Source organism: Carex rostrata, chromosome 12 (assembly GCF_964058835.1).
Source record: "Carex rostrata chromosome 12, lpCarRost1.2, whole genome shotgun sequence".
Lineage (NCBI taxonomy): Eukaryota > Viridiplantae > Streptophyta > Magnoliopsida > Poales > Cyperaceae > Carex > Carex rostrata.
The window spans coordinates 12,051,334-12,186,864 of NC_135929.1; the positions used below are offsets into that span (position 1 = coordinate 12,051,334).

At 34.2% G+C, this 135,531-nt stretch overlaps 11 protein-coding genes and 1 long non-coding RNA gene across 20 annotated transcripts; 8 read left to right on the forward strand and 4 right to left on the reverse strand.

The window, feature by feature from the left end:
* Positions 1-23,401: 23,401 nt before the first annotated feature.
* LOC144562908 (uncharacterized) lies at positions 23,402-27,180 on the forward strand. Of its 3 annotated transcripts, none has more exons than XM_078312264.1 (10): positions 23,402-24,148; positions 24,731-24,878; positions 24,953-25,013; positions 25,200-25,502; positions 25,612-25,710; positions 25,796-25,960; positions 26,046-26,210; positions 26,296-26,434; positions 26,517-26,683; positions 26,772-27,180. In XM_078312264.1, exons 1-10 carry the CDS (start codon positions 23,494-23,496, stop codon positions 26,907-26,909), a joined length of 2,040 nt encoding a protein of 679 aa, XP_078168390.1. In that variant the 5' UTR covers positions 23,402-23,493; the 3' UTR covers positions 26,910-27,180. The 3 variants fall into 3 exon arrangements, with proteins under 3 accessions (XP_078168390.1, XP_078168391.1, XP_078168392.1); XM_078312265.1 differs by having other exon boundaries at positions 26,517-26,644; XM_078312266.1 differs by having other exon boundaries at positions 26,517-26,632.
* A 10,970-nt stretch (positions 27,181-38,150) lies between these two features.
* LOC144563307 (uncharacterized) lies at positions 38,151-42,028 on the forward strand. Its single transcript, XM_078312760.1, has 3 exons — positions 38,151-38,297; positions 38,399-38,536; positions 41,788-42,028. The coding sequence occupies exons 1-3, from the start codon at positions 38,207-38,209 to the stop codon at positions 41,802-41,804; spliced, it is 246 nt and encodes an 81-aa protein (XP_078168886.1). The 5' UTR covers positions 38,151-38,206; the 3' UTR covers positions 41,805-42,028.
* A 1,676-nt stretch (positions 42,029-43,704) lies between these two features.
* Positions 43,705-45,270, reverse strand: LOC144563504 (uncharacterized). The gene is made up of 3 exons (XR_013514368.1): positions 45,143-45,270; positions 44,658-44,816; positions 43,705-44,355 (listed from the first exon to the last, which is right to left on the reverse strand). It is a non-coding gene; the product is annotated as an uncharacterized LOC144563504 (long non-coding RNA).
* A 3,226-nt stretch (positions 45,271-48,496) lies between these two features.
* On the reverse strand, positions 48,497-53,516 carry LOC144562910 (beta-fructofuranosidase, insoluble isoenzyme 7-like). 2 transcript variants are annotated; one of them, XM_078312267.1, is made up of 8 exons: positions 53,303-53,516; positions 52,398-52,406; positions 51,556-52,006; positions 50,837-51,242; positions 50,552-50,714; positions 49,783-50,026; positions 49,402-49,495; positions 48,497-48,895 (listed from the first exon to the last, which is right to left on the reverse strand). In XM_078312267.1, the coding sequence occupies exons 1-8, from the start codon at positions 53,499-53,501 to the stop codon at positions 48,677-48,679; spliced, it is 1,785 nt and encodes a 594-aa protein (XP_078168393.1). In that variant the 5' UTR covers positions 53,502-53,516; the 3' UTR covers positions 48,497-48,676. The 2 variants fall into 2 exon arrangements, with proteins under 2 accessions (XP_078168393.1, XP_078168394.1); XM_078312268.1 differs by lacking the exon at positions 52,398-52,406.
* Positions 53,517-60,818: 7,302 nt separating this feature from the next.
* Positions 60,819-66,154, forward strand: LOC144562912 (chaperone protein dnaJ 10-like). 4 transcript variants are annotated; one of them, XM_078312271.1, is made up of 10 exons: positions 60,819-60,857; positions 61,264-61,375; positions 61,451-61,510; positions 62,342-62,424; positions 63,252-63,414; positions 63,581-63,710; positions 63,944-64,093; positions 64,657-64,826; positions 64,982-65,062; positions 65,928-66,154. In XM_078312271.1, exons 2-10 carry the CDS (start codon positions 61,289-61,291, stop codon positions 66,006-66,008), a joined length of 1,005 nt encoding a protein of 334 aa, XP_078168397.1. In that variant the 5' UTR covers positions 60,819-60,857; positions 61,264-61,288; the 3' UTR covers positions 66,009-66,154. The 4 variants fall into 4 exon arrangements, with proteins under 4 accessions (XP_078168397.1, XP_078168399.1, XP_078168398.1 ...); XM_078312273.1 differs by lacking the exon at positions 60,819-60,857 and adding an exon at positions 60,894-60,916; XM_078312272.1 differs by lacking the exon at positions 60,819-60,857 and adding an exon at positions 61,001-61,017.
* Positions 66,155-66,759: 605 nt separating this feature from the next.
* PRP40A (pre-mRNA-processing protein 40A) lies at positions 66,760-112,227 on the forward strand. The gene is made up of 30 exons (XM_078311894.1): positions 66,760-66,769; positions 99,900-99,976; positions 100,656-100,695; positions 101,276-101,344; positions 101,733-101,954; positions 102,307-102,462; positions 102,769-102,845; positions 103,203-103,272; positions 104,826-104,878; positions 104,966-105,023; positions 105,122-105,375; positions 105,760-105,814; positions 106,078-106,176; positions 106,455-106,523; positions 106,624-106,701; positions 106,900-106,986; positions 107,080-107,114; positions 107,420-107,525; positions 108,040-108,120; positions 108,593-108,685; positions 108,977-109,030; positions 109,320-109,436; positions 109,778-109,876; positions 109,983-110,030; positions 110,271-110,366; positions 110,478-110,585; positions 110,775-110,839; positions 110,926-111,028; positions 111,343-111,690; positions 111,832-112,227. The coding sequence occupies exons 3-30, from the start codon at positions 100,663-100,665 to the stop codon at positions 111,958-111,960; spliced, it is 2,862 nt and encodes a 953-aa protein (XP_078168020.1). The 5' UTR covers positions 66,760-66,769; positions 99,900-99,976; positions 100,656-100,662; the 3' UTR covers positions 111,961-112,227.
* LOC144563429 (uncharacterized) lies at positions 67,535-68,469 on the reverse strand. Its single transcript, XM_078312905.1, has 2 exons — positions 68,098-68,469; positions 67,535-68,010 (listed from the first exon to the last, which is right to left on the reverse strand). Exons 1-2 carry the CDS (start codon positions 68,365-68,367, stop codon positions 67,927-67,929), a joined length of 354 nt encoding a protein of 117 aa, XP_078169031.1. The 5' UTR covers positions 68,368-68,469; the 3' UTR covers positions 67,535-67,926.
* LOC144563438 (DHHC-type zinc finger family protein) lies at positions 69,725-73,591 on the reverse strand. The gene is made up of 9 exons (XM_078312911.1): positions 73,391-73,591; positions 72,949-73,062; positions 72,380-72,715; positions 72,229-72,297; positions 71,970-72,041; positions 71,388-71,516; positions 70,901-70,981; positions 70,473-70,640; positions 69,725-70,344 (listed from the first exon to the last, which is right to left on the reverse strand). The coding sequence occupies exons 1-9, from the start codon at positions 73,430-73,432 to the stop codon at positions 69,931-69,933; spliced, it is 1,425 nt and encodes a 474-aa protein (XP_078169037.1). The 5' UTR covers positions 73,433-73,591; the 3' UTR covers positions 69,725-69,930.
* On the forward strand, positions 75,688-76,360 carry LOC144562674 (uncharacterized). Its single transcript, XM_078311899.1, has 2 exons — positions 75,688-75,778; positions 75,881-76,360. Exons 1-2 carry the CDS (start codon positions 75,748-75,750, stop codon positions 76,222-76,224), a joined length of 375 nt encoding a protein of 124 aa, XP_078168025.1. The 5' UTR covers positions 75,688-75,747; the 3' UTR covers positions 76,225-76,360.
* LOC144562673 (uncharacterized) lies at positions 80,912-93,127 on the forward strand. Of its 3 annotated transcripts, XM_078311895.1 has the most exons (6): positions 80,941-81,051; positions 81,154-81,486; positions 85,041-85,240; positions 85,419-85,722; positions 92,200-92,636; positions 92,835-93,127. In XM_078311895.1, the coding sequence occupies exons 1-6, from the start codon at positions 81,021-81,023 to the stop codon at positions 93,096-93,098; spliced, it is 1,569 nt and encodes a 522-aa protein (XP_078168021.1). In that variant the 5' UTR covers positions 80,941-81,020; the 3' UTR covers positions 93,099-93,127. The 3 variants fall into 3 exon arrangements, with proteins under 3 accessions (XP_078168024.1, XP_078168021.1, XP_078168022.1); XM_078311898.1 differs by lacking the exon at positions 81,154-81,486 and having other exon boundaries at positions 80,912-81,051; positions 84,954-85,240; XM_078311896.1 differs by lacking the exons at positions 80,941-81,051; positions 81,154-81,486 and adding an exon at positions 84,708-84,841 and having other exon boundaries at positions 84,954-85,240.
* LOC144562953 (uncharacterized) lies at positions 81,492-82,384 on the forward strand (the record flags this gene model as incomplete). The annotated part of the gene is made up of 1 exon (XM_078312320.1): positions 81,492-82,384. A coding segment is annotated over one exon (726 nt), but the record flags the coding sequence as incomplete, so codon positions are not given.
* A 10,664-nt stretch (positions 112,228-122,891) lies between the features above and the next one.
* On the forward strand, positions 122,892-129,289 carry LOC144563066 (amino acid transporter AVT1I-like). Its single transcript, XM_078312438.1, has 3 exons — positions 122,892-123,118; positions 127,991-128,598; positions 128,713-129,289. Exons 1-3 carry the CDS (start codon positions 122,905-122,907, stop codon positions 129,223-129,225), a joined length of 1,335 nt encoding a protein of 444 aa, XP_078168564.1. The 5' UTR covers positions 122,892-122,904; the 3' UTR covers positions 129,226-129,289.
* The last annotated feature ends 6,242 nt before the right edge of the window (positions 129,290-135,531 follow it).

The window sequence follows — 135,531 nt, forward strand, 5'->3', positions numbered from 1 at the left end:
GTCATTTACATTTATGTGTCTGATATTGTGTAGCAGTTTCTTTCCAATGTCATAATATTGCACGAGTACAACAAGAGTAGTTCTTAATAAATTTACTAAAAGTACCTTATGTCATTTAGATTTATGTGTCTGATATTGATCATTAGGAAAAGATTAATGTGTCTGATATTGTGTAGCAGTTTCTTTCCAATGAATTTACTAAAAGTACCTCATGTCATTTAGATTTATGGTTTGATCTCTATTCAATTTGCAAGAGGACGTGTCAAATTTGTTTTCATTTCACAATTTTTTTCAAATTTCTTCTACACAACCTATCATTTTAAGTCCATAGGATTGTTTCTTTTAATTATTGATTTTCTCTAATATTTTATTATGGTGTCTGTATTTTAATTTGTTCAAACTGTTTGAGAATAAAATTTCTTGTAAAGTTATCAAATATTCGAACGGCTGCTGCTAAATATTAAAGTTGAGTATATCATAATAACACTATTTGAATATACAATCACTTACAAGTGTTCGTTTAGTTAAAACTTAAAAGTATGCACCGTGCGGTTCTAAAAAAATTACAGCTCCGGATATATAAATAATTCAGAAATAACTAAAGTGTGAGCATATCACGTAAATAGCTAGGATGGCCTTTCATCGTTAGTTAGTTTAGCATGGAAACTTTATGCGTCGGATTTTAATTATTTTTACGGAAATATATATATATATATAGGACTTGGCTACGGTGCTATGGGTAGCTAAGAGGCCTCCCGTGCTACGGCTCTATATTCGACTTTTCAAAATGTTAACGGTCGATCCAAACCGTTCATCTTGTTCTCCATATTAATATGTGCTTGGAGACCAAATTTTATATTTTTTGGAAAAATTTTACTATTTTTTTAGATTTATTGAAAATCGCTGTTTTTCAGACAAATCTGGACCATAAAAAACAGCGATATTCAATAAATCTAAAAAAATAGTAAAAATTTCCAAAAAATGTAAAATTTGGTCTCCAAACACATATTAATATGGATAACAATATGAATGGTTCAGATCGACCGTTAGGATTTTAAAAAGTCAAATATTGAGCCGCAGCACGGGAGGCCTCTTAGCTACCCATAGCATATTAGCCAAATCCTATATATATATATATATATATATATATATATACTAGTATCGTGCTCGTGCGTTGCAACGGAAATATATTATAAGATTGAATAGAATATAACGAGACCTTTTTATTTGACATTCACACAAAATTAAGAAAACATATATTTAAATAAAAGTAAAAGACACAAATGAGAAAAAAATAGATATCCAAATAATAAATAACAATAAAAGAAACAACAACAAATGAAAAAAAAAGGATCAAATATAATATAAAAAAAATTCTTAAAGTATAATTGTGATTTAATATCTAATTTTCTCCATAAGCAAAACATGTTATTAAACGATTTAGATAAGAAATAATATGCAAATAAACAAAATTGAGAAATATATGATTAAATGATTCAAATAAGGATTTTCTCTACATATATATTTAAATCGGAAAGATATAATTGTTTCCATCAGTACAAGATCTGTTATTCATCTATTCATAAAGATACAGTAATCCTAAATAAAATCCAAAAAGATATAATAGTTTTCATTTTCATTGTCAAAACTATGGAGGAAAATGAGAAATGAAATGGAGAAAACAAAAAAATAAGGAAATAATTTAATTATAGGAATTGGAGATAGTTGTAAAGAGAAATAAGAAAACGGATTGCTAGAAATTTTAATTGTGACAAACCATGTAGCAGTTCTTGTGGTGAGCTTGGCTTTAACTAAATTTAGACTTCTACACATAAAATAAATGTATTTAATCAAAAGAAGATAGATTATGTGATTGAAGGGCTGATATTCAATTTGAAAGTTCATCTTTCAATCTCAGTCATTGGCAGATCAGGACAACTACGTGCATAACATAATAATGGAGATATATATATATATATATATGAGTAAAGCTAGCGTGTGACATGCTCACCAAGAAAGTTTGGTGAGCATAACTCCAAAAGTATATCGGATCGACGTCAAATGCCAAATCCAAACCGTTGAAATCCATGTACTTCATGAGTGATGCATATACATGCAAAATTTTGAAAGTTTCGAGTTTATTTGCTACACGGTCAAGTGGTCAAAGAAATAATAAAAATTGAATATATAAAATAACTTATAATAAAATGTTCATTTCTTTGACCACTTGACCGTGTAGCAAATAAACTCGAAACTTTCAAAATTTTGCATATATATGCATCACTCATGAAGCACATGGATTTCAACGGTTTGGATTTGGCATTTGACGTCGATCCGATATACTTTTGGAGTTATGCTCACCAAACTTTCTTGGTGAGCATGTCACACGCTAGCTTTACTCATATATATATATATATATATATATATATAGAGTACGGCTAACGCGCTTCCTCTAGCATATGGGCCGAAATGCTTCCGGTGAAAAGTTAAAATTTCAAAATCCAAAAAGTCGATCTGAACCGTTCATCTTCTTCTCCATATTAATATCTGCTTGGAGACCAAATTTTACATTTTTCTGAAATTTTTTACTATTTATTAAGCCATTTTGAAAATCGCTGATCCAACGGTAGCTTCTGATTTTTACTGTTTGGTAAGCCACCGTTGGATCAGCAATTTTTAAAGTGGCTTAATAAATAGTAAAAAATTTCAGAAAAATGTAAAATTTGGTCTCCAAGCAGATATTAATATGGAGAAGAAGATGAACGGTTCAGATCGACTTTTTGGATTTTGAAATTTCAAATTTTCACCGGAAGCATTTCGGCCCATATGCTAGAGGAAGCGCGTTAGCCGTACTCTATATATATATATATAGAGCTAGGCTACGGTGAGTTGCGAAGTAAAACGCGCTTCTACTTCACGCCGTATTTTTATTTTGAAAGTCCAAATTACCGATCCGAACCGTTAGATATTTAATCCATATTGAAATGTGCTTGGAGACCAAATTTTACATTTTTTTGGAATTTTTTTACTATTTATTAAGCATTTTTTAAAGTTGCTGTTTTGCTGTGAACAGTAAAAACAGTAAAATTTTCTGGACCATCAGATCAGCGACTTTCAAAATTGCTTAATAAATAGTAAACAAATTCCAAAAAATGTAAAATTTGGTCTCCAAGCACATTTCAATATGAAGAACAAGATGAACGGTTCGGATCGATGTTTTGAACTTTAAAATCGTAAAATATGAGCGTGAAGTAAAATAGTCGCTTTACTTCGCAACTCACCGTAGCCTAGCTCTATATATATATATATATATATATATATATATATATATATATATATATATATATATATACACACACACTAATATCTTGCCCGTGCGTTGCAACGGAAATATATTATAAGATTGAATATAATATAAAGAGACTTTTTTGTTTGACATTCACACAAAATTAAGAAAAAAATATATTAAAATAAAATAAAAGACACAAATGAGAAAAAATAGATATCCAAATAATAAATAACAACAAAAGAAACAACAACATATGGAAAAAAAAAAAGATCAAATATAATATGAAATATTTTTTGAAGTATCATTGCGATTTAATATCTAATTTTCTCCACAAGCAAGACAGGTTATTAAATAATTTAGAGGAGAAATAATATATAAATAAATAAAATTGAGAAAGATATAATTATATAATTCAAATAAGTATTTTCTCTACATATATATTTAGATAAAAAATATATGATTGTTCCATCAACACAAGATCTGCTATTCATCTATTCACAAATATACAGTAGCCCTAAACAAAATCCGGAAAGATATGATAGTTTCTATTTTTATTGTCAAAACTATGAAGGAAGAGGAGAAATGAAATGGAGGAAACATATAAATAAGGAAATAATTCAATTGCAGGAATTGGAGATAGTTGTAAAGAGAAATAAGGAAACGAATCGCTAGGGATTTATTCAATTTTAATAGTAACAAACTATGTAGCAATTTCTGTGGCGAGTTTGTTTTTAACTAAATTTAGACTTCTATACATAAAATAGATGTATTTAATCAAAAGAAGATAGATTATGTGATTGAAGAGCTGATATTCAATTTGAAAGTTCATCTTTTAATCTTAGCCGTTGGCGGATCAGGACAACTACGTGCATAATATAAGAATGGAGATATATATATATATATCGTCAAATTTTTGTAAATTTACAAATATGTATTATTGATTAAATATTAATTTTTTGTTTTATTTTCTTCTGTCACACTTGCTAATTGGCTAGCTACGATTTTCTTCTGTGCAGTTAGCTATAGTATATTTGTGCTTAATTAAAAGTTTAAAACTTGACAACAATTTTTTAGTAATATGGGTCAAAGCTTTTGAATAATTAGCAAAATAATATCTATCTTTTTGCATTCACATAAATTTGCTATTTATTACAAGAATTAGTAATGTTTTCACACAGATTGACGTATTTTTAAAATATGGTTAGAAGATTCTTTGTAAGTATTTGAAATTGAGAAGCCTGGTCTCTATATTTATCTCAAAAATATTGCTATCTATTATGACGGCTATGTAATAATTAAAATTGAGAATCATAATTTTTTAATATATTTTTTAAAATAAATAATTACGTAATTCTCCTACTTGGTAAAAAGGAATTATATCTTTTCTTATTTAGATTATATAATGATACGAGAAAATGGTATGAAAAATGGGAAAAGTTAATTTTCTTCGATGAAAATTATATTTATCAAGTTAAGAATGTATAACAAAAGAGACTTATATTGTGGGGGTAAAACTTTACTAGATGAATTATGATATATTTCCAAGCAAGCTCATTTTTTAAGACATAGTTTCTATATTAAACTTATAGAATTTTTTTACAAAAAGTCAAAATTTAGGTGATATGAATTTAAATGCACGTTAATATGTAACGAACGGATAGGATTTAAATGCAAATGACAAGTTCTACATCTCTGAAACTCAAGTGAGTTTCTAAATAACTGTTAATCACTTTTTAAAAATTAAGGTTTTTTTTAACTCTTACATCTTTGAAATTCATTTTAGAGTTTCTATTAAGTCACGTCAGCAATAAATTAAAAAAAGGAGAAATAATTTGAGCCAATTATTTAATCAGTATTGAGTTATAAATAATTTCTTAATAAGAAATTTTTTTTATATTTATGAAACTGAATTAGAAATTGACACATTATATTAGAAATTCTAATAGTTTCATAGATGTAGATGCTCTTAGGTGATTTGAATTTCTAAACTGGAGTCGAAAGGGAAAGTTTTTATTGGGTTTGTCATTATATTCCTGGAGGGCTGCTGCGACTGGGCCGCTCTCCAGTCCAGACGAGCAGCTGTGCTCCATTTCCATTTTGAGCGAAATAGTCCAGATTAAATTATGGCCCAGAACCAAGCCCAGAATCACATTTAATTCATTTTTTGGTTCTCTCGGGTGTAGATAAAAATGCTTCTGTTACAAATTAGGAAATATATATATATATATATATATATATATAGAGTAAGGCTTGGGTGCTATGGATAGCATAGAGGCCTACGGTGCTACGGCTTAATATTCGAGTTTTTAAAAACCTAACGGTCGATCCGAACCGTTTATCTTGTTCTCCATATTAATAAGTGTTTGGAGACCAAATTTTACATTTTTTGAAAATTTTTTACTATTTTTTTAGATAGGTAGAAAATCAAATATCTGAATGGTGCAGAATTTTTTAGATCAAGTGATTTTCTACCTAGCTAAACAAATAGTAAAAAATTTCCAAAAAATGTAAAATTTGGTCTCCAAACACATATTAATATGGAGAACAAGATGAACGGTTCGGATCAACCGTTAGGATTTTAAAAACTTGAATATTGAGCCGTAGCACCGTAGACCTCTATGCTATCCATAGCACCCAAGCCTTACTCTATATATATATAGAGAGAGAGAGTGTGACTAATATCAAAACGTTTGCACCAACCCTCCTGTGCAACCGAGTGAGTTTCCGATTTTTAAAGTCCAAATGATAAATCTGAACCGTTAGATGTGTTCTACATATTAAAATCTACTTGGAGACCAAATTTTACATTTTTTGGAATTTTTTTACTATTTATTAAGCCACTTTGAAAATCGCTGATCCAACGGTGGCTTCTGATTTTACTGTTCCAAACAGCCACCGTTGGATCAGCGATTTTCAAAGTGGCTTAATAAATAGTAAAAAAATTCCAAAAAATATAAAATTTGGTCTCTAAGTAGATTTTAATATGTAGAACACATCTAACGGTTCAGATTTATCATTTGGACTTTAAAAATCGGAAACTCACTCGGTTGCACGGGAGGGTTGGTGCAAACGTTTTGATATTAGCCTATCTCTCTCTCTCTCTCTCTCTCTCTCTCTCTATATATATATATATATATATATATATATATATATATATATATGCTGCCAAAGGAATAACAGGAATTTGTTATTCCAATCCCAACCGTTGATCACTGTTGAGATTGACGCATAGAAAAATTTGAACAGTTAGAATCTGAATAAAAAAGATTTATTTCCTACAAATTATATGACAAGCTGTTTAGTAATTATTACAAAATTTAGAAAAAAAAAACCAATAAGTTATATATATTATCATTTACATATTATATTATATACACTATTGGTGCCTAAATAGAGCTTTTTGCATCACCGTATTGAATTTACAGAACAATTAATATATGATGAGGAGGGATCAAGTTACAACACTTGAAAGTTACAACATCATTTTTTTTCATTTTCAAAGTCCAAATCGTCGATCCAAACCGTTAGATATTCAATCTATATTAAAATGTGCTTGCAGACGAAATTTTACATTTTTTGAAATTTTTTTGCTATTTATTAAGATGGGTACAAAATCGCTGTTTTTATTAAAATTCTGCACCATTAAAAACAGCAATTTTGTACCCATCTTAATAAATAGAAAAAAAATTTCAAAAAATGTAATATTTGGTCTGTAAGCACATTTTAATATAGATTGAATATCTAACGGTTTGGATCGACGATTTGGACTTTGAAAATGAAAAAAAATGATGTTGTAACTTTGTTGTAACTTTCAAGTGTTGTAACTTGATCCCTCTCATATATGATATATATTATTTACAAATGTAGGAAATTAAGAAGCTTTTGTCATTATATGGTAATAGAAAAAGAATGCCAATGCAAGTAGTCATGAAGAGAGAAACATTTGTCTCTTATAGTGCCATTGATGATTTCTTTTTCTGTATCCATTATTTCTAAAGCAAACCAATTGACTGTTTCATCTAATCCTTGCTTTAATTTGTTCTTCATCCAGTATCTATCATTGATAAATCATCTATAACTAAATCAAACAATAGATTAACATCCATCACTAAATCAAACAATAAAAGGGATAAAAGGATCTCTTGTCTTAGTTCAAATAATTTGTAAGAAATTCATTAAAATTGACACATATTTGACTTCTTTCTAATAAACTTTAGTTTATCTTATCCATCTTTTTTCATATATATTTCCTTCATTTTAGAATTTCAAATAAGTGGCCCAAAACAATATCTTAAAAAATATACATGTATTTGATAACTAGACTTTGGTCCATCCGCAAAAAACAATACTCTTTATGTGGGAAAATCTAGTTACAAAATTTGAATTTGAGATCATGTAGATATTACAGTTAGATGTTTGATGAGTCCGATGATGTGATTATTACAATACAAGTAATAATTCCTAAATTGCACTCAATTCGGTTGCAAGTGTACAACCTTGTCGAGTAGTACTTAGGGATCGTCTCGACAGGGACAAGTTGGAATATCAAAGTCTAACCTAACAATTTAATTTAGTAAAAGAAAGTAAAAAGGTTTTTGTTTGTTCAAAGGTTGGTTTGGTTTCGATTAAAATGAATTAAACTAAAGTCTTAAAGCAAAATCTGATTTTTAACAAGTATGAGAAATTAGGGTTTCTTAGGGTTCCTATTCACTAGTGTTACGATTAATTGGTTTATTAAATTTGTTCTATAATTATGAAGGCACAGTTGGATGTTGTAGGTACAAAGTGATATCTCTATATTAATACCATCTTCCAATTAGAATAAACGTCACCTCTCGGTACTTGGCTACTCTAATCTAAAGTCATTAAGTTCTTACTGTCCCAATTGATCTAGAAAACTATCTTTCACCTCTCGGTACTTGGCACAATTTTCTAAACTATTAGGTAAAGCCCGTATAGGACAAGCGTCACCTCTCGGTACTTAGCCTATCAAATACTCTATTCCTTATGGTCTGGACCTAATATTCAATTTCTCAATTGCAAATACCAAATCCTAGGGTTTCATGTGATTTCGATTAAGTCCTCACAATCAATTAAAATAAAGAATAGATCATAACAAAGAACAAGAATATAAAAAATAAAACCAGCTAAATCATAACAAAAGTTTCAAGTACAACCCTAATCAATCCTAGAAAAGCCCTTAGCCAGTCATGGCTAAAGCACAAATGAAATCAAAAAAATAAAAGAGTTCCAAAGGAAAGAAAATAATAAAACCGATTGATCAATGATCTCTTCTTCCTTCTTCTCTCCTCTTGCTTTTCCTTGCTTTTCCTTGTTTAATAACCAGAAATTAACTCTCTAAAAACGTGCTCAATCTGTTCTACAGGTCCCCCTTTTATAACCCCTCCAAAACCTAGAAATAACCAACCAAAAATAGCAAATTCAGGCCCTGAACTGACCTAATTGCGGGCCGCAATACATTCATTACGGGCCGCAATACATTCATTACGGGCCGCAATGCATGAAGGTAGTTAATCAGACTGCACAGAAGAATTCTGGAGGTCATTGCGGACCGCAATCATACCCATTACGGGCCGCAATGGATGTGCTGAAATGCTCTGACTTGCTTGGTTCTGGCTTGCTTGGTTGCGGGCCGCAAAGGATCCATTCTGGGCCGCAATGCATGGTGGCAGAAGCTCCAATCTTCGTGCTAACTCACCAGTTTTGCTTCGTTAAGGTCCAAACACTTGATTACCTATAGAACAAACATAACTAGGGTAGTAACTTGAACTTTTGGACATTTCTAACCTAATTAAACCTAATCTAATCAAAACTTGGCTTAATTTACATAACAAACCCTAGGTTTCAATAGATACAATTTTGGCTTATCATCCGACTAGTATAATATTGATGTCATATGAAACTAACTTCAAAATCAATTGAATAGACTTCAAACGACTAATTCAAACCGTTCAAACCGATTTACTTTATGAGTAATGCGTTTATATACAATTTTTCTTTATATTTTAGAGTTCTTTTAGTATCAAATCAAGCGGTAAAAAATGTTGAAAAACGAATGTATTAAAATTAACTTAAAAACTCACTCATTTGGCCGTTTGACTTGATACTAAATAAATTCGAAAAATTATAAATTTTGATGTAAACACATAACTAATGAAGTAGATTGGTTTGGATTCACCATTTGAAGTCGATTCGATAAATTTTGGAGTCGGTGTTATATATAGAGCAAGAGAGAGAGTGAGTGTATGGTACTATGCATATCATGATTTAGTCTGTAATACGGATTAATATTTTCATTTTCAAAATTCTAACGGTTGATCCGAACCATTCAAAATAATTTTCATATGAATATGTACTTGCAGAACAAATTATATATTTTTTTGATTTTTTTTACTATTTTTTAAGATAGGTAGAAAATCATTGTTTTTGGATGATCCAGAATTTTCAGATCAAGTGATTTTCTACCTATCTTAAAAAATAGTAAACAAATTCTAAAAAAATATAAAATTCGGTCTGCAAGTAGATATTCATATGGAGATCATGTTGAACAGTTCGGATCGATCATTAAAATTTTGAAAATAAATATATTGATTCGTATTACGGAACAACCCGTAATATGCATAGTACCATAGACTCACTCACTCTCTCTATATATATACACACACACTTTTTTTTTAAATATATTTAGCATGGTGAATCAATTCATGAATACATATCTGCCAACAATGAGAGCTGACTGTGGCTGATCTATAATCCTTTGCATGATTAGGCATAACATACATCTCTTTGTAAATGAGCACACTTGTTATGAAATAATGCAAAATTGGTCATGAGGATGCAATTAATGTTTAGAGGCGAATCTACATATTAATTAGGACTGACTAAATAATCATTATAAATTTAAATTAATTGACTATTATATCATTTATATTTTAGAGTGAGGCTACGGTACTATGCACAGTGCATATTAGCCCATGCTATGAACTTAAATATTTGATTTGAAAATTCGTCCAATGATCGATCTGAACCGTTCATCATAGTTACCATATGAATATTTGCTTGTAAAGTAAATTTTACATTTTTTTTATAATTTTTATACTATTATTTTAGATGGGATCAGAAAATTCTGGACCATCCAAAAACACTGATTTTCTACCCATCTAAAGAAAACAAAAATATAAAAAATATAAAATTTAAGTTACAATTACATATTTATATGGAGACCACATGAATTGGTTCGAATCGACCGTTAATTTTTTTTTTCTTTGCAGGAGACCTAAAACGCGGGAGAAGAGTAGAGGTGTCGCGCTATTTTCATGGGATCTTTTGGGACCGGACTGAATCGGTCCCAGAAGGTGGGGGCGCCGGTCCCAGAAGGTGAGGGATCAAATTCGTCCCCGCTGCTCTTATTTATTTTTTTATTTTTGGTTTTTCACGGGATCTTCTGCGTCCAGCGAACAGACCGGTCCCAAAACCCGGTCCCAAATGAAATGTTTTGCTGTAGTGAATTAATCCATACCATAGCCTCACTCTATATTTTATAACATTTATCTCTTTTAGTGCTTGTCCAGTTGCAATACATCATTGCTTGCTTAGCTCATTTCTCATTTAATTAGTAACTTCCACATTAATCCTTCTTCTTTTTGCACCAAGTGTCATATATACAAGTATGACGTACAGCAAGAGTAAAAGAGTGCCACTTGATCATTTCTTTATTTATACTTTATTTCCTTAAGCAAACTAATTAACAATTTCATCTAATAATGTAGCCTTTTTTTAAAACTATATTTCTTCCTTATTTATCCTAAACATAAATTGAAACATCTTTTTTGTTGTATTTTCTCAAAAACCTAACCACTACTAAATTGAATGTTTAAATTATGATTAGGAAAAGCTTCTGAGAACAAGATATCCAAATACTTTGTTAATTCCTAATTTTATTATCTCTTTATCTTTTAAAATATTTGTCTAAAAAGGAGATTAATTTTCTTCCACTTTATCCTTGTATTACCATATTTAGTTATAAAAATAACTTCCCTATCTCCAGTAATAGAACTATCAGGGAACCTAATGAGCCATTTAGCAAGCTGTGGTAGTTAGGAAGAGATTTAATTAAGGTTAAAATTGTCTATATATTAAATTTTTGTAAAGATGTTGTGTTAATATAAATGTGTGTGGTATCTACCTACCCTAGCCACTTAGCAAGCATGATTTTATCCATAAATTTAAGATTTAAAATTTCCCTCTCTTCTTGTTTTTAGTGTAAAACAACCTTTCAAGCCACTAGAGAATGTTTCTTTTTAATATTAATTGTTCACAACCTTTCAAGCCACTAGAGAATGTTTCTTTTTAATATTAATTGTTTCCTCCAAATCTGAGGAATCTCCTCCTTAATTTATAATAATGTATTAATTGTGTGTTCGCCCTTTTTATATGATTGTTTGAAAGTGAGCTAAGGCCTAACATGTCCATTAAAAAGGTCTTGTCTAAACTCTAAACATGTCCTAACATGTTTTAATATTTCTCAGTTTGATTGGATATAACACAAGATTTGGATTTGAAGTACCATAAGCACTCATGTTGGCTGAAAGATAATTTGTAAATATTTTCAAAATTGAAGTTACAAGTTTTTACTATCCATTTGATATCAATAATATTTTACTAAGATTTACCCACCTATCCCTATATATTTTACTAATATGGTGCAAATATAAATAACAAAAAAAATATCAAAAACCTAAATGAAGGTATCTGCGACCGGAATATTATATCAGCGACCATTTTCTGACCGTTTTGTTGGTCGCAGAAACTCTTTTTTGACGTCAGCAAAAAACTTTCAATGACCGATTTTTAAGTTTCAGCGACCGTTCTGTTCGTCGCAGAAACTTTTTTCTGACATCAGCAAAAAAAACAGCGACGAAAAAAATTGGTTGAAGAAAGAGTATCAGCGACCGGCTGACATCATTCAGCGACCGTTGACGTCAGCAGAAGAGTAGCTACAACGAATCTTACAGCAACCAGACTTTCAGCGACCGTAAAATGGTATCAGCGACCGGTTTCTCTATCTGAGACCGGCGACACAATTTTCTGCGACCGGATTGCCGGTCGCAGAAAGTACTTTTTGATGTAGTGATCACTTGTAAGATAAAAGAATTTTAACGATTTGAATCTGTCATTTAGAATCAATCTGATAAAATTTAAAATTGAATTCACAAAAAACTTGATAAACTTAGAAACACCTTAGTTCTACTAATTTATCATTGTAAACAAGAAAATACTCCACAGACATGACGAAATTTAATACAATATCTCTTGAAGGGAGAATTTGATAAATCCAAATATTACAAATCAGCCCTTGTAAAAACCAAAAACCAAAAACCATTTCTCACTCTCCAAATAATTGGATCTTTCGATTGGGCCCCCACTACCAAAAGAGGCCGAACATCTCTCTTTCCACAACCAAACACAACCAAAACGCAAAAAACCAAAACCTCACACAAAATTAATTCTCTCATTACATAAAATGGTGAAACTTTCACCCAACCCCTCATACTTATTTTTTATTTCCTGTCATAGAAAGGGTGCCACTGGAATAAATTTTCTTCCCATCATATACACAAAATGTCAATATGTAATAAATGCAGGGTCCATAGCAGAAATGCTGCCAATTAAATATCCATCTAATAGCATTGGAACAAGTCTCCTGAGGCCATAAGAGGATGCAAACTCACACCACCAGATACCGATTAAATATCCATCAAATATCCGTCTAGGCCGCAACCATTATTTTTCATAAATGTTGGTGTATATGAATGTGAGCTTATTGTTAATGGTGTTGTTTTAATTAAGGAGCTTTGGTTGGTTCTGCTGATGTTGTTTTTAATGTAAGAACACAAATACATACATTAGAAGAAATGAAAGAACATGCGTACAGCACATGTTAATTAATGAGAGTTAAATAAGATATATTAAAAAAATTATGAGAAAATTTTTGGTGTAACCATAGAAACTTTTAAAATAGCCAATATTTCCATCAAAACAACATAATATCCTATATCCCATACAAAATTTATATTATTTCTAATATCCCCTTTTATCTATTTTAACTTTTAATCAAATTATTTTAAATATTTAACTGATATATATACCCTTTCCTCCGATCAAAAAGAGGTCTAGCCCTCTACACCATTTTTTACGGAAGACAAACACCTAAAACCGACAATTCAAACAATGACAAACAAAATTAAATAGATACTATTGACAGATCTAGTTAACTCGGGTTATTTTATTATTATTGTTTGGAAGAAACAAATAGTTATATCTTCAAGGAGAATTCTGATTTGATCGGATCAATCTGTTCTCTTTCTCTTTCTGTTCTCGATACCAAAGAAGAGAAGAAGAGGCAGGAGGAGGAGCGAATTTTTCTTTATTAAGAGAGGTGGGAAGAGTAGACATGATGGGTTGAGAGGAACGGACATGGAAAAAATTAGCTGGGAAGAGTACCGAACAAGGAGAAGGGTAGATTTGTCAATTAAATATTTATAAGAGGATAGAAGAAATAAAGTAAAGTTTGTATAGGGATATAGGATATTATGGTGCTTTGATGGGGATATTGACTATTTTAAAAGTTTTAATGGGCACACCAAAAATTTTCCCTAAAAAAATTGAGGGATAAATAAGAAATTATAAGAGTTTATAAGGATATATGAAAAATTATCCCTTAAATTAAGAGTATAGACAATTTTATCCCTGCTTTAATAATTGTCACTATAGCTTATTAGCTGGCCTATTTAATTATGTAATCATCATTTTCTTTAATTAATGATTACGATTTACTTTTCTTTTTGTTGTAATAGTCTTTAATGATGCACATGAAAATAAAATAAGATATTGACTTCGGAGTCTTCGTAGTCACTATCAAGTTTTTTAATAAAATATTGAATTCAAAATAATTTGTGGGAGCTTAAAGGTAAAAGAAAAAAAATATTGATAGATTTTTAGTATGATATATAGATGGAATATTATGGTTTTATATATATATATATATATATATATATATATATATATATATATATATATATATATATATATTGAATTGTACATTTATTTATGTAAGATATACATTAATTTCTTATAGGGGATCGAGATTTAATCAACAGCATACATATTATTTACCAAAATTTGACAATATATATTTCCGTAAAAATAATTAATTAGTTCCTTAATAAAATGCGATGCATAAAGTTTCCATGAATAAACTAACGATGCAAAGCCATCCTATCTATTTACATGATATGCTCACACCAAAGGTTTAAATAACGTTTATCGCGTCATAGCGGACTGATTAAAAAAACAGTGCTATGTCCAAATAGCGCCGCTATAGTGCGAAATAGCACGCTATAGCGCTAATAGCGCCATAACTTTTATGATATGAAAACACTATAGCGGCGCTATAACATGCTATTTAGAACCTTGGCTCACACGTTTGTTATTTCTGAACCATTTATATATCCGGAGCTGCAATTTTAACCAAACGAACACTTGCTTATGATTATATATTAAAATAATGTTATTATGATATAGTCTACTTTATTATTTAGTAGTAGCCGTTTCGAATATTTGATAAATTTAGAAGAAATTTTATTCTTGAATAATTTGAACAAATTAAAATACACGCAAATAATTACAAATTAAAATTTTATTCATAATAAAATACTAGAGGAAATCAATCATTAAACGAAATAACAATATTCTTAAAAAATTAAAACAAAAACTACTAGTTGCATGAGCCTTATCACAAAAACTCAATTATAAATATTGATTATGTCAAGCCCGACTTTGATAATATAATTTAAACTATTTTTTTTAGTTCATGATTTGCATTTTATTAGTTCAAAATTTAAACTAGGTTTATCTCATTTCTGAAATGTGCATTTTTTATTTGTGCTCCAATCCTTACTTGCCGGTCCTTGTGTGTAGCTTACAATCTTATTTTTTATTTGATAAATTGAATAAAAGTATAGTGATCAGTACACTTATTTTATTTTTAATATACTGATGATAGATGGCGAAGTAAGAAAAAAATAAATTATAACATTAAAAAATAAAAATAAATAAAATGAACTGCGGACTTAGTTCACACCAGTGTTGTAAAAAACGGTCTTAACGGCCATTTAATCGTTATCGGTGGCCAAACCGTTACGAATACACTTAACGGATGCATGTTTGCGGATGAAAACAATTAATCAGCCATTTTTCCGATTAATTGGTCGTTTACCGTTTAATCATCCGTTTATTTCTAATGTCATGTTGTAATAGTGAAACTAAGTTAAATTAAGTTTATTTGATAAGTTTAATGAGATAAATAAATTATTTTTAATCAATTATGATATATATACATTAATTTAATAAAAATGTTAAATTGTCCGTATAATTACGATTAATCGGCCGCATACCGACTAATCACTTGGCGGTATCACATCCGTCCGATATAACAAAACATACATTCAAATTTAACTAATAGTTTTTTATAAAGCAAAAAATAAAATAAAAAACAATATCTATTCTCACAAATTTAACTGCATAATAAAACATTCAAATAAAAATTAATATATTTAACATAATATTCTTCTTACAACACAAGGCATACATTTTCTCATGCATGCAATTATTTTTAATAATATCTAATTATTGTAATGAAAAAGAAAAAAAAAATTCATCAGTTTGGTTAGAGTGGATACAGCGATATGAAAAATTATAAAAAAGAATAAATTGAATATAATATTTTTTATATTTTTATATAATTATTTATTATCCAACGGATACGAAATAACTTTTACCTGTACTATATTTGTTTATTTAACGAATAAAAATTATTACCCATAAAGATACCCAATAAGTGAACGAAAAAATCCGGTGCTGATATTCACACCACAAAAAATATTATTAACACAACAAGGTTTAAATATTATAATAAAGAGTTTGGCTAGTATAACATCAGTGTCCTTTCAGCCTATATAACACTAACTCAAAAACCTATCATATTGACTTTGAACAACTAATCCAAACCGTTCAAACTGATTTACATTATGAGTGTTGTGTTTACATACAAATTTGTAATATTTTTGAGTTATTTTAGTATCAAATCAAGCGGTAAAAATATTAAAAAATTAATGTATTAAAATTAACTTAAAAACTCACACTTTTGACCCCTTGACTTAATACTAAATAAATTCGAAAAGTTATAAATTTTGCATGTAAACGCACAACTAATGAAGTAGATCGGTTTGAACGGTTTGAATTAGTCGTTTGAAGTCGATTTGATAGGTTTTAGAGTTTGTGTTATATAGGTTGAAATGACACTAATGTCATACTAGCCAAACTCTATAATAAATAGACAACTTTACCCCTTATTTGTTTCTCAATCAAACTATCATTTATTTTTCATTTTAATTAACAAGCTTCCTAAATATAAATTTCTAAATTTGTTATTCTTCATTCATGCTATCTTTTAATTGTATACTATACAGTAGAAAGAAGAAATTATTTAGCATGTTACCAAGCCAAATTTTGAAATAATATGTCCTAGTTGTCAATTAGATTTGTTTATTTTTTAAATGTAATTAATTTCTACTTTTGATTATGTTACTCAATTAAATAAAAATTATTTTGAGAGTAATTGTTGTTAATTTTATATTTTATAATTTAGCTAAATACTTAGATAATTTTATTTTTAAATCTGATCATTTTAAATAATAAAATCTACAATTTATTATTTATTAATTTAACTATAAGTTTGTTTTATTGATTGATAAATTAATTTTTCATCTTGTTAATTATGAGTTTTAATTTTTTGTGTTCCGTTTTTTAGGAAAGAAATGTATTTAAAGGGAGATGTTTTGATTTTAAAAATAAAGTGAATCATAAATTAAAAAAAGAAAAGAAAGTGTTGATTGCATAATTAAATAATGCAAATTATAGCAACAATAAAGTAGGAATAAAGTTGTCTATACACTTAAGAAACTGTTGTGTTAATAAAAACTATAGTTGTGTAATCATTTTCCAAACCCTATATGGTATCTTTCTCTAGGCTCCGATCTGGAGACAAAGTGGTAAAGCTTCCTTTTCAGATTCACACTTTCGTGGAGGTCATTTTCATTTTTTTTAATTAACTGAGGTAAGCACTTTAAAAAGATTCCAATATAATACGAATGGAGACAAAGAATAATACGAATGGAAACAAAGAAAGGCATTACACGTGGGATATATTAATTTCACCATTGTTCTATTCTGTATGACTGTATCCTGCAAAAAACTCACTTAGAAAATTATAAGCTCTGCTTTTAAGTATTTTATTTTGATATTTTCTCTCCCAAACTTTTTATTTCTGCAATCCCAATACTACCAATCTGATTTTCTACTACTATGTTTTTTTTATAATTAATAACCTCATAAGACAAATATGGTTATAAATCTCTGACATTATTTTGTTTTATTTTTTTAATTAATAGATTTTGGTACATCTCAATGTATTTTAGATGCTATTTTTGAAAATTGAATCTGCAATCTCTCCCTTGATAGAATTGAACATGCGACATCTTTTAGATGAAATCTCTAACTTTATTATTTATCTTCTTTCTATTTATTTGTTATATTACATATGTTTTATTAGAGAGGATATTGACACTACTAATATCTTTATTAACATAACACTATCTAAATATTTTAATATATAGTCAAATTTATCCTTCATTAACTATGTCCTAAAAAACAGTATCTCTCATTCATTATTATAAGATTTTGTTTCCTTAATTTTTTTTAGAAACTAATATATTCTTTCTCTCATATACATTATTGTATGATTCTCTTTCTTTGAAAGTTAAATCTATAAATTAAATAAATATTCAATAATATTCCTTATTTATATTTCATCATACTTTAATATTTTTAAATATATTACAAGAATGAAAGTTTTTATTATATTATTGAAATTCTATCAATATATACATTTATATTGCCCAACTCCACAAGTATCTACTTAAAAGAAGAAAACAAGTTATTTTGGCAAAGTATTTTTTTTGTTGAAAATAAATCTATCGGTACTAATTGTATATAAATTTCATGAATATTATTTTTTTCAGGCTGGATCTTTTTAATTGTTTCTATTGGATATATCCATTATTACATTTTTATAAATAATAAAACTCATTTGGTCTAATTAAGACTGAAAATTAAGAAAAATGCAAAACATTTGGTATATCCTTTAAATGAAGATTTCATGCGCTATGTTGTAATATTTTGAAAATTTGTGTTATAATTAAACTTTTTAATTTGTGAAACAATTATTTTGTTGTTAGGAGGTATATATATATATATATATATATATATATATATACAAATTTTATATTTTTTGTTTTTTGGAGGGTGGTGAGGGGAGAGAGTATCTGTGCTGCCTGATAAACAATCCTTCAATTCAGATAATAGAAGGTGATTCAAAAAAATAACTCAAAAATATTAAAATCAAGCGGTAAACATATTTAGAAAGTTTTTAAAAAGATATATAGATATTAAAAAGTTTACTATTTAAGGGAGAAAAAAAGTAATTGCTTAACAAAGGATAATTTTTTCCATTAGATAAAAAAATTGAATTGTATTGTGTTAGTAATAAATTTTATAGTGTTAATATCAGCTCCCAAACAATCTTATCTATATGTGTCTTACCAAATACGATACATGTAGCATAAATGGAAATTGGGTGAACGGGTGTCAATTGACTCTCCAAGTCTTGGGTCTTCTACTTTTCCAAACAACGTAAAACAAAATAAATCTTTTGAAACAAACATTTGTAAAAAAGTAAAATTTCAGTCATATAATTATTGTGGACGGCCCCCAAAGCTTCAGGAAACTTCGGGGAAGCTTCTCTGTATGAGACGCCAAAAATTTACAAAATCCATGAGAAAAGGAGCAGATTTCCGAGTTTTTTAAAAATACTCAAATTTATAAATATTTTATTAAAAATAATCAAAGTTTGAGAGAATTTTTAAAAATACCCAACTCGCAGAAAAAATCAGCAGCCCGGAATTTTTAATTTAATTTAATTTTTTTTTAGAGATTATGTTGTTCAGTTTGTTTGAAATTTAGATTAGTTTGAATTGTTAAGTTGGAGGTTTTTATGAATTTTATTTGAATGAATTGTTAAGTTAGAGTGCTTTTGAGTTCAACTTTGCATCTCTGGTTAACATAGCAAAACATCTTCAAAAATCATGAAAATTGACCGATATGTAGTCTTGACATCGTAGAGCAAGACTGTGAAGTTTCATACAAAATCTCAAAACAGATCGGGAGATCTCATCTACGTTACAGAATTTTAACAATTAAATTTCAAATGATTAAAAGCAAGAATCGAAAATCGTGCTAACAAAATGGAAGTCTAAACCTTAATTAAGGTTCCTCTAAATAAGTAAGTTAAGTGTCAATCGAAACCGCGTCGAAATTTTGAAGTTCTGAACCTTTATAGGTCCAATGCGTCCGCACTAGTGGTGAGTGCGGGTGACTGACCCGCACTGGATTCTAATTTGCTTACAATTTCTTTCGAAATTTCTGTGAGTGCGGATGGATTGACCCGCACTGGATCCCAGTGCGTCCGCACTCATGAATTTCTGTGTTGATCTAAAATTTCTGAAAATCAACCAAGTGCTGGGTGCGGATGAGCTGACCCGCACTGGAATCTCAGTGCGTTCGCACTAGGCTCGGACTTTTCCAAATTTTGCTGAAAAATAACACTAAGTATTGAGTGCGTCCGCACTAATGGTGAGTGCGGATGGAGGACCTGCACCGACACCAGTTCTTTTCTCTGGAAAGCGCTGGAAAGATCAGCTAAGTGCTGAGTGCGTCCGCACTCAGATCCAGTGCGGGTGAGCGATCCGCACTGGATGATTCCGAGGGTTTATTTGCATAATTTCGGTGTTCCTTTCTCTTCCACTTCATTCCTTTACCCATTTTATGTGAATTCTTGCCCAAGAGAGAAGAAAAAGAGTGAGAGAGCTCCCTTGTCCTCTCAAACCCCCGATTGTTGCGAGAAATCGAAGTTAGAACCGAGCAAGTGGCTGTAGATCTCTCCTAGCTCTCCATTTGGTAATCCTTTCTCTTCCCGTTTCTCTCGAAACCTCGAATTTTCTCGATTTCTCGGGTTTTCGTTTTAAACCCGAGATTTGTGTTCGAATTGCTTGTAGACTAGCTCCTTGAGCTTCTTTGATTGTTTATTTGCCGATTCTTTCCCGATTTCATCTCGATTTCGGATTTTGATTTCTAGGGTTTCGTGCCAAAACTGAAATTGGGCATAATCGTGAATTGAATAGTTTAATTCAATCAATTAGACTTGTAATCTGTAGGGTTACCTCTTGATCTGAAATTCTAGAACGTTTAACGGCTAATTTGAAGTTTTGACCAAATTAGGGTTAACCAATCGGTAAATTGAACGGTTACGGGAACTTAATTTGTGAACCAAGATTAAACCTAGTATACGTGCAATATAGGTGTAGGCTCGGTCGAGCAAGACTTTGCGGGGCAATTCGAGACGCCCAATCCTTAATTAAGCGGTACGCTCGTCGTAATCAGGTGCGGGATTCTTGGACTTGTTTGATACTTTATTTTCAGGAATTAAAATGTTTATTCGTTTGTCATGTTGAATATCTGATTGATTGCATTATTGAATTGTGTAAATCATTTGCATAGCCCAATCAAATTAAACTCGAATTGATGTGACTTGAGTGATTTGCTTGCTGGTATGGTTGTCGGTTGTGTCGATCTATTATGATCTGATTTTGATTGAAAGTCACCACGAACTATGTATGTGAATGGATTTACGAAGTTGAGCACTTGGATCCAATGAATTTGCAAAGTCGAGCTGTATAGCTGGCTTTGATTCCCAGGATCCTTCTGGCACATTAGGTGAACGGCCCTCAATGTTTCCGAGTACCGGTTGGGACGAGAGAGGGTGATTATGTTATGATGTGTGAATTGAAAATCGTGGGTGACATGTGTAACGTCTGTGGCTCGGTGGCATTCTCCTACGTGTTAATGCGTTTGGACGGTCAATTGAATATTACGAATATTGGAAATGATTCTAAAGAGAATTTTCTTTATGTGACTTGAACCAGACCTTAATAAACTGTTAAGCCAAGCAATTGTAGATGGGTGTCAGATAAAGAGTCCATCTTGGTGGAACGTCTGTAGGTGTCAGTAACCCTACAGATGAGAGTTTGATAAAGGGTCCAGCTCGAAAGAACATCTGTAGTTGCTACAAGCCCTAATGAATCGAGTTAAGCCAAATATGTGTTGTGTTTGAAATTCATCTTGGAAATTCCGTTAACTGTGATTCAGTTTGATTAATTGTTGTCGAACATTGGCATTCTGTTATTTATGAATGAATATATATCTGTTTGAATTGTGATGGTTTGGGTTTCATTTTTGAATATGGAGTCTGATTGCAAGTCCAATAATCTAACTGTGGCAAATTTCGCACTGAGAATTTATTCTCACCCCCACCCTTCGGGTTACCTTACAGGTTCTGGTGCGTCCGATTCCGGGGAGGCACGCGAGTAGCAGGCCGTTTAGGGTTGCAAACGGATCGGATAGTGGTAAAATCATATTCGTATCCGTTTTTATTTTTCGGATACGGATCAGATATTAGATGGATACGGATATCCGCTTTTTATAATAGTGAATAACATAATTTTTTTCATAATTCATATTAAATTATATAATATATATCTACTATTCAGATACGGATAATTAAAATTCAAAACCATATCCGTATCCGTATCTGCACGGATATTCGGATATCGGATATCCGTATTAAATTTTCAAATACAGAGTCGGATACAGTCGGATAATATCCAACCCGTTTGCACCCCTTAGGCCGTTGGTAGTTTACCTTATATGACCCTAGAGATATTTTGTTGTATAATTCTAGGTTTAGCCTTTTGGTTGGTATCCGGATGAGATACTTTGTTGTATTATATCTGACCAGACTGTGTACTCTGATTATACTTAGAAACTTGTTTTATATTGCTTATTGTTTTGATTGAATTGTTAATTGCATTGTAAGTATACACGGTATTGTATGCTTACGGCGGGGGACTGTCACGACCCCGTGGCCACGGGGTGTGACATCTCATCTCTCGAAAATTGCCCGAACTGCTGAAGGAGTGCTTCTGAGCTCAACTTTGCACCTCTGGTTAACATAGCAAAACATCTTCAAAAATCATGAAAATTGACCGACAAGCAGCCTTGACATTGTAGAGCAAGACTGTAAAGTTTCATACAAAATCTCAAAACATATTAGAAGATATCATTTCTCAAAATTTGTCAAAACTGCTAAAAGAATTCTTCTGAAAAAAGAGCAAAATCTCTCAAAATTTTCAAATTTTGTATGAAACTTCACAGTCTTGAACAAAGACAAACCAAATAGATTCCTACATTAGCTACGCCTAGGAAGGCTATTCAATAATGAATTGAAGACTTGCTGCAGAATTGAAGACTTACTGCAGTTAAGCAATTAAGCTTGATAATTAATTTAATTCAACAGTTAAACTTGTTCAATGCTCACATGCCTAAAACTCATGAGAAGTGTGCAAATTTTAGTCTTCAAATTAGTCATTTTTTTCAGAATGAATAGGTTATTTATAACGCTTACAATATAAGTACATGTTTAAATGTCACCTTGTATGTATCAGAAGACTCATTTATTCTAAAATGCAGACTAATAAGTAATAAAAAAATTGCAATAGTTTTTTGCATGTTGATTTTTTTGTAAAACAAACTCTTGTATTAATTAAGCTGGTTTTGTATATTTATCAAGTAAATTAATCACTATATTTTACTTTGTTTTGACTTCTGAGTCAATGATCAACTGTTTTGAGTCAATGATGAACTGTTTTGGATTCCGAAGGAGAGTGGACCCCACGTGTCAGGTATTATTGCACGTTTTTTTTGGCTCAGCTTACAGCTTACAACTTACAAGGGTTACTCACCACCTTCCGGTTATAATTAAATAATTGAACTAAATAAGCATAACAATTAATAATTCTATGAAAGCTATTCCATGCAAATGGAGGTAGACTATTAATAGAAGAAGAGGTTAATGAAAGCATGCATAACATACATAGACCTTGTCCATCGAAATGGGTTCCCTCGTGAATTACCGCAGACATCTCAAGTCTTCTTCACTCCCATCACCACCACCACCACCTCCTTTACCTTGCCCATCTCTTTCATCACCTCCACCGCCTCTTTCGACTTCACCACCATCGGCATTGCAACCAATACCATCCTCCCCGCCACCACCACCACCAACTGCATTACAACCACCTCCACCTTCTTCCGCACCTCCGCCATCCCTTCTGCCGGTCAATACTGAGCCCTACAACTACATTTCCCCACCATCACCCCTACCAACCATTCGATCCCCGCCCCCTTCAACACCGCCACCCTTGTCAACCTTGCCGCCACCCCCTGTCCCGACCACACCGCCTCCATTACCATCGCTATCCGTTCCCCCTCCAGTTGAGCCTCCAGTTTATCCCTCTAGAACAACAAGTAGACCTGGTGCAGTGAACCCGAGCAACAACAGTTCATCACACAATAGTGTGATTTCGCGAGAGGCAACTGCAGCTATAGGTGTTGTGGCCGGGCTCGTGACACTGAGCTTCATTGGGGCCGCATTTTGGTTTGTGAAGCGACGTAGGCGGCCTAAAGCGGAAGACCCAATACGCTCCCCACCTAATAATTTCATGCCCTCCCCGACAGTAGGATCACAATTACTGTCAGGCTCTAGAGGTGCGGTATTGGTTATTTATATCGCCTTTTAAATTTAGGCCTCAATTGAGATCTCAGTACGTATCCTAAATCAAGCAATAAAGGGATGGAGCACTATATATATAAAGAGAAAAACTTTGGCATGGTATACGTAGTCAATGTGCTCAAATATCTTTACTGAATGTCCCACCTGTGAACTTTCATGCTACAGCTATATATAGTTGGATTTATTCCAAGGAACCAAATAACTTGGAATTTCAAAGAATGCGGTTGACAAATCTGCCAATACAACCTGGCAAAGAAACTCAACAAACAAAAAACTGTCCAAGGTTGAATTTTAATAGCATCCTCTAAAAAAAAGATCAGTTTCTTCTGAGCAAATTTATCAATATTTCAGTATTTCTACAACCCCTAAAACATTTTTGTCTTTAAGGTACCATGTTGTTACTCTACACTTAACATCTGAAACCTATATTTTCCGTATTACTTGTTTTTTTTTAATCATCTTTCAATTGACGTATTAGGTTAATGTCTTTAAATTTTCTTGTTTTTTTTTCAATTCGCTTGAGTTTAACTAATTGATTTTTATCATCTCAACTCTAGATATGACGGCGAATATAAATGGAAAGGAAAAGGCACCGGCGGACGACGAAGCAGAGTCTAGTCAGAGAAATATTCCCAGTAAAAATGCAGATATTCCGCCGCCTCTAGATCTGAGTTTGCAATCAGTGCTTCAGACATCGGAACACAGGTAATATTCATTTTTTGTGTATGTTGTAATTATGCATTAATTGTAGTGATTGTAATAATTATTTCTATTTGCAGGACTTTTAATGAAGGGCAACCAGAGACTACGAAGCAAGTCCCTAAAGTTATTTCAAAGGAAGTACGTGCAGCATATATATTCTGGCCCGTACACCAGATACATGGATTTTCCCGATAATAATAATAAGAAAGTTATCTAGACAGAGTTTTTGATAAAAAAAAAATTTTGAAACAAAATCTCTAATAATTACTTGTTTTTTATTTTTTAAGCTAATCAACGATACTAGTTTTGAACTATGCATTGCAGAAGCACTCTCAGTTTGCATCGAAGGAATCTGAGAAAGTTGCATATGATACGTTCAGAAAAATAGCTGACAAACGGCTGCAGTATATGATGAATAAGGCCTACAAGGCAGCAACCAAGTCGTTTGGAGATTCAATGCTTGAGTTGAAGGCACGTGAGACTGCTTCTTCCCCCTACGACTGGATCAAATTAAGGTACTGGTCCGGACTCGTCAATCATTGTTGCAGCGGCGCATTCGCCAATCGAAGCCAGCAAAATGCTTTGAATAACGCCTTAGCTTTAGGTTCAGAGGCCACGACGAACTTCGTAAGCTGTTTTTCATTAAATTTATCAATTTTCATTTGAATTGAAACTAATCGAACTAACCTTGATAATATTTTTTTTAAAATAAAATTGTCTTTCAAATTCTTAACAGGAGCAAGAGAAAGAATCCGGACCCAGATGTTCCGATGAGCCGTTCCAACCGATTCATATGAACAAGAAGCCGGGGGAATATATTTCCAAAAGGGCACAGGTAATAATACTTTTGAATCGTTTTATAAAATATTACGGTTCTCTATTGTACATAACATTATTATTATATTTTACAAAATTTGCAGAAAAGTAATAAGAGAGCTATAGTGACGAAGTATGGAGATGACAAAGGCATGGGGCCCAATTACGACGACGACGTCTTGAACTTTATGGGAATCGATGATCAGAATGCTCATGGCGATAACTATGATCTCGGTGCTCCGGGGGAATATATTTCCAAAAGGGCACAGGTAATAATACTTTTGAATTGTTTTATAAAATATTATGGTTCTCTGTTGTGCATAACATTGTTATTATATTTTACAAAATTTGCAGAAAAGTAACAAGAGAGCTATAGTGCCGAAGTATGGAGATGACAAAGGCATAGGGCCCAATTACGACGACGGCGTCTTGAACTCTATGGGAATCGATGATCAGAATGCTCATGGCGATAACTATGATCTCGGTGCTCCGGGGGAATATATTTCCAAAAGAGCACAGGTAATAATACTTTTGAATCGTTTTATAAAATATTATGGTTCTCTGTTGTACATAACATTATTATTATATTTAACAAAATTTGCAGAAAAGTAATAAGAGAGCTATAGTGCCGAAGTATGGAGATGACAAAGGCATAGGGCCCAATTATGACGACGATGTCTTGAACTCTATGGGAATCGATGATCAGAATGCTCATGACGATAACTATGATCTCGGTGCTCCAGGTAAAATAATCATTCCTTAAAATTTTAAATTTATTTTTAGTTTTGTAAGATAGTACTAATTGTCTTATTTTTAATGTTCCAGGCAAGACGAGAGGCACGTTTCGCTCCAGTGGGTCTAGCAGTGCTCAGTTGCATTCTTCACAGTTATATTCTTCTATGCCGCCGGCTCCGCATCTCACAAAAGAGTATATCGATATGGTATCTTCTCGGGTACTTGATAGCATTAACTTAGCTTTCAGAGCTGCTCAAGTACGAAATTCAATATTTTAGTATTTTTAATTGTGAACCCTAAATCATATATTCTAATTATCTAAACTACTTTCTTACAACTTCACAGGGAGGTTCGGGCTCGCAGCAGGCCTCGATGCCCGCTCCTCAGGATGCCTCGATGCCCGCTCCTCATGATAATGAGGATCATGATGGCAATGATGACGAGGGGCAGTGCTCGAATGTTGACGACGATGGTACTGCTTAGATAGTGAGGTATTTATACCTTGTTTATATGGTACCTTTCAGATGTTTAAGTATTTATATCTTGTTTAGATGGTACTCAACATTTAGATGATACTGTTTATGTTATTCGATATTTATGTTTATGTTACTTGGATATTTCGATGTTTATGTTTGATGATATGGTATGCAGTTTCCTATATTTATGTATATATGTATTTTGTATGTATCGATGTCTTGTATGCATGTGTATGTATCGATGTTTGTTTATAAATGTTTGTATGTTGTATGTTGTATGTTGTATGTTGGTAGGTGTGGTATCAATTATTAAATGGTACAAATTTAAATAATAATAAAACCCCAAAAACCTGACAGAAGATTATCAGCAACCGAAAATTTTGGTCTCTGATGAAAACAGTATCAGCGACCAGTTTGAAGTTTCAACAACCATTCAAATTGGTCTCTGATAATTTGGGTATCTGTGACCGGGTTTTACTATCAGCGATCGTTTTTTTGGTCGCAGATAGCATTTCACGACGTCAACAAAAAACAACAGCGACCAAAAAAATTTAGTTGCAGATAAAGTATCAGCGACCAGGTGACGTCATTCAGCGACCGGTAACGTCATCAGGAGAGTATTTGCGAAAATACCTTCAACAACCAGGGTATCAGTGTTAGTGTAATAATCTAGAAGTCAATAATACGATAAATTATCATAAAGCTTTGTTCATGAATTGGATGTTTAATTATATATCATTTTGTTGCCTTGAGTATTATTGTATTATGAATCATTTCGAGTTCATGACTGAAATTGTGAAACTCCATAATTAAGATGATGTATACTCTTAAAAGGTCACTGACCAAGGTAATTAGCAGGAACACTAATTACCGGTGTAAGGTAAGTATGTGGATTAAAATATGGTTAAGTTTTACAAACCACTTGACACGAGATGTCATTTTAATCACATATATACATGTTATAGGAACATGGTATTTGACAGACCCCGAATGAAACATTGAATAGATGTGTATGTGTGAGTGTTATCTAACGCTGTCCATAAAAAACAGTCATAACGGTAGCACTTCCATATGTATAGCTTAGCTAAGGAAGTGATGGTTTACCAAAAGTACTATTGTCCCTCGTATTTTTTGTACGAGCTATAGCATCACTAGGCCCCTTGGTAGAGTTAGATTATCTGCATGCGGTATAATTACAAGAGTAATTATATTTGATAATCTGCTCAAGATCAAGAAAAGATTCAATTAGCAAGGATGACACACATCTACCTTGAAACTGATCTGATAGCTATGAGACAGAAGAACTGACACAAGTAAATTATTTACTGGATCGTGATATTCTACATTACAGCATCATCTGTGTAATTGGATGGTCATGATATATTATGCCAGATGCCGCTCATGATTATAGAAGTTAAAACAGTTTTAATTCTATTTACCAACATAACACGGATCCTATTGGGTCACACCATATAGGAGTTAATCGGAGAATCTTATTGTGATTGATTATAAATTAGTTATGATCAATAGTAAGATGGTTATAATTAATTATACGTGATATAATTAAATTATAAATGTCATATAAAAATGACAAGCAGAAACAACAGTTAATTTATAAACGTACACGTTACGTTGTATAAAAGTTACCGAAACAACAACCGCAAGAAATATAATTGTTCAGAATAATTATACGGATATTGATTGTATTCGGGCCAAGGGCATTCGGGTCTTTTCAGATTCGTCCTTATCCGCATGACATGTCATCGATCCTATCCAGATGACACGTCATCAATCCTATCCACATAACACCTCACCCCCTAGGTGGCATGCCTTGTCATAGGGATATTTTGGTCTTTTCACACCATTTTAGAGAATATAAATAGAGGGGTGCATGGAGAGAATAAAATACTAATTCACTCGTATCGTTTCCTGTCGAAACGAATCGATATTTTCTCTCTTTCTCGGTTTCTCTCCCAAATAGTGTTTCGGTTGAGAAAAGAAAGTTATACGTAGTTGACGTATAATCTTGCGGGTTGTTGTGAAGTATATTTACGGGATCGATGAATAGTGTTTTCCCGAATTTCACGGTATGTCAGTTTTGCTTATTTGTGAAACTGAGTAACCGAAAATTCGTGTTTACGGGTTTTCGTCTTTTTCTCTGTGAATAGTGTTTTTGTAGAATTTCGCGATTTATAGTATTTCTGGCAAAAGAAATAAACCGCTCTCCGGTTAGTCCTAGTGGATAACCGATAGAGGCATCAGACGTCTAATGCTCCGAGACGAGTCATTCCCGATGTAGCTCTTCTCGCTCGATCTGCATTCCAACTGTGATTTGGAAACAAGGTATAAATTGTTATATTAATCTATTTAATTTGTAAATAGATTAAAGCTTTAGAAAATCAATTATGGAGTAGATCTGTAAATAGGATTAAACGGATCTTCTTGATTCATTTAATCCGTAGCTTAAGTTAGATATAAAATTTTTTGTTTTACTCTTTTCGCAGCTTAAGCAAATAAATGAGTTTGAACCGTCAAAACCCCAACAGACTTAATCAATGGGTTTGAACCGTCAAAACCCAACAATCAGTGCCAGGATATGAGCATTCAAACGACCCTTTGTGCTCTCTCTCGAAAAAGCACTGCTAAAATTCTAGGTAGGAAATAATGACTTTTGACATCATGGGAACCCATGCTATATGAGGAGCAGTCGATAGTGCACCACGCTTTTCCCGCCGACAGGCTAGCATAGACTCTCTCCGACGATGCACCACGCTCTCTTCGTCGGATCTCATCGGAGACGAGGTAAGATTGTGCCGAATCGCACCAGATCTCATCATCGGATCTCGATAGTGCACCACGCTTTTCTCACCGGATCTCGACGGTGCACCACGCTCTCCTGTGGTCAGCGATCACAACTGGATGAGCTCACATGGAGAGAGAGGAGAAGATGAAGATGAGAGTTTAGGAGAACGAATTTATAAGTTTTTGTTGATAGGAAAATACAGTTAATAGTTGATTGGTCGTTAGAGATCGTGGGACAGATAGGGGACTAAAGCTGGGGGACAATATAATTACTCTTTTTTTTAAATGTTGAAAATTAAAAAAATTAAAGTATATATAATTACTCTTTTTTTAAATGTTGAAAATTAAAAAAATTAAAGTATATATACATTTCTTATGATATTAATCAAAATACAAATCGAAATTTCATGATATCTTAAATGTGTATGGAAAAAATAATATAGATTTATTTTGATATTTTAGTTTTTAATTTTAAGTAATTATAGTTTTGAAAATGGAGATAAAAAATAAAGGCATTTAAAATTTCCTCATATGAGAGTACACTCTAAAACTTAATCATACTATTTTTTTAAAATAAGAAGAAAATCTCTTGATTTAAATTCCAAGAGGCTTTTTTTTTTTTTTGAATCTAATCATCTATTTCAAATTGAATAGGACAATTCAAATAGATTCTCTTTTATCTTTCCATCCAATTTTATCTTTTAGAAAAGGAATAGACTCTCCTTTATCTTTCCATCCAATTTTATATTTTGGTAAAGGAATAGATTCTCTTTTATCTTTCCATCCAATTTTATCTTTTGGAAAAAGGGATTCCAAATACAAGAACCGTGGGCAGAGCATGCCGTGTCGCTGTCGCCTGTGAAGTGTGAACAATTAATAATAAAGACTCTTTACTGTACCCGTTGACTACAAGTCAAGCCACAACAGAGATCCATTTGAAAGCCTTGCACTTCGTGACTATAACAGTAGTGTAGTGAGTTATAAATTAACAGAAGCTAGTTTCCTTTCATTTGCTAGGAACGAGTTAGAAGAATCAGGGCTCTATTCGTATCCGCAATCATGATTTCATGGTTTTGGACTAAAGAAAAGTTGTTTTAGTTATATAATATTTTCAACCTGAGACCTAGTGTATTAATCTCGGGCAGGGCACGGGCCTGATATACCCGGGCAGGGGCACGGGTAGAGGTCGGGCACGGGTATTTTTTTCAAAAACCGTACTCTGCCCGTCCTATACCCTTGCCCGCGGTACCCTTGAGGGGTAGGGTCGTCCGGGTAGGGCGGGCCGGGAAGGGCAGTCCGGATAGGTCCTTTTTTTTCTTTTCTTTTTTCTTTTTTTTTTTTTATTTTTTTCCCGTTTTTTTTCCTGTTATTTTTTTTTCTTTTTTTGTTATGTTTTTTTTTTTACTTTAAAACAATAAAATATAAATAAAAAAACAGAAATTAAAATAGAATTTTAAAAACATAAATTACAAAACAGAAATTAAAAAAACAGAAATTAAAAACAGAATTTTAAAAACAGAAATAAAAACAAAATTTTAAAACAAAATTTTAAAAATAAAAATTAAAACACAGAAATTAAAAAACAGAAATTAAAAAAAAGAAATAAAAACAGAAATTAAAAAACAGAATTTTAAAAACAAAAATTAAATTGAATTGGGGGGGGGGGGGGGGAATTTGAATTTGGGGTTTGAATTATTGGGTCGGGTATAAGGGTATGGGTACGGGTAAGGGTAGACGAGTACCCGGGTAGGGTAAAGTCGGGTACGGGTAAGGTCGGGTACGGGTATGGTCGGGTATGGGTCCAAAAAACTTCATCCGGTCCGGTTTTTGCCCCTACCCGACCCATACCTGGGCTCGAGCACGGGTACCCCCGAGCAGCGGACACAGAAGGGCAGGTTAGGGTATACCCGACCCGGGTATTATTAATACACTACTGAGACCGCACCCTACCCGGACCAATCCTCGGATCGGGTCTAGTAGGGATTTGATCTGACTTTTTTATTTTAGACCCTTGAAAACACGATCCCAGTGAACCCCCGACCTGTTTGAACCTGCCCTGCCCCCCCCCCCCCCCCCCCCCCCCCCCCCCCCCCAAACTCCTCTAAACCTGTACTAAACTGGACCTAAACCCGTACTAACCCGGACCAAACCCCTCTAACCCCCCAGACCCCCGTACTAACCCATACCAGGACCCATAGTAACCCCCCACTGAGTCATACTAATCTGTACCTGGACCCCAGTTTTTGAATTTAAATTGCATTAGATTTGTACAGTTTCAGCTTCTGTTTCTGGCCAAAACAGACTATTTTGACCTTTGTAGAAAATACAGCTTTTTTGGAAAGGCCAAAACAGCCTGTTTCGTCCAAAAACAGAGGCCGTAACTGCACATTTATTTATGTTTTGGATTTTTAAAAATGTTTAGTGAATTTTTAATGTCTTAAATGAATTTTAAAAATGTTAGAGCTCGGAAGAAACTTGGTAATGCCATTTATCACTGAATGGGTAAGAGATAAAGGCACATCAAGTCCCGAGTCAATGCTGCTTCGGGTACATTTTTTTTTCTATACAAAGGGGGGAATTTTTTGCTTATTTCTGTAAAAATTGAAAGTATCATGTTCACCCTGACAAAACATGAAACTGTATTGTTTGCCTGTTTTGAATTCTGAAAAGCTAGTTTATACTGTGTAATTCTTAGTTCTCTACAATTATTGAAGATTCCCCTGCATATTAACTGTTTCCCATCACAAAAACAATGACAATGAAACAAGTGATGAGGGTGGCGATGTCATTTTCCATGTTTTAGGAATATTGATTTTGGAGGTGGAGCAGTATATGAAATTTTGAGGTTTTGGAGGGGTTCTGTAAAGGTTTTTTTTTTTTTTTCAATGAGAAAAGGACAGAATACAGAAAATAGAGAGAGAGGTTTTTATATATGCACTTACTTTTTTGAACTGTCAATGGATCCAAACTTGCCTGATATAAAAATTATTTTATTAAGAGTTAGGAAAAATTGCAATATCTGATATTTATACCCTGCCGTTTTTGCTATATAAGGTTTATGGGGATATTTAACTCTGTTCGATTGACGATGGATGATTTACATTTGTTTTCAATTTTGAGGGGTTTTGGTGCAATCTATCTGATACGGGGAGTGCTATTTTAAGGGCACAAATTAAAATATTGAGAGCTAAGAGAAAACTTTCTCAATAAGTACCTATTTTGCCCTTGCATTATTTCTTATTAACTAATTAAGAAAGTAAGAAACATAACTAATAAAGAAAGTGAGAGAAATCTTCCAACTGATTAATAACAACAAAGGCCAAGAAGTATACCAGCCACTGAAACAGAGAAATATTGCAGTTATATATATATGTCCGATAAGGCGACTTAATTAGCAACCTAAAAAACGGAAAATCATTTTCTTCATCAAATGAAGGGCAATATTCTCACTGATTTTAATACTCTTTTGACTTTGAACGAAACACAAGTACGAAATACTTTGACAATTGAGAAAAGAGTATCAGAGGGAACAAGACAATGAGTGCAGTATGAAAAATTAATGTGGCACTATTTTTTTTTTTGAAGAGAAACACGTAGCATATTATATTAAGAGAAAAAAATTCAAACTATTACATGGTCCTAAATACATCTATGAAAGGGACAAACTTTTGGGACCGAATCTCCTGCCCCCTTATGGGCAGGATTTTCCTGCCCTCATCTTAATCTAGCCGTTCGATTTGCCTTTGGATTTGCGCTATGATGAAGCCTTTGATGGAACGGAAAACTTAAAACTCCTCCGTTAACTCCCTTTTCCTTCCGACTAATCTCTCGTTTTCTCCTCCCTCTTCATGTGTTTCTCTTCTTCATTTCTCTCTCGCTCTCTCCTTCCTCTCCTACGTTTCTTCTCTCCATCCCTCTGGCTCTCCTTCCTCTCCTGCGTTTCTCGTGCGTTTCTCCTGCGTTTTACGTTGGCAAAAGAGCTGGACATATATGGTCTTAACTCTTTAAGGATGTGCCTCTGTTTTGTTTGTGACCCGAAAAACCTTTTATCAGTTGTCGGTAACACATGATTATGTGAAGTAGATGGGCCGTTACTATTTTGTTTGTGTAAACTAAGTTAATTAAAAAACGATGGATCTGATGGTTGTCATTTCATATTTCATGGTTTGTGGGGCTGATCCATTTCTTTTGAAAAAAAACAAAGTAAAAAAAAAAATGCACATAAGAGGAATAAGAAAGTATGACACCCCCGTAGAATAATGCAAAAGATGTTTTATTTTGCACAGCAGCTATTTCAATTTATAGTGTGCTAAGTGCTCGATAATTGTATAAACTTGCCTCTATATGTATAAAATAATTATAACTACCATAAATAAAGCACCAAAAACTCCTCCCTGTCGAAGGTAATTAGTGATGTGGTCAGAAGATATCCTAATACCTATTTTTGTGAGACAATAGCATTCGTAAAATTTTTGATATAATTATCTTACAATACAATTTAATTTTGTATTTAGTTCTCTATATTGGTGTGTATATAATATATGTTGGGACTAAGATCAAAAATAACAAAAAATTAATTATAATGATTAATTCTATGCTTCACTATTGGACATGTACTATGAAAGATAACATCAAGGAATTCAATTTCAGTCCAGATTTTATCCAAATTTCCATATCAATCATACAAACATGTTCAGTCCTACCATAAATAAGCATACCAAGTAATTAAATTAAAAGCAAATAGTAAAACAAATATAACTTAATCAAAAGGACATGAGGTTTTCAGTTTTCAGTTTTCACCTTCAGTACCAGTTTATGTGTTGTCTTCAAAATTTATCAATTATAATGTTTTGTTACAAACTGGTATATACCATTACCAACCATTGTTTGTTTTGGTACCACTCATTTACGGGTCTAACATGTCAGAGTTTATATTTTGAAATAAGAAATTGCATAATTCATATCCTAATTGACCACTATGCACTAAAAAATGTTAACAACTTTTTACTCATTTGCAGAGATGTTTAATAGAGATGCAAAAGAAACAAACATAGACAAGAAATTTATTTTAGATTGAAGACAGAAATTTAGCTATCATTGTATGGTTGCCAATTTGCCATGCTCCCTTTTAGTTATGTGATGTAATGCCTAACTCTATGAAGTATGTCAAAAGTCAAAACAAAAAGGGGTGAATGCTAATAATTTTTTCTTTGGTTAGTTTAACTTTTAAAAAAATATTTACTTGGAAGATAAAAATATCAAAGAAAAGCCAGAGAATCTCTTGAAAGTTGAAACCTTAGAATAGTTACTGTCAGGTATTTCTTTGGTCCATTGGTCTTGAACTGGTACTGTGAGTGCGTGGGTTGGTGCAAAACATCTAGTTTAAAGATATGAAGTACAATTTAATAAAGGGGTGTCAAACCAAGCAAGGGAAATTTTCATTTTTAGTCCTTGAACTATCATAGAAAGACCCAAACTGGTTGTTGAAATTTTATTGGGAGAACTTGGTTATTTTCTTTTCTCTGATAATATCTATCAAATGTCGCAATGTTTTTAAGAATGCAAAAGATATATTAACAAGCATAGACAAGAAAATTAATGGAGATGTTTGTTGTTTAATTACTCAAATGAAAGAGATGGAGAGGAGAAACGTAGGAGAGGAAGGAGAGCGAGAGGGATGGAGGGAAGAAACGTAGGAGAGGAAGGAGACAACAAGAGAGAAATGAAGAAGAGAAACACATGAGAAGAAGGAGAAAATGAGAGATTAGTTGGAAGGAAAAGGGAGTTAACGGAGGAGTTTTAAGTTTTCCGTTTCATCAAAGGTTTTATCATAGCGCAAATCCGAAAGCAAATTGAACGGCTAGATTAAGATGAGGGCAGGAAAATCCTGCCCATAAGGGGGCAGGAGATTCGGTCCCCAAACTTTTCGTCAAAAGTTAAAATAGCAACTAAATTAACAGCTAATTTAAAAAGCTGGAAACAAATAAATCCCCGCTCCTTTAATTTCTGTGAAAATAGGATAATTTGGGGGCCTAGCTGTAACTTTCCCTTTCATTTTTGTAAATGCTGCGATACCATCTCTATGCTTGAAACAGTCTCCTTGCTTTAATTATTGTTTGCGTAGCTGAATCTTGTTGAATCCAATTGTGTTGTCATCTTCATGCCTTCTGTAAATGTCTCCCCAGCATATCCATTGAAAGTATTCTTTGTTTTGCGCACCCAATTTGCAAGGTTATGTGCTTGCTCCACATACTTCCTACAAATTTTACCAGTACCTGTCCCTCCATTTGTTGTACCAGTTGGATGGATCGTGCCCATATGTGGCTCTACTGCCACCCCTCTAGCCTGGGAACCTTCTCATTATTATTTTTTTGAAATCATGAGTTGGAGGTCAAGCCATCCAACACACTTTCAAACTCTTATCTATATTATAGAAGATTTTCTCACTTTGTGGGTTTCGAACTCATGACCTTTCACATGGGAGCTATGTGTCTTTGCCACTAGACCAAAGGCAAGTTCTTGGAACATTCTCATTATAGAATCGAGTAAACTTTGTAAGGGAGAGACGACAAAAGGATTTATCATTTTTATGATGAAACCCATAAAATAACAAATGAAGCACTAAGCTCATTCAAATTCACTTAGGCTGTGCTCCAGAACGCAGAAGGTAATGCCTCATTAAAGGGAAGGAAAGGAAGGAGCGATGGAGGTAGCCAACCCTCCGAACAATATTTTTTACACGCCAAATTGGGGGTACAGATCTGGCCAAAACAAAGCACAGCAGCCTCCTCTCTTCCCCTCCGCACAGTATTGCCTACCCTCTGCTACCTCTTCAAATCTCTCCTTTTGGAGCAGGAAAGAACCGTCAATCAGATACGGTCTGACGATCTCTTCCCTTCCGCACAGTGTTTTCCTCCTCCCTTCCTTCGGCGTACCTTCAATTGGAGCACGCCCTTAAGGAAATCATTTCTTTCTATTATATATACTTTCCAATCCAAAGCTTGAAATGAATTGAAAAGTCAACTTTTTTCTTAGATATTTACTACACAAAGGCGTGATTGTTTATCACAATTGTACAAACATGGTTTTGCAGTCTTGTACAAATATTTGCACATTTTTCTGGATTTATTTATATTTATTTGAGTTGTGTAAATACACTTTTAATTATTTCCTTTCTATCATGCAATATTGAAATCCAATTTCTGATTAATTTACTAAGCCAAATATATCTATTTCCTTTTATGGATTTGTAAAGGAAGATACTATGTACATAATATTGTATAATACAAAAGAATTTATAATTGTTGGTCCAATTAATTTAAATTTTTTGTTTGCTAATTTCATAAAATTACATAAGATGTGGTACAAATCAATCTTGTCATAAATTAATAATTTTTTTATAGAATATTGTATAAATAAATCTCATCATAATATTAAATATTCTATGAGAAGGGATCTAATTACCGTAATTTTGAGTTACCACAACTATTTTTTACATTTTCAAATTCTAATTCGTCAATCCAAACCGTTCAACATGATCTCTACAATAAAATGTATTTCCATATCAAATTTTATATTTTTTGAATTTTTTTTTCTATTTATTAAGATGGGTACAAAATTCAATGGTCTGAATTTGATCTGCAAGCACATTTTATTGTGGAGATCATGTTGAACGGTTTGGATCTACGATTTGGATTTTGTAAATGTAGAAAATGATTATAATAACTTTGTAATAACTCTAAAAATTATGGTAATCGAAACTCATATTATATAACTGTACGTACAAATATAAAATTTAGTACTATATATAATTTTGTATATATCTATACCATCTGGGTATTAGGAATCATATCCTCTGCGGAGCTTTTAATCTGATCCATTAGTTTTAAATCGAACGAACCAAATCAGATCTTGTCCGAATTGAAAAAATTCTCAAAATTTGTCCTGCCCTCTTTCTGTCCGTTCGATTTAAAAGCTCGGATACGATTCCCTGGACATTAGATTAGGTATATGAAGGATGGAAGCGTATCCTCTGCAGAGCTTTTAGTCTGGTACGTTCGTTTTGAATTGGACGGACCAGATCAGATCTTGCCCGAATTGAAAAAAAATTAAAATTTGCAAAACTTTTAATCTAATCTGTCCTATTCGAAACGAACATATCAGATTAAAAAGATACGCACGGAAAAACTCCGCAGAGGATTCGCTTCCTATGAAGGATGCCGATTAAGTCCGAGAGCGTATCCTCTGCGGAGGTTTTCCTGCGGTGGGCAGCGGTGGTTTTGATCTGGTCCGTTCGTTTCGGATCGGACGGGCTGGATTACGGGTTCACCAAATTTTGAGTTTTTTTTAAATTCGGGCAAGATCTGATCTGGTCCGTCCGATCCGAAACGAACGGACCAGATCAAAACCACCGCTGCCCACCGCAGGAAAACCTCCGCAGAGGATACGCTCTCGATTAAGTCCCCCCTCCAACCAAACCCAAATTCTGAATCGCTCGCAACAATGCCAGCGACGGCGACGGCGATCGGGATGCTGCTCGGATTGGGCACTCAGATGTACTCCAACGCTCTCCGCAAGCTCCCTTACATGCGCCGTACGTACTTTGCTTTGCTTTCCTCCCCTTTCCCCGTTTCTTCTTTATTTCGAATAAAATTGTTCTAGTTCTGATCGAAGTGATGCACGGTTTCGTTTTAGATCCTTGGGAGCATGTGATCGGAATGGGGCTGGGTGCGGTGTTTGTGAACAGCCTCGTCAATTGGGATGTGCAGCTCAAACAGGATCTAGACAAGATGCTTGACAAGGCCAAGGCTGCTAACGAGCGCCGCTACTTTGGTAATCCCTTTTTCTCCCTTTTTTGCTATAATTTGTCTCTATTTTTGTTTCTTCCGATTTGATGGCATATAGAAAGTAAGAACTAGTTTAGTAATTAGGTTCATTTGAGGAGTGAAGAACTAGGATTTTCTGCTAGAAGCAAACAAAAAGAGGGGAAGTATTTATATTTACACCTTAATCTGGTTTAAAGTCAAGCATTGTGAATTATCATGTAGTCTGATAAGAAATTTTTTTAAAAATTTCCTGTGTAATAATGTAGAGCAAGTTTTCTTAGCTGTAATACTTTCTGTTTATTTCAATTCGAGTTTTTCGCATAAAGTAGCAAGTAATTTGGTAAGCTACATCAGTTTGCAAAAACTTTGCTTGGCATGTTTACTTGTACTGAGCTTTAAGGGAAAGCAAACACCTTGTAAGCTGTAAAAGCACTTACATGCATGGAAACAGGGAAAGGTTTACTTTAGTTAAGGGTTTGATTTAAAGAGAGATCCAATGCCAAACATTTTGGTGCCAAATCGGTGCGAATGAAATTAAATCTTAAACAGGAATCTTATGAACTTTCAGATGACAAACAGCAATCGTGTAATATATGCAGAAAAATATTCATGACTTGAATGTGTATTAAGAACAAGAAAATAATTTAACCCAGAAATATCACAATCCGCAAACTCTGATGCCTATCAGACTGAAGTCCAAACCCCAGTTGTTTAGATGCATCTGGTGAGATGTATAGAATACATCCGACATTTTGCATTTTCTTTTTCAAGCTCAAATTAAAAAAAAAATGACATAACTTGGCACCGAAATCATGAACATTGGAGCCCTTTGCTGATTTTTTGTAATGAAGAACTGTATTAAGTTATTATGAATTTGGGCAGTGAGAAGAATTATTTCTTCTTCTTTGGAAAATACTTCTTTTTTAAGGTTAGTTGGCTTTGCGCCACTAACAATTGTATTAAAAAAGAAGAGTTATGTACATTGTGATAATGGGCACAAGTAAGAATGCTAATGCTGTAAAACATCTGTTATTGAGGCATAGTTTGTATACATATACTTCTTCAAAATTAGAGATTTTTTGGTTATTGATGAGCAAAGTATGTCAAATGCCCCTATAAGCCTTGACTAAAACTATGTCCTCATTTTATGACAAGTATTGCAATTCCTTTGACAAGACAGTGCAGATTGAGGGGTAGTTTGGCCTTGATTAAAACTTTGTCCTCCTTTTATTATTTCCAAGACTTATGCTGTCTCCTTTTCCCCTCATCTGCGATTACAAGATAGTGTGGATTGAGGGGTAGTTTGGCCATTCTTTGAGTAACAGGGAAAAATGATGGTAGAACTTCATGTTTTGTTGCGGTACATCTATATATGTGATATATTCTACGGTTCGGGGGCACGTTCATGATATTTCCCACTTTGCAGGGACAAGCGGTCTCTAGAGTTTTTCAGGGACACAAATGAAAGTTCCCCGTTCATATATTATAATACCATTAGTATTTTGGAAAATTGGTTATTTGCCACTTCAAAACCTTAAAATTTGAAAAATGCCACCCCAAAATTAGAAATCATCCTAATGCCACTCTAAACTTAGTTAATTTTTAATTTTGCCACTCCAAATAATTAATGACTAAAATACCCTCCCTAGAGCAAATACAGTAAATTGAACAAATCCCCGATTGAATCATGGAATACTGAGAGTCGATTTGAAGAAAGGTCAAGTCTTTGCAAAGAGACAAGACCTCGTATGGTGATGGGTAAGGCCACAAGCCGGTTGTCTGACAGGTCGAGAGATGTCAGGGCAAAGAGCTTACCGATAGAATCCGGTAGCCATTCAATTTCATTGAATAATTTGTTTTGTAGGTTCAGTTCTTTCGAGCCTTTCTTCATGCAGATTTCTACTTTGCTAGTGAGCTGGATTAAGCTTAATTTATTACCATCTTCACCTAAACAGTATCAGATAATGAACTCATCAATTTAAAACCAATATTTCTACAACAAAAATACCATGAAATTTGAAGATGTTAATTACTTACCAGAGGAACCAGGTGCTGTTGGTTTTCGAGCTGGAATTGTGGGAAGTGCTCGTGCAGTAAGTGAATTTCCAGCAATCCCATCAGGGTGCCTTCACATAACTATCATTTCTTGTTACCATAACAGAGCTCTTTCCCATCTGTCCTTCTTTCGAATCCAGTACTGATTTAACCAAATTGGACGAACTAACTGAGCTGTAAGTATCACTGTTCGTACCACTGGTACCGATCCCTTGGCTTGCCCCGGTGACACTGGAGGAAATGGATCGCGCCGAGCCGTTCAAACTGGAGGGGACACACGAAGAAGCGCTTTGGATCAGATCACCAAAAAGCTCATGTAAACTCTCGAGATCGAGGAGCTTCAAGGCATTACCTAAAATTTGCACAGCTTCGAGGCATTACCTAAAATTCGAGCAGCTTCAAGGCATTACGTGTAAACTCTCGAGATCGAGCAGCCGATAAGAGTCGGATGGAGAGGAAGAGAATTTGCTCTAGGGAGGGTATTTTAGTCATTAATTATTTGGAGTGGCAAAATTAAAAATTAACTAAGTTTAAGAGTGGCATTAGGATGATTTCTAATTTCGGGGTGGCATTTTTCAAATTTTAAAGTTTTGGAGTGGCAAATAACTAATTTTCCCTTAGTATTTTGTATGTGTTAAGATCTCAATTTGTCAAACCAAAAACTTCATTTATGACTTCGATTTTTGTCCAAATGAGTGAATACCAATCTGCAATATCTGGCAATAAAATATTAGAAAAGTTTATTTGAAAGCTCTTCATTTTTGGATGTTTCAGAAGCCTGGGTGAACTTTTGATAAATAGAATTGGTCTAGTACATTCAATGAAGTATTGTTAATGTAAATTGCATAACTATGGTACATGAATATGGATACAGATACTGTATGGCATTTTTAAAATTCAAAGACACGGTATATGTTTAAATGAAAATAAAAAATTATATTGAAAAGCATTTTAAGGCAAGATAGTATTTTGAAAGGCAATACAAAAGAGTTCAAAGTTCAGGGGCTAAACAAAAAGGTTCCCACACTACAATTATAAGAAGCATTTTGAAGGGCTCGCATGGAAAGTTTACCAAGAACTTAGTTTGACCTCATTTCAAGAGCTATTATATATAAATTGAATTTCATGTTACTTCAAACCCCAAAATTTTAATTCTAATATTTTTGCCTTTGTTTTTTGTTTTTTTTTTTATTATTTTTGCAGATGATGATGATGAATAGTGTGCAGTGAATTGTTAAAATTCTGCTGGGTTGCCTTTTGAAATTTAGCGCAGTTTTCAAGTTACCTGAACATTTCTCTCATCTTTTTGACGATGATATACGTTTTGCAATAAGCTGTATGTAACAGATTCTACTACAATATTTTCTGTAGTGAAATGCTGATTTTGTCGTACTTTTCAACCAAAAAGGAAAAAAAAAAAGGTAAAGATTGTTTCAGGCCAGCATATCTCAAGAGGGATATATTTTTTTTATTTAGAAATAAAATAATACTTTATGTTGAAAAGGGAAGGCTTGGGTTGAATTTTCGGAAAAGAGGGAGAACCGGAGCAATTGCACCGGACCGATGAACACCTGATATTTTTTTATTTTTTTTTATTGTTTTTATCTTTCAAAATTTTGATCTGTTTGTATCAAAGTTGGTCGATCGTCACAGAGAGATGGCGACACTAAAGCTTCGGCAGAAAACCGGTTGCACCGTCGGTGTAACAATTTTTCTCAAGCTGGTGTAATCTATGGTGGGTGATCTGGCGATTGGAAAAAAGAGCTACACTGAATTTTTTTTTTTTAGATGTAAGCTCCTTGCATCGGATTTTTGCTCCGATTCTCCTTTTAGTTTCGAAAATTCATTCCAACTATTATCTTTTCAGCATAAAATATTATTTTATTTCTAAATAAAAAAATCTCTCAAGAATATGTAAAAAAGTTATGCTCTTGTCACGGCATGGCACGGGTAAAATCACAGCATGTGCTGACTCATGTATTTGTGTGATGTGATTATCTGTGTGATGTGATTATCTTTTAAAAGATTGGCACGGTACGGTACAACACACAAATTTGTTCGGTCCGGACACGTGATTTCGCTAGTTATGTATGATCATTGACACCCCTAGATATAGTCCAAAATTTTAGTTCAGAATTTAAACTATGCTTAATCTCATTCCTGAAATGTGCAATTTTTATTTGTGCTCCAATCCTTATGTATAGCTTTGAATCATATTTTCAAGTTATTGTCTCTCTTTCAAAATGATACAAGTTTAATTTTCAAAAATAACATATCAAAATGCTAGTGTACCGGAATTTTTTAATAAAAAAAATATTAAAAAAGTAAGAAATTAAAATAGAAGGCTATCTTTTTTCTCGAATGAAGTAGATAGATGCATTTAAGTCAATTGACATTACATGACATTGAATCAATTTCTGGCAAGAAATAAATCATTATACAATTGAAAAAGAAAGAACAAGTAAATATATTACACAAAGTACTTGCAAGAATAAAGAAAACCTATTTTTTTCACCCTCGGTGAGTTCCTTGAAGATTGGAAAATAAATATTGTTTTTTTGAATATTATTATTTTGTAACTAACACACTTGGACATTAATTAAGCTCAGCACAATAGCAAACTATGTCAAAAACTCAAAATACATATGAAAGAATGAAATTAATTATCCCCATAATAACCTAGATTGCCATTTTATACGTGCATCTAGATATCCATGGTCATAAACATATAGAGCTTAAGTTTGACCAGTCAATGCATGTTTTGGGTAGACCCGCAATGCCGTTATGTTCTACTGCCTCCTTTCCTTCAAAGGTTTCTACCATAGAATGGTGTATCTGTATTCAACAACAGACACTACTATTAGCTTTAATCCTTTTATACATCTCTGTAAGAAATATTGAGGGAATAATTGAACCTTGATACTAATTCCTGCGACCACAAGTAGTAGGCAGCAAAATATTGTAAGCCTAGTGCAAATCGCGCCAGTAAAGTACAGATCAGAGCAGGAAGGTGAAACAAAAGTAGATACACTGACAGAAATAACAATATATATTCTCTTCAGACTAAAATTATGTCTGCACCAACAAAGGCATCATAAACTAGGGTTGTAAACTCTCTCTCCTCTTGATGAGCTATCAATTGGCTCAAAAAATTTATAAAAAAAAGGCTTACCCAGAGCCGAAAGCTCCCACACGTTGTGGGGTCTGGGGAAGGGAATTTCTAGGCAGCCTTTCCCTTGCTTTTTGCAAGGAGGCTCATTCGAACCCAGGACCTCCAGGACACAAGTGGAGATACTCTACCACCGCGCCAGGCCCGCCCTTGAAGCTCAAAAAATTTATATATACGAAAAATGGAAAGAATTGCGCATGCACCAGCAGGACCTTGAAGCACCCTGTACATTGCCCATCAAATGAAAAACTTATCATTTATATTTACACAAAAGAGGTACAATAACACCGAAAACTCACCAACACCATTCTTGAATATATCCAATAAGAGAAAACATGTTCAAGTATTTGGGACCTTCTTAGGTCAGAGCACACAATTAAGGGCCATGTACTTATTCAGAAATGTGTATATCCTGAAATAAATAGATTGATATCTCTTCTAGGCCATCATCACTTGTGAGAACGACACCGAAGGGTGGGGTCCTATTCATCCTTCATCAAAAGGTCCAATCTAGTTCCAGAGCTTCGAATGATCTAGAAGCACTGAACTGTCAAATGACTCAGTTCCTTCCAGGCATGGCTTTTCAAATTCCACAACATCTGCTTGTAGTTATGACATTTAATTTGCAGCATAAAAAGTATGCTGGTTCGGCTAACAATAACCTCTTGAACTTAAGTACTTCCATTGATCGAGTATCTCTTTTTCCTATTTGGGATAAGTAGTACACACAACAAATGTTGATAAGTTGATTTTCCGCTTATCACTCAACTGAGTTCCAGGTTATATAACCGCCAAGGATTACAGGACCAAATAACAGTCCCATACTGGCAAAGTCCGGCAGACAGACACCAAATTATTAATTGTACCAACCCGATCAGGTTGGCATATATAAATTTTGATAGACTTGCCTGTGAAGCCAAGACTCCAGTGATTCCGTGTCGATTCCCAGATTGTAATTATATTTACGCAACTAGATTTGTTGTTTCCTAAGCAATTGGATTTCTTCACTTGACCGCAGGACCAGTGCTTTCCGTCGGATCCAACCACAGAGCCCTCGGAATACCTAAGAAATTAGATAACACATTAGAACCTCAAAATTTCAAGATCAAAACTTAATTTTACCATCATGTTCTCCATAGTTTATGAGGATAACAAAGTAGCATCAATTTTTCAATATTTAACTGAATGGATATCTTCTTTTAAGGTCAACAAAATTAATTCTGTGTAACCTACAATTCTGAATTAATGAAAACTACCACTTATAATTTCAGATTTAAAATAATGATAATTATCAGATTGGCATATCCAGGTACTTGTGCAACTAGGTCACAAAAGGGAAATTAACCCAGAGCAAACTACGGGTTATGGGCATATTTATGGTAATCTTACTTAGCCCACGCCACGTGGCTTGTCGAACTACGGAGCTCTAGCAGTATCTGGCAAGACTATTTCGCACATTCATCCGCTTGTCATCAATGCCGGTGTAGAGGATAACAGGCTCGGACTCGAGTAGAAAGATGGCCCTCGTCTTTTCCTACCATTTCACCTGTCATACATGATGGATGGAATCTATATTTGGGCCAATGATACCCTTTCTTTGTTCCTCCTATTATACCTATCATCTACAATTGACGGGATCCATTTTCGTGTGGAGGCCCACAGTTGGTCAGTAAAAGGTCAGTAAAATGGGGAAAGGCAAACAAGATCATGAGATTATAACGAGCTTTATATGGGCTCCATCTAGGTACTGTCTGTTTTTTCAGAAAATTATTCATATCAGAGGAACTCAAATCGTCATGTCAGTATGTGACCGTGTTTTTAGTTTTTTTTTCAAGAATTTAATAATGAATCTTGGATAACTGTTACGTTACGAAATTTTAGTAATTAAAGTCAAAGGATTTAAAAGCAAGAATTAAAAATTTTGTTAATAAAATTGAAGTTTAAACCTTAATTAAGGTTCCCCTAAATAAGTAAATTAAGTATGAATCAAAACCGCGTTGAAATTTCGAGATTTTGAGATTTTATAGGCTGAGTGCGGATGGGTTGACCCGCACTGCGGGTGGGTGCATCCGCACTCATTCAAACATGTGTTGATTTGAAATTCTGAAAAATTAGCTAAGTACTGAGTGCGGGTGAGTGACCCGCACTGCGGATGGGTTCAGCCGCACTCATGAATTCTTGTATTGAACTGAATTTCCTAAAATCGGCTAAGTACTGAGTGCGGATGAGGTTGACCCGCACTGCGGGTGGGGTTCATCCGCACTACGCTCGGACTTTTCCTGACCTCTTGCCTAAGTCCCGAGTGCGGGTGAGTGACCCGCACTGCGGGTGGTTTCTGTGTTAAAATTCATTCCAAAAATCTACTAAGTTCTGACTGCGGGTGAAGCCACCCGCACTGCGGGTGATTTCTGTGTTAAAATTCATGCTGAAAACCGACTAAGTGCTGAGTGCGGGTCAAGCCACCCGCAGTGCGGATGGGTGCATCCGCATTCGGAGTAATTTTAACCCTAAAACTCAAATCGAACCTTCTCTCTCTCTCCCACTTCATATTTTCCCCATTTTTCAAGTGATTTCGTCCAAGGAGAAGGAAAAGAGTGTGAGAACTTTCCGTTTCTTTCTGACTCTCGGTTGTTGCGAGAAATCAAGTTTGGAACCGAGACAGCAGCCGAGGATCTCTCCTAACCCTCTTATTTGGTATTTCTTTCTCTCTCTATTTCTTTCGAAACCTCGAATTTTCTCGATTTCTCAGATTCTCGTTTTAAACTCGAGATTTGTGTTCGAATTACTCGAGGACTAGTTCCTCTACACTCCTTACTAGTTTGTTTGTCAATCTTTTTCCCGTTTTCTTTCGATTTGTGAAATCTGATTTCTAGGGTTTCGTGCCAAAAATGAAAGTTGGCATAATCGTGATTTGATTTGCTTAACCCAACCAATTAGACTTGTAATCGGTAGGGTTGCTTCCTGATCGTGAATTTTTAGAACATTTAACGACTGATTTGAGGTTTTGACCAAATTAGGGTTAACCAAACGGTAAATCGAATTGATCCGAGAACCAAAGTAGTGAAACGGTGATTGATGGTTACCAAAGTGAAAGGGTATATGGCTAGAGGGCCTAGATGCAATTGTGCACCGTTCTATGAGATTTTTAATAAGAAAGAAGGAACCGAAAAGAATCGATACCAAGACATAAGAATTGATTTAGGACTGTACAAACCCTAAGTAAACGTATGGACCACTGAATCCAAATTAAACCAAGTATACGTATAATATAGGTGTAGGCTCGGTTGAGCAAGACTTAGCGAGGCAATACGAGACGTCCAATCCTTAAATTAAGCGGTACGCTCGTCATACTAAGGTGCGGGATTCTTGGACTTGTTTGATACTTTATTTTCAGGAATTAAACTGTTTATTCGTTTGTCATGTTGAATGCTTAATTGTTGCATATTTTGGAATTCATGCTGTAGATTGATTCTTGCATAAATGAGAATGACTTGAATTGTTCGGTTAAGGTTATTTGGCATGTTGGTATGGTTATTATTTGATTAGTTCTATTAATTGTTCTTGATGTGAATGAATCTGCCAGGCCGACCTGTTTAGGTGGCTGGATAAGGTGACGGTGACCTATCCGTGGACCTGTGTTTATGAATTTGCCAGACCGACCTGTTTAGGTGGCTGGATTAAGGTGACGCTACTGACTTATGCGTTGACCTGTTAGAATTTGCCAGACCGACCTGTTTAGGTGGCTGGATTAAGGTGACGCTGCTGACTTATGCGTTGACCTGTTAGAATTTGCCAGACCGACCTGTTTAGGTGGCTGGATAAGGTGACGGTGACCTATCCGTTGACCTGTTTAATGAATTGTGCAAAGCTGATAGCTGATTGTGATTCTATTTGAATGAAATTGCAAAGTTGAGCGGTATGGCTGACTTTGATTCCGTGTGATTGCATTTGTGTCAAGTTGACCTGTATAGGTGACTTGTAACCAGACCTTAGGATATGGTTAAGCCAAACAGCTACAGATGGGTGTCGGATAAAAAGGGTCCAGCTTGGTTGGCCATCTGTAGGCGCCTGTAACCCTACAGATGTGGGTTTGATAACGGTCCAGCTCGAAAGAACATCTGTAGTTGCTACAAGCCCTAATGAATTAAGTTAAGCCAAATATATGTTGTGTTTTGAAATTCATCTTGGAAATTCCGTGAACTGTGTTTCAGGTTGATTAATTGTTGTCGAGCATTGGTATACTGTTATTTATGATTATATACATCTGTTTGCATTGTTATTGTTTGGGTTTCATTGTTGTATATGGAGTTTGATTGCAAGTCCAATAGTCTGAACTGTGGCAAATTCGCACTGAGAATTTATTCTCACCCCCACCCTCCCGGTTATTTTACAGGTACGGGTGCAACTGATTCCGGAGAGGCACGCAAGTAGTAGGCCATAGAAGCTTACCATCTCAGGACCCTAGATATTTTGGTGTATAGTTTTAGGGTAGGCCTCATGGTTGGTATCCGGATGAGATACTTATATTGTATTATTTACTGTCCAGACTGTGTACTCTGATTTTATATTAGAAACTTGTTTTGAATTTGTGTGTTGTTTTGATTGAATTGTTAATTGCCTTGTAAGCATACATGGCGTTGTATGCTTACGGCGGGGGACTGTTACGACCCTGGCCGCGGGGTGTGACAATAACTCACTCAAATGACAAATGGTACTCAGTACAATTTCGTTGCATTTTCAAGGAAAAAGAATTAATAGAAAATAACTAAACTCAAATAGTACTCAGGTATCACAATAACATCACATTAATGCTTCCTGATATATTCTTCTTGACAAGCAACAAATATTCTATCAATCATCTTATCCCAGACACGTAATGTCATGCCTGAATGAATCTTATGCAAGAAAGACTCCTATACTAACTTAAATATAGTCCCTACTAATAAAATCATCATTTTCAATGTTCACACGAGCCTTTGCCATCTCCCATGCATTGAGCTCTCTGATCTTCACCTCTTGAGAGCCATAGTTGAACACATAAAGTCCTGAGGTTTCATCGGTCAACACATGTTTTGGGTAGACTCGCATTGTCATACATGTTCTACCACCAGCTACAAAGCTCTCTACCACTGAATGATCTATCTGTTATGGAGAATTTATACAGTATTTAGTTTTATTCTTTTTGAACGAAAGTGGTGCAATCATACCACCTGTTATCCATTATTCTAAGTCCCCCCACCTCCTCTAATCATTCAACCAATCTAGAGAACCACCTTTACCAAGAACAACAATAGAAACAACAAAACAAATTAAAAAACCATGTTTGATTTTCTTCCGTAATGTGTTGTTTAATCATTTTTTTTAGCATTTAATGATTGAATAAAAACCTACATAAGATAAAAGCTCTATCCCCAAGTCAATTTGTATATGAGAAAAGAGCATGGCCACATGTTTGCAATAGCTTCCTCCTGATGGTTAATTTTGAGATTGTTGAGGCTTAATTGTTCCTTCACAGTAACCTCTGACCATGAAGTATTACAAATAAAATAAACTAAGTATGATTTAGTGATTGGCAGGGCTAACCTAAAGTTGAAGCACAGAAATGAATAACTTTATTATGATAAAATAGGACTAAACAAAATATTTACCAGGGTTCTCAGTGAAATTATTTTGTCCTTGCTTATATCTACTCCAACAAAGGCACCATGTGCAGGTTTGTAAACACCCTCTCTCCTTGATGAGCTAATTTTGGGACACAAAAACAAATAATAAGAAGAAGGAATTTAATTCATATGTGCCCCTATGAACCTTGACATTTTTTATTAGTACGGATTTTACCCTCTAAATATATATAGAAAGTTGATATTCTCTGTCCCCAAATAATGCAACAAATGACAGTTCCCACATACGGGGGGTTACTTGGGGTTTTAGCATATTTCAATGAGATAACTGACAGTACTTTCATATTTATTGCAGTGGAACACATGAAATTGCCTTGTTAATTATGATAAGAAGTTGAAAAGGTGTGCCTTTTTAGGTCAGAGCACATGAGAGTCATGTATCTATCGGAGCTTTTGTATATCCTGAAATAGATAGCAGTGTATTCTTCCTCGCCTTCAATATCACTGGTCAGAACAAAAAGGCCAAAGGGGCCAATTCCTCCCTCATCAAATGGTGTGATCTCATCACAGAGCTTGGAAGGATCTAGAAGAAATGAATTGTCAAATGATTCGGCACCTTCGAGGCTTGGTAGTTCAAATTCTACCTCAACATCTGCCTGTAATTAGAAACTAGTAAAGTCCGTGAAAATGACTTGTTCAATGAAATTGTTTTGCACTAAACTGAGTGGTCCATGATGGGCCCAATTTGGTTTTTTCTATTATATAACTAATGCACATTTCTTTAATATTTCATACCTTTTAAGATCAACAAATCTGGTACTGCGGAACTTTTCAAATCTAGTTTACTATTGTTCTTTATGTAATGCCTGAAGTACTTCAAATGTACCTTTTTCCAGGTTTGGGACCATGGCATTCTTTTTTTTTGGCCCTAGTAATCAAGAATCTCAGGTTAAGCATACAAAGTAATACGGTACCCTAGAGCAATAGCATGCCACTACTGGTCATACTGCCTAAAGGTATTAGTTTTATATCACTTAATAAATACAATTATACATACCAATTGGGTTTGATTATAGGCTAGCTTGATAAAATCTTCGGTGATCCTACTATTGGTACTTTCAGATCCAGTAAAATCTAAAATATTGCATAATTATATCCTCTCTCTACAACTATCAACTTGCCTGGGAAGTCAAGATCCCACTGATTTCATGTTTGACACCAGATTGCAATCCAAAATCACGCAACTGGATTTGTTGTTTCCTGAGTAATTTGATATCTTCAATGGGCCACTGAATTAGTTGCATTCCATCGGTATCCAGCCAGATAGCCCTTGGGAATGTCTAGAAACCAATGTAGGAAATTGTAACCTTAGAAATTTGAATAAGTACCAAAAAGATGAAATACTACAATTAAGCAAATTAAATAATAATCAAAGCGTACCGAATTTCATTAATACACAGACCTGCATACCAGACCAGCCTCTCTTGACATCATCTGCCTCACTATCCGACTCATTTACCCAAGACCAAAGAATCCGCCTATTGTTTTTGCTATCAAAGAAAGACTTAGAAGCATAAACATGCCCGTAATCTATCATGGGCCAAGTCCTGTAATCATCTTCGTACCCCTCATCTGGTACAAAAACATCTTTCTTCTCGTCATACTTGCCGACTAAGTAGTAATCTTGCAGGGTTTTCATAAGGCTCACTTTAAGAACATGTTTTATGTTTCCTGTGTTAACTGATGGATCTAACCCATCTTTACTGGATAGTGATACAGGAAAGAAATCAGGGCATTCCCACATGCCACTGTTTTGAGATTTGTGCAATGGAAACTCATTCCTTGTCCAATTTTCAAAGTTCTGACTCCTACAAAATAGAAGTCGAGAATGAAGATTCATGTCACTTTTCTTAAAAAATTAAGCAACAAATGAAAGTTAATCATTCTAATAATAAATTAAAATGTACAAAGAGGAGAAAAGGTCAATTCATTTTTTTTGTGGAAAAATAGGAGTGTCAAAGTTTGTCAGCTCTCACTGACATAAACCACGAAAGAACCTAAGTACTTGCATAAACAAAGACATACCATTTTGCATTGTTTTAAGCCTGTAACTAATCACAAACGGCACAAAAGTAAAACGCCAACAGGTCCAAACCTAACAAAACCATTTGAAATGCTTACTTGTATAACAGAATCTCAGCTCTTCCCTCCAGGTTAGCTCCAACCGCCGTTCTCCAGTGCCTGTCTTGACCAAACCATCCGGTAGTCGGGTCTCTAAAATTGTCTGGGTCGATATCGCCTCCGGGAAGCATAATCGGGTTGTAACCTGGTTTGGTCCACTCTCGCAACAACGGGTCCGACCCGTTCTTCCGGAAGGCGATGTTCTGCACATTCCTCTGCTTGTCATCGATGCCAGTGTAGAGGATAATGGGTTCACCGGCCACAAAGGTGACGGAGCCAGACCAAACCCCGTTAATGTCAAACGGGTCTGTGCGATCAAGTGCGACATCAAGTGCTTCCCAGTTGACGAGGTCGGTGGAGACGGAGTGGCCCCACACGAGGGTGCCCCAGAGTGGACCTTGGGGGTTGTACTGGTAAAAAAGGTGGTATAGCCCCTTGTAGTACATTGGGCCTAGTTTTTTCGAAGGAAATTTTAATTTTCGGCCTTATAATATGCTAACAGTTTTATGCGAAAGAAGAACTGATTTTTGGCCTATATAAAGCTAACAGTTTCTTCAAAAAATTTCATCTCAACTGATGTCGCTTTAGCTATTTGATTGTGATTTGGAAAATGAACAGGTCATGATGTACCATCTTGTAGGACCTAATATTAAGTACCTCAGGTCATTGGGAGGATCCAATGAAAATCAGCCACGTGCAATAACTGGTTCAAGTAGTTATCGTACAAGCATTTTATCCAACATAGGATAGACTTAATTGTTTCTAGCAATCAAATTACTTTTAAGCGTAAATAACTTAAAGGGGAAGAGATATGATGAAAGAAGTGATGAGAGAAAACATACCATTTGGGTCTATTTGGTCGATTATCAATCCCAAACCAGAAGACCACATGCAAAGAAAGAAATAGTTAGACCCGAAGTCCAGAAAACTTATCTTCTCAAAAAATGAATAGCCATCAAAAGAATTAGAAAAATGAAAAAGAGTCGATGAATTACTTCAACATAAAAAGAAGGAAAAAGGAGTCGTCTTGCAATCTGTATTCTAATATTTGGTGGAGCTTGTGATTTAATAAATGGGATGAAATAAAAAGATACACCCAAAAGGAAAAAAGAAAGAAAAAAAACAAAAAAAAACCCAGAATCAGCAGAGACCGAGTCATACCAACATAACAGCTAATACCAAGAAAAATTCAGGAAAAATCCATAATACCAGAAAACTGGTACATGCAAAAACCATAAACCAAGAAAAATTTGTTCTTATCAGATTTATACCAGAATCAGCAGAGACCGAGTCATACCAGCATACCAGCTAATACCAGGAAATATTCAGGAAAAAACCCATAATACCAGATAACTGGTACATAGAAAAAACCATAAACCAAGAAAAATCTGTTCTTATCAGATTTATACCAGAATCAGCAGAGACCGAGTCATACCAGCATACCAGCTAATACGAGTAGAAAGTACAGGCGGAGTTAGCAAAGGAAGAGGTATAAGGCAAGTAAGCTCTGGCTTTCGCACCTCTTCTGATTCCTTTAGCATATAATCGGATTCATAGCTAAAGGAATGCTTGCTAGCCCTCACTCAAGCTGCAGTGGGACTTTTTAAACATTTCTAGGCAAGATGCTCTCTTTAGATGAGGAAGGTGGGGATTGTGAAAACTTGATAACGGCTCCTCATCTTAGATACCAGAATAATTGCCCAAAGAGTGAGAAAAAGAAAGAGAGAAAGAGAGAGAGAGAGATTACCGTTGAGCCAGTTCTTTGAAGGTTGGAAATGGAATGCGGTTCTATCTGGGTCAATTTTGTTTAACTCGGAACAGAGCTCTTGAATTTGAGGATAGGCTTCGGCTAGGGGAAGGAGGGAAGGTACTGCCTCGATTTTACTTGATAAAATGATAATTTGGATGAGGATTGCATGTAAGATGATAACTCTTACTCTAGCCATTAGATGAAAGAGCAATGTACAGCAAAAGTAATTAGTCTTTGGGTATGTATTGTATTGTATTGTATTGTATGCTTATAAGCAGTGTTAGGAAGAAGAGAAGAGGGACTTGGGAGTTTTTGGATCCTTCACGGATCTAAGCTGTACCAGACAGAGATGACTCAGATGAGAAGCAAATTCAAGAATTTTTAAATCAGAGGTGTGATCTGAATCAGGAAATATTATATTATAGTCTTATTTTAAGCGAGATGGACAAAGAATAGCATATAAACAAACATTAAAAGTACCAATCCATGTTGGCCAACTGTATTAGGTCGTCAGGTATTATTATTAAATAAATCCGCATTGGCCCTTTAGTCAAAATTTTATGAGTGAGTCTATGCCTCTATGGTACTATGCATATCATGGGTTGTTACCGTGCTACGGCTTTATATTCGAGTTTTCAAATCCTAACGGTCGATCCGAACCGTTCATCTTGTTCTCCATATTAATATGTGTTTGGAGACCAAATTTTATATTTTTTTGAATTTTTTTTACTATTTTTTAAAATATTTAGAAAATCACTTGATCTGAAAATTCTGAACCATCCAAAAACAGTGATTTTCAATAAATCTAAAAAAATAGTAAAAAAAATTTCAAAAAATGTAAAATTTGGTCTCCAAACACATATTAATATGGAGAATAAGATAAATGGTTCGGATCGACCGTTAGGGTTTAAAAATTATAATATAGAGCCGTAGCACGGTAACAAATCGTAATATGCACAGTACCATAGACTCACTCAAGAAACAAATAGCTCGTCTGTTAAGTCTTAATCCCTTTAGCTTCTCATATACAAACAAAATCATGACATAGTCTTGTCGATACATAGAAGCAATTCAAAATTTCAAACCCATGCGAATTAATTTCATAGAGAATTAATGGTTAATGTTGGTGGTATGTGCATGTCAATTAGCTCAACAATATTTGGCAAATATAATTCCAAGTAGGGCAAAAAGCCTACTTCTTCCAAAAAAAAAATGGCTCAACAATTCCTCATACATATATTGTACTCAGGATTTCTATTAAATTTTAATTTTGTAAGCAATTGAATTCTCCATGTTAAGTGCATCTCATCTGCCAACGATGAGGAGCAAAGAGACTCCATTTGCTGTATATATTAGACTATACTAGTTAAGTGCCCGTGCGTTGCAACGAGTTGAAATATTATTTTGATAGTTTCTTTAGATTTGATTTCTTCATTATGTATTAGTTAATAATAAGATCAAACAATAATTTTAGAACTTGATAAAATGAATGTATATGTAATTATTTGAATGTACTACATTATTGCACTTTGATGAAATGAATTTATATGTTATTATTTGAATTTTTTTTGTCAATTCTACAAGCTTTGTTTTTATTTATTAGCAAGATATGTATTTAATCAATTCCACAACATGTGCAGAATTACAGGATCCATAGATTTTTTCTTTAAAAAAAAATATTGAAAAAGGGTGAATAGCAGATATATACCTTTGAAACAAGCATCAATTTGAAAAACAAACATCTTTGAGAACCATGCAGACAAAATGTCAAAATATATGTATACTGAAAAATAATAATATTATATTCATGATAAAATCAAAATTTAACAATTTATACTTCCCTTCACAAAAATTACTCCATATATAATAAGAACAAAAACACATATTAATGCTAACAAAAAAAAAAATGATGCTCATTTCGCAAAAAAATTCATGCAAAAAGTTCATCAAAATGCATCAATTAATAGGCCGAAATTTTTAAATATACCATACTTCCAAAAAAGATAAACCAAACAACTATGATTTCTGAAAAATTCAAATTTTGACACAGCCGCATCTCCTAGGTGCGGCCACCCCTTTTTTTTTCATTTAAATTGAACTGCACGAGAAGGAAGAAAAAAAAAAAAAAAAAAGGTGGCCGCATCCTCTAGATGCGGCCCTCAAAAAAGTAGCCGCATTTTGGGAATGCAACCGTGTGAAAATTCGAAATTTTTAGAAAATGTAGTGGTTTAGTTTATCTTTTTGGGGGTTATGATATATTTAAAAATTTCGGATTAATAGCAGTATATGTGGCTCTACTTTTTTTTTTTTTGAAGAGAAACCCGTATGCATATTATATTAAGAAAATAATTCAAACTATTACATGGTCCTAAAAACATCTATGAAAGGACAAACTTTCGTCAAAAGTTAAAATAGCAACTAAATAACAGCTAATTTAAAAAACTGGAAACAAATAAATCCCCGCTCCTTTCATTTCTGTGAAAATAGGATAAATTTGGGGGCCTAGCTGTAACTTTTCCTTTCATTTTTGTAAATGCTGCGATACCATCTCTATGCTTGAAACAGTCTCCTTGCTTTAATTATTGTTTGCGTAGCTGAATCTTGTTGAATCCAACTGTGTTGTCATCTTCATGCCTTCTCTAAATGTCTCCCCAGCATATCCATTCAAAGTATTCTTTGTTTTGCGCACCCAATTTGCAAGGTTATGTGCTTGCTCCACATACTTCCTACAAATTTTACCAGTACCTGTCCCTCCATTTGTTGTACCAACTGCTGCCACTGTTGTGTTGCCTGTACCGACAGTACTGCTAGTATTTATGACGAAGCATAAAATTATAGTAATTGAATAGGTTCAGCTTAGGATTGACTTAAAAGTAAGGTTAAAAGTGCAAGAAATTAATCTTGTCTCGGAGTCATAAGTAGGATTCCTAGTAAAAGGATAAACATTCTCCTAAAAAAACATTAAGCAGTGCAAAAAACCAGCATCCCAATGCATGCAAAAAACCCATTAGTTGGTGAAATTCATTCATAATTTGTCATGGGTCCTCGCTATGGTACTATGCATAGCGCGGATTAGTCTGTACTACAAATCAATTTGATACAATCATGTTAAAGTTCATAATAAATAAAAAAAAAAAAACCCCTTAGATTGAGAAGTTTTAGCATTTGATGCTAAACTTAAATCTTAACTTAAATATGTAAGTGATTTTATGACTTCAACACATATCCCCAATTAATCTAGATTGTCATGTATCATAAATCAAAGTTTGTATATAACATTTACCAAATTTAAAAAAGCAAGAATACCAAACTCATATAACAAAAAAGAAAAAAAAAATACTTGATTCACAGTCCAATGGAGATGGATGATAATAATAGACAGTTCACCCCAGCCAGTAACTCAAATTTTTTTTGAAAATCTTCGCAAAAGCTGCGAAGTCATGAGGGGAAATCGAATTCTCAACTTTTGAGTACAACAACTCTAGGACTTATTCCTAGCCAATTGTACCACCTTCCCTTTCCCAGTAACTCAAAATTGAAGTTGTAATTCTCCACAAAATATGACAAGGTCCATAAAGGCTACATGATAAACTATAACTATTCCAGTACTGGATCGAATTGAGTGAAGTGAGTTTACCTAGCATGAATATTGATAATTTAAGAATCACTTATGCAGAAATAAGAAACTTGGAGAAATCATCAGTACATGAGAAGCTTAATTAACTCCTATGCCATTATAAGGCATTTTGAGAAATCAGAAACTAAAAGAAAAGAAAAGTTATTAAATGAACTCACCCAAATTTGCTCCAAATGGCATTGGCCAGAGTCGACCAGCCCTCAGGAGATTCTGAATTGTCGTGAAATATATATAGTTGCCATGTGTTGGGTGTTGCATCGGAATTAAAATAGAGATATTTTTACTTGGTTCAACAGCACTAATTCTCCACTTTCCATTCAATTCTTACCAAATATTGAAAAGAAATAAGCAACAGTATCGCCAAAAGAATACTTCTATATTCTTTGTGCTCTTTTATGCACATATGCATTTCTATTTGTCATGTCTTATGTTTACTAATTTGTTTGTGCTTATATGTTAATGTGCTTATGCACTTTTCCAGATACTTGTTTCAAGTACTTCAAGTACCTGTTAGTTAGTTACATTTAATATCATATATCCAGTCATAAAAATATCAAACAAAGGCTATATATATAGATAATTTGCTCCAGTGATATTTTGAGGAAATTGCAACTGAGTCGCAAGAAAAAAAATACAAATTATTCGACCATAATATAAGAAAGATGAATAGAATCGGATGGATGATGCATGGTACGTATAATGCTTTTCAAAAAAGATAAATTTAATAACCACTATTTTTTTAAAAGGAGGAATTTCACATATACCCCGAAAAAACTTTAAAATTACGTATTTTCTCTCTAAATTTTAAAATTACATATTCCCCCTCTAAACTTCAAAAGCTCACATATTTACCATTTTTATTGTCTTTTATTAAAACTCATTATAAGTTTATAAAATACTAATTTTATCCTTTATTAAAAGTATAAAACACCCCATCAAACTCAAATTTGAATTTCAAGGGTTCATCTACCATATTAAAAACAATGCTTTAATAAAAGTATAAATTTATGATGGTATGTATAATGCTTTTGGTTAATGGGTTTGAATCCGATTAGCATAATAAAAGTTTAATTCTTGAAGATAACATATTAAAAATGTCAGAGTGTACTGGAATTCTTTAATAAAAAGAATATTAAAAAATAAAAAATAAAAAATAAAAATAGAAGGCTATCTTTTTTTCTCGAATGAACAAGAAGCATTCAAGTCTTTAAATTTCAAGTTTTGGTGAAGTTTAAGTCAATTGACATTACATTACACTAGTGGATTAACAATACCCGGGTCGGGTATACCCGACCATACCCGCCCGTGCCCGCCGCCCGGGGTACCCGTGCCCGAGCCCGGGTATGGGTCGGGTACTCGGGTACGCGGGTACGGGCATAAACTGGATCGGATCCGTTTTTTTGGACCAATACCCGATCATACCCTACCCGAGTTTACCCGTACCCGACTATACCCGTACTCGATACCCGAGTACTGTTCATCCAAATTCAAAAATTCTATTTTTCCCTCCAAAAAAAAAACAGAAAAAACCAACAAAAAACCAGAAAAAAAAACCAACAAAAAACCAGAAAAAAAAAACAGAAAAAAAAAACAGAAAAAAAAACCAGAAAAAAAAAGCAAAAAAAAAAAAATACCCCTACCCGCCCTACCCGTCAAGGGTACACGGGTACGGGTATAGGACGGATAGGGTATGATTTTTGAAAAATATACCCGACCATACCCGTACCCGTATACCCTTGTACCCGTCCTACCCGTACCCGTCCCGGATATACCCGGGGTACCCGTACCGGCCCGCCCATTAAACCTCTACATTACACGACATCTCATAAAAGTTGAGAAAATGATATTATAGAAATAAATGTGCACCTCATCCCTTTCATCGGTGACTTGTGGTCAAGCACGTTGCATCAATCATCATCCAATCACCACGTCATTTGTTCAAACTTTTATTTTACACACGGGTCCTTTAAGAATGTTTTATTTACACATGCCATAATCTCCTTCAACACACAGTGACAATTGAATAATTCGTTCGGTTGGGTGGGGTAAAAAATTTGTGATTCGGAAATAATTCGGGTATAATTCGAAAATTATTCGGAATTATTCACGAAAAATAAAAAAATGTCATGGGAAAAATTCCAGAAATTTTGTGGGAAAAATTCGGAAAAGTTAGGGAATAATTCGTATAATTCTGAAAAAATTCGTAAAATTTGCGAACTTCTTTGAGAATTATTCGGTCAAAATTCGGTTCACCATCACAAAAAAAATTAAATTATTTGCGAATCTCGTGACTATGCTTCAATGCATATAAAGCAAATCACAGGAGATGAACTGAAGACGTAGTAGTTGGCACGAATAATAGTAGAGTGAGTCTATGGTACTATGCATAGCACGATTTGGTCCGTAGTAAAGATTAATGTTTCTTTTTTTCAAAATTCTAATGCTCGATCTGAATTGTTTAACATAATTTTCATATGAATATGTATTTGTACACCGAATTTTATATTTTTTTAAAAAAATTTACTATTTTTACAAATAAGTACAGAATCACTGTTTTTAGATGGTCCAGAATTTTCATATCAAGTGATTTTCTACCTATCTTAAAAAAAGTAAAAAAGAAATCAGAAAATATAAAATTGGAAATGCAAATACATATTCATTTGGAAATCATGTTGAACTGTTTGAATCGATTATTAAAATTTTGAAAACAAAAATACTGATATGTATTACGGACTAATTTGTGATATGCATAGTACCATAGACTCACTCGTAATAATAATACGGTAAGTTTGAAATAACATACGTATTTATACACATTTGAAAACAAATATGACATAAAAGTACCTGAATATCAAAAAAATTATTCAACAATATGATAGTTGATATTAGCATTTTTTTTATACGGAACATTTGTAAACTTCTTCTAAAGTAATAAAAGCATAGTCTAATTTCTATTAGTTATTTTTCTGTATCTTTCTAAAATATTACACAAATATTAAATTGATTCGAATTAATCTGAATTCTAATTGAATGGTAAATTTTTAAGTTATCTTTGAAAATCTACACCCTAAATGTCTTTTTAAGTATTTTCATGTCCCGTTTAAAATGTTGCATCGAAAATAATAATTATGAAATTAATTATTCAACTAAATTAAATATTTCCTACCAATAACTAATTATTCAACTAAACTAAATATTCCTCTTCACCGACATAGAGGTAAGATTTTCCGTGAGAGATGTAGTCGTATAAAAATCCACAAAATAACGGAGTAAATATTTAAATGAGAAACATAGAGGAGCTTATTGAAAATGAGAAATGCACTGTCTGTATATAAATTCCTCGAGAGAATGGACTAAGAAATCTAAAATGAGAAACATACAAGGACTTATTTGAAAAGCAGAAATGTACTGTTATCTGCAAAAAAATCTGCTGTTATTCATAGGGATAACAGGACCCTGTTATTCAGATCCCATCCGTTGAAATTTATCAAGATTCGGGTACAGAAACCTTTTTCATTGAGATTCGTGTTTGAGAAAACTTTAAACGGTCAAGATAGGAATAATAGGGTCCTGCGATCCCTTTGGAATAACAGCAGATTTATATCCCTGTCATCTAACCACCATTCATTGACGAGTGCGTATCCTCTGAGATATCTCATATTTTGCTTGACCGACGTGTCCGGTTCCTATTCGGGGGTAACGTGGGGGCCAGCATTATTTTAGCTTTGAGATTCGTGCAGTACGTATTGTAACGGTTGAGATTTTCCAGAAAGTCACGCAAAATATGAGATATCTCAGAGAATGCGAATTCTTCATTGTCCTCCTCGCTCTAAGAACTGAGAAGCTTGGCGGACTTCAATCAAAAAAAAAAGAGAAGCTTGGCGGACACTTTCTCGTTCTCTCTCTCTCTCTCAGGTGAATCTCTGATTTCTCTCGCTTGTAGTTTACCTTTCTTTTGCTAATCTGTCGTTTTGGTACTGCCTTTTTTCTATTATGCTATTCTTATCCGATCCTAACTTAGCTAATTACAACTACTGGGAGATGTACAGGCGATCCTTTTGTTTGATTTCTAATGGTGATGAATCTATGAATTTCAAATATTTTTTTAACCTATTCTTATCAGATCCACATTTGAAACTGAGGAGGAATTTAGAGAATATCGAATTTTACTTCCAATTGTGCAATTTCACCCCAATCAGACCAAGTAAACCCTAAGTTTGTATCATTCATTCGGTACATAAATTTGGCCTATATCAAAAGGAGAAACAAAATGTATAGCTTTCTCAAATTGATTTACTCCTTCCTTATCTTTTCTTTTCAGGTTTTTTTAGGTGGATAAGGCAAACATGGTGAAGGATACAGAATATTATGATATTTTAGGTGTTAGTATAGATGCATCAGCTGCAGAAATAAAGAAGGCATATTATCTCAAGGTGCCACTAAAAACCACCCTGTTATTTCTCATAACAATAAAATTTGAACTCATCTGATAGTTTCATTTTCTTCAGGCAAGGTTGGTACACCCAGATAAAAATCCAGGGGACCCACAAGCTGCCCGCAATTTCCAGGTTTCTATCCTTTTTAATTGCTTTAAGTAACAGTTTTCTCTCTTTACCATACCAGTAAGACCTAATACCAGTGTTTACCTTAATACACATACGTCTGATAACTTCTCTGATGCTGATAAGGTCAAATTGAGTGCATACTGTTAAGTAATTAAATTGACTCGACATTTATTTTTGGATATAAATCATTAGATTTGGCACTAACTAACAGTGTATTTGCTGTCTGAATAAGCAACGCAGCATCAGTGACTCAGTGACTCAGAACTTAATTGTGAAGTCACATTTGTTACTGCAAATAAGTTAATTAGTCAAGAAAGGCTATCATTACAAGGAGGGTTCTGATGCTGTTGCTAGGACCTATCCTTTGCACTAATTTTTCATAATCCAAACAATTAATTTTCATGAGCAATGCATCCAAGTAAAATTTTATTTTGTATTTGTTTTCGAGATGCCGAAAAATGAACACACTAAAATTCATATAACACATCTACTTGATCCATTCATTCATGAACTCTTGATCTTGTGTGAAACCAGTACATTAGGGCAGCTAATTCAGCCCCTCCAAATCTTTCCACCCCTGTGCGAAATGAACTAGAAAAATCTATAAAGCTTGCTGTGGACATATTTGCTTTTGAAGGAAAATAAGATCAGCAATTCAGTTTTGACATTTTGATTTTGGATTTTATAATATTATTGCAAAAGGTTGAAGGTAACTTATAACACCGGAACCCTCCAATATCTTTATAAAAGTCAAATTTAGTTTAAATCCTTTCTTCACTTTTTCTGAAATTCTACTCTAAAATTTACTTGAAACTCACTGATTACGTTGAATAGGTACTCGGAGAGGCTTATCAAATACTGAGCGATCCCGCAAAAAAGGAAGAATATGATAAATTCGGGAAAGAAGGCATTTCCAAGTAAGATCTTCTCCTTTTTAATTTCTTTTCCTTACATCCTGTCGTAAAAGTCTTTATTTTACTATTAGCTCCACCACATCTCTATTTGACTGTGCTAGAACTTGAAAAACTTTCCTTTTCTCTCTAAACTGGATCCTGCATCCTGATACTGGTACTTGTGCCAACTGATGCATGATATACTCTAGTTTGTATTGGCTCCAAACCTAGCATGACCAGTAGTCCAGTACAGTGTCAAAATCCAACACTTGAATCTTTTGGATACTGTACAAAATCCAAAACTATATCCCTGTATAGAGTAGAACTAGGGTGTTCTTAAGTTCACCAAGCTCCTTGATGAACTCAAGTTTAAAACCTATTGAATCGGCTTCAAATGACGAATCCAAACCGTTGAATCCCACCTACCTCACGAGTGATGCATCTACATGTGAAAATTTTAAACATTTGAATTAATTTAGTATAAAGTCAAGCGGTCAAAATTAGAATGTTAATAAATTAATTTTAATGCATTCATTTTTTTAACCTTTTTTTACCACTTGACACTATGCAAAATTAATTTAAAAATTAAAAAAGTTTACATGTAGACGCATCACTCGTAAGGTAGGCAGGTTTCAACAGTTTGGATTCGTCATTTGAAGCTGATTCGATGGATTTTAGACTTGAGTTCACCAAGAGACTTGGTGTACTTAAGAACACCCTAGTTCTACTCCCTTGTATATGCATATTGTCAATCAGTACCAATGGTACAAACAGAAAATATTCAAGACCATTGTTTTGGATGAAAAATATGTCTAAATTTTTTAAATTTATGTTTAAAATGATAATTGTAGTGATTCGATGGTTGATCCTGGAGCTGTGTTTGGGATGGTTTTTGGAAATGACTACTTTGAGGATTATATTGGACAGCTTGCACTGGCATCCATCGCATCAAATGAAATTGCGGAGGAGGCTCAAGGCCCAGAGGGCAAATCCAAAGCCCAAGAAAAATTGAAGGTTACAAATATATTCTTACAAGTTAAAAAATATTTTTAATTATTGTTACTATACTTCTTTTGGAAATGGAAAATCCGTAATTTAACATTTGCTGTTGATGTACAAAAGTTTACAATGCCAATGAAGAACATATAGTTTAAATTTTCTATCCCTGAAATAATTATAGGAGATTCAAAAGGAGCGGCAGAAAAAGTTGATTGAAAGCCTGAAGGACCGTCTCCAGCCTTATGTTTTAGGCCAACACGATGAGTTTGTAAAATGGGCTAATGCTGAGGCTCAACGCCTCTCTCAAGCCGGTAAAATATTTGTTTCGTTCTTTGTTATTCAGGATTATCACTATGCTCCTATGAAAGATGCTTATGGCAGGAATGAGATGTTTTGCTTAGTATAGAGATGGATGATATAACGGTTCAATCATTAAATTTTGCACTTGTGTAAATTATGGTAATCATCTCATTTTTGCTAGGATAGCAATTAATTTTTTTTGAATAGGAAGGGTAATTTGTAAAATCACTTGTAACTATTGCAGCTTTTGGGGAGGCAATGTTGCACACAATAGGGTATATATATGTACGAATGGCAGCAAAAGAGCTTGGAAGGAACTTGTTAATGCCATTTATCGCTGAATGGGTAAGAGATAAAGGCCACCACATCAAGTCCCAAGTCAATGCTGCTTCAGGTACATTTTTTTCTATACGAAGGGGGAATTTTTTGCTTATTTCTATAAAAATTGAAAGTATCATGTTCACCCTGACAAAACATGAAACTATATTGTTTGCCTGTTTTGAATTATGAAAAGCTAGTTTATACTGTGTAATTCTTAGTTCTCTACAATTATTGAAAATTCCCCTGCATATTAACTGTTTCTCATGACATAAACAATGACAATGAAACTAGTGATGAGGGTGGCAATGTCATTTTCCATGTTTTAGGAATATTGATTTTGGAGGTATATGCAATTTTGAGGTTTTGGAGGGATCCTGTAAAGTTTTTTTTTTTCAATGAGAAGAGGACAGAATACAGAAAATACAGAGAGAGGTTTTCTATGCACTTACTTTTTTGAACTGTCAATGGATCCAAACTAGTCTGATATAAAAATTATTTTATTAAGAGTTAGGAAAAATTGCAATATCTGATATTTATACCCTGCCGTTTTTGCTATATAAGGTTTATAGGGATATTTAACTCTGTTCGATTGACGATGGATGATTTACATTTGTTTTCAATTTTGGGGGTTTTTAGGTGCAATCTCTCTGATAACATTACAAGAGGGGATGAAGAAAATAGATGAAGGTGAGAACGAAGAAGCGCTGCTTAAGGCCTTAGAGGCAAAAAAAGAATCTATGCTTGGGTCCCTTTGGAAAATAAATGTCGTTGATGTAGAAACTACACTCTCTCACGTTTGCAAAGCTGTAAGTGAAGAGCTGTTATTCAAAATACCCGTAAACCCTAATTTGAAGAAATAAAAGATGTGCTGTTAGAAAATTTGCCCTGATTTAAACAAATAATAATGTACATCTTTGAAAGAAATTTGCATCAAATGAAGTGCTCCTACTTTTGGATTTAGGTTCTTAGAGATAGTTCTGTTTCCAAAGAAGTTCTCAAATTGCGGGCTAAGGCGCTAAAGAAACTGGGCACTATATTTCAAGTAAGTGGTTATTTCAACTTCTATTCTCCAAATATCCCTATGAATAACTTTTAGCTCTCTCTCTCAAGAGGGGCTACGGTGCTTTGGGAAGTAAAACACATGTTTTACTTCCCGCCCATATTTTGCGATTTCAAGTTCCAAATGGTCGATCTGAACCATTCTACATGGGGAGAGGGGGGCGTCCGACGCCCATCAGACCACTTTTGTGTTCGATGGGTTCTCTCACCGTCAGATCTGCTTTAGGATTTGCGCTCGCAATTTCGCATCTGCTTTAAAATCCGTACACACGAATCCTAAAGCAAATCTGACGGTGAGATAACCCATTGAACACAAAAGTGATCCGATGGCCATCGGACAGCCCCCTCTTCCTTCTACATGATCTCTATATTAAAATGTGATTTGCAGACCAAAATTTTTTGGGAATTTTTTACTATTATTTTAAATAGGTAGAACATCACTGTTGTTCAGAAAACCCTAGACCATAAAAAAAAGTGATTTTGTACCTATTAAAAAAATAGTAGATTCTTTTTTTCCAAAAAATGTAAAATCTTGTCTCCAGACACATTTTAATATAAATATCATGTTGAACGGTTCGGACCTTGAAATCACAAAATATGTGCGGGAAGTAAAACAGTGGGCTTTACTTCATAAAGCTCCATAGCCCATCTCCTCTCTCTATCTCTCAACCTTGCAGCGTCTGCTAAGTATCTTTCTCACAATCTTGCTCTGTCCCTCCAACTTTCTGTTTGCTCTTTAATTTTGTGGTGTTTGTATATATAAATGTATTATAGCTGCCTTTGTTACCTCTGAGAAAGCATCTTGAATCTGATATTTGTCCCTTATTTTTGTTGAATTAATATACTAGGGTGCAAAACTTACGTACAGGAGAGAGAATAGTCTTCGTGTGGAGAATGGTAGCAGTAGCACTAGTAAAGGCACATCATAAAATATTAGCAATTCTTGTTGGAAGTTGCGCTTGGTTTGTTCTTATTCGTTATTCCTTTTTTTAAACTCTGTCCGGTATGTAATTTATAACTATTAAATGTTTGGTTTATCTTAGCCTAGAAGACAGCGTACCGATTTGTCCAATCAGTATTCGGAGGTTTAATCATGGACATGTTTTGAAATGGAAAACTGTGACGATACTGAACTTGTATTAAAACCTGTATATGGATACTTTTTAATGAAATGTTTGGTGATACGTTTCGTAAGAAAAAAAGAGAGATCTGATGGCGTCGAAACTCTTCCCTCTCTTCTATAGTTTCATGGGTGTTTAGGCAGGGCGGAACTTGAAAATTTTAATAGAGGTGACTTAAAATTAAAATGTACAATTGAAGTAAGTGGAATTTGAACCAAGACATCTTAATTACAAAATAAAGCTTTAATCACTAGGTTATAATTAAATATTTTTCCCAATATTGAGGAAATTAGATTCATGTCACTTCAAAATTGTGAATTTAGAAAAATGTTATTCCAAAATTTTTCTTTTGCTAAATGTCACTCCAAATCACATTTATTCAGAAAATTGCCACAAATACCATACTAATATATAATTTTAAATAAACAATTTATGAAGTGACATAAATAGCCTTTCTCTTCTAACGCTACAGGAATAAACAATTTTAGTCTGGCCTTTTCTCCGTGGCTTCCACTTTAGAGAATACCGTGCTACTGCCCACGCCCCCTCTCCAAACCTTCCCCACTCGCTAGCTGCCTTTGGCTATCGCCGGAAAATTTAGTGGCGCGCTCTCTCCACTCTCTATCTACGTGTCTGATTCTTTCACTCTTTCTCCTCTCCTAAGCCCTAGTGATCCGACAGCTTGCTCGAGCCTTTCGTGAGCGGTAGCGTTAGCGACAACATGAAGGTCTTCAAGCTAATCGCTCTCTCGCCGCTATCTCTCTTTTTGTCCTTTCTCTCTACTCCGGGAAGTCCACAATATCTTGAAATATTGGCCAATCAAAGAGTGCTGATGGGCTAATCGACAATACTCCAAATTTAATGTTATATTGTAATTTTTCTGTAGATAAATTAGGAAGTAGCAATTGACTATTGAAATTTTTTGTGGATTGTTTGGAATGTAATGTAAAGATTATGGTTTCTGGATTGTCTTGATTGGATTGTACAATGTATTTTTCCTTACCAATTCTTATCTTTTATTCAGAAAATTGTCTTGATTGCTTGAAAACATCCTAACTTTCTATTATGAATGTAAAAACAGGAAAATTAACCTAACATCATGTTGCGCTGGTTCACTAATAGAGGTTATTTTTGTGTGTGTTTTTTTGTTGGGTGCTTGTTAGGAGTGACATGGCTTTAACAAGCTCCTGGTGTTAAAGCACACATACACTGACAAACTGATTCAACATAAATAACTCTGGTAAATATTCGAAAAAGATTAAGCATTGAAAAATTTCAAGTACAATCATAGAGTTAAATGAAGCTGGTGCATGAACAGAAACAAACAAGATATATTCAGAAAAAAAGGGCAGAGTTATATAAAACTTTTGAAGCATGAACACAAAAAACAATAAAATTTAAGTGTCATTTTACTAGCTAACAAACAAACAGCTTTTATAGAAGAAATAAACAAATTCTGGCTGTTTACTGGCGCATAGTACAGCTGCTGCTGTACTATGGATTTCATCCCTGTATTACATTACTGTGTTCCATTAGGAACACAATTTCATAGCATTCCTTTATAAGAAATAGATACATGATTTATGAATCAAGCAAATGAGGAAACTATAGAAAACTATACACAATTTCATAGCATTCCTTTACAAGAAAAATATATATAATTTTTGTACCAACTCTAGGTTACAATTGAGTAGTGTCTAAATCTATAAAGTAGTCATAATCAGATTCAATCAACAAGATTTTCTAACTTCTTGTCGATGCCTTCATCTTCCTCTCGGTTTTTCTTTTCTTTAGCAAGATCCTCTAAATGCTGAAATTAATCAAAATTTGTTACAATAATGACATTATTGATCAATTTTTTTTCTACAAAACATGGTAAATTGAACAAACAACATACCTTAGGGCAGGTTCTGATGTTATGAGGCTCTTTGGTCTGACAATAGCTGCAAGTTTTTCGCCATCTGACAATGGTCTCAGTGACAGGTTTGAAGCGTGCTGGTCTTTTCTTTCTCCCCTTGCACTGTGACAAGGGAGGATCAAGATATGTCTGTTCCTTATCTCCGTCTTCTATATCTTCTTCCTCCAGTGCTATTGTCTCGATTGGTACAGACAACTCCAATTGCTTAGTTGAACTGGTGTGAGGTAACATAAGTCTCACGTCATTCATTATATCACTAATCCTTGACCTTACAACTCTAAAGGCAGCACCAGAATTTGACACTAAGTCTTCAAGTTCTTTGAACTCAAGGCGTAGAGTGGCCACGGAGAGTAGCACGGTATTCTCTGAAGAGGAAGCCACGGAGAAAAGGCGAGACTAAAATTGTTTATTCCTGTAGCGTTAGAAGAGAAAGGCTATTTCTGTCACTTCATAAATTGTTTATTTAAAATTATATATTAGTATGGTATTTGTGACAATTTTCTAAATAAATGTGATTTGGAGTAACATTTAGCAAAAGAGAAATTTTGGAGTGACATTTTTCTAAATTCACAATTTTGAGGTAGCATAAATCTAATTTCCCCTTAAATATTTGTCATTTGTTAAGGGTGGCTAGAGTATATAAAGAGTTTAAAAAAATAATTAATTAAATTCCTGTATGTATAATTAAAATTTTAAAATCACAGGGGTGACTTAGTCACTTTTGACTAAGTCTTAGATTCGCACCCGTATTTAGGTAGCTAAAAGCTATTTTTATTATGTGCATTGAACAAATGAAAAATAGAGATTTTTTTAAGGTAACGATTGTATTAAAAGATGAAAAGGTTTTTTACCACGCCTCTAAGTACAATACAAGCAGACAATATTGAATTTGGTTAAATTTGAAAAGACAAGTGTCCAGTCCAATCCAATCTAATTTCCATTTTTAGTTAAATTAATATTATTTTTATAATTTTCTCATTATTTGGAGGCGATCTTTAAATTATAATTAAAGTTAATGACTCTGATGAGATGCTGAAAGCATGTATTATTGAATCCTGCTGATCTGGCTTCATTTACGAAATTTGTTAGTGAAAGTAAAACGTAATGTAATATGACTAATATGTTGTAACTTGATCATGTCATAGTACGTGATCACTTTTTTTTTTTTTAATGTTACATGATTAAAATGGAGTATGACAGTCACATTATGTGTGGTGACGTGATAAAACATGACATGCTAGTCACGGTTAATTATTTTTTTCAGATTTAAGTTAGTTGATAGAAAAAAGTAAAAAAACAAAAAAAAAATGTTGGAAAAATTATCACCAGATGTGATACAAGATAACTAGGTCAATTTGCATGGCGTACCGTGATGTGTTGTTTTTTTTATCAAAGGGAGACGTCACTAGATACGCAAAACATATCACGTGACATGACATGACATACCGTATCAGAACCAGTAAAGGAGTACTAATTTGGGGGCTGATTGAGGATCCATTATGATTGTATATGGGTGTACTAATATTTGAAAATGTGAAACTTCTAGTTCTACTCGCAAATAACTTGTAACATTTAAAATCTACAATACATTTTTGACAAACATACATTGCGACAAAAGCTCCAAAAGAATTACATCAGTAAACTTATATTTTACACAAAATTAAAAAACCACCACTTTGCTATCATTTGTATTGTACTTCAAAACAAAATAAGCATCACTTCTCAAAGTATGAGAAGAAAATGCACGCACATACAGGACATACAATACTTGGATTAAAGAAAAATAAAATAAGCATAAAAAGAACATAAAGATCAAGCTGGAGAGGCTTGACCTTCACCTCCATTTGGTAGAACAGAAAAGAGCACTTGCTTGGAAATATGGCTCTCCATTTCTCCTGACACCTCCATCAATTTCAAGTCAAAGTTGCTGCGGTACTTTTGCGGTTTGGGGCTCGGCGAACCTGAGATTCGCCGCCTGGGGCTTGATAGGTAGCTTCTTTGTAACGGTTGTGGGGTCATCAGGAAGCCATGTTTCGTCTCAACAGGGAGAGGCTTCAGAACCCGCATTTTCTCTCTCGCTCTCTCTGCCGCATTTAATGCTTTCTCTCGGCTCATTCTCGCAAGCTTCCATGGATTAATCTCATAATTTGTGTTCTTGTTTGATGAATTATCATTCTCTTTGTTGTTTGGTTCTTGCTCGACTTTTATCGATAACCTCTTCATGCTCTGTAATTTAAAAAAAAAAAAAACCAAAATGTCTATAACGGCCAGCCAAAATAGAATTCTCCATCAGTGTGAGAGAACCTAAAAGAATCTATTATAAATTAAAAAAAAAATGATCAATGAAATATTACTTCATATGGTTTGCTGTCGTTGCACAGCAAGCGAGAGCAGAATGTCGACTTCTCAGGTGTATCCAAATCTATGCTGTCATCGTCAGATGATTCATCTGAGTCATCAAATGCATCAAAAGATTTAGCTTCCTCTCTCATGGCCAGAATGTAGTCATATGTCCTCATTCCCTAATTAAAGCATGAATTAGCTGTAAATGTAGATTGGTATAATCGGGCAAAAAAAGTAATCACAGCAGCTGAGTGTTTTCATTTCATACATCCTACTGAAATAATAAATATTTACTGCAATTAAACTGAAATTCATGCATGCCTCTACCGAGGGTACCTCCATAGTGGTAAATAGGTCATGTTCGAATTCTTTTGTCGGGGTAAATGTGCTTTACTTCTCTGGGTATAAGAAAGAATTGATATACTATAACACGACATACCTTACGAATGAGTATGACATGGAAGAATAAAAGCTGCCCCAGTGCTGCCATGCTATATGCTGTAAACATCGCTAATAATATCTGCATTATATTACAAACCATCTTAGGGTTTCTAGTCTTCAGTGGTGTATACCAGTTAAAGCGAGTATCTGACCATGTAGAATACTCCCAGCCGGACCAAATTCAATTTGGTGCTTATTTGGAATATAGGGGGTCTGTTTTGAGATTCGTACCAGACTGAAACGGACGACTCAGATCTCATTCTACATGGTTAGGTATTGTACTGGATCTGAATTCAGTGAAAGCTAACCAAATTTGTAACTCTATTTATTTATGACTGTTAATTTATTAGTTATTTCCTAAGTGAGATGTTGACGGCCCAAGTGCCAATCAAGTCAATAAAAGCTAACCAAACAAGAACCAAATAATAGAAGGGAGCGTAGAATGATCAAATAATTTCTCAAGTAAGTAAAATTTATATACTGACAGAAAAGGTGGCAAGAACTTCTTTAGGATATGCAAAATGAAGTCTTTGTTTGGTTTCTCTGTGAATTCCTCTATTATTCACCAAGCACCTCACAAATATTGCAAGCGCCGTGCCACCTTCGATAAATAGCTGTGCCAACAAACGATCAAACAGATTTTAGGTTTTAGTTGCATGGTTAAGGGTTAATTGAATAGAAATCAAGTTAACATGAGTATCTATTGAGCAATTAACATTTTAGTGGGATATAACTTGTGTAGATAGTGCAATGCTTAGACTGCTTAGACTGTTTTTTGATTGGATATTTTTGCAAATATTGTGACTAACTGAGGCAGAATTAACATATTTTATTGCATGATCTAGGGATAGCTCTGTACTATTTTATTGCAAATATTGTGCTACCATTTTGATACTGAACTAGTCAACCCTAGTACCAGTATCTATTAGCTGAAGTTTCAGATCACTGGCATCAAGAAAAGAAAAATACAGAAAAAATAATAACGAGGCAAGTGAAGGTAGTCAACAGGTTAATAACTTGGGTATGTTACAATTAATCTGTAAGAGAGAGAAAAGGTATCAGTTTACCATTAGTAAGATGCAAGCCATTAGAAGAATGAAAGTTGTGTAGTTCTTTCTCCCAATGCAATTATTTAGCCACTGCAAAAGAGAATTTTTTTAATATATTTCTTACAAAAATAGCAAAGGGCAATTTTACATTTATCTCCGTTAACTCCAAAGTACCAAATCAAACTATAAATGAGAAAATGTGTGTCTTGACATTATAAAGGAAAGAAGGACAGTATTTTCCATAAAATAAAGAAATAAACATTGTTTTTTCACATACTCTACAATGGTGATCGAATCCATCTACACACCGATTGCATGTTCTACAATGCTTGCTCCGCAATTTGACCTGTGAACAACTTCTGAATTTAACTGAAGAATGTCGAAGAATGTGCTGTTACTTGTACAAGAAATTAAAGAATTAACCAAACCTCGCAATCACAGAGAGCACAAAAGGAGATGTCAGAGTCCATCTGACAAGGCGAAACAGCATCAGTTGTGACCACAAGTGGGAATGGCAACAGAGGATCCAGTTGTAGATTGGAGTTCCATTCCTCCAAGTAATTTCTCTTTATGAACCTCCTCAGTAACTTGTTCTCTATTCTCCTAAAGAACCTCACCACCACATGCCACAAAATTTGCTTGTAGTTCAATTTCGGGAGTTTATTTCTGGATTTAGGGTTCTTTCTTTTCCTCCTTTTGGCACTTGTATTGTCAGAAGGGTCGGTTGCTGTGCACCTTATGTAAAGAATTGCCACTGAAACAGCCTGAAAAGGAATAAAAACATAATTGCACAAACTGGTTGACCTATTTATTCCTTCTAACAATGTCTGTGCAATTGAGCTTCATTAAGTCTAGTTGTGCAAATCAAGTCGTTTTGAGCTTTCGTTTAACCTATTTCACCATCAAATTACCCACAGTTGTGCAGAAAAACATGTAAACACAAGACATGACATCAACAAAACATGAAACAAATACAAAATGATATAGTGATATTTACCAGGAAAGAAAATAGAGATAGGAGGATAATTTCGACAATTCGATTGCCAAGGTACGGTCCCAGAAATACGTAGAAAACTACCACCAAAAAGCTGAACACTCCAATCCCCACAAACTGCAATTAAATAATTAGTATAAATTGTAAGTTGAAGAAGCTCAATTAGAGTTGCAATTGAAAAAAAATTGCACAACCCTCATTCAACCTAATTTTCTTCCAAATTGGAAAAAAATTGCTCCTAAGCTGACTAAATTTTGAGCAATGAGATAGAGATAGGATATGAAATTAATAGGAAAAAATTGCATGACCCTCATTCAACCTAATTTTCTTCCAAATTGGAACAAAATTGCTCCTAAGCTGACTAAATTTGAGCAATGAGATAGAGATAGGATATGAAATTGATAGGAAAAAGTAAAGAAAACGCGAAAACTTGTGAAATTAAAACCTGGAGCGGGTGAAGCGGCAGCTGCCATCCGTGTCGCCTCATTCCTCTCTTCTCTTCTCTTCTCTTCTCAGTTTCTCGAAGAAATCATTAGAACAGAGATTGTGAAATCATTAGCTCGAAGATCTCTCTTGTTTTTGTTTGTACTTCAACGGTCGATTCTCTTTCGTTTTGAATTTTGAAACGAAGTCTTCCTCTCCTGTTATTAAAGCGAATTTTAAAAAGAGTTAGATAAGATAAAATTTTCACGAAGAAGTTTCACGCAATGTTTCTTACGAATGACGTGTCCGATTTCATGGTTTTCAATAGAGTACTTAATAAGTGACACGTCGGTGGTATAAGTGTGTATGTAAAAGTATGTATTCTTTCAGAGTGGTTTACGTGGCACATTGGATTCTGCTACACAGTGCCAAGCTCGAGTAATTCTTGCGACTCCTTTTTTCTTTTTCTTTTTTCTTTTCATAAGAACTTTGATGCACGAATAACAAAAAAGAATTGCTATTTTGAGTCTGTAATTCAGATATTTTTTAATATTAATGTGGATCTAGTTCTCACAGATTTTAAAATGAATCGGACAATTCAAATATATTAACTCAAAAGATTTTTTTTTGAGTTAATACAGAGGATAAGAATTCGTTTAGATTCTTAGGAACTTAAATTGTTTTGAAAGAAACCAAAAAAAAAAAAAAAATTGTTTTGAAAACTTAAACTGTATATGCGATGGGACGTTTTAGATTAGACATCGAATATGGATCCGACTAGGGGTGTTCATGAAACCGAATCCAACTAGCTAAGCTAAAGTTATAATTTGATTTCAAAAATAAAACCAAATCGAATTGAACGGAATCAAAGTTTTATTTCGGTTTGTTCGGTTCAAACTGAAATATATTAAATTTTTTTTATTTAAAGTAATTGATTTATAATAAAATATATTAAGAAATAAACTGGAGTATTAAGAAATAAATTGGAATATTAATAAATAAACCGAATTATTTAAAGCAATTGATTAAGAAATAAATCGGAGTGTTTCAGACCAAATTCATAATATATAAAAGTTCGGTCTGTTCGGTTATTTTGATTTTGAAAATTTCCAAACCGAACCAAACCGAATTAATAATTCGGTTTTGAAAAGAAAACCAAACCGAACTATTTGGTCCAAACTAATTCAGTTCGGTTCAAAACTGAATAAATCGGATCCAATGAACACCTCTACGGATTTAGATCGACCATCAAAACTGGGTAAATAAAATGAAGTAGAAGTGTAGAACTAATTTATGATTAAAATTATTGATCATGAAAACTGCATAAAATAAAATAGAGTAGAATTAATTTAGGATTAAAATTATTGATAAGAGTACATTAATTAGTAAATAAATAAATTTATTTAATATGTATCAAAAACGTCCAAAAAATTATTCTATTTTACTGTCAAATACCACAAAATCATAATTCCAATATCACACAGATATATAATTGAAATGAAATTATCAGCATATATTATTATCTCGAAGAGAAATATATATAATTGAAGACGCAAAATTTGGCCTCTCAAATTGTGTCGATCGATTCCTACGTATCATCTTGTTTGTTTATTTCGACCAGAACTTGCGAGTAGGTTCGATGTTTTTGGTGTTTGAAACTGTTTCATTTGCTTTAATTTGTGTGTTCTGTTTTAAGTCATATATTCATCAAAACTTAAATATCTTATCAAAATAAAATGTCGCAGATCATGAGACCAGCAGTGAGCTCTAGCTCAACCAAATTCTGAATTTGTAGTCATGTGAACACCCAAACTTCAAACTTAATTAATTAATTAATTAGCCCAAATGCATCAACCTAATTAACCTTCCAGAAAGCAAATTTCGGTGTGAGAAGATATTTATATATAGTTGGAATTTACGAGAGGAAAAGAAGCCGACAAAGAGAAAGGTACATGGCTAGTCATCTTGCAATTAAGCACCACGCGGCAAGCTTGGAGAATGCTCCAAATTAATCTCCAAAAGATAAAATTAATTAATTAATTAATTTGCTCTGACTGCCGACTGGGAGTCCTTTTTTCTCGGAACGAATCTCAAAGCGTAAAGTGAAGGAAATGTTGTGCAGTACCTGAGAGGATATTGATCGTCGACCAACATACACGACGTGGCCTTTTTTTCTTTAACACGTGTCACCTTCTCCCCATTGGGTCCATTTATACTACATGGTACATGCACACGTTGCTCTCTTTGCAAAAATATCCTTTCTCCTTCTCATCCCTATTTAAACACCCCCCATCCCTCTTAACAGCTAACAAAACAACACTAGCTACTTCACTACACACTTAATCAATCGATCTAAATCCACAGAAAGAGATAGAAATTATGGCTCAAGCAGGAAGAGTTGATGAATATGGTAATTTATTAAATCCTTTCTTGTTTTCTTAAATTTTTACTTCTTTTAATTATTTATCGGGGCCTTAATTAATTTGTTTTGTATTTTCTATTTATTGTATAGGTAATCCGATTGGTCACACCGGGGCCACAGGTGGAATGGGTGGGCACGGCCATGGAACTGGAGAGTGTGGTACCGGTACAGGCGGCGGAACTGCGACCACAAATGTGACAGAGATGATTAAGGAGAAGCTCCCTGGGGCCCACAAATCTGGCACTACGACCACAACGGGTCCGACTGGAACCGGAACTGGAACCGGAGCACACGGAACTGGAACCGGAGCACACGGAGCACACGGAACTGGAGCCGGAACCGGAACGGGAGCATACGGTGAGGGGAAGGAGAAGAAGGGGATAATGGAGAAGGTGAAGGAGAAGCTCCCTGGTGGGCGCGCAACAATGAATTAATTATAATTACAGTACAAGTGTTTTATGGGGTTTTAAATAAAATAAAATAAAATAAATGGATGTGGGGGGTTGCGGATTACTGCTTGTATATTAATTAAGTTGTAATCTTATTTTCTCAAATCTCAATGATGCATGGATGGAGATGCACAATTTTTAGAGCTTTGAGATTAGTAATTGAATTGGGCTTTAATTAGTCCAAATCTGTCTGTAGCCTTGCCCTTGAACACTCAATGGTAATTATATAATTAGTTTAATTAATTTTGATGAACTTACACATTAATTATGTCATATGCTAGCTGTATAGTGTATATCCTTTATTTTGATGAACTTAGTTTAATTTTGCATGCATGCACACACGACAAGTTAATTAATTTGATGGACGGACTTTGGGACTATCTGATTTAATTTGTACGCGCGTTTTAAGATCTGTTCATTCGGTTTTGATATTTGATATTTGTATGCAACTATGCATGCATCTGCAAAAAATTAAAAAAATTATACGCACGGATCTTAAAGCAGATTAGACAGTTTTGACTTTTGAAGCCTATCAAACTCAAAATTAATTATTAGTTCTTATAAACATATATCAAACCCACTCCACAGTACTCTTTAATGAGCAAATTAAACTAGTTTCATATATACTTGTCCAAATCGTACGTTTTCCCATTTTATTTGCTGCATGCGTGTCTGTCTGTTTAGAGCAGACATAAAATATATAGCAAGGCTTTATTTGTCTATCGGATCGACCATGTTACGCTATATATATATATATATATATATATATATATATATATATATATATATATATATATAGGACTTGGCTACGGTGCTATGGGTAGCTAAGAGGTCTTCCGTGCTACGGCTTAATATTCGACTTTTTAAAATTCTAACAGTCGATCCGAACTGTTCATCTTGTTCTCCATATTAATATGTGCTTGGAGACCAAATTTTACATTTTTTTGGAAATTTTTTACTATTTTTTTAGATTTATTGAAAATTGCTGTTTTTCAGACAAATCTGGACCATAAAAAACAGCGATATTCAATAAATCTAAAAAAATAGTAAAATTTTTTTTCAAAAAATGTAAAATTTGGTCTCCAAACACATATTAATATGGAGAATAAGATGAACGGTTCGGATCGACCGTTAGGATTTTGAAAAGTCGAATATTGAGCCGTAGCACGGGAGGCCTCTTAGCTACCCATAGCATATTAGCCAAACGACCAATCCGAACCGTTCATCTTGTTCTTCATATTAATATGTGCTTGGGGACCAAATTTTACATTTTTTGGAAAATTTTTACTATTTATTAAGCAATTTTTAAAGTCGCTGATCTATCCAGAAAATTTTACTGTTTTTTACTGTTCACAGCAAAACAGCAATTTTCAAAAATGCTTAATAAATAGTTAAAAAATTCCAAAAAATATAAAATTTGGTCTCCAAGCACATTTCAATATGGATTAAACATCTAACGGTTCAGATCGGTCATTTGGACTTTAAATCTGTGATTATAGTGCAATGCATAAGGGGGTTCATGCATTGCAATGCACCATAGCCCATCTCTCTCTCTCTATATATATATATATATATATGACTAATATAAATTTGCACATAAATTTCACCAAAATAAACATATATCTTAATAAATAAGGTTTAGATGTTATAGGTAGCATAAGGCATTATATACTATTATATTGTCTCAAAATCTATCGTATATATATTTCAAACTTCGATCTAAGTAGCTCATTAAATTACTTATATATATAATGAACTTGTATAATATCAATTTTTAGATGTGTTCATCGGTTCGCACAACAAGAATGAGACGCTTTTCGCGAGGATAAAAAATTGACTTTTTGCAACGGACAACTCTCATTGTTCAGTTTTTTCTTTTTGCGACTGACGACCGTCATAAAAGTGTTTTTTCCCTCGCAAAAAATGTCTACTTTGTTGTAGTGTCGGTACGGTTAAAATCGAAATAAAATAGACAAACTAAAGTTTTATTCGGTTTTACAAAATAGAACCGAACCGACTAAATTAAATTCATCAACCAATTAAAATCAAATCAAAGTAAATTTCAGCTTGTTCGATTAAACCGAACAAACCAAAGTATTTTGATGAAGGATTCATTTGCAAATTTCATCAAGTCATTTTCAGATTTTTTTTTTTTTTCCTTCTCCTTACATTCATGAACCCAATCTGTCTCATATACATGTATTAAAACACGTATATGATATTTACAAGAACCAATTTATTTCCGGCTCCAAATAATTAACATAACAAAAACCCTTTTAATTGATAAAACAATACTCTATATATACCCTGAACAAGGTAGATTTAGGTAAAGAAGATAGGAGTTATCATGAAGAAGTGACAAATTAAATCAAAACCGGTCGCAAAGGACAGGTGCCGGTCTGAAACAAAAGAAGGGAGAAATCAGAATAAAGAAGCACACGCGAGACAATGCACATTTACATATATATATATATTCTGCTAAATAAACACTTCAATAAACATATATATATATACTTGCATCTTAGATTTTTTTTTATTTTATCATGAACTTATTTTTAATGCTTAAAAGCTGATTTCATAAGTTCTGGCCTTCTCGTGAAGTTTATTTTTTATCACAGTTTGGAAAATAGTATACACCTCAAGTCTTGAGTTGTCCGGCCATGATCTAGATCAAATACAAGGAAAGCAAAAATTAGCGAGTTGAAATGATCGATAATGGACTGAGAATCAACGAAAATACAGGAAATACAGGAAATTAGATCAACGAAAATTGTCAAGGAACTCCTCTCAGCCCATGTTTTTCCATCAGGGATGGTGGTGTTCCGGCCATCCTAGTGGTCGCCTGCCTGCCAACAAAATTGGATTGTACCTGTGTTGTGAAGCGCAACATCGATCGTGCAAGAGGGGCTTCGGCAATTTGATGGTTGATCAGCAGGGTGAAGCGACGGGAGCAGTTCAGTGATTTGACCCGGTGAGAGAGTGGGTTCGGCGATTTGAGCGGGAAGAGGGGGGCTGGGGAAGTGGAGAAGACACAATCACACAAAGAGAGGGCTGGGGAGTGAATAGATTGATGGGGACGGTGGTGTTCGGCACCACACAAGGGATTAAAATTTAAGTGGAGCTAAGGAGCACTTGTTCAGTAAAATCGGATTAAGAAAAATGTGATAAGTAGACAAAAAAAAGGTGCTAAAGAAGCTTAATCCAAAAGAAATAGTGCCTTAAGAATTGAAACAAGAGAGGCTTAAGCTTGGGAAGTTGGGCAAAAAGAGCAAAAGTTAATCCTCACTAATGAGAGGTTGTTCGGACGGATTAACCTTCTAAGGAGTCCAAAGAAAGTCTAAGGAGGCTTAAGGAGGGGTTGCCGAACACCCATGACGAGATTTAGCGGGACTAGGGTTACGTAACTTTGTTCAGTTCGGTTAAAGTGATTTTCAGAATTTAAAAACCGAACCAAATTAAAAAAACCGAATAACTTCAAGATTTCAACCAAACCGGACCAAATAAACTAAAAAACCGAACCATTTAAACCAATTTTTTTGATTCGGTTAAAAACCAAATAAACCGGACCCGATGAACACCCCTACCAATTTTTACTATTTTTTATTTTATTTAAGATATTTTATGATTTATAAAAAATGACAAAAAAAAATCTAAAATATCATATTTTATGATTTATAAAAGATGACAAAAAATAACTTAAAAATAAAAAAATGTCAATATTATAGATCATTTTTTGTCATCTTATATAAATCATAAAAAATAATAAAAATTAATATTCTACAAGTTCATTATATAAATAATTTAATGAGTCATTTAGATCGAAGTTTTAAGTTTATATGATAGATTTTTCATATAATAACATGGAAGGCCTTGTACTATCCATAACACTCAAGTCTTGCTCTATTTTAATTTTATATTTCATAAATTTCTTGCACAAAACACATTTGTGCTCAGTAAAAAGGATACACGCTACTACCCGAACAAACTATCTAGAATTATGCATTTGTTGGTTGTTATATATATGTGCATATTCATGTTTTAAATTAATTGAAACCTCATTTGTAGTCATGGCCCAAATTAATTAATCCAACAAGTGAACACCCAAACTTCAAACTTAATTAATTAATTAATTAGGTACCAACCCCCAATTTAGCCCAAATTCATCAACTTCACCTTCCACAGTTGCCTTTCGCTTTCGGTGTGAGAAGATATTATAGTTAGAATTTACGCGAGGAAAATAAGAAGACAAAAAGAAAGGTACTCATGCTTGGCTAGTCATCTTGCAATTAAGCGCGCACCACGCGGCAAGCTTAGAGAATGCTCCAAATTAAATTAATCTCCAAAAGATAAACTTAATTAATTAATTTGCTCTGACTGCCGACTGGGAGTGTAATTAACATCAAATTAATTAATTATCGAATCATCTAGCTAGATTTCTCGTCGACATGGTCCGAGTCAGAGGTACCTGAAAAGGAAATCTTTTACAATCAGTGTATCCGGGCCGTTCCTTTTAACTCGGCACGAATCTCAAACCATAAAAGCCAAAGAAATGTTTTTGCTTTAACACGTGTCACCTTCTCCCCATTGGGTCCATTTATACTACATGGTACATTCCCACGTTGCTCTCTTTGCAAAAATATCCTTTCTCCTTCTCATCCCTATTTAAACACCCCCCATCCCTCTTAACAGCTAACAAAACAACACTACTTCACTACACACTTAATCAATCGATCTAAATCCACACAAAGAGATAGAAAACAGAAGAGAAATTAATACGAAAGATGGCTCAAGCAGGGAGAGTTGATGAATATGGTAATTTATTAAATCCTTTCTTGTTTTCTTAAATTTTTACTGCTTTTAATTATTTATCGGGGCCTTAATTAATTTGTTTTGTTTTTTCTACTTATTGTATAGGTAATCAGATTGGTCATACCGGGGCCACTGGTGGAATGGATGGGCACGGCCATGGAACTGGAGAGCATAGTATCGGTACTGGTACAGGCAGTAATGGAACTACACAAACGCACGGGACTGAGCAACTGCACCAGGGTGGTACAGATGCAGGTACTGGTTATGGAACTACAGGACTTCATGAAGGTGCCACGGGAGGAAGTACCGGGCTTCAGCACAAACCCGTCAGCGGTAAGGAAGGCCATGGAACTGGAGAGTATGGTACCTGTACTGATACCGGTACAGGCGGTTATGGAACTACACAAACACACGGGACTACGCAACAGCAGCAGGGTGGTACAGATAAAGGTACTGGTTATGGAACTACAGGACTTCAGGAAGGTGCCACGGGAGGAGGTACCGGGCTTCAGCACAAACCCGTCAGCGGTAAGGAAGGCCATGGAACTGGAGAGTATGGTACCGGTACAGGCGGTCATGGAACTACACAAACGCACGAGACTAAGCAACTGCACCAGGGTGGTACAGATGCAGGTACTGGTTATGGAACTACAGGACTTCATGAAGGTGCCACGGGAGGAGGTACCGGGCTTCAGCACAAACCCGTCAGCGGTAAGGAAGGCCATGGAACTGGAGAGTATGGTACCGGTACAGGCGGTCATGGAACTACACAAACGCACGAGACTAAGCAACTGCACCAGGGTGGTACAGATGCAGGTACTGGTTATGGAACTACAGGACTTCATGAAGGTGCCACGGGAGGAGGTACCGGGCTTCAGCACAAACCCGTTAGCGGTAAGAAAGGCCATGGCGGTGGTGAAACTGCGCAACTGCACCAAGGTAGTACAGGTACTGATTATGGAACTACAGGACTTCATGAAGGTGCCACAGGAGGAGGTACCGGGCTTCAGCACAAACCCGTTAGGGGTAAGGAAAGCCATGGCAAAACTGGAACCGGAACCGGAACCGGAACTGAAACCAAAACTGGAACGGAAGCATATGGTGAGGAGCATGAGAAGAAGGGGATAATGGAGAAGATCAAGGAGAAGCTCCCTTGTGGTCCGCACTGAATTAATTATAATTATGAAATTTCATAATTATAATTATTGTACAAGTGTTTTAATTATAAGATTATATCTTATAATTAAGATTGTTGTTTCTGGAGGGGGTTTTTTTCCATAGTGTGTGTAATGGGGTTTTAAATAAAAATAAATGGATGTGTGAATTATTTTTTGTATATTAAGAGTTGTAATCTTATTTACTTCCTCTTTTATATATATTTGTGATTTTGTGATGTTCTGAAATATAAAATGTATACTTCAAATACATTAACTCAAATACAATGGGCTTATTAGGTTGCTCTTAATTTTTTCAGTGGGCTGATAGGTTTGAAATAATATATTATTTTAGTGTGCTTATTTTAGAGTTTTTTTTATATTTTTTAGTCGGAAAATACATCTAATGGGTCTTAACGTATATTTAAAGGAATGTATTAGCATGTATTGAAAATATCTAATTGTGTTCAATAGGACTGTTTCGTACAAAAATTATTTTTAATATTTTTGGAAGTAATTACATTTTGTACTTGAATTTTCTGTAAGAGAATTTGAAAAATAATTAGTTGGACAAAAACAACTAATTTTAAAATTAGTTCGAAAGCCTCGCGTTTTAATTAAGAATTGCTTATATATATTTTTTTTTAAAAAGCGTTTTTAATGAATATGAGCTTTAAATAAACTTAGAAAAATAAGTAAAAAATATTAGCCGGCTCGCGAGTTGAGCCAAATATTTACATGAACTGAGCCGAGTTTGAGCCGAACCTTAATTATTAGCAGCCCTTCTCCGGATCCTCTGAAGTAACTAAAATTTTGAGTTTAAATCTATATATATTGTCTAATCAAAATCCTGACAAATTCAGGTCGAAGAGGAATACACGGGTTTCTTTAGTATTTTTTATCAAAACAGATCTGACAGCTCGAAGAGGAATACACAGATTGGATGCTCTCCAATGAATATCAGTAAGTTAGACTTACTGAGCTACTTAGATCATAAAATTATCAATATTTTAGCTTTTTTTTTGTCATTTTATATATTCATCAAAACTTAAATATCTTCTCGAAATACAATTCTGAATTTGTAGTCATAGCCCAAATTAATCCAACAAGTGAACACCCAAACTTCAAACTTAATTAATTAATTAATTAATTAATTAGGTACCAACCCCCAATTTAGCCCAAATTCATCAACTTTATATATAGTTAGAATTTACGCGAGGAAAAGAAGATGACAACAAGAAAGGTACTTATACTTTTTTTTTTTTTTTTTGAGTGAATGGTACTTAATTATACTATTATGGCTGCTGGAGAGAGACTATTGCCAATGTTGATGTGGCGGCTTGGTGATGGTAGAACCTGTAGAGCTATGGTACAACCGTGGTTTGAGGGAGCAGTAAATTGTTTGATTCAAAATCCAGAACATAAAAAGCTAGCTGAGTGTAAGAGACTTGGTACTAGAAGGTACTGGAGGCCACAGCTTGCAGTAAATTTAACAAAAAAATTAAGGCCCCGATAATGCAAGCTGAAGCTGTGGCCTTAAAGAGCCTCAATTTGTGATCGTGTATTTTCTTAACAGACAATAAAGATCTTGCTAAAGTCTGTATGGAGTTGCACCCACCAATTGATGCTGACTGGAGAGCGTATAGGGAGATAAATGAGGTCTGGAGGTTACTAAAAGAATTTGATTATGAGTGCAGGCATATTCCTAGAAGCCAAAATTGCGTGGCTGACCATCTAGCTAATTAAAGTAGGTAGCAGCTTGAGTGAGGGGTTTACTAGATACTCCTATCCAACATTTAAAATATGTTGAAGTTTAGAGTATGCATTGGGATTAATATGATATCTGTTGTAATTAATATGCGAAACACGTACTGTAACTTGAAAACTCTATTGAAATGAAAAGCCTACGGGCATGTTGCATTGCAAAAAAAAAAAAAAAAAAAAAAATGGTACTTATACTTGGCTAGTCATCTTGCAAGCACCACGCGGCAACCTTAGAGAATGCTTTAGCTAATGCTCCAAATCTCGAAAAGATAAAACAATTAACACTTAATTAATTTGCTGTGACTGCCGGAGTGCCGGGTGCCGACAGTTAAAAGTAATTAAGAGGGAAGCTTCTAGCTAGCTTTCTCGTCGACATGACCGACAGCACAAATATCTCTCCAATATTGTAAAAGATATATACTCTTTACTTTACGCTTTGAGATTCGGACTAGCGGAGTGGCAGTATTATTGAGCTTTGAGATTCGTTCCAAATTTAAAAAAGAACGGTCTAGATCCAATCATTCTGAAAAGCTTTCCTATTTCGGTACTGGGGAGGATTCGGATTTGTGTCGACCGACATACGCGACGTGGACTTGTTAGCTTTAACACGTGTCACCTTCTCCCCATTGGGTCCATTTATTACATGCACACGTCGCTCTCTTTTCTATCCTATCCTTTCTCCCTCTCGTCCCTATTTAAACACCCCCATCCTCCCTCTCAAGTCTCAACAGCTAACAAAACAACACTACTTCACTACACAGTTATTCAATCGATCTAAATCCACAGTCACAGAGAAAGAAAACAGAGAGAAATTATGGCTCAAGCAGGAAGAGTTGATGAGTATGGAAACCCCATTCTAAAAGTTGATGAGTATGGTAATTAATTAAATCCATTCTTAATTTCTCTTTAATGGTTTGTTGTTTTGTTAAATTTACTGCTTAATTTATCGGGGCCTTAATTTGTTTTTCTTTTCTACTTGTTGTATAGGTAATCCGATTGGTCATACCGGAGCCACCGGTGGAATGGGTGGGCACGGCCATGGAACTGGCGAGTATGGTACCGGTACAGGTACAGGTACAGGCGGTTATGGAACAACACAACAACATGGGGCTGCGCAGCTGCACCAGGGTGGTACAGGTACAGGTACAGGTACTGGTTATGGAACTACAGGACTTCATGAAGGTGCTATGGATCAGCACAAACCCGTCAGGGGTAAGGAAGGCCATGGCGGTGGCGTGCTTCACCGCTCCGGCAGCAGTTCCAGCTCTAGCTCAGTAAGTTCAATTATATACCATACCACTAAATGTTTTCTTTATATTTATTTTATTACTAAAGAAAATACTTGAATATAATGGTTTTTGAAATATATAAAAATTGGACTAGCTATTTGGTAGTATTAGCTTAATTAAATGAGCAATGTTATCAAAATTAAATAAATATCAATTGCTGTAGGAGGATGATGGGATGGGCGGCCGAAGGAAGAAAGGCCTGAAAGAGAAGATAAGGGAGAAGCTCCCTGGAGCCCACAAAACTGACACTACGACCACAACCGGAGCATACGGAACCGGAACAGGAACCGGGGCACATGGAACCGGAACCGGAACCGGGGCACATGGAACTGGAGCACACGGAACCGGAACCGGGGCACACGGAACCGGAGCACACGGAACCGGAACCGGAACCGGAACGGGAGTATACGGGGAGGAGAAGGAGAAGAAGGGGATAATGGAGAAGATCAAGGAGAAGCTCCCTGGTGGTCAGCACTGAGTTAATTATAATTATAGTACAAGTGTTCTAATTATAAGATTATGTCTTATAGTTAAGATGTTGTTTCTGGAGGTTTTTCCGTAGTGTGTGTTGTGGCTTGTGGGGTTTTAAATAAAATAAATGGATGTGCTTGTATGTTAGGTTCTCTGTTTCATTCTCTCCACTCTCTCTCTCTCTCTCTGTCTATCTCTCTCTGCCAAACCCCGACCTAGCTTCGATAAATCAAGTACGCTAATTAATCTGCCCCCCTCCTCTTAGCACGGTAAACTAAATTTAACGCTCGATCGAACGAGTTGTTTTTCGCCATAACAGTACTAGCTAGGGATTTAAAAAGAGTAAGATAAGATAAAATTTTCACGAAGAAGTTTCACGCAATGTTTCTTCAATCCGTATCCTCTGAGATGTCTCATATGATGCGTGACTTTTTGGAAAATCTCAAACAGTTCAACTACGTTCTGCACGAATCTCAAAGCTCAGATAATACTGGCCCCTACGTTTTTCCCGAATAGGCACCGGACACGTCGGTCACGCAAAATATGAGATATCTCAGAGGATGTGCACTCATGTTTCTTACGAGTGACGTGTCCGATTGCATGGTTGTGAATCGAGTACTTAATAAGTGGCACGTCGGTGGTATAAGTGTGTATGTAAAAGTATGTATTCTTTCGGAGTATACACGGCACATTGGATTCTTGCGACTCTGGTTTTTTTTTTTTTTTTTTCTTTCTTTTCATAAGAACTTTGATGCACGAATAACAAAAAAGAATTGCTATTTTGAGTTAAACGCATTTAGATCATCTGATTCGTCTATAATTCAGGGGTCTTTTTAATATTAATGTGGGTGTAATTTGCACGGATCTTAAAATAAATCGGATAATTCAAATATATTAATTCAAAAGATTATTTTTTGAGTTAATGCAGAGGATAAGAATTCGTTTAGATTCCTACGAATTAAAATTGTTTTGAAAACTTAAAACTGTTAAGATCAAGCATCAAATATGGATCGGACGGTTTTAGATAGAACGTCAAAACTGTGTAAAATAAAATGAAGTAGAAGTGTAGAACTAATTTAGGAATAAAATTATTGATCAACAAAAACTACATAAAATAAAATAGAGTAGAATTAATTTAGGATTAAAATTACTGATAACAGTACATTAGTACTAGTGAATAAATAAATTTATTTAATATGTAACAAAAATGTCCAAAAAATTATTCTATTTTACTGTCAAATACCACTAAATCATAATTCCAATATCACACAGATAATTAAGGTTGCAAACGAATCGAACTTGCCCTAGTTTGAGTTTGAATTTGAATAAGATTCGAACCAAACTGATGATTTGATTTGTTTCAGAACAGACTAATTTTGAATTGAATTGATTGCGAACTACAAATTTTTCGAATCGAAGTCAATCGAATTACAAACTAAAAATTATTTTGGCAGCTCTAATTATACCGGTAGTTTATCATCTTATGTCTTCGCTCCGCCTCCTCCGAGCTCCCTTTCACTCACCTCCTCCACAGCAGGTACTCTCTCTCTCTCTCTCTCTGAGAAATTAGCTCAGCTGCTAAGCTGATATTGCACTCCAACATTGCTATGTCTCAACCAAAAGAAAAGGTTACATAGGATTGAAAATACTGCATTACTACAACTGTAATTGATCTGTGTTTTGCCCACCTGAAAAAACATTCTATTTTTAGATAGCTTAAATATTAGACGTACTCCCTGTTGTTTCAGTTTTTGAAGCCTATCTACTGGATTTCATTAACAAAAGAATTTTAGTAAACCCTTACACAAGCATAAAGTAAAATTAACAAGATTAGTGTCAAATTAACCTCACATTTCCATTAGCATGCAACCTTATAGGCTAATGCCATTCAGAAAAATGTCATGTAGAAAATACATTACCTTTTGAATTCCACCTTTCTTGCACAGTCCATCTATATATGAAAGTGCAATAAGTCATGATACCAAGCTAATTAATGCCCTTGTTCTTTTAAGAAAAGGGTCAAGCCTCACATCAGGCTAATTAATTAATACCCCATTTTTAACATTGGATTTTCATTTCAAATTTGTATATATTGTTTTTGCTTTTCCAAACAATCATAACTGATATGCTAATTAATATGCCTAATGTCATGTACAAAAAAGACTACCTTTTGAATTTCTCCTTTCTTTCAAGCTTGCACAGTCCATTTATAAAAGTGCAATAAGCCATGACACCAAGCTAAGAAAAAGGTCAAGCCTCACATCAGGCTAATACTACATTTTTAACATTGGATTTTCATTTAAATGTGTGTTGCAGCTCTATAATTTTTTTTTTCTTTTTCGAACAATTGTCAACTGATCGGTATGCTCATATTTTATTTGATTGTTCTCAATGGCAGAAATCCACAAATTCATCTTCACAATTCTACTCTACTATTTTATACATCTCCGTAAGTGTTTTTGCCTTAAATAAGGTATTCCTTTACACCATGTTTGGTTCTGACCTAAAATAAGGAGTTTATGCCTCGTTATTCCACCAAACGTGCATTAATTGGAGCCGGAGTAAGATAGCATAAGCCTATCTTTAAGCTGGTCTAAATTAAACCACCTCACATGGTGGTTTAATTTTATTCCACCTCGTGGTGTAACTTGAATGATTATAATAATATTTTATTTGTATATAATTAGTCTATGATTATTAATAATTATTATTAGTATATAATTATATAATTAATATCTTATATTGTTAATATATTAAATAATTATTATAATAATATTATATAATTAATATCCTTTTATTAATAATTATTATTAATATATAATTATATAATTATTATGTTATATTGTTAATATATTAAATAATTATTATATAATATTGTAATATATTAATATTACGTAATTAGTATCTTATTATTAATAATAATAATTAATTTATAATTATATAATTAATAATTAATATTGTTAATATAGTAAATCATTATTATAATATATTATAGTTGTTATTAATATATTAATATTATATAATTAGTATCTTATTATTAATCATTATTATTAAGAGGAGGGTTCAAATGCCTCCATGTTTTTGTGCCTCCATCTCTCTCCATCATGTTCAAAGTTCAAACAGTCGATCCGAACCGCTCAACCTAACCTCCATACTAAAATATGTTTGGAGACCAAATTTTATATTTTTAGGAATTGTTTTACTATTTTTTTAGATAGGTACAAAATCAGTAAATCTGAACCATCTAAAAACAGTATTTTTGTACCTATCTAAAAAAATAGTAAAAAAATTTCTAAAAATATAAAATTTGGTCTCCAAACATATTTTAGTATGGAGGTTAGGTTGAGCGGTTCGGATTGACGGTTTAAATTTTGAAAATGATAGAGAGATGGAGGCATGATGGAGGCACAAAAACATGGAGGCATTTGAACCCTCCTCTATTATTAATATATAATTATATAATTAATATTTTATATTGTTAATATATTAAATAATTATTTTAATAAGATTATATAATTAGTATCTTTTTATTAATAATTATTATAAATTTATAATTATATTATTAGTATTTTGTTATTAATTATAATTAATATTTTGTATTATTAATATATTAAATAATTTTTTTAATAATAATATAATATATTACAGTTATTATTAATATATTAATATTATGTAATTAGTATCTTATTAGAAATAATTAACCAATTTAGGCTTTCAAAACTTTAGTCCTCCACCAACTCTAACCAAAAAAGGAATATTTTAAGGAGTGAGTCTATGGTACTATGCATATTACGATTTGGCACCGTGCTACGGCTCTATATTCGAGTTTTCAAATCCTAACGGTCGATCCGAGCCGTTCATTTTGTTCTCCATATTAATATGTGTTTGGAGACCAAATTTTACATTTTTTGAAATTGTTTTACTATTTTTTTAAATTTATTGAAAATCACTGTTTTTGGATGGTCCAGAATTTTTAGATCAAGTGATTTTCTAAATATCTAAAAAAATAGTAAAAAAATTTAAAAAAATGTAAAATTTGGTCTCCAAACACATATTAATATGGAGAACAAGATGAACGTTTCAGATCGACCGTTAGGATTTGAAAACTCGAATATAGAGCCATAGCACGGTGCCAAATCGTAATATGCATAGTACCATAGACCCACTCTATTTTAAGCTATGATTTAACTTTAGGCCTCAACCAAACATGAATAATTTATACCGGCCTAAGTTATAATAATCATTTAGGCCTCCTTAGCTTTAGGCCACAACCAAACATGGGATTATTTTATTTTATTTTTTAATTTTACAAACATATATATATATTCTCAAATCTGATATAAACGCTTAATTTAGTTTCGCAAATCTGTTGTACATGTTCATTTGATTAGCTATCTGCCTATGTATATACATATCTTTATAATGACAGAATCTTAGGTTTTTGTATAAAATTTACTTAATATTGATCAAGCTTATTACGGACACATGCATCCTCATAGACTGTATAGATTTTGAGGTCCTTCTATTTGGCCATATTAAATGGAGCACACTATCGCTTGCTCAAGCCGGAAAATTTACCAAAAATCTAGGAGCCTAGCCTGACTGGTGGAACCAGTCAGTGGAGAAATAAACGGATAAGAGAGGGGTCAAAATATATACCAGTACAGAAACAGAACTTAACTTCATGCTTGATTGGTCAAATGCATAAATCACTTTTAGTTATGATTCTGCATAGACTACAGTTTCTAATTCAAATAAGCTAGCTATATATCCTAATTTTCACCTAGATAATAGAATAAGTCGTAATAGCATGCAGCTTTGGAATTACAATAAAAATGATATTCTTTTAATTGTTGGTTATGCAAGACAAGTAGTAAGTAGTTCATCCTGACACCAAGCAGCTGAGAGATTTCAAGTACTAGCTGAGAGATTTCTATTATATTTGATTTTGAGCACCTATATATTGAGCTTGAGAGGAATTAAGAAGATAGGCTGAAATCCCTATTCTTCCTCTCTCTTCCTTCTTAATTTCTATCTTGGCCAAACTCAGAAAATCATTAGTAGCATGGGGGTACTAATTAATGGGAAGTGCATGTGTTGATTTTAATTCATGCCTTAAACCTTATTTATTCAAAAAGGATTAGGAATTTAAATCCAGTTTAATCTTGGGATTGAAGTCATGAAATTCAAGTACTATTGGATATATATTAACATTGTTATATTGGGTTTATTATTTTCTTTCAAAAATAAGGATCAATGTGAGAAATAAAATTAATGATTTCTCACTTTCTGAGGTTAATTTCGAAAAAAAAACGCACCTCAGCATTCAATTAACATTGGCTGCTCAGTATTGTAGTGATTCAGTTTTGAAAAAGTTTTGCTAGATGGTCAATTAATTTAGAAAAATTAGGAGTATGGTTTTGAAATTTGAATTGAGGAGATCGAGAAGCGTCATCTGGTACGACGTACCAGCCGGTACCAATACAATTTTTGTGTTTAGTCATCTGGTACGGCCGGGGTACTGATAAAGCAAAGTGCATATATACGATACACTTGATCTTAATTTGCAATGAGATTAATTGGATTTCACCACTATTGAAATGCATCTTCTAATATTTTTTGGGAAGAGCAATAACAGGTTTCGTTGGTTTAATTATTTTTCTGCAAGAGTTGTGACTTGTCAAAAAGTTTAATTGGAATTTAGCCCAAATGCATCAACCTAATTAACCTTCCAGAAAGCAAATTTAATTTAATTTATTCTTTGCCTTTCGGTGTCAGAAGATATTTATATATATATAGTTGAATTTACGAGAGGAAAAGAAGCCGACAAAGAGAAAGGTACTCATGCAGTCATGCTTGAAGCACCACGCGGCAAGCTTAGAGAATGCTCCAAATTAATCTCCAAAAAATAAAATTAATTAATTAATTTGCTCTGACTGCCGACTGGGAGAGTGGGAGTGTAATTAACATCAAATTAATTAATTAGCCAATCGAAGCATCTACCGACACAATTCACATATTCCTTTTAACTCGGAACGAATCTCAAAGCGTAAAGTGAAGGAAATGATATTGATCGTCGACCGACATACACGACGTGGCCTTATTTCTTTAACACGTGTCACCTCCTTCTCCCTAGCTAGCTATATATTGGGTCCATTTAATAATTACATATATGCACACGTACCGTACGTACGTTGCTTTCTTTGCAAAAATATCCTCCTTCTCCTTAATTCTCATCTCCCTAGCTAGCTATATATATGCTCTTCACTCACTAGTCACTACTTCACTACACTACACAGTTAATCAATCGAGACAGAAAGAAAACAGCTACAAGAGATCGATGGCTCAAGCAGGAAGAGTTGATGAGTATGGTAATTAATTCATTCAATCCTTTCTTCTTTTCTTCAATTTTTTACTAATTTATTTATTTATCGGGGCCTTAATTTGTTTTGTTTCATCTATTTATTGTATAGGTAATCCGATTGGTCATACCGGGGCCACCGGTGGAATGGGTGGGCACGGCCATGGAACTGGAGAGCATGGTACCGGTACCGGTACAGGCGGTTATGGAACTACACAAACGCACGGGACTGAGCAACTGCACCAGGGTGGTACAGATGCAGGTACTGGTTATGGAACTACAGGACTTCATGAAGGTGCCATGGGAGGAGGTACCGGGTTTCAGCAGAAACCCATCAGGGGTAAGGAAGGCCATGGCGGTACAGGCGGTGGTGGAACTACGCAACTGCACCAGGGTGGTACAGGTACAGGTACTGGTTATAAAACTACAGGACTTCATGAAGGTGCGATGGGAGGAGGTACCGGACTTCAGCAGAAACCCGTCAGGGGTAAGGAAGGCCAAGGCGGTGGCGTGCTTCACCGCTCCGGCAGCAGTTCCAGCTCTAGCTCAGTAAGTTCAATTATATATATATACACCATGTATACCACTAAATGTTTTCTTTATATTTATTTTGTTACTAAAGAAAGTACTTAAATATAATGTTTTTTGAAATTAATATATAAAAATTCGAATATTTGGTAGTATTAATTAGCTTAATTGAATGAGCAATGTTATCAAAATTAAATAAATATCAATTGCTGTACCTAGGAGGATGACGGGATGGGTGGCCGAAGGAAGAAAGGCCTGAAAGAGAAGATTAAGGAGAAGCTCCCTGGGGCCCGCAAATCTGACACTACGACCACGTATGGCGGAACCGGAACCGGAACCGGAACCGGAACCGATACTGGAAACGGAACCGGAGCATATGGAGCCGGAACTGGAGCATACGGTGAGGAGCAGGAGAAGAAGGGGATAATGGGGAAGATCAAGGAGAAGCTCCCTGCCCCTGGTGGTCAGAACAAGGAGAATTGAAGCTCCCTGGCCAGCACTCAATTATAATTATAATTTTAGTACAAGTGTTTTAATTATAAGATTATATATATCTTATAATTAAGATGTTTTTTCTGGAGGGGGGTTTTTGATCCATATATGGTGTGTGTTTTATGGGGTTTTAAGTAAAATAAATGGATGTAGGGGTTTGTGGATTATTACTTGTATATTAAGTTGTAATCTTATTTCCTCTTTTATATATTTACTTCCTCTTTTATATATGTGATTTTGTGATGTTATGAAATATAAAATATATACTTCATTAATTGTGGAACTTACTATATTATTCTATAATTAAAAAAAATATATAAATTAATTAATTGCAAAGTGCAAATAATACTTAATCAGGTTGCTCTTAATTTTTATACTTGATCGTGCAAATAATATTTAGTTGTGTTTAATAAGACGGTTTCATACAATTTTTTATTTTATTTTTGAAAGTTATTACATTTTGTACTTGAATGATTTTCTGGAAGAGAATTTGAAAAATAATTAATTGGACAAAAAACTAATTTTTAAAATTGTTTTCAGATTATATCTAGCCATCCATGCCACAGCTTTTAAACAAGAATTAAAATTGTTATCTCAACTTCATAATTTGTTAATTGAGTTCGAAATTAAGCCTCGCGTTTTAATTAAAAATTGCTTATATTTTTATAAAAAAACGTTCTTATGAAATATAAGCTCAAATATTTAAATAAAATTGACTATGATTCAAATAATTCAATTGTAAAAACATACAAGAAGTACATTATTATATATTTTTCATTTGTGCATATTTGATAGACGCGAACTTTAGTATATATTTTAAAATGGTTACCTATTTTTTGAACAAATAAATTTTTTTATATCACATAATAAGAAAGTTTGTTACTTCTTTTTTAAAAACAAAAGGTTCAATAGAATAATAACATGTGATATAAAAGACAAAACAAAATATTTACAAACTGTTGTACAATTTTACTGTAATTTTTTTACATAATTTGTCATGAGATTCTGTAGATAAAAAGAGTACAAAATTCGCACACAATAAAATTCCAAAGAAATTATATTTTACAAAAAAATATTTCGTGAATTATACCAGGAAATATCAAATATCCCAGATATATTTTTTCTTATATATTCGGCTAAACTGGGAAATGCTGGCACATTAAAATAATATTTTATAAGAGCAAAATCTTCATATTCTGAAGTTCAAACAAATTTTAAAATAATATTTGAAGAGGGTGCTAGAGTATATATAGTAATTATCAGAATATCAGGAATAGAGTTATTAAAGTGCATTATTAATTTTGTGTTCTTTGTAATGTTTTATATTTTTATCTTTGTTTTTAAATTTTTTCTCAACTTAGTTTTCGTATTAAAATGCACTAGAAGAATATATTTTTTTTAGAACTTCTTTATTATTTTTTAGATAAGTATAAAATATTTTGAATCATTCAAAACAGTGATTTCGTACTTATTTAAAAAGATAATAAAAATGTTGCAAAAATATAAAATTTATTCAGCAAACATATTTTAATATAAAAATCACGTTGAGTGATTAAAATTGATTGTTTGAATATTAAAAATGGAAAAAAATAACGTAGGATTAGAGCATAAAATGTACATTTGAATTCTATGAAACTCATATTATTAGATTAGAATAAAAGAGAAGATTTTAAAAGAAATTACCTCAATATAAAATTTATATTAGTAGAGGGAGAGAAAAATCAAGAGCATTCATTCAATGCATGGGCTGATTGCAATTATTTCGGGCATTTTTATTAATATCCTTAAAACAAATCAAAATTTTAAAAATGCCCCTGTCCCCAATTTTTTTTTAAAAATGTCCTGACCGCCTGGTCCCAGGGCGGCCCAAAATTCCCCATGGGGCGCCAGCCCCTGGGGCGGCCCATAGCACAAGTGAGGCGCCACACCCTGGGGCGCCCCATAAGCCAAGTGAGGCGCCACACAGCCGGGCGCCCCATATTTAATCTGATTTAAACCCTTCGTGAATAATTTTGTGAAATCTTAGTATTTTGATTTGAATAATTTTGTGAAAAAAGTTTAGGGTTTATGTATATGTGTATGTGTATGTCAAAAAATAAAATATTATGTGTATGGCTACCGGAAGCACTTCGGCCGAGATGCTTCCGGGGTTATATTTTAGTGTGTATCAAACAACAAATCTAAACCGTTAGATGTTCAATCTATTATAAAATATGCTTGGAGACCAAATTTTATATTTTTTGGAATTTTTTTACTATTTATTAAGATGGTTTGAAAATAGCTGTTTTTATTAAAATTCTGCACCATTAAAAAACAGCGATTTCAAACCATCTTAATAAATAGTAAAAAAATTCCAAAAAATGTAAAATTTGGTCTCCAAGCATATTTTATAATAGATTGAACATCTAACGGTTTTAATTATATTGTTACGCTTTTAATTATATTGTTACGCATATATTATAATAGATTGAACAGCAGTCCCATAGTCAAAATACTACAGTCAGAAATATATTACAATAAACAAAAAAGTTCACACAAGCAAAATAGCAAGTTTATCTGCCCCTACCACGACGTCTCAATAAACCTAACAAACGACTAGTTTGTACTGGTATGAGCTGCAGGTGTGGCATTACTTGTAGAGGCTTCGCAACTAGATGATTGGCTCGGAGGAGGGGGGGGTTGTGTTCTACCAGTTGCTTCAGCAACAACTCTAGCATTTTCTCTTTCGTTGTGCGCGTTTATGGCATCTGAAAATAAGAATACAATTCAGTTAGTAATATAATAAAATCATAAATGAATTTCGTACAATGCTACATACTTGCCGTGCGCCTGTCAGAAACAGAACGGCGAGCCCGATTTCCCGACGGTCTCCTACCACCCATCTCGTCCATGGTCATTACAATACGCTTGTGTCTCCTCCTCCCCTTTCTTATCCATCCTTCTGAAGGGAGTATTCTATCACCGACATATGCAGGCCACTCGTGCTGATCGGGATAAGAATGGAAAGATCCACCCCAAGTGGAAGCAAGGTAATCGGTACGGTACATGTCAGCAACATAGTGATCCTCGCAGTAGTTCCTCACTCGGCATACCGCCATCACGTGACTGCAGGGTATGTGACTTAGTTGGGGTCCCTGGCATGTACAGGTTACCGCCCTGGCATCTCCGAATTTAACCACGTACTTGCAAGGCCTCTTGACAAACGCCATAGTGCCGTCTGGTTTACGGCTGGTAGGAACGTACTCATTTGGATTTTGCACTTCGAATTCTGTTCCATCATTACCCATCGGGATCACGGTCATAGTTGCACCTTTGTCCCTGTGTCGTCTTAGTTTCTCCTCCACCCTTGTTGAAAATGACTGGTTCATCCTTATTAATTCTGCGGCCTTAGCACGTCGTTCCTGAAACCAGGCATTTAACTTGTAGAATGTGTCCTCTACAACTGCAGCCACAGGCAACATCCGGCTCTGCTTGAATACTGCATTCAGCGACTCGGACCCGTTGGTGGTCATAATTCCCCAACGCCAACCTCCATCACGGGATTGATATATTTTCTCGTATGCTGGATCTTCGTTGACATCTCGGGGATTATTTTTGCCCACCTTCATTAAGTAGAGATTTGCCTTTGGCATATACTACATAAAAAATAAGGAAATAAAATAATGTAAGTAAACAATTGTACTAAAACAAATTGTTTTCTTAAAGTACAATAATATATGTAAACAATTGAAATACATGTACCTTTGCAAAACTGCTAGTCATCTCTACCACCCTTCTCGGCTTTTTCTTTCTGCAATTCCATCTAAATGTATCACTGACCCACTTGTCGCCCCCGGTTGCCTTGGAAAGGTTCTCCGCAACGTGTTGCATACACAACCTGTGCACACACTGGCCAGTACGTGTTGACCAACCGTAATCTTCACGATCAAAAACATATTTTATTCCTTTGTGCTGGTCTGATATCACGCAGAAAAACTTCCCTTCCCCAATCACCCGTCTTCTTAAAAACTGCATAAAGAATCCCCAGTTCTCGCCGTCCTCTTTATGAACAATTGCAAACGCCAAAGGCAACAGCTGGTTCTCAGCATCATATGCGCATGCTATCAGTAGCCTCCCCTCGTAACGGCCAGACATGAAGCATGCATCAATGCTGATAACGGGTCTGATGTATGGCACAGCCTGGATACAAGCACCGAAAGCCCATGCTATGCCCTTGAATTGTTGAGCTCCCTCTATTAGTACTCCGTCTTTATCAAAAAAAGGGCCATGCCATCGCTCATATACGGTGCCGACATTGGTACTTGCCATGGCCTGGAGCAATGGTGCCAGATAGCCATACGAATCCTTCCAACTACCGAATATCCTGCAGATAGCAAGTTCACGACCTCTCCACAGCCTGTTGTATTTTGGGATTACATATTTGTATTTGTGTCTGACGGTCATAGCCACCGCCTTGATGCTCATCGATGGATCCAACTTAATGTCATCCTCAATTTCATCGGCAATTAGTGATGTCGTCAGCTGCGCATGGTCTGTCCTTGTTGACGCAGACTTGCATGTATGAGGTGGTTCACACTTCTTAATCATCCATGCTTCCCCTGAACCCACAGGGGATGCAAAAAGGCGGAACTCGCAGCGCGGGTGAGTTTTACACATCACAACTAACCTTGTTCGGTCCCTTTTGTGTAATATACATTCCCAGTTGCCGTGAACATGAGTCTCATTTATTTTCTTTACAAGTTCGTCTATGTTGGTATAAACTTGCCCTGCGGCAAGTTCTTTATTGTATTCAACACGAGGACCGAAGAAACTAATGTCTGCCTCTTCGAAAGCTGTGGTGTCGTTGAATGTGGCGACCGGATGCTTACTTCCCCGACCTGTAATCGGGAATTTTTCTGCCCTGGATAAACCTGGTACATTTGCATCACCATCTGATAAGTCATCAGCTTCCCAAACCCCTTGGTATTTGTCCCTCGTTTCCATTTCCCTTTCTGGTATGGCATCAATAACATCAACATCAATATCATTTCGATTAACGGGTACCGGTCCTGACTCTGGCATAGTTGGAAATCTAGGGATTATGGGTGTCTGTCTGGGTGGTGGTGGCAACTCTTCAGTATTTTCTGGGGAGTTGTGGTACCCCTGGTTGTCATAACCGGGGCTGTGGTACCTCTGGCTGTCATAAGGGGACTGTTGGTGATATCCCTGGTTGTCATAAGGGGATTGTTGGTGGTACTCCTGGTGGTCATAAGGGGAGTGCTGGTGGTACCCTTGGTTGTCATAAGGGGAGTGCTGTTGGTATCCCTGGTTGTCATAACCCGAGTGCTGATGGTACCCCTGGTTGTCATAACCCGAATTGTCATAACCTGAAGGTCCGGCCCCAGCCGAACTTGAAGGTCCAGCCCTCGTCCGGGGAACCCTCTTCGAATATATGTCCATCACCGGGACCCCACAAGCCACAAATTGAGTATACACAACTCTCCACAAATTGGCATCTGTTATTGGAAACTTAACAAAGTAAGGTCTACCCCCCCCGCGTGAGTTGTCAATCCGTGTAGCCAATTCTATTTCATACCTGTTGGGGTTTACAGATGTCTTTTCGTATATTAGCTGCTTCAGTTCCTCAAATGTGGTATTTTCATTAATCTCGAAGCCAAATGCGACTTCTTTCGTGTAATGCACGCCATCTTCATCCCTTTCTAGTTTGCCGCCGACATACAGTGCAACTAACATCTCTTCTTTAACAAACTACATTTTAAAAAAAATTTTACAAGTATTACATTTCATACCTGTTGGGTACAGTAATAAATGACTAATTGAAAAATAATTAAAAAAATTACAATTTTGCTACAGTATGATACAGTAAATGTACATTACGCTACAATAAATGTACAGTGCGATACAGTAAATGTACAGTGCGATACAGTAAATGTACAGTGCGCTACAGTAATTACAACAGTCAAAATTAACTACAGTAATGACTAATTATCAACAATAATGACTAATTATCAACAATAATGACTAATTATTATAATTAAAAAACATACCTATCGCCTCGAGCGAAATTCTCAAATCGGGAAGTGACAGAGGCAGAAAACGAAGGGTTTAAATCAGATTAAATATGGGGCGCCCGGCTGTGTGGCGCCTCACTTGGCTTATGGGGCGCCCCAGGGTGTGGCGCCTCACTTGTGCTATGGGCCGCCCCAGGGGCTGGCGCCCCATGGGGAATTTTGGGCCGCCGTGGGCCCAGGCGGTCAGGGCATTTTTAAAAAAAAATTTGGGACAGGGGCATTTTTAAAATTTTGATTTGTTTTAAAGATATTAATAAAAATGGCCGCAATTATTTTCTTTTAGAAAGGCTGCTGGAATCTAATAATTTAAGCCATTGAATTATGCTGATATTAAATCTGTGCCGTTGGGATGTGTACAATTTCAGAAATCAACGGCTGGTGCTTGCCCCTCGTAGTTTTTTCTTACATATTTTTTAAGAAATATGTGAAGAAAAATGGGAAAACCGACTTGTTAGAAAGAAAGGGAAGGGGTTGCGGTACGATGGGGCACCGGACTAAATTCGGTCCATTTAAGTTGGCACGAATCTTGGCGCGAAGAACGGCTCGGACCGGGTTCGGTCCGATGCCCATCAGACCGCGCCCCCCCCCCCCCCCCCCCCCCCCAACTCCGTAAGGAATTCACAATTACCGCGAGTCAGTGATTGAATCAGGTTTTTTGTACCATCGTCTCCATTCTCGCTTCGCCCCGACCAAACCCTAACCAAATTCTCTCTCTCTCTCTCTCTGCCAAACCCCAACCTAGCTTCGATAAATCTAGCACGCTACGTGTTCTTTGGAGAATCTGCCCCTCTTAGCACGGTAAACTTCCTTTACTGCTATCCCCACACCTCTCTCTCTAAACAGCTAGGGATACGCTCGACCGAACAAGTTCTTTTTCGCTATATTTTAGATTTTCTTATTTCAATTCTCCTTGGGATAATAAGAAGAGGTCGGGATTGAAACGCCTTCATTCCTGAAATTAGGTTGGACAATTTACAACTGGTAATTTCTGTCAAGAAGTTTACTACTGGCAAGGCCTCATGTATTATCCTTGAAATTAGATAAAGATTTATAAAATTTTAGTAAATTCTATGTAGTTATGCCAAGTAATATCTTACAAAAGACCCGTATTATGTAAATAGACGCAGTATCCTTGGATTTTTCAAGAATTTATGCATGTCAACAAGAAAAGAACAAAGAAGTTGTGGTTTGACAGCTGGCGTTCATCCATGATATCCTTTCCATGATGAAGCTTGGCAAAATTTCAGTACCAGATTTATTCATAACTTAGCTGAGAAAACTTGTTTACATGCTTTATTTCGCAAGACGAATCATTATTCCAATAGAACTACTGTGACTGCTCATTTTGTACCCCAACCTTATATAATTTGGTTGCTTCCAGCATTACCTCGCTTTCTTGTTTCCTTCTAGGTTAACAATATGAGGTATAATTTGTGTTTTCTTGTACCAAACTCTTATTCTTTCTTATATTATACAGGGGCTTAATGGCTAGCAACATGCCGCCTACTGGCGGACAGGTACATTAATTTTTTTTCCACATTTTACATATTTCTCTTTAGAACTGCAAAATTATTATGTTCCCTGAAATAAGCATGCCAAGAACAACTGAACTATGTATTAGTTAATCTGAGTCCATAGTTGTTATGTCTAAAATATCTGCAAGCCCCTTCAGATTTGAAGAATGTAAAATTGAAGGTTAATTTGATCATGCACATGTTGTTAATGAATGTCATTCAGGATTACTTAGTACTTCTAGTCATAACTTCTAAACCGCACTCAAATATACCATGGGCTTTTCTTTGCATATTACTAATACTCGATTAAGCAGTGAATTTCTACTGCTACAACCCTAAAATCATCAAAACAGTAGTTATTAAAAGCTAGAAGTTATTCCAATATATTATTTTCACAAGATTTCAATAAGATCATCAAATTATTAGTGAACTTGATAAATTAGTAGGTATTAAAAATTGTTTATTCATCTTATATAATTAGTGCATTTAATAACTGTCACGAGGAGTTTAGTTTTGTGGCAACCTTTCTAAGCTGATATAAATGAAGTCTCTTAATATATTTTTGTTCCCATGTTGAGAACAGCCCCCTATGCCTGGTGCCCCCAGTATGAATGGCCCAGCTCAAAATTACGGTGCACCTATGCAAATGCAGGTACGTTAGTTTTTAACTGCTCTTTGAGTACCATTTAAGAATACATACTACGTGCTGGTATGGTCTGATGAAAGTAAATCACTGGTTAACGTATGTTATCATCAGTGCTATTAAAATGATCATAATTGTCAAGTTAAGGATTTGTTTGTGGATTTTTAGTGGTGGCACTTTCCATTTTCTTCTCTTGTCTTTGCCTTTTCTTTTCACTAAATTGTGATCATCTTGGCATGAACTATATAGAATTTGCCAACCGTTGGCAAAAGAAGAATCATTATACAAATGCTAAATATCTTGTAGTTCTTGTTTAATGAGCATTGTGGGGGCATAAGTCAATTATTTTGTTTATCTGTACTTTCATCATTTTAATTATTATTTTTGCAAAAAGCAGTATAGGGCACATTTGGTGCCAGGACAGCCAGGGCCGCCCCCACAATATGCTCCACCGGGCCAACAACAATACAGGTCAATGGTTCCAGGTCAGCAAGTGATGCCTTACCACCAGTCCGGAGCCCCAACTTCATCGCAACCGATTCCAGCTATGCAGTATGTACAGCCAGGAGCTAGGCCTATGCATGGTGGGTCCGCACCTGCAGCCCCTGCATCATATTCGGTATTTTCCTTCCCTTTTTTTTTGAATAAAATTTTTGGAACATTTTGCAGCTTTTCCTATAAAACCTTAAAGATCATGTGTATCTCAGGAGTACAAAACAGGATATTTAAGATTTTGTAGGGCTTCGAGGAAAATTCTACCTGTCCATATATCCCTCATATATGCAGCACCCTTCTGTTATATTTAGGAGAAATGCTCTCTTTTTAACTCTTGTGATGCCATTTACCTCTTCAAATTATAGGAGCAATTAGAGTTCCCTCTTCCTCTCGAGACCTTGTATTATATTTACAAACTTAGCAGCTTGTAATTGTTATTACCTTCTAACTTAGTATTATTCTGTTGTTGAATGTAGTATGGACCTCCTGCTTATGGCCTGGCGCCTGGTGGCATGAGCATGCCACCTCAGTATCCACCTGCAGCACCTCCTTTAAACCAACAGTGGCCTCCTGCTGGTACGCAAGGTGCTCCACAGGTACCACCTCAACCTGGGCAGCTGCCATCCTCCAATGTGAGTAAATTCTGTCAATTTTGTCTACTCCGTTTTTGCTGTATTGTGCACAATTATTATCTTCTAAGTTGTCTGCAAGTTTTGCATAAACACTGTTTTGTGGGTGTTTTCTCTCGATAATTTTATTTTGGAATATTGGGAAGTATTGTTCATTCTAATGGCAGCTAGAAATTTAATTAACGGAGTGGTAAGTTTGCAACTGAAATTCACTGGAAGAGAAGATTTTATGCACGTAAATTTTCTTCATGTAAATTAGCATTTATGCGATCATTCTTTGCTTCATTTTAAATCTCTTTTCAATTGAAGGGAACAAATGCCCAATCAGTTTCTGTGGAGAGCGCTGCTTCAGATTGGTTAGAACACACTGCAGCTGATGGTAAAAAGTAAGTCTGGAACCTAAATCATACATACCCTCTCTCGTGTTATAATGTGGAAAATACCATGGTTTTAGTAAGGGTCAGCTATATGGTTTGTGTCTGTTATGACCTTAATTAAGGGAACTATAGCTGGACATGCAATATACATTTCAAAACTATAATTTTAAGGCAATTTTTGGGCGAGGAATACAAAGTTGAAGTTGCAACGAATTCTGTTGCAATGCTATTAATATAGAACATAACGAAGAGCTAGATAAAATGGCTAAAGACTGTTTTATTAAAACTATGAAATTTCATTATCATTCCGAAAACAAAATTGGTGCTTCCATGGTCTTATTCTCTCTCGATTTTATTTGTTTATAGATACTATTATAATAAGAAGACTAGGCAATCTAGTTGGGAGAAGCCACTTGAGCTGATGACACCTATTGAGGTGAGCATTATTGTTTCTTGGACAGGTTTTTTTTCTGATAAATATATGCCCCGTGTCTTATGTAACTCTATTACGCATTTGTCTCTCTTTTTGGGAAAGTTTTAATTTATATATGTGACCATTTGGGGTAATTCTAACAAATATTTCAGCGGTAACAATTGTACTGAATCGGTGGCCTAATTGGGTCGTTTTGGAGGCTGGGTCAAGCATGGTTTGTTCTTTTGTGTAATCTTGAGAGGGGATTCTTTCTCTTCTTTCTCAATTTTGCCACGTGTACCACTAGTATGTTCTCTCTGATTTATTCCCTTTTTGATGATAGGAAACATAAAACTGGAATTTGAGTGAAATGTTAGTCAAATTTCTCTTTGATGGTTCTGGTACCATATTCAATACAATAACATTATCTAAATAAATGTGGAGGACATAGCTATCAAATATTTAGAGAACAAAACACGGGTAACAACTAATTCATGAACTGTGGACTTGCACATTGTTAATAAATGGAGTACTAGGTCACTTCAGTATTTTTTTTCTATTCAACTTAAGCAGCTAATTTTAGATTGAATAGGTGAAACTTGCTAATGTGATAGTTTTATTGTTTTTGTTAGGGTTAGATTTTTGTAGGACTCAAATCCAATTAAAACAGTAACATCTCAATGGTAGAGATGCACAATTTTTAGAGCTTTGAGATTCAGTAATTGAATTGGGCTCTAATTAGCCCAAATCTGTCTGTAGCCTTGAACATTCAATGGCTATATAGTTAAGTTTAATTTTGATGAACTTAAACATTATGTCATATGCTGTATATCCTTTATTGCTGTTAATATATCATGAAATAGAGAACATGCGTTCTACTGTGGAGCAGTTGTGTTGGTTGAGATGGCATATTCTTCACATATTTTAAATTTTTGCGGAGGTTTATTGGACAGAATGGCTGTACTACGGCTTTTGTGTTACGGTAACTATATCAATACACAATAGAGGGTGGGATGGTTGGTCGAGGTATGGAGGAGGAGAACGTTGGGATGGGCGGGGTGGGGGGGGGGGGGGGGTGGGGAGTTGGAGGGTATATAAATGTGACTTTTTATGTGGAATACAAGAAGTTCCTATGGGAACTTGTCTGGGGAATCTAATTTCCTTGTTTTTTGTTACAGTTCTTTTGTAATACTAGTATACATTCTTTATTCAAGTTGGTACACTGGATTCTGTTATTGTGTGTTTAGGCCAGCTTATTGATGTTAATTATCTGGATCTTATTTGATTTCTATACTGTATTCTATTCATCTTTTGCATTGATATAGAAAATAATTAGTCAAACAATGGTCGGAAATTTTATTCCACAAGATTTTCCATACCGGCTATATAAAATAACTGGAATTCCATATGTATACAAAACTAAATAACAGAGATAACAAGTTAGCTTGCCTAATGAAGACAGTACTGGCTGGTACTTAATTGTCTCATTTTAGAACTATGCATAATATCACAAAATGTATATTGTTTTTAACCACTCTTCTTCTTTTCTCCAATTTTGTTTTGTTATAATTACATAGCGGGCGGATGCCTCGACTCCTTGGAAAGAGTTCACCACCCCTGAGGGCCGCAAGTAATTTTTGAACTCTTCATTTGATTCTGTGCATTTTGTCATAAAAAGTGATGATTTGTGTTTAACTTTTATGACATTTTATTTCAGGTATTACTTTAACAAGGAAACCAAGCAATCAAAATGGACAATACCTGACGACCTTAAGGTTCTGCATAATTTTCTTCATATGTAGTTTAAAATTTGGCCTGATATACCGAGCCCTAAAATGGTATAACTTTATTTATTATTTTTCTTGTTTAACAGTTGGCTCGTGAGTTAGCAGAGAAAGCCGCAGCAAGCAGGCAACCGGCATCAGAAGCCAGTGCCCCAGTCATTGCAGCAACTCCAACTGGTAATATGGCTTCAACTCAACCAGGACCAGGCGCTGGCACAGGCCCTGTTGCCCCTGTTCCTTCTACCGTCACAACACCTCCTCTAACTGCTGTTACCCCTCCTTTAGCTGATGTGACACCTCCGCCTTCAGGAAATTCTGATGCTCTTGGTACTGACAGTGACAAGTAAGGATGCTGTTCTTGTCTCATTCCTCTTTAGATGCGATTCCGATCAGTGAACAATTACTGTTTGGTTGTACCAAAACTAGTACTGAATATTTATGCTGCTTACCTGAACTGACATGTTTTGTTTTTGAGTATAGTACTTTTGTTTGCTTTTTATCTCTTTTGGTTTGGATGCCACCATGTGGGTTTCACTTGGTAGTGCCTACCGGTACTGCTTGTTATGTTGAAACTTGGAAGTGTTTAGATCTAGAACCTGATGTTTGAAGTTACTGTGCAGAATAAATCAAGTTGATTTTCACTTGGTAGTGCCTACTGGTACTGCTTGTTATGTTGAAACTTGGAAGTGTTTAGATCTAGAACCTGATGTTTGAAGTTACTGTGCAGAATAAATCAAGTTGATTCTCAGTTGCCTAATGGAGCTTCTTTGCAAGATCTAGAGGTACATATTTTGAAATTTGTCAAGCTCAGGCTATTATTCTTTCATAATCAAATGTGCAAAGGAAGATTTGATTTGTTCATTTTTCTGGAAAGCAATGTACCTGTATAAGATTTAGCCACACAAAAAGGCCAGAATTACAAAAGTGCTACTACCATTTCATATCCTTTTATGCATTTTTTTCAAACACTAACTGTAGCCTTAATTATAGCTGCAACACCTTCAAGATGGTTTGCAAATAATATTAATTTTTTTATTTTTTGAAGGAGGCAAAAAAGGCAATGCCAGTTATTGGGAAGATCAATACAACCCCTATGGAGGAAAAGAAAATTGAAGAAGAACCTATTGTATATGCTAGCAAGCAGGTTATATTTGTGTTTTGCTAGAAGTTTATATTTTGGCTAGTTGAATAAATGTACCACCAGAATCTTGTTTATATTGTTATTTTCTTAAATTGTTAAATCTGCTCCTAGTATAGGCCGGGCCTAATTTGTATGATTTAGACCAGTCATGTCTTGAATTAGATATATGTGACTCGGAAAAATATAATTTACCTACATCTGAATCTTCCTTTGGCGGATATTAGCAGCTATACTTCTTTTCTGTTCCACAATTGATTTAGTGATTCCTTTTAATTGAGTAGGAGGCAAAAAGTGCATTCAAAGCGTTGCTTGAATCCGCAAATGTTGAGTCTGATTGGTCTTGGGACCAGGTAAGAGGTTCAACTTGCGTTTTTTCTGCTTTTCAAAATTCAATTATATTTTTTACAATGCTTTTCCTGATATAAAACTTGGCAACTTGTTTGGTTTTAGGCTATGAGGGTTATTATCAATGACAAGAGGTATGGTGCTTTGAAAACACTTGGTGAGAGGAAACAGGCATTTAATGAGGTACTTTTCTCTGGATGTATAACTTTTTTAGATAGTGCATTTGATAAATTGTTGAGTATAACTTTTCTCTCGTGTTTGGAGTTTTGCATCCTACTTGGATTGCCTGCACTTAATTAAAATGCTGGGAACCTGGAACTGAAGAACAAGCCCAAAAGTTGCCAACTACTTTTCTTAATGTTTGATTTTATTTTGCTGTAGTATTTGGGGCAGAGAAAGAAGCAAGAGTTAGAGGAGAAGCGCATGAAGCAGAAGAAAGCTCGTGAAGACTTCACCAAGATGCTAGAGGTACTTTTTTTCTTTACAAAAAAACAGTGTTGTAACTATCCTTGATTATTGTTGAATTTTCTTGAAATAAAACATTTTTTTTACCCTTTTCAGGAATGCAAAGAGCTTACCTCAATGACCCGTTGGAGGTACCTATTTCTCTGCTTTTTTGAATTCTCAGAGATTCTCACTCACCTTCTTTGATGTATTTACATATAGTTTGAATTTATGTATTGTTGCTACCTTGAGATCTTGTACATGCTATCTTGTTTTACCCATAACTAGAAAAAATTACATATGATTTTCATCTCACGCACTACTGACATGCTGTCTTAACCACACTCTTTTACCCAACAAGGGATATTTAACTCTGGGACATCTAGGATATATGTCTGAAGTCTAGTATATGTACTATTATATATACTCACTAATGCTAATGTTGTGAATATTTCAGCAAAGCGATAACTATGTTTGAGGGGGATGAACGCTTCAGTGCAGTTGAACGTCCGAGAGACCGAGAGGATCTGTTCGAGAGCTATTTGGATGAACTTCAGAAGAAGGTCAATCTCAACATTCTCAAAAAAAAAAATTTACATATATGCCTCACATATTTGAGACGTTTCATATTCTTCATACGAGCACAGTGATATGAGTTGTACTCCTCTCCGTATTGCTTCAAACAATACCCAAATTACCTCTCCTTTTCTGTCTCAATACTTGGGATCGCAAGTTTGTGAAACCTGAAAGGAAATTGGGGAGTGTGGGCTCTGAAAAAATATTTTTCAGTGTCATTTATTGGTTCACAATTCATATTTCAGTTTCAGTGATTCTTAAGTTTGGGTAGTATTTCTGTCCTTCTGGGTTATAGATGACATGTTTTTTGAGAGTAGGCCAAAGCCTACTTTCCTCGAGAGACATGTTTTTTGAGGTTTTCAGGGAAAGGTGCTATTGGAATCTATCTATTTTTTTTTTTAATAATGTTTACTCTTCAAGAAATCCAACAAGAAGAGAACTAAAATCATTGTATACAGATGACACTATTATAATTTACCTTTAAATGTATTTGTTGAGCAGGAAAAATATAAAGCAATTGAAGAGCACAAGAAAAATCTTGCAGAGTACAGGGCTTTCCTTGCATCATGTGACTTTATCAAGGTTTTCTTTTTTCCAAATCGCCCATCGTATTTTACCATTTATACAAATTACTACAATTCTCTTATTTTTACTAGGAACACTCTATATAGTCTTTTTCTTTGATGGTAAAGGCATTGATTGCCTCTACCCTTGAGCCCTATTTTTGCTTAGGCCCGGATTGAACTCAAATCAAACTAACTTTGTCTTATGAAACCATTTAGTAAAGTAATACAGGAAAAGTTCCCAATTTTTATTCTTTATTTGCTCAATGTAATCCTGGTTCTGGTGTCCGTATGTTGTTTGTAAACAATTAATATTTATCCGGTTTTTGTTCCAAGAATGAGTATTGCTTGGTAAGTTTTGCTGATTCAGTTGGGTTCAACCTAGAGCCTTTTTTTTTTCATTATTGAAGTTTGAAACCAAGAAGTCATTCTAATGAGACATTTATTACTTATTCATTCTTTTCTGAAAGATAAACTATTTTATTGGATAGGTTACTACACAGTATAGAAAGGTGGCAGATAAATTAGAAGACGATGAGAGGTGTGCTCGGCTTGACAAGCTCGACCGTTTGGAGGTTTTCCAGGTTTTGTTTTGTGTGCATGCATGCGCGTGTTTATGTTTTAGTGATGTTAACAAGGGTTGTTTCGGTTCAAGATTGCAATTGATGCCAATTTGATTATATAATAGAGGAAAATGTCTTAACGTGGCTAATAATCAAATGTATAACTTGGTATAATTGATCTTTCATATGCTTTTTGTGAAGTAACCATTAATGGACTATGCAATTTGAGTTCATCCATATTACTAGGTTGTTTTTTCTTGGGTTGGGCTTTATAAGGTTTCGCGCTTACATGTTAAATTTGATGTTCTTCAGGAGTACATACTTGACCTGGAGAAAGAAGAAGAAGAACAGAAGAGAATCCAGAAGGTAATTACTTCAGACAAGCTTTTCTTTACTGTGTTATATCTTTTCCATTTTTTTGGTAACTATATTGACTGACATGATTATTACCACGTTTTTCTCTTACTGTACTTGGATATTTTAATTTGGTTAACTTGGTAATTAATCTGAACTAAGATTAACATTTAATGGGGTTGGTTACCATTCTGAAATTGAAGCCCGTATCACCGTTTTGGTTCTTCTTTTTAAAGCTAGCACAACCCTATTTAACTAAAACTGTATTTAATTTTTTAATTGAACTTATTATGTATTGAAGACGCAACAAAGGAGACAAGAAAGGAAAAACCGGGATGAGTTCAGAAAGCTGATGGAAGATCACGTCGCAACGGGGGTTCTCACTGCAAAAACACGCTGGCATGAATACTGCATGCAGGTATTCTTTTTCCTCAATTTATGTGTTTTGAGCTGGAGAAGTTATGTTTTTTCTAATCTACAAATTATTTTTTCGGGGGGGGGGGGGGGGCGGTGTTCTTCGAAAGGATCGGAGAGGACACTAAAAATAATAAGGGTTTTCTTTTTGTAAGTTCTAAATGCCCAAACTTGAAGACTGAACTCTTGACATTTTGTGGAGCCTGAGACATGGCATGATTAGTTTTGGTTTCCAGATATACCTGCCCTGCTGTGTTTTATCTCCCTAGATCATTGTTTGTTCCTGATATCTGATTATCCTGTGTGGACCAATTAATAATAAGAAAATCATATTGAATTATATAGGTGAAACACACAAAGCAGTACACATTAGTAGCAGAGAACACTTCTGGCTCAACCCCAAAGGACTTGTGGGAAGATATCTTTGAGGAGCTTGATAAGCAGGTATAATTTACTTGGTTGTCTCTTCTTATTTACTATACACATTTTTTTGTTGTTGTTTTTTAGCTTGTTAAATTTGACGTTTTTGTTGCTTTCACCCCAAAAACAGTACAATGAAGATAAGGCCCGGGTAAAAGAGGCAATGAAGCTTGGCCAGGTGATTATACTGCATGATTTGTTTATTATTATATTATATTCCTGCTCTGTGTTCATATAGCATTATAGCAACATTATTGTTAATTCCCAAATTGACTAGTACACAGGTCCAATAAATTCCAAGGAAACCTTTCACCAGTAGCAGATAATAGGGACGTTTCATCTTGGCATTTGCCCAAGGGTGATACCATTACTGTACATGTTGCGCTTTTATTGACATGGGGACATTTATTTATATCAGATAACCTTGGATTCTTCAATGACATCGGAGAGCTTCAAGACTTCTTTACTAGAAGCGAATAATAGTATCAAGGGAATATCTGATGCAAACCTCAAGGTAATATAATATTTTTGTTGTTGCTTGCAAGGTACAATTATCCTTTGTATGTGCAAAACATTTTGATATGCTAGTTTCTTATATGTTACAATTTGTTCTTTGTGCATGTAGCTTATATTTGAGGAGCTAATGGAAAGACTAAGGGAGAAGGAAGAGAAAGAGGTGAAGAAAAAACAACGTCTCAAGGAGAGGTTTGCTGATCTCTTGTACTCAATGAAGGTAATAGTCATCCATTACGTTGAATTTTCATTTTATCATTATTGCTATATGTTTGCTGTTCAATATAATACAGGCGATGTGCACATGTTCAGGTGATGTACCAGTTGGGTTGTTACTTGTATTTATAATTTTTCTATGCTAAGTTTCGATGCCTAAAACTTTTTCTATGATTTCTTTATGCTCTGGTAGGAAATAACGGCTGCATCATCATGGGAAGAATCAAAATCACTATTTGAAGAGAGTGCAGAATTGAAGTAATAATTCTTCACTTGTTTTCAAAATATAACTTTCTAATTTAAAAGCTTTCTTATCATTGTATAACATATAATTATATGAACAGGGCCTTAGGTGATGATGTGGCAGCAAAAGAGCAATTTGAGGAGTGCATCTCTCACTTGAAAGAGAAACAGAAGGAGAAAGAGCGCCAGAGAGAGGAAGAAAAAGTAAGCTTTATTAACCTATTCATATTTTTAAATTTTTTTTTTTTTAATTTTTCATATTGCGGTGCCCTGATAGGTTCTTGGGTGCATTTACCCCTAAGCTCAAGTTTCCTTTGTTGGGTCCCACCATTAAAAAAAGCCAAAGAAAAATGGCACATTTCTAAAGTGTTTACTTGAACATGGGCTTCATACATACATAATCGTATTGATACTTGCTCTTTATGTTTCAACTGTGTATGTGGAATGTTTTGCTTTGCTTTTGTTTTGCTTTTATTATTCAAGCCTATAGATAAATTATTTTCTCTGCCTGAAAACAGGCAAGGAAGGAGAGGGAAAGAGAAGAGAAGGACAAGAGAAGGGAGAGAGAAAAAGAGAAGAGAGAGAAAGAAAAAGAGAAAGAGAGAGACAGGAAGGAAAAAGAACGAGAGCGTGAAAAAGAAAAGGACAAAGACAGTGGGGACGTAGATACACATGGTTCTTCAAAAGACAGGAGCAGTAAGAGAGACAGAGAGAAAGACAAGGAGAAAGATAAGGATAGAGAGAGAAAGCACAGGAAGCGCCACCACGAGACTATAGAGGATGGTAATGATAATTCTGACAAGGACGAGAAAGAGGATTCTAAGAAGTCTAGGAGGCATAGCGGGGACCGCAAAAAATCCCGCAAGGTTTGGTCTTTTTAACAGACTACTTTTTGCTGCTTTGTTTTAGTAACATAAAGTTTGAAAGGTCTAGTTTTAGTAATTGAAGTCAAAGATAGTAGGATCATATGTTAGCCCTTAACTGATAGATTATGTGCTAATGTGCAGCATGGACATGGTTCTGATTCGGACAGTGAAAGCCGACATAAGAGGCACAAAAGGGAGAGAGATTCTGGGTCCCGCCGGCATGAGGAGCTTGAAGATGGAGAGGTTGGCGAAGATGGTGAGATACATTAGACAACACACCTCCCTCCACACCACTAAACTAAAACCCTGTTTAGTCATTGATTGGTGATTAAACCCTCTTTTTGTTAAGTTAAATTACATTAGAAGTAGAGGCAACAATTAACATGTTGAAGCATATTGTGTTGTGATCTGTTGGTAGATGTTTAGGGATAAAATGGGTGTTAACCCTTGGGATTGTGCATGTTTGTTTGTGAGGTATAGCTCCATGTACTGTACTGCAAACTATTTTTGGTAAATCTAGATTGTTTAAACTGTGTATGTGCCCGAGTGTGTTGTTTCTATGGCATGAATAGTACTATAGCCACACTTTTATATCCAAATATGAACCAAAGATCATAGAAGGAAAAATTGGAATTGAAATCGGATGAATCGGGTGGAATCGGATCGGAAATACTATTTTGGTAAAATCTTCTCTGTGGATAATGGTTTCATAAGTGAAACCAAGGATATTTTGGTAAAGTTACAGCCTCAGGTTTCCTGTTACAATGCCTTTGATACACGGTTTATGTGGGAGCTTTAGAATGGAGGAGGCCTATGTAATGCTGAATGAATTACAGCCTACACAGCTTGTGAAATTTTAGGTCAAATGTTAATACCTATACATCATTAATTCAGGGTTTTATGGATAAATTAATTAATTCAAATGTTAATACCTACACATTGTATTTGTACAAGTGTAGTGGGTAATTATGGTAATAGCGCTAAGCAATGAAAATGTATTGATCGTAATACTACCGCTAAGAAATTAAAATGTATGGTTAACATGGAATTGACAGTACATTGCCATATTGTATTGGTATAAACTAATATACCGGACCAATACAAATTTTAAATTCTATACTTTATGTGAGAATAAAGAATTCGGTGAATTTATCAAGCAAAGGATTTGATATTAGAAAAAAAAATGATAATTAATATGAAGTTAGTATGATAAAGTGGAGGAATTAATATACCTGAACAAAAATAGTAATGGCAAGATCAAGCTTCTACCCTTGTTGTCACATCATCTCACATAATCTGAGCTTGTGCGTACATTGGTGGTGAAGAACAACCGTGAAGTCCAAAACTATCTAGGTACGTTATTAATTCACGACCGTGATCCTTTTTAATACTTTAGGTTAGAAACCTTATCAAATTATACATGAATTCAAATAAACCAAATAAATAAAATTAGCAAGGAATTGTAGACCGAATGCCCTTAGATTTCCTCAAACTTGAAAGCAACCAAAATTATCTTTTACTTTTTTTTTTTACCTTTATTGCTTTAAACCTCATCCTCTTCTCGGGTATTGAACCCAAACCCTAGGAAGTTAGAGAAAACAAATCCCCCAATCAACCTTTACTTTCTTTAATAATCTGAAACGAATCAATAGAGTTATAGACTAGTATTTCTCGATTTTCCTGTGGATCGATACCCAAAGTACTACAAGGATAGGTTGTGCGCTTGCAACTAACATTTCTTTTAGTATTTAGGTTTATAAATTAAAAGTCTAAAGAGTATAAAAACAAGTATAAAATCCTATACTTAGAATACTCAACAAGCACACAAGCAACAATGACTTTTTCTAGATCTATAAATACAAAATATTGAAGTTGAGGGCGGTTAGAGTGTCAATCCAAACTTTGGTATAGCTTTTATTTATAGTGAGCTGCCAAAAAGGAAGTAAGTGGGGCTGACCGTTGCAACGGTATATGGACCATTACAATGGTAGGATAGTGCGAATAGGTTTGGATATGCAACGGTCAAGGACCGTTGTAACGTTCTCCACAACGGAAGTCTCTGTCTCAACTTTCGGCTGGAGACGCTTGATTTCGATTTAATATGGCGTAGTCATTTTTGTGATTTTATTTATTATGTTGCAATGGTTCCTGGATCATGGCAATGGTAGACCTCACTTAGTTCAGTCTGAAGCTTATTTTACTAATTTTATATATTAATTGTCCTTAATCTTGAGTTATGTTTTTGCTATCCATACTCTTGTGCTTCAAGACCACATCCTTGATGTTATATTGCAGTTCATTGATTCATCCTCTATGTGTATTTATTGTATCTCCAGTTGTCATGAACCTGCACGTCTCAAGAAGGAAAACTGTAAAATGCAATTATGTATGTTTTGCAAATCCAGTCAAACGAGCAAGTCGACCAAAAGCCAACAGTAAGAAAATATTCTAATATGAGTTTATTATTCTAATTTATTGCAATTTCCAATTGCAGTACTAATTATATTTTGTTTAAAATAATACACATTTCAGTGCCCTGTACAAGGGGGAGACTGGAAATGCAGCTATTTTGTGATGAAAAATATAGAGTTCATCATCAAAAATTATTTTAGATCTTTTCCAAGAGTTTGCCAATTAATTACCTGATTTGATCTCTCTATCATGCATGTTTTTGGATTCATCTGTTATATATATGTATATGTTGTCAATATGTTCGGGGTTCGTTCATGTAGAGCAAATTGAGCCATACACCGTATAAGGAAAGTGAACTACATGCGATCCATACAACATGGTGCAAGTACTTCTTGGATCATGTTTTACCTCCTCGGCAAAGGCACGTCTGAATTGAAACTTGGTTAGTTTTTGGTACACATATATGAAGTGCATTTTTGTGGTAATTGAAAACAACAGTTAGTTATTGGTACACATATATGATATACATTTTTGTCGTTGGTACAATCAGTGGGTACAATTGCGCGAAAGCTTTGCTGATGATAATTATGGATTGTTGTGAGAGGATACATACATTTCTGCTGGTACAATTAGTGATATACAATTAATTATATATATGGCTTGCTGGTAATCTATAATGTTGTTATATTACAGATATGTATGTTGTTGTTAGGTACAATATGCGTGCATTATGCATGTTGTATATTTATATATTTGGTTGAATGCATGTTTAAAATTGTTGGTTGAAATGATGGGTTTAAAAAAAGGGCTAGCAAATGGAGGCTAATGGGGCATAATTGAAATATATATATATGAGATAGGCTACGGTGAGTTGCGAAGTAAAACGCGTTTCTACTTCACGCCGTATTTTTATTTTGAAAGTCCAAACGACCGATCCGAACCGTTAGATATTTAATCCATATTGAAATGTGCTTGGAGACCAAATTTCATATTTTTTGGAATTTTTTTACTATTTATTAAGCATTTTTGAAAATTGCTGTTTTGCTGTGAACAGTGAAAAACAGTAAAATTTTCTGGACCATCAGATTAGCGACTTTCAAAATTGCTTAATAAATAGTAAAAAAATTCCAAAAAATGTAAAATTTGGTCTCCAAGCACATTTCAATATGGAGAACAAGATGAACGGTTCGGATTGACGTTTTGAACTTTTAAATCGCAAAATATGAGCGTGAAGTAAAATAGTCGCTTTACTTCACAACTCACCGTAGCTCAGCTCTATATATATATATATATATATATATATATATATGATTTGGCTAATATGCTATGGGTAGCTAAGAGGACTCCCGTGCTACGGCTCAATATTCGACTTTTCAAAATTCTAATGGTCGATCCGAAATGTTCATCTTGTTCTCCATATTAATATGTGTTTGGAGACCAAATTTTATATTTTTTGGAAAATTTTTACTATTTTTTTAGATTTATTGAATATTGCTGTTTTTATGGTCCAGATTTATCTGAAAAACAACGATTTTCAATAAATCTAAAAAAATAGATACAAAAATACTGTTTTTAGCTGGTTCAGATTTACTGATTTTGTACTTATCTAAAAAAATAGTAAAAAAAATCCTAAAAATATAAAATTTGGTCTCCAAACATATTTTAGTATGGAGGTTAGGTTGAGCGGTTCGGATCGACTATTTGAACTTTGAAAATGATGGAGAGAGATGGAGGCATGATGGAGGCACAAAAACATGGAGGCATTTGAATATATATATATATATATATATAAAATCTGTATATATATATATATATAATCTGTATATATATATATATACAGAGAGTACGGCTAACGCGCTTCCTCTAGCATATGGGCCGAAATGCTTCCGGTGGAAATTTGAAATTTCAAAATCCAAAAAGTTGATCTGAACCGTTCATCTCCTTCTCCATATTAATATCTGCTTGGAGACCAAATTTTACATTTTTCTGAATTTTTTTACTATTTATTAAGCCACTATGAAAATCGCTGATCCAACGGTGGCTTAACAAAACAGTAAAACCATTGGATCAGCGATTTTCAAAGTGGCTTAATAAATAGTAAAAAAATTCAGAAAAATGTAAAATTTGGTCTCCAAGCAGATATTAATACGGAGAAGAAGATGAACGGTTCAGATCGACTTTTTGGATTATGAAATTTCAAATTTCCACCGGAAGCATTTCGGCCCATATGCTAGAGGAAGCGCGTTAGCCGTACTCTATATACAGATATAGAGATGGGCTACGGTGAGTTCCGAAGTAAAGTGACTATTTTACTTCACGCTCATATTTGGCAATTTTAAAGTTCAAAACGTCAATTCGAACCGTTCATCTTGTTCTCCATATTGAAATGTACTTGGAGACCAAATTTTACATTTTTTGGAATTTTTTACTATTTATTAAGCAATTTTGAATGCCGCTGATCTGATGGTCCAGAAAATTTTATTGTTTTTTTACTGTTCACAGCAAAACAACAATTTTAAAAAATGCTTAATAAATAGTAAAAAAAGTCCAAAAAATATAAAATTTGGTCTCCAAGCACATTTCAATATGGATTAAACATCTAACGGTTCGGATCGGTCGTTTGAACTTTCAAAATGAAAATACGGCGTGAAGTACAAACGCGTTTTACTTCGCAACTCACCATAGCTCATCTCTATAGATATATATATAGAGTAAGGCTACGCTACTTCGCGAATTAAACGGGCTGTTTTAATTCGCGCTCATATCTCTAGCTTCGAAGTTCAAATAGATGATCCAAACCGTTAGATGTTTAATCTATATTAAAATGTGCTTGGAGACCAAATTTTACATTTTTGGGAATTTTTTTACTATTTATGAAGATGGTTTTAAAATCGCTGTTTTTTAATGGTGGAGAATTTTAATAAAAACAGTGATTTTCAAACCATCTTAATAAATAGTAAAAAAATTTCAAAAAATATAAAATTCGGTCTCCAAGCACATTTTAATATAGATTAAACATCTAACGGTTTGGATCATCTATTTGAACTTCGAAGCTAGAGATATGAGCGCGAATTAAAACAGCCCGTTTAATTCGCGAAGTAGCGTAGCCTTACTATATATATATATATATATATATATATATATAGTGGCTAATATCAAAACGTTTGCACCAACCCTCCTGTGCAACCGAGATAGTTTTCGATTTTTAAAGTTCAAATGATAAATCTAAACCGTTAGATGTGTTCTACATATTAAAATCTGCTTGGAGACCAAATTTTACATTTTTTGAAATTTTTTACTATTTATTAAGCCACTTTGAAAATCGCTGATCCAACGGTGGCTTATCAAACAGTAAAATCAGAACCAAACCGTTGGATCAACGATTTTCAAAGTGACTTAAAAAATAGTAAAAAAATTCCAAAAAATGTAAAATTTGGTTTCCAAGCACATTTTAATATGGAGAACACATCTAACGGTTCGGATCGATCATTTGGACTTTAAAAATCGGAAAATGACTTGGTTGCACGGGAGGCGTGGTGCAATCGATTGTATATTAGAAAAAATGACTTATAAACATATACCCTCATATGCTTATGTAAGTAGAGTAGCCAACCTCTATATATATATATATATAGAGTAAGGCTTGGGTGCTATGGATAGCATAGCGGCCTACGGTGCTACGGCTTAATATTTGAGTTTTTAAAATCCTAACGGTCGATCCGAACCATTCATCTTGTTCTCCATATTAATATGTGTTTGGAGACCAAATTTTACATTTTTTGGAAATTTTTTACTATATTTTTAGCTAGGTAGAAAATCACTGGATCTAAAAAATTCTGCACCATTCAGATATTTGATTTTCTAGCTATCTAAAAAATAGTAAAAAATTTCCAAAAAATGTAAAATTTGGTCTCCAAGCACATTTCAATATGAAGAACAAGATGAACGGTTTGGATCGACGTTTTGAACTTTAAAATCACAAAATATGAGCGTGAAGTAAAAAATAGTCGCTTTACTTCGCAACTCACCGTAGCCCACCTCTATATATATATATATATATATATATATATATATATATATATATAAATCACCAACGGTTCAAATTAAAAAAAAATGCAAATAAAAGCAAAAACAATGTTGCATGTGACATTTATCATCGACAGAAAAAAAAACAAAAGCGATGCCATAGAATGCGCAGGGACCCACCGTCAACCACACTTACTATCGGTTGCCAAAAAAAAGCGATGACGTTAGGTACGTCCCACCCGATGGCCGAACGACCTTTGTCGATAGTATATTGATTAACGCCATCAGTTTTGAACTAATGTCAGTGTATAGACATTTTCTATCTGAGCAATATGCATCGGATCGGAACCCGATGGTGGAAGGTGATTTCAACCGATATAATTTTTTTTTGTAGTAGTGTTAACACTTGAAAAAAATAGAATCAGGATCGGTTATATATGCATATTAGTATCGGAATACAACCGATCCTGATCAGGGCGATACAGATACCAAACAAATCTGTACCGGTTATGCGACCGATCCTAATAGTCACTATCTGGATCGGTTGTTACTAAGAATCGATCCAGATAGGCACCATCAAGATCGGTTCTACAGTAAAACCGATCCAGATGACTGCTTATCTGGATCGGGTCTTAGTTAAGAACCAATCCAGATAAGCAGTCATCTGGATCAGTTGTACTGTAGAACCGATCTTGATGTATATTTTAAATTAGATTTTTTTTTAAATTTAGAAAACAATTATCTGGATCGGTTCTTATGTAAAAACCGATCCAGATTGTTGACGGTCTAGTGTCCAACTGGACCCCTCGTTAACGTGGCGCTGGTTGGACTTCCCATCACGAGTCAATATCTTGCGGTGGTTCGAGTCCCCGTTGAGTGAGACAGTTGAACTAGTGGTGGTTCGAGTCCCCCTAATGAGATACCAATAGCTGGGGTGGTTTGAGTCCCCTTGGTTAGGCAAAGAAGATCTAGCGGTGGTTCGAGTCCCCGTCTAGTGGCACGGCCAAGATCTAGTGGGGTTTGAGTCCCCCTGGTGAGGTAGTTAAAAACATGAAAGATAACTAAAGAAGTGTATTTGTGCTTTGTGTGTGTGTTTTAAATATGCATTAGTAAGATTACATGTGAGGATATAATTTTAATATCTTGTTTGTGTTAATAAGTTAATTTGACAAATTCCGGGACTGGAACTAAATCTCGTACTGAGAGACTGTTCGATCTCTCACCCGTTCCACTTTTATGTGGGTTTCAGGAAATGATGAGGCCGACATGGAGCACAAATAAGAGGGACGTGGATCTGGAGGTCAACGAGCAGATGACTCAAGTATCTTTTTATTTTCTTTCTAGTTAAACTTTAATTATCTCTTCGAAAGTGGATACATTGATTGACATGACAATTATCAGTTTGTTTGTCATATTTGTCTTGATCTCACGTTGAATGTGTGTAATCTACTCAAACTAATTGTGATGTTAAAAGACTCGTTTGACTTTTAAATATTGCATGAGTATTTATTATTGATAATATATGTGATGTGCAGACGTCTTACGTGTAAATACATGGCGGGTTGTCTCGGGGTGTGACACACTCTCTCTCTCTCTCTGTCTGTCTCTCTATATATATATATATAAATTACCAATGGTTCAAATTAAAAAGAAAACACAAATAAAAGTAAAAATGATGTTGTATGTGACATTTACCATCGGCAGAAAAAAAATGCAAGCGATGCTGGTGAACGCGCAGGAACCCACCATCAATCATACTTACTATCGGTTGCCAAACAAAAATGATGGCGTTGGGTACGTCCCACCCGATGGCCGAACGACCTCTGCCGATGGTATATTAATTAACGCCATCTGTTTTAAGCCGATGTTAGTGTATAGACATTTCATATCAGAGCAATATGCATCGGATCAAAACCCGATGACAGAACGTGATTTTAACCGTTTTTGGTAGTAGTGTTATCCTCATCAAAATGCTGCGTATCTGGAAGTCACATCCTTTTATTAATATATAATTATAATCATACTTCATTTTCAATCATAATATCAAAAGTGCACCCTGAAAATAAAATTAAAAAGGCAATGGAAACGTTTCTCTATTGTACTTGAAGGCGACATACGCTGGAACCAAATAAATTAAGGCGTAATACTAGCTAGGTACAAGCTTGTACATGAAAGCTACACCTGCGCTAGCGCTAGGAACATACAAAGTTCTGCCCGATTTGAACACTTCTTTCTACCTCGTACAAGAATAATCGTGTTTGGAACGTGATTCATGCGGGATCCGGAACGTGTTCCACTTTGTCCATGCTCTCTAACAAGAATGGTTTGAGATTCGGTACAACCCGGAGAACGCTGATAGGTCCTTTCATTGTTATGCTTTTGCGATTCTTACAACAGTCATATATATATATATATATATATATCTTACCTATTGTACGTTGACAGGAAAATAATTAATTTTATTGATTTTTTATTTTATAATATTTCAAACTCTTTTACAGTGCCTATTTATAGGCGACAAAATTAATATTTCAATCTCTATACAGAAGATCAAGATACATTTCATTACTCGAAAAAGTCATTTCTTCATATTTATTTTAATCCAGCATTAATATAGAATGATAGATCTAGCTAGTGACAATTAATGACAGTACTCTTCGTGTAAAAAGTTGTGGAATGCAAATTTTAATGGACATTAAATTAATAAATGTTGATATATAGAGTAGAACTAGGGTGTTCTTAAGCTCACCAAAGTGTTTGGTGAGCTTGACTCCAAAATCTATCAAATTAGTTTCAAATGACGAATCCGAACCGTTGGAATCCGCCTATTTTACGTGTGATGCGTTTACATGTGAAATTTTGGAACTTTCGAATTAGTTTAGTATAAAGTCAAGCGGTCAAAACATGTTCAAAAAATGAATGCACTAAAATTAATTTATTAACCTTCTAATTTTGACCAATTGACTTTATACTAAACTAATTTGAAAGTTAAAAAATTTCACATGTAGACGCATCACACGTAAAATAGACGGGTTCCAACGGTTCGGATTCGTCATTTGAAACCGATTTGACGGGTTTTGGAGTCAAGCTCACCAAACACTTTGGTGAGCTTAAGAACACCCTAGTTCTACTCTGATATATATATATATATATATATATATTTGCTAGACTTCAATCTTTATGTCTTGAGAAATACACCCAAGCAATAAAGATAAGGTTAGGACTAAATCCAGTATTATTTTGCCCAAAAAGCGAAAAGACTTTTTATAATAGTTATCGATTCCAATTTTAGTTGAAACTCTTGAAGTAGTTGATTGTAAATGAACCTTGACAAGACGCGTTGTTCTCTCAATCTCTTCCTCTTATATATCTCTTATCTATTATTTGTTGTCGTCGCACGTATATATTGTGGCTCCTATATATTATTTTATTATAATACCTTTACTATATCTAATTACATTTACAGAGTATAGACTATTAGTCGTCACTTATACTCAATTCTATTACATATCAATGGTCACTAATTATCAAAAGGTGTCTTAGAAGCTCAAATTACTAGAATGACACTAAAAAATGGAAATTGTATCATATGGATTTTTTTGTAGGAGGGTCCAAATGTCTTCATTTTTTATGTCACAACCATGCCTTCATTTTCTAAAAATTTAATAATTCAAAACTTAAAATTAAAAGTCAAAATAAAACCGTTGGATATAATCTACATTATTTTATCTATACACGTGTAAGAAGTTATGACATTTCAATTTTATTTTGGTTATCATCAAGAGCTTGTAAAAACCGTAATAATGTGGATAATTTATAGACGTTGATTTTTTAACTTATTGATTCACATAAAAAATAAAATTGAAATATGATAATTTTTTTATGAGCACATAGAGAAAAATAACATAGATGACATCTAACGGTTTTATTTTGAATTTTAAGTTTTAAATTTCGAGTTATTAAAATTGTAAAAAATAAAAACATGGTGGAGGCGCAAAAAAATAGAGGCATTTGAACCTCATGTATATTTTATTGAAAGTTTTGTTGGCTCCTTTTTCTGTAAATTCCTCTGGCGTTTCTTCCTTTTGAATTCGTAGTTCATTAAGAAATATAGATAAAGACTAGTTATTTAAACATTTGTTTTTTTTTTTTTTTTTATTCTTTTAGAAAACAACACACATGCATGCATGCATTTTATAAAATGTTACCAACTCTCGAACCTTTAGATAACTTTTTACTCCTTCGGATCCAGAATCTGAATATATTAATTGATCTTTATGAAAGTATATCAAATATTTGCTTTTAGATTTAACCTTTAATATTCTGAAATTAAAGGGAGATTATTTGACAATGCTTTATTTTGATAATTTGGACAATCTTTAAAGTGAAGCTTAAGTTTGAAATTAAATATTAATTATAACATAATCTATATTTAATTATCCATAATGAAATTTAACAGTTTGATGCATCCGCAAACAATACGTCAATTATATAAAACTAAATTATTAACCTATTTTTATGTATAATAACATATTTATAAATTTAATACTACTCACATGTTGCATTCACAAATCCAACTATATTCATATGTTCGCCTCTACCAGTTATATATAGAAAGCTCTTAATCATTTACCATTAATTCATAGCTAAAAACAAATACATGGACCATGGAGCAGGAAATTTTATAGAACAATAATGCATCCACCATTGACTGCACAGGCAAATGTGCTATATATATAAAACCATGTAATGGTTAACACACCCACACACACAGAGATGATTGCTAATTCTGCTCATGCGGTGCCAAACCAAGAGAGAGATGATGAGATTTCTTTAACAAAACCTCTCATCTCACAAGAAAACTACAGGCATAATGAGGTGGACCAATTATACCGAAACACACAGGATTTGGAAGGGCAGCTTCCCTCTTGCAAAAATAATGGTGCTTCCTTTGCCAGAACTAGTCTCAATCTCACCAATGCTGTCTCTGGTACCTCTTCTACCTCCTTCTTCTTCTTCTTCTTCTTCTTAAACTTTTTGGACTAATGGTTCAACAATGTCAACTATCACTGTTCTATTAATTTGTACCTTGATAATTGTTTTACTCATCATCCAATGGGTTCATGCATGCAGCCTACATACTCTCATATATTTTATACTTACAGTTTGTATTTATCGTTTTGAAAACAATATAACGTTAATTTCGTCCACATCTTGAGTATAAATAAATTCTCTTGGAGGCCCACAAACAGAGACAATATATATTATATATTATGTTCAGCTTTCACAGTTCAAACCCCTTCTTAGCTACCAAATATAACAAGTGGCAAAGCTTCTTTTCTTTTCTTTTATTCAGTTTGAAAGATCAAACAATGAATTATAAAACAAAGAACAAAAACAAGCTCAACAATTCTCCATTGTAGTTTAGGGAGTGCTATATATTTTCAAAGCACTAATTATACTATTCAATGATAAAAAAAATTTACATCTTATTATCTAGGAGCCTGATAATTGTATCCCAAATAAAATCTTCAAATGTATTCTCCAAGTAGTTTAATAGAAAAAAAACTGTCAATATTATATAACTTTTATTTCCAGCGCAAATATTCAAATATGTAAAGCTCTGTTTATAATATTTTACAATGTCACTTACAAGCATTAAAATTCTAAATATATATAGTTTTTTATTTTTGTTTTCAAGCCAAAAACAGAAAGATTCATTTCACCTTTTTTTTTCTCTAATCATTCTCATCCATTTTCCTGACGACCCGTAATGAATTTTGCAAATCTAAAAGTACGAACGTTTTTTACTCGATTTTCTCTTTCAAATAGATCCATAAAGAATAACTTTCGAGTTATATTTGTATCGTAATTTTTTTACTACTTTAAAAATCTGTAACTTTCAGTTTTTTTTTTATTTTGCTTAAAAATAATTTAAACCACTATTTACAAGCCTTCAAATCTTTCGTATAAACCTCATGCACAAGCATATAGACCTCATTAATAACACTTTAAATCTCTAGAATAAAACGTATAAAGCTCATGTACAAAAAATTTAAACCTCAACAACAAAGCTTCAAAAACATATAAACCTCAACAATAACACTTCATTTACAAAGCTCATGTACAAAACATATAAACCTCATGTACAAAGCCTTGAAAATTTTAATGGTTGTAGACTGAGATTTAAAAACTTGAAAAATTTAAAGTGCTCATGATGAGTTTTACTTAAAAAAAAAACAAATGACTTTGAGATTACTCAAAAGTATTTCTTCATAGATCTTATTTGAAAGATAAAATCAAATAGAAAACATTCGTATTTTTATATTCGTAAAATTCTTCATTAATCATCGAAAAAATGAATTAGAATGATAATAGAAAAAAATAAAAAAATAGTGGATAAAAATAATCTTTTATTTTCTAGCTTGAAGACAAAAATAGTTGAGAATTAAAACTATCTACAAATACTTTCAAACAAGGTTTATATGTTTATGAGTAACATTTTAAAATGTTATAAGTATAGCTTTAAATGTTTGAATATTAGTGTTGAAAATGAAAGTTAGACTGGATTGCATGGGGAATGATTAACGTGCAAGACAAAATTAGAAACATATTGATTGAACTGATTTCCAAATTTAGAAATTTATCAGTTAAATTAGTTGGGAAGAGTATAATGGCTTGGTACCAGAATATTTCTCTAATATCTAACTTGTCCTTTCTTGAATAAAGAAGCTGACAAAAAAAAGTAACTGCAACCAGAGACAACTCGGTGCAATTAAAGCAACTTATAAATAGGCAGTCATATCATAAGGCTGGATGGTTTTAGTGCATCGAACCAAATAGTTTTCTTAAAAGGAAAAGAATTGCAATGAGCAATCATATATCATCCTTCATTTTTAAGCTTCTCATCAGACTTGAGCCCCCATTTTAAACTAGAACGAGTAGTGTGCTTTCTTAGCATCTCCAAATCTGAGTTTTATATTTCAAGCTATTATTATATGATAGATGATTAATGAAACGGGGACATATTATGAGAAACAAATATATCAATGAAAATAATAATTATCTAAAAATTAAAACACATATTAATAAAAAAATTATATGATTCTGAAGTTTTAATTAACTTTAATTGTGACCTCTGATAACAATTTGATGATGTGATTATTTTTTATTTTTAAGTATCAATGATATCAAATAATAGCTCGATTCGAATCTAATATCAAATATCATACAACAATTCAATATCAACATATAATATGATATCAAAAAACATAAATAAAAAGTGTTATCGTGTGTATGTATATGATATATACACACACACACACATTATAAGAAAAATATATATTCACACACACGTTCTAATTTATATTATTCTTTGTTTCCAATTTAGAACACACACACATTGATATATTCTATATCGGAAATATATTCTAAATTGCCCACACCAATATGTATAGAAACAAAGAAAGAGAAATAAGGAAATTTAAAAAAAAATGATTTCCATTGTGATATTTATAGAAACGAAGAAGTAAGGAAACAATAAATAAGAAAAATGAAATGTGGAGTCTTCTCAATTGAAGAGGAGAAATATGGAAACAAAAAAAAAATAAGAAAATGGATAAATATATCGCTAAATTTCAGATTTTATTCAATTTTAATTGTAACGTATCGTGTAGCAACATATGTGGTGAGTATGTTTTTAACTAAATTTAGACTTCTATACATAAAACATATGCATTTAATCAAAAGAAGACAAAATATGTAATTGGAGAGCTGAGATCAAATCCGAAGTTCCATCTCTCAATCGTAGCCGTTGACGGATCGGACACCCAACGTGCTTAATAGAATAGAGATTATATGAGTATATCTTGCCATTTACTTAATCAGAATTAGGTGACCTACATTTTGTACTTTTCAGAGATATTTTATTAGCATATAGAAAACATAATAATGTATACGATACAAATATATTATATAGTGAGGTCACAGAAAATCGCTTTTCTCATTTTCATAGAATTAAACAAGACCAATATATCAAATGCCTTAAATGGATTTTGGTACAGGAGTGCATTTGTAATTAATTTCTTTATTAAGAGCGTTATTTAATTTAAAGAAAATAAAAGTATTTATTAATTAAGAATAATTAATATGCAAAATAATTAAATTAGTGTGCTTAAAATAGCATTGTTAAATGTTGACGTATATAATTGGACAAAATATATAGAGATCGATTGATATAATTGGAAACAATATGTCTACAATAGCTTGACCATAAATGATTGCACAAATTAAATGGAGATAGGACGATTCAACTGCTGCTGCAAACTTTTTTTTTTTTTTTCCTAAATAGCCATTGGATAAAATTAGCAGCTTCTCTCTCTCTTTAAAATTAATTAGGTCTTTTTTTTAAGGAGTATGATAATTGTACCCTAAACAAAATCTCCGAGCGCGTCCCCTAAGTAGTTTCAAATTACAAACTTTTAATATTATCTAAACATTTAAACCTTTGTTTATAACATTTAGAGACTACTTAGGGGGGTAGTCTTTAAGGTCATGTTTGGTTGTGGAGTAAAGTTAAACCGGATTAAATTGCTTACTCCAAGCTAAATCGGAGTAAGTTAATCATGTTTGGTGGAGTAAGCTAAACCACCTCTTTAGGTGTAAGTTACTCCGGTTTAGCTCAAATCTTACTCCATCTTAAACCGCCTATGTTACTCCTCATTTGGCTCCTTAAGCGTGGAGTAAGGGGTTTACTCCACCTCTTACTCCACAACCAAACATGGCCTTATAAATGTTATAAACAGAACTTTAAATGTTATAACCATAGTTTTAAATGTTTTGATATTAGTATTGAAAATGAAAGTTAGATGATATTATAATGTTTTTTCTATTAAACTACTTGAGGGACACGCTCGGGTATGATGGCTCGAGTACATAACATTTCTCTTTTTCTAATGTCCGTCGTAGTGACGAAGAGAGAGATAGATACAGACATACATGACACCAATCGAAGCTGTCGTGTCAATTGAGGAGGGAGATGACGGGTTATTTTTGACAAGACCTCTTCTCTCAAGAGAAAAAAAACCAAGATTTTGCACTAGAAAAATGTGATAGTTTTAGCCATCTAGAAAAGCAAATTCCCTTTAACAATGGTGCTTCATTTTCTCAGGCCAGTATCAATCTCATCAATGCCGTCTCAGGCTGATTTTACATAGTCTTTGTGATTAAATGATATTTTTCGGTTATCCAGCTTCCTGTCGTGAACCCTTTGGTGGATGCTAAATTTATAAATAAATAAAACAATTTGATAACTTCTAGTTTTTATTTTTTTATTTTTTAATTATTTTTTAATTTTTATGAAATCCATAGTAGTGGCTACCTGGTTTTCAATTATTTATTACTTAAATGGTACCCTAGATCAAAAATTTCAACCCCATTGGAGCAAAATATGGACCGAGGAGAGATCAAGATGATCAACTAATATTTCAACTCTAATGTTTTCTCAAAAAGAAATGGAAAGGAAAAGTTGCAAATTTAAGAATTACATCATCTGATATATATCCTGAGCAAGATAGCAGAGTTGCGGATAGTTAGATAAAAATTAGTCATTCTTGTACTGTGAAACTTGATAATTTATTAATTTACCCCTGTAAATTCTATTCAAGCAGTTGAAATCAAACAGTTCCTACTTGTTTAGACTTTAAAAATCATTATCAACAATTGAGTATTGAGCAGTCACTACCAAGTTTCTCAAAAAGAAAAAAAAAAAAGAATTGAGTATTGCTTTTGATTGACCTCCATCTTTTCACTACTTTTGTTGTACTTGTGATAATAATTTGGTCTTTTTTTGTTTTTATTCTAGGCATCGGTGTCCTCTTAATGCCTTATGCTCTCTCACAAGGAGGATGGCTAAGCCTCGTAATCTTCCTATTAGTTGGAATATTATGTTACTACACCGGAATCCTGATCCAACGCTGCATGCGTGCCGATCCATCCATTAATAGCTATCCAGACATAGGCCGCTACGCCTTTGGCCCCATTGGTCAGAATATTATTGCTGCCTTTATGTACATTGAACTATACCTAGTTGCAATTAGTTTTCTTATCCTAGAAGGAGATAACTTAGACAAGCTATTTCCCGGCACAAGAGTCGAGTTCTCTTTCATAAAGTTGGAAGGGAAGAAATTGTTCTTACTACTTGCTGCAGGCATAATTTTACCGACTACTTGGGTTAGAGACATGGCAATGCTCGCGTATGTGTCGGCTATTGGATTAGTGGCATCAGTTGTGTTGACAGGTTCGCTGATTTGGGCGTGCATAGCTGACACAGGATTTCAACATGCCAAAGGAGACGTGTTCAATCTACAAGGTTTACCAACCGCTCTCGGGTTGTATTTCGTGTGTTTCGCTGGCCATGCTGTTTTCCCGACCATCTATTCTTCAATGAGGAACAAGAACCAATTCTCTAAGGTCAATAATTAACATTTTGCTGATCTCAGTTTCTTATATATGCCATCCTTTGTAAATTTAGTAATAACTTCCTTTATCGCTTCCGAGAGTAACTAGACTATTTGAAAAATGCAGGTATTGTTCATCTCAACAATTTTATGCACTCTAAATTATGGCCTCACAGCAATACTTGGCTACCTAATATATGGAAATGAAGTTCAATCTCAAGTGACATTAAACCTTCCCTCGGAAAAGATCTACACAAAAATCGCAATCTACACAACATTAATCAATCCGCTTGGGAAATATGCACTTCTGATTTCTCCAATCACTTGTGCCATCGAACAAAGAATTTCTCCTGTTGTTAAAAGGTCTACAAGCTTCGCCATAAGAACCCTAGTTCTTTCAAGCACAGTTGTACTAGCATCAAGTGTTCCATTTTTCGGCTATCTAATGTCATTTATAGGATCATTTCTCAGCGTAATGGCAACTGTTTTGTTCCCATGCGTGTGTTATCTAAAAATTTATAGGACTTTCAGGGTTGTTAGTTTCGAGTTAGTGGCAATTTTATTTATTTTGATTATTGGCATTTTAGTTGCCGTTATTGGAGCATATACATCTTTGCAACAGATTATTAGTAGTTTGTAGATTATTAAATGTACGTATCTTCCCGGTTAACGGCAATAAAAAGTTTTCAAGTTGTTTGCTTGCATTCTGTACTTGTGTATTAATTGCTTCTATTTGTAACGATATATATATATATATTTGTTTCTTTGGCTTTTCTCTTTTTGCTTACATTGCATTTGAACTCTTTTGGCTTCTCTTTTCTCTTTTTGTTTCTTTGGCTTTTTTTTTTTTTTGAAGGCCAGCAGAAGCTGACATTTCGATTGATTTAAAAAAGTTATTTACAAGCTCAAATCTAACCATGTACATAATTGTCTATATTTATAATTACAATTTCGCTATGTTGCTGTTCTCTGTATAATTACAATTTCGAAAGAAAAGAAAAGGAATTGCTGCTCATTGCACAGTTCATAATTTGGCGAGAGCGATGGTGCAGAATATTCAGAGACAGAAACAAAATGATTAATGAACTGGTGGAACAGATGAAGGAGCAATGGGAGGTACTGGCAAAAGTCAACACAGGAAGAACAAGACAGAATTGAGAAGTCAAAAGAAGAAAATTTTTACTGCTTTCAATAATCGAATTTACTTTCAGTATTTACTTCATGCACTTTTACTTTACAAAAAACTTATGTTTCAGATATCTGTATCTTTATTTTCAGAGTTCCTAATCAGCAACTCAAAACCTGTGACCAACAAAGGTTAATGAAATGAGGGCTAGACCCTTATTGTTCCTCAAAAAAAAAAAAAAATTGTCCTTCTGTACTTGATAGAAAGATGAGACTGGAGCACTCTCCGTGACTGTGATTTAAATGATTGTGTTTTTTTTACGCTAGCACACTTATCTTTGGAGAAGGAAATTTGTTATGTCGTGATTAAGGTACGGAACGTCACATTATATTACATAACATATCACATTACGTGATTCACGTGACGTGACCATTTGTGTGACATGATCGCATTCAAGCAAAAATTAACTAGTCATGTCACATTACATCACGTAGTCATGTCACAATATGAAACATATAATATCTATCATTTTATAGTTAACTTTTAGCTTTTATTATTATGCATAAAGTATTTAGGTTTTTCTCTTAGTGTAGGTTCAGTTATACTGGCACTCATGTAGTACTGGTTTTTTATTTTTCTAGCTTAGTCTAATGAATGTTTGTAACTTGAATTTTTAAAATAATATCAGATGATGCCCAACAACCTTACCTTAAAAAAATTGCAACATTATTTACTTATTTTATAATTTTTCATATTTGTTTATATATTTTTTCTGAATTTTCTACAATTTAAATTAAAATATAAAAAAAATTGACGTGACTAGTTTACGTCACGTGTGGTCACATCACGTCTGATCACGACGTGACCGTCCGCTACTATTTTGGTTATGTCACGTCACATCACGTGATCAAATCACGACGTGTTTGTTATGTCATGTCATGACACACTACTACAGAAATGGTCATTGTACACTGCACATTGTACACGGATTTGGTAATTTTTTATAAAAACCGTGTAGAAATTATAATTTTTTGAAAGCCTTGAGAAAGCTACATGGATATTTATTAAAGAACCGTGTAGAAAGGTATGAATTGTACATGGATGTTTGTTTAAATAATAGTGTAGAAAGCTTGAGAGAGCTACACGGACGTTTAATAAAGAGGCGTGTAGAAAGATAGGAATTGTACACGGTTTTATATTTAAATAACTGTGTAGAAAGCCTTGAGAGAGCTACACGAATGTTTAATAAAAAACCGTATAGAAATGTTATTTTATGATTTTGGTTATATAAAAGGTCTTCTCCTTCCAGCGCCGTTTTGATCAATTAATACTCTCTCTCTGTATTAAATGTTGGTTTGATTTCTGCGCACAAGGAGGCCGAATCTAAGATCTTTGAAGTTAATTTGTATTTCTTCTCTCTATCTTGCTAAGGTTAGTCATGTATATATATATATATATATATATGAGTAGAACTAGGGTGCTCTTAAGCTCACCAAAGTGTTTGGTGAGCTTGACTCTAAAACCCACCAAATCAATTTCAAATGACGAATCCGAACCGTTGAAACCCGCCTACCTTACGTGTGATGCGTCTACATGTGAAATTTTTAAACATTCGAATTAATTTAGTATAAAGTCAAGCGGTCAAAAAATGTTCAAAAAATGAATGCACTAAAATTAATTTATTAACCTTCTAATTTTGACCGATTGACTTTATACTAAACTAATTCAAATGTTTAAAAATTTCACATGTAGACGCATCACACGTAAGGTAGGCGGGTTTCAACGGTTCGGATTCATCATTTAAAATCGATTTGATGGATTTTGGAGTCAAGCTCACCAAACACTTTGGTGAGCTTAAGAGCACCCTAGTTCTACTCTATATATATATATATATATATATATATATATATATATATATATATATATATATATATATATATATATATATATATATATTTCTTTTTTCTTCCTCTAATTTTCTGTTACTTATTATTGCTTATTTAAGTCAATTATTAATTAATGCATGCATGCTTGATTTGTTAAGATAATGTAAATAATTAATATTGTATTGTGGACTGTTTTTTGAAAGTGAGAAGTAAAGAAAACACCTAAGGTCTCCATCATCAGATCTGAGGAAACCATTGAAGATCAATAAACGCTTTCACCTAAAGATGTCTGCACTTCAAAACTATAATATTTAAATTACTTTGCTATTTTATTTTGGATTTACAGATTCTAGATTGCTTGTGTTTTTTAATTACAAAATACGTCATGAATTATTAAGACTATCATTTAGTATTAGACCCATTGTAAATTCATATAAGATGCAATAATTTTTTTTTTTACGAAATTGGTTTTCAATGGTTCATAGTTATACAGATTCAACTAACTATATATATATATATATATATATATATATATATATATATATATATATATATTTTCTTATAATATATATAAGAATCACCAATGGTTTAAATTAAAAAAAATGCAAATAAAAGCAAAAACGATATTGTATGTGATATTTATCATCGGCAGAAAAAAATGCAAGCGATGCCATAGAACGCGCAGGGATCCACCGTCAATCACACTTACTATCGGTTGCCAAACAAAAGCGATGGCATTGGGTACGTCCCACCTGATGGCCGAACGACCTCTGCCGATGGTATATTGATTAACACCATCTGTTTTGAGCCGATGTCAGTGTATAGACATTTCCTATCGGAGTAATATGCATCGGATCGGAACCCGATGGCGGAACGTGATTTCAACCGATATAAAATATTTTTTTTTTAGTAGTGTTAACCTCATCAAAATGCTGCGTATCTGGAAATCACATCCTTTTATTAATATATAATTATAATCATACTTCATTTTCAATCATAATATCAAAAGTGCACCCTGAAAATAAAATTAAAAAAGCAATGGAAACGTGTCTCTATTGTATTGAAGGCGACATATATACGCTGGGACCAAATAAAGGCGTAATACTAGGTACAAGCTTGTGAAAACTACACCTGCGCTAGGAACATATATAGGAACATACAAAGTTCTGCCCGATTTGAACACTTCTTTCTACCTCATACAAGAATCGTGTTTGGTACGTAAAAAGATAAAATGGGGGATCCGGAACGTGATTCATGCGGCGGGATCCTGCACCATAACCCCACTCATCTATATATATATATATCCATGCAGGATCCGAAACGTCACTACTACAAAAAACATCTTTTTCTTCGCTTCTTTACCATCGAATGTGCTTCCGCACAGATAGTGTACGTCATGATTGGTAGCGCTGTAATTATGTTGAATATTTTACCATCTGTTATGTATAACAAACTGATGACGTTGATGGACCCCCTCCTTTGCCATCGGTTGAATTATGAAGTCGTGATGGATATAAATCACTACTTTCTAATAATTCAAAATTTTTATATCATGTGATTTTCTATTTCTCTAAAAAAAAGTAAAAAGAATGATAAAAAAATGTACAATTTTGTCTCCAAGTACAGTTTTATATGGAGATTATGTTGAACAGTTCGGATCAATTACTTGGACTTTTTTTAGCATAGATATTAATCCATAGCATAGACCGTTTCGTACTTTGCAAAGTACTATATATAGCCTCACTCCATATATAAATCTGGGGGATTTTCTCGTATATTCCTCAAAAACTTCAAAATTACGTATCCCCCCCCCCCCCCCCTCCCCCCCCCCCCCCACACACACACTAAAATTTGTCAATCTTCTAATTGGTCGGTTTCCGAGGGAAAATATGTCATTTCTCTACTTCTGACGCTTCCACAATCATATACTGAAATGTCAGCGTTGGAATCCACTTCAGCTGTCACAGAAATGATAACAGTTTGCTGCCACAGCTGCAAAGTGAACCGTGTACAATTTTATATGGGCCCCATAGAACAACATGTTGAAATAAAATTGTGAAGTTTGCTGAGGATCTTCTCAACACTTTTAGTATAGGCTTCTTGGTTTTGTTGAATCCCTTTCCTTTTGCTTAATATTGTTTCATTTTTTATTTTTCAGCTGTCAGGGACTTATTTATTCCTTTTTAGCTAACTTTTGTATTTGTCTATAGTATCAGCACTGGATTTTCTTAAATTACGGTTTGCTACAATGACCTTTTCGATGCCCGTGATACATTTTAATGCATGAATATTAGAAAGCATTCTCGTGATTTCTCTATATTGTCACTACCACTAAACTATAATTTTTCTTTTGTTGTCACCTCTCTATGTTTCCATTTTTGCATTGTTGTTTTGGTTCAATGGTTTTCTGTTTTTTATATTTCATATGCTCAGTAAATTAATTTGTCAATGGTTTTTTTTGTCTTAAATTTTTTAGTTAATTACCCTTATAATTCAATTTGATAAAATGTTGTTAAAATTTTCTCCTAAAGAAGATTTTCTTCGTATTTGTTTTTTTTTTTTTTTTTAAGTTACATTAAATTTACTGTTGCAAAGGCCCGATGATGAGGCAAGTATAAGAATGGAGATCTGACAAACTGTCTTTTGTTGGAGCTTGATAGAAATGTAAATATGGTTTGTCACATGCAAAAGGTTTGCAGACTGGGACTTGATATCCTTTCCAAGAGTTTGGCATTGTATATGATTGGTGCGTTGTATGAAGCAAACACTGCTCTGTCAATAACTTTACACCATTGTATATGACTTGTTTTTTAGGGGTATATATGAAATTTCCCCTAAACTTGAATCTGTATCCTCCCAGGTATCTGACTGAGTGCAAATTCTCTCTCTCTCTCTCTCTTTCTCTGTGTGGTGTCAATGTATGTATCTTTACTAGTGAAAGCCATTTACATTTATATCTGAGCTCTAGAGAACAACAGGTTGAAGCATGATTAATTTACTGAGGTCCTGCCAACACTATGTTTCTAATTTCTTATATTTTTTTATTTTTAATTTTTTTTTACTGAAGTGTCTTGAAAGGTGAGATAATTATCTCTTTTATTTTTTTTTTTTTTTTTTTTTTTTAGGAAAGGCCCATAGGGATAAAGTTTAGATAATTATAATTGTATACTGAAGTGAAGGTGTTTGTTTAAATGAGATGCCAAGTGAAGAGTAAAATGTAGACAGGGAAATTTGAACTTCTTTTTTGAATTTCAAAAAGGATGATGGCTTGACTGGCATTGCTCTGTGCTCTGTTCTTCTTATTCAATAACTCTTTAAAAGGTATTTGGTGAGTTCTGGCTAAAGAATTGTTTGTGTGTGTGTGTGTGTTTTTAAATTTAAATAATTGGACTTCTCCATCAAAATTGTTTGCAATATTTTGTAGAAATGTTTTGGCATTTACATCTGTTTTTCCGGCAAAAATGGAATTGTTTTTTCCTTTTTTACCTTTGCAAGGGGCTATAGGAAAAAAGAAAAAGAAAAAGAAAAATATGAGGGCTATAGGGAAATATTACGAGTTTAAACAGACTGTGGGACCCAAAATCAGTTGGTTGCAGTTGCACAAATAAGTAAATAAAGTATCACCACCTCTGGCTCTTACTCAGTGCTTACTCTTGCTCTGGGATCTCCGCTCAAAAACCCTAAATAACTGTAAAATGTGTTGACGGCTGGGATTTGCAGTTAAGGTGTTTGTTAAAATGCCTATCATGGGATGCACATGCAATTCTAATTTGCAGAAAGTTACTGTGCAAATGAGCTCAGGTACGTGTAACCATACTGTTAGGCTAGGGTATATAATCAATCACCTTTTTGATGGATTGCTTAAAGAGAGATGGGATCGAACCAAGTGTATGTTTACCCGTATAACATCTTGATCAAAGCCTTATGTATAAAG

Excerpts from the sequence above, each read along its gene's own strand:
- LOC144562908 (XM_078312264.1), top strand. The coding sequence starts at position 23,494 with ATGGGTTCCCTCGTGAATTACCGCAGACATCTCAAGTCTTCTTCACTC. Across the intron at positions 24,879-24,952 it reads CTTCAGACATCGGAACACAG|GACTTTTAATGAAGGGCAAC; the intron begins GTAATATTCATT and ends TTCTATTTGCAG. Across the intron at positions 25,711-25,795 it reads ATATTTCCAAAAGGGCACAG|AAAAGTAATAAGAGAGCTAT; the intron begins GTAATAATACTT and ends CAAAATTTGCAG.
- LOC144563307 (XM_078312760.1), top strand. The coding sequence starts at position 38,207 with ATGCCAGCGACGGCGACGGCGATCGGGATGCTGCTCGGATTGGGCACT. Across the intron at positions 38,298-38,398 it reads CAAGCTCCCTTACATGCGCC|ATCCTTGGGAGCATGTGATC; the intron begins GTACGTACTTTG and ends GTTTCGTTTTAG.
- LOC144562910 (XM_078312267.1), bottom strand. The coding sequence starts at position 53,501 with ATGGCTAGAGTAAGAGTTATCATCTTACATGCAATCCTCATCCAAATT. Across the intron at positions 49,496-49,782 it reads ATGTGCTCTGACCTAAAAAG|CTCATCAAGGAGAGAGGGTG; the intron begins GCACACCTTTTC and ends TCCCAAAATTAG. Across the intron at positions 48,896-49,401 it reads TAATTTCACTGAGAACCCTG|ATAGATCATTCAGTGGTAGA; the intron begins GTAAATATTTTG and ends TCTCCATAACAG.
- LOC144562912 (XM_078312271.1), top strand. The coding sequence starts at position 61,289 with ATGGTGAAGGATACAGAATATTATGATATTTTAGGTGTTAGTATAGAT. Across the intron at positions 61,511-62,341 it reads AAGCTGCCCGCAATTTCCAG|GTACTCGGAGAGGCTTATCA; the intron begins GTTTCTATCCTT and ends TACGTTGAATAG. Across the intron at positions 64,094-64,656 it reads CCAAGTCAATGCTGCTTCAG|GTGCAATCTCTCTGATAACA; the intron begins GTACATTTTTTT and ends GGGGGTTTTTAG.
- LOC144563429 (XM_078312905.1), bottom strand. The coding sequence starts at position 68,367 with ATGAATGACGTGAGACTTATGTTACCTCACACCAGTTCAACTAAGCAA. Across the intron at positions 68,011-68,097 it reads ACATCAGAACCTGCCCTAAG|CATTTAGAGGATCTTGCTAA; the intron begins GTATGTTGTTTG and ends GATTAATTTCAG.
- LOC144563438 (XM_078312911.1), bottom strand. The coding sequence starts at position 73,432 with ATGAGGCGACACGGATGGCAGCTGCCGCTTCACCCGCTCCAG. Across the intron at positions 72,042-72,228 it reads GATTCGATCACCATTGTAGA|TGGCTAAATAATTGCATTGG; the intron begins GTATGTGAAAAA and ends TCTCTTTTGCAG. Across the intron at positions 70,345-70,472 it reads ACGACAGCAAACCATATGAA|AGCATGAAGAGGTTATCGAT; the intron begins GTAATATTTCAT and ends TTTAAATTACAG.
- LOC144562674 (XM_078311899.1), top strand. The coding sequence starts at position 75,748 with ATGGCTCAAGCAGGAAGAGTTGATGAATATG. Across the intron at positions 75,779-75,880 it reads AGGAAGAGTTGATGAATATG|GTAATCCGATTGGTCACACC; the intron begins GTAATTTATTAA and ends TTTATTGTATAG.
- LOC144562673 (XM_078311895.1), top strand. The coding sequence starts at position 81,021 with ATGGCTCAAGCAGGGAGAGTTGATGAATATG. Across the intron at positions 81,487-85,040 it reads TACGCAACAGCAGCAGGGTG|GTACAGGCGGTTATGGAACA; the intron begins GTACAGATAAAG and ends GTACAGGTACAG. Across the intron at positions 92,637-92,834 it reads GCAGTTCCAGCTCTAGCTCA|GAGGATGACGGGATGGGTGG; the intron begins GTAAGTTCAATT and ends TGCTGTACCTAG.
- PRP40A (XM_078311894.1), top strand. The coding sequence starts at position 100,663 with ATGGCTAGCAACATGCCGCCTACTGGCGGACAG. Across the intron at positions 101,955-102,306 it reads CAGCCCCTGCATCATATTCG|TATGGACCTCCTGCTTATGG; the intron begins GTATTTTCCTTC and ends TGTTGAATGTAG. Across the intron at positions 110,031-110,270 it reads AGGCAATGAAGCTTGGCCAG|ATAACCTTGGATTCTTCAAT; the intron begins GTGATTATACTG and ends TATTTATATCAG.
- LOC144563066 (XM_078312438.1), top strand. The coding sequence starts at position 122,905 with ATGATTGCTAATTCTGCTCATGCGGTGCCAAACCAAGAGAGAGATGAT. Across the intron at positions 123,119-127,990 it reads TCTCACCAATGCTGTCTCTG|GCATCGGTGTCCTCTTAATG; the intron begins GTACCTCTTCTA and ends TTTTTATTCTAG. Across the intron at positions 128,599-128,712 it reads ACAAGAACCAATTCTCTAAG|GTATTGTTCATCTCAACAAT; the intron begins GTCAATAATTAA and ends TGAAAAATGCAG.